Here is a 138152-nt window from a genome sequence, read left to right as displayed (position 1 = left end):
TCTATCTTTTCAGTTGCTAGCATCAGTTAAAGTCTTTCATCTCACGTTTAGGTCCAAACTTTGATTTTTCTTGCATTTTAGTTGTGTAACCTACGTATTAGCTGTCCCACCAAAATGCTGCAAAATGTTAAACTTCAAACACACACACACACACACACAGAGAGAGAGAGAAAAATATCAATGAAGATAAAAAATATCTCATTTTCACTATTTTTTTTTTCTGGAGAGGGAGTGGGGACATTGCTGTACAGTTCTATGTAAAATGTTAGCTCAAAAGTGTATGTTTTGCCCTCTGTGTTTGAAAACCTGTAACAGCGATAGGTATTTCATTTAAATACATTTAGACAATCTCTTTTCCGCCATGCCTATAGTTCTTAATTTCTTTCTGCTTCTGATATTGTTTCTGGTGGTGGGTTTGCCAGGTCATGCTGTGACAATGGACATACTCTCCTTGATAATAATATTTTTTTCACTTAAAATGGTTTGTAAAACTCTCCTGTGAAATAACCACTTTGATTTAAAGAAATCTGTTCCCGTTGCAGCAGCGGCTCTGAACGCTCCAGAGACAAGAAACACTTCTTGCTACATACAAACTGGAAAACACTTTGACAACGACGTTACAATTGGCATTTGGCAGATTTGCACTTTTTAACCCCTATCAAGCATTTGGAGGATATAGTGGTTTGTGCAACTGAAGCGACAAAATATTAAGACTATTTTGTGTCTGACCACCACAGAGGCGGGTCGAGTTATTTTCCGTATAGGTTTGGTACGTGTTCAGGGCAAAGCCACACATATCTGGGTAGCAGCTAAGCAGAGATGGGGGCTGAGTTTGTTGCAATGGAACAAAAATTTCAACTTCCGCAGCACGTGTATATATATATAAATATATATATAAACAACCAGCCACTCAACATTGTTTGTGTGCCTTTTGGTAGCATCTATAGAACACAACTGAAATCAGGCCTCCATTGCACTGCATACTGTAGTAGGAAGAGGGCCTGAAACATAAACCTTTGAATCAGAGGCCTGGTTTGAGGCCTGGGCTAAAGTAGTGGTCCAAGCTTTGCTAATATAAAGCAAAGTCAGGGCTGATAGTGCAAAAACACACATTCCTAAGGAGTGCTAGGCACAACGCACTCACGAAAGCACATTCCAGAAGGGTGGTACCAGAACACCTTGATACCAAAATGGAGTCTCAAAGAAAGTGTCTTTGGCCAGCTGAAGGGATAGTGAAAAGTCCGGCCACTAACTGAGCTGTATCCCTTGTCACAGGCATACATGCACTGAGTGTACTTGTAGCAATCATAAGGTACCTATACAGTGCTTCAGCAACAATAAACCAGGCTGGGTGCCTTCATACCTTAACGGATCTTGTGGTCATTGGGAGGTTTGCTCAAGGTCTGCTCTGCCAGCTGTCTGCATGGAGCTGGGATGGCAAACAGAGAGAACACACACACACAGCCAAATATCTGATGACACATACTGTACAAATACATCGTAAGAGACAGCCCGTGCCCCAAAAAGCTTCCAATCTGAATGGGAAAGAGAAATGAAGGACTGAGGCCCAGAGATTTAAGTGACTTGCCCAAAGTCACTTAGTGAGTCTGTGTCACAGAGCTGGGATTTGAACCCCCAAGTTGTTCCTTATCCACAAGAACATCCTTGCTCACTAAGGTTTTCAGAGCTTATGTAAGGTAGCCTACATACGCTCCAACTCTATACCTGTGAGTCTGGTCCCTGTGCGTTGCGAAATCTATGGAACTTGTGCACAGACCACGGACTCTCAAGTTACCCCTAGCAAAATCCAGCATAGCAGCCTCTGGGACAGAGACAGGAAGGAAGAAAGCAGCCGTGATATGCCATCTACCCAACGCCGTCTCTTTTCAAAGGAAGCATCTGTACAAGAGCTTGACAATCCCAAAGCTGTGGGAAAGGGAGAGGGGGCAGGTCTGGATTGGGCTGCTCCTATCAGGTCTGGGAAATACCCATTGTAATTTTATTTCCGCGCCCTTTCTCAATTTTTATGCAGCGAAAAATGTTCCCCCCCCCCCCCACAGCTCACAGAGCTGCAGTTTACAGGAAAGCATGGGGGCGTCTGGAAGCCAATCAATTCAATGCCTCCCAGCTCTGCAAGTGCAAATGCCTTGATTGAAACGACACGATCGTTTCAGTCCTTAGCCTTAAACGGCAAAGGGAATCCACAGAGCGGTGATAGGAAAGAAATTCAACAGCTTCTGATAGATAAGACTTCCTGGCTTTGGATGTGGTGTTCATTTTGTTTTATGCACAATAGGTGGTTCTCCTGATTCACAGCCCTGCTAACTGGTGTGCTCTCTTCTCGGGCTGTACATGCCATGGCTGGGGACGTCGTCTATGCTGACTTAGACATCCCAGGAGCCCGCTTACCTCGTTCATCTCAACCCCACAGTGAGTGTGTTCTTACTTCCTATTTTTGTGCTAAGACTGGGATTTTCAGGTACATCTCCCGGTGTCTACCTGGAGAGGAGTGTACAGAGATGGGGTCCAAAACAGAGACACTAGTTTGTGTAATATAGAGTCATAGAAATGTAGGAGTAGACGGGACCTTGCTGGGTCATGTGGTCTATCCCCCCGTGCTGGACAGGACCAAATCTGGGCCTTGGGTCTAGCCGAGTAAATGACTATTTATTAGTTGATATGTATAGTACAGTATATTTTAAACTTTGTACTGTGTCAATGTAAATGTCTCCCAGGCCGCTTCAGAACCGACTGTACTCCTAGCACAGAAAGACAGGCAGAGTATAGTTTTCTCAGAGTATCCTTAATGCTTATTTTAGTTTATTATTTACAGACTTGGGGTGGAAACAAGTTAATGCTGTAGGTGACAATGTTTCCTGCCGAGTGTCTCTAGAATAATGGGGTAGGTAAAGGCTGGCACGGATTCACAGGGTCTCGTCTGTACCCCTTCAGCGTCCCAAGCCCCCAGGGTTCACGCAGTGCCACAGTGGTCCATGGACCCCAAGACTGGGTCTTTGGGCACACATGATCCCTGCCACAAATCCAGCCAAGCCAGAACCCTGTGGGTGGCTTGTTCTGTATCCCTCCAAGGGCACAATGCGCTCAGGGAGTATTTGCAGTGATGCAGGCAGCCTTTTCCGAACACGGTAACCATTTATTAGTCACCTGGCTACAGACTCTGAACATCCTTGGGTTGGCAAAGAAGCAAAAGTTACATCATCGTCCATCCTGGCCAAGCCAGTGCTATGAACCAGCCAAGCTGCAATGGATTTCATCTCTGGCTCTCTCTCTGTCCCTTTGTCCTCCCCAGGGGAGAGCTTCTTAGTCCCTGCATAGGGAAGTCCCTATTCCAGCCACCGAGCACCATTTTCCCTTTTGTTCTCCAGCTCTGTTCACATGTCTCACCCGATGAAGTTTCCTGCTCTTAGGCATTGATGGTTCAGTCCTTGGGACTTCTCTCTGAACCTTCTGTTGATCTGGGTCGGTTTCAGCCAGTGCATTAAGGACCCAATTCATGCCAGCCAGGCAGCGAGGTGACACACACACCCATGTCTCCTTCACTTTTCCAGGAGCAATGTTAATTCCCCTCCTGCCGACACGTTGGTGGCAATGCAAAGTTCAGAGGAAAACTGAGTCATGCATAGGAATCATGAAAATATTACAAATTTTTCCCACTTTGTCACAGAAGGGATGAAAAAAAGCTTCCACGGTTGAGTTTGGGGAAGAATGAGCGAGAATGAGCATTGAGATTCGGGATGCTCAGAGAGTGAATTTAAATGTATTATTTCAGAAGCAGGGCAAAGACCCTGCTCTCATTTAAACCAGTGTAAACCCAGACTAACTAGTTCTGGAGTCACTGTGGATTGACACCACGGTCACTGAGATCAGGATCCAACCCCGACTCCATTGACTGCAGTGAGGTCACTCAGGATTTACACCAGGGTCCGTGAGATCAGAATTTAGCCCTGAATCCTTCAGATAAGAAGCTTACATTTGCAACAGAAAGAAAAGGAGGACTTGTGGCACCTTAGAGACTATCAAATTTATTTGAGTATAAGCTTTCGTGAGCTACAGCTCACTTCATCGGATGCCATATCAGCATGGAGTAGAGCAGCAGAATTACTTCTTGTGTCTTGCTTACAACACTCCTGTTAATACATCCCAGCACGATGTTAGGGGTGGGGTTTTTGTTGTTGTTTGTTTGTTTTTTGCAACAGTGTTAAACTGCTTACTGATGCTAGGTCTGAAATAAATAAAAATCCTTAGATGTTACCTGGGGCTTTTCACCCCTAGATTTCAAAGTGCTTTACAATGGTCAGTATCATTATCCCTGTTTTACACATGAGGAAACTGAGGCACAGAGCAAGAAAATGACTTGCCTGGCATCCCCCAGGTGGTCAGTGCAGTAGCTGGGAAAGAACCGTGGTTTCCTGCATCCCACTCCACCGGTCCATCCACTAGGCCGATAAAACAAAATGAAAGTGACCTTGGTTTAAAGCCGCCCCCTCCATGTTCTCTCTCAGCAGTTGATTTCCTCTCCCGGGGCCAGGGCATTACATTTATTCACTCTGACATTTTCGCCAGCTGCTGGCAGCCCCCAGGGCTCTGATCTCGTTTAATCAATTATGTCCCCATCCAATTTTGGTGTTGTCTGCTGATTTGATGTACACCAACAACCACATACCACACAACAGAACCACTAACCCAGGAACTTATCCTTGCAACAAAGCCCGTTGCCAATTGTGCCCACATATCTATTCAGGGGACACCATCACAGGGCCTAATAACATCAGCCACACTATCAGAGGCTCATTCACCTGCACATCCACCAATGTGATATATGCCATCATGTGCCAGCAATGCCCCTCTGCCATGTACATTGGTCAAACTGGACAGTCTCTACGTAAAAGAATAAATGGACACAAATCAGATGTCAAGAATTATAACATTCATAAACCAGTCGGAGAACACTTCAATCTCTCTGGTCACGCAATCACAGACATGAAGGTCGCTATCTTAAAACAAAAAAACTTCAAATCCAGACTCCAGCGAGAAACTGCTGAATTGGAATTCATTTGCAAATTGGATACTATTAATTTAGGCTTAAATAGAGACTGGGAGTGGCTAAGTCATTATGCAAGGTAGCCTGTTTCCTCTTGTTTTTTCCTACCCCCCCCCCCCCCCCAGGTATTCTGGTTTAACTTGGATTTAAACTTGGAGAGTGGTCAGTTTAGATGAGCTATTACCAGCAGGAGAGTGAGTTTGTGTGTGATTGGGGGTGGGGCGGAAGTGAGAAAACCTGGATCTATGCAGGAAATAGCCCGACTTGATTATGTAAAGAGTTGTCACTTTGGATGGGCTAGCACCAGCAGGAGAGTGAATTTGTGTGGGGGGGTGGAGGGTGAGAAAACCTGGATTTGTGCTGGAAATGGCCCACCTGCTGATCACTTTAGATAAGCTATTACCAGCAGGACAGTGGGGTGGGAGGAGGTATTGTTTCATATTCTCTGTGTGTATATAAAGTCTGCTGCAGTTTCCACGGTACACATCTGATGAAGTGAGCTGTGGCTCACGAAAGCTCATGCTCAAATAAATTGGTTAGTCTCTAAGGTGCCACAAGTACTCCTTTTCTTTTTGCGAATACAGACTAACACGGCTGTTCCTCTGAAACCTGATGTTAATCAGCTGTGATAAGGGCACAGGTAGAGCTGTTTAGTTTTGGTGTTCGTTGCCATAATCTTGTTTTCTGGACTGTTAAATGTAAGATGCCTGGCTGGGGTGTGAAGGGATTTTAGAAGGAGGATCTTGAAAAGCAAGAGACACCCTCTGTTGTTTCTCTCACAACGACTCTATTTTTGCTCTTTGTGGTTTTCTTTGATCTCGGATAAAAACCTTACCCCTTTGGCTGAGAGGTAGCCATATTCTCAGCCTGCCAGGCCAGCTTTCCTCTGCCTGAGCCCAAAGAAACAGCTGCCATGCCTCTGTCCCTCTCCAGGGATTCACACAGATCAACACCTTGATTCAGCTGCGTCTCACTAGAGTGGCCAACCCTCCAGGATTGTCCTGCAGTCTCCAGAAATCACAGATTAAATCTTAGGTCATGTGATGAAACCTCCAGGAATAAGTCCAACCAAAACTGGCAACTCTAGGAGTGCCAGAAAGGGGGGCGGGGGGGCTAGACGGCCATAAGGGTGAGCGACAGGGCAGGGAGCAGAGAGGAGTGAGCGGAGGACGGGGTCTTGGGAGGAAGAGGCAGCGCAGGAGCAGGGCCTCGGGGGAAGACCCAACACGCTGCTGGCTGGTCGTAGGCTCACACCAAGGTTCAGGGACAGACACATTCTCCCACAATATGCTGCAGAACAATTGCTATTGTTTTACTACTTCATGATAACATTAGGGGCTGCATAATTCTGCCTAGGCAGTTTCAGGGATGCTCTTAAAATGGACATTCGCTGATGGACAGCTGTATGGTAGCCCCCAGAATCATGATTTATTTATCGTTCGATGAGCCAAGGTAGGGTGGTCTGGTGGCTAAGATGCTGGACTGTGATTCTAAAGATCTGAACTTGCTCTGCCATAGACTTCCTGTGTGATCATGGGCAAGCCGCTCCAATCTCTGTGGACCTGAGTTCCCAGCTGTAAAATCAAGGTGTCAGTACTTCTCTACTACATAGGAGTACTGCGAGCAGTTGCGGGGAGCGTATTTGCTGGTGCGGTATAGATTGGCACGCTATCCTCTTGCATGGGTTTCTGGACAAGCTTTTAAAGAGAATAACAAGGAGTCTGGTGGCCCCTTAAAGACTAACAGATTTATTTGGGCATAAGCTTTCGTGGGTAGAAACCCACTTCTTCAGATGCAGTCTCCATACATCTGAAGAAGTGGGTTTTTTACCCACCAAAGCTTATGCCCAATTAAATCTGTTAGTCTTTAAGGTGCCACCGGACTCCTTGTTGTTTTTGTAGATACAGACTAACACAGCTACCCCTCTGACACTTGTCTAAAAGAGAATGTAAATCATCAAGTAATTCCAATATTTCCTTTTTTATTATAATTTCCCCAAATACTGAATTGGCCAGATTTCCATCAGTGTCCACACTGGCATCAACTTGTCTTGAAGATCGGAGCTGCTGGGTATGTTGTCCTGCTGATGACAGTCATAGTGCTGAGTGTTTGGGGTAAGTCGCTCCACGCCCGTTATCCACTTGCAAGCATACCACAGGCAGTCAGATCACAGTAATACCTACCGTTAAGGCATTTCTATTACAAGGGACATTTTTTGGGTCTTATAATTTCCCACAGTTTTCACAGTTTGAACTGAAGTTTCGTGATTGGGAGCAATATTTTTTAAAAAGTTTGAGCAAAAGTAGCTCAGATGTTCTTGGATATGACAAAAGTGGGGAGGGGAAAATAAGCTTGTGACTTTTTTTTTTCTTTTTGAACATTTGTGTGACAGGGTGTTTGCCATAGAAATGAGCTGGGGAACCAGAGAACCAGCTCCCCTAGGAATTGGGCAGCCCAGAACTGAGGCATTCTATTTTATTGCAATTTATGTTTTATTTGTAAAATTAGTTAAAAGAGCTACTCTTCTAAGCAGCAGTTGTTTTTAATGTCCTAGAAAAAAGATTTCCAGCTAACACAAGGCATTGAAACAAACTTGCTATTGTAGCTAGTACTCAGGGCTTTTCTGATTTTCTTGCTCAATGTATCAAATGGTTTCATAACATCAAACAGAAGACACATCCAACAAGGAAATAAGATAAGCGCTCAAGCTGTTTGAGGCAGCTGGTAGCTGCTGCTTTTAATAATTTTAAAAAGCAAATGAAATGAAAAGAAATTGAAAAATAGAACCAAATATAAAAACTCAATAAACAATTTAATGATAAACTTAATAAAAATAAAAATTTGATTTCAAAATTTTGAAATATTTCAGCATTTCATTTTGAAATTTTCCAATGCAATTGTTTTGATTTGATTTTTTTTTTAAATTTCCACTCCACAGAAAATTGTGAAATTTCTACTTTTTGTTCCAAACAATTTTGGAATGAAAATGTCATCATAATGCAGTGACACAGAAATTTGAATGTTGACCCACTCTACTCATCAGTTTGGGGGAGACATTTAAAACTTCTAAGCCTTGAACATCTGGTTCACCAACGTTCCTTTCTGGGGTTCCTTAAAATTTTGATTTGGGGAAGTTCGAAGGATTTGTTGTTGCTGTTTTTTTAATAGTTCAGTTATCATGCACAGTGATTTTCGTTATACTAGGAGGATGATTTTTAATAGCAGATCTGCTCCCTTAGCACTTTGCTTGCAGATAGAATTTAAACGGAATTTCTCCGATGCCGACATGGAGGGTTTCCCCAGTTTAACTAAAGGTGTGAATTTAAACGAATTTAGTTAAACCGACACAACCCCAGTTGTTGACCCTCTTATTTTGGCTTAACGTGATTGGGTGCAGATTTAAGCAAAACTGAAATAAGGGCATTGCTAAGAGTGTTAGTGATGATCATGTAGTATTCAGGCTGGTCTATTTGCCTGAGGTAGGAGTCGAGGCAGTCTTTAGGTGCATGCTTGTTTATTACACTCCCACTCTATCCAGAAACACTTTAGCTTTATCGCTTCTCTCTCTTTTCACCCCATCTGCGTGTGGGCAGATGTAACACACAGTGTCTTTGTTCACACATATTAGTAAGAATATAAAAATATCAAAAGGCAAATGGGCAAACAACTCAAGACCCCACATTCTATCTCAGGCAAATATACAGGCCTGAATACTACATTATCATCACTAAAAGAAAAGGAGGACTTGTGGCCCCTTAGAGACTAACCAATTTCTTTGAGCATAAGCTTTCGTGAGCTACAGCTCACTTCATCGGATGCATCAAATAAATTGGTTAGTCTCTAAGGGGCCACAAGTCCTCCTTTTCTTTTTGCGAATACAGACTAACACGGCTGTTACTCTGAAACCTAACATTATCATCACTAACACTCCTAACAGGCATCCCCACTAATTACACCAGTGCAAGTTTGTGTGTGGACAAGGCGTGTATAATCCCGTAAGCGTTGGATAGGCTCTATACATGCATGTGCAAGAAGGCTAAGGAGCATTTCATTTCTGATGTGAAGATGCACTTGGGATAAGGTAGAAGTTCGAAGGAGCCCACCTCAATCTCCGTGATCAGTGAACGCAGGCAATGAATTACATAGGGCTGTTTAGAAGCTCAGCTCCTTTTAATGCTCAAAATTGTGCACACAATGAGGCAGGGCTCCGCCACGGTGCCCGTTTTGTGCAAGGTGGAAGAAAACAGTAAGTATCCCATAATGGCTTTGTTACATTTCAGGGGGGAGTTGCTGGTTTTTTTTTTTAAAACTCAGGCAATGCCATCGAAAGATTACGAGGACCTTATTGAGGTGGCAAAGTCAAGCACTCAGGAACTAGGAAATGCCAGCAACACCGGTGCAAACCCTGAATTCAGCCCCCCCGATGTGTTGGCATTGTGATAATTTTTTCCCATGGAGCCCCCGTGCCTCAGTCAGTGCACAGGGTGGGCAGGGCTCACAGCACCTGTTGTAAAGGTGTCGGTCCAGAAATCAGAAGAGGTTATGCAAATGATGCAATGCCCTGATTTGCATAAATCTTCATTCTCCCCCAATGATTTCCACCCCTCTGACGCACCCCTTTCTAATTGGCCCCTCCTTGCTTAAATTCCCCCCTCTGTCTCTGGTCGTGGGTGGGGGGGACTAAGGAGAGAGCCCTGGGAAACCCCTAGGAGTCCCTATGTTTTCAGATCCTAGAGCAGTTTTCCAATGTCCTAACCATAAAGACTTTGCCTAGAGCAGGCAAACTTTTTGGACCAAGGGCCACATCGGGGGTGTGAAACTGTACGGAGGGCCAGGTAGGGAAGGCTGTGCCTCCCCAAACAGCCTGGCCCCACCCCCTATCTGCCCCCTCCCACTTGCCACCACCCCCCAGGACCCCATCCCCATCCAATCCCCCCTGCTCCCTGTCCCCTGACCTCCCTGATCCCTATCCCCACCCCTGCCCCCTGACAGGCCTCCGCAGGACTCCCACACCTATTCAACACCCCCCCCCCATTCTGCGTCCCCTGACCGCCCCCTCCCGGGACCCTCCACCGCTAACTGCCCCCCCAGGACCCCACGCCCTATCCAACCCCCCTGCTCCCTGTCTCCTGACTGCCCTGACCTCTATCCACACCCCCGCCCCCTGACAGCCCCCCCCCCGGGACTCCCACGCCTATCCAACCCCCCCGTTCCCTGTCCCCTGATTGCCTCCTGGGACTCCCTATCCCTTATCCAACCCCCCCCTCCCCTGCTCCCTGCCCCCTTACCATGCCACTCACCACAGCAGGAGCTTGAGTGCTGGTGGCTCAACGAGGTGAGGCTGCAGGGGAGGGGGAACAACGGGGGCGGGGCCCGGGGCTAGCCTCCTTGGCCGGGAGCTCAAGGGCCGGGCAGGATGGTCCCACGGGCCAGATGTGGCCCCGGGCCATAGTTTGCCCACCTCTGGCCTAGAGCGCTTCCCACATAAATATCCATTCACCCAGCTCCCCGGCTCAGTGACAGTGGGAGGTAGAAGCAGGTGCTGAAGAGGTGAGGGCTGAAATCCGGAGTGATCCAGCCAACCCAGGAAACTGAACAGCTCCGGTGCTGAGTGCAAGAGGCCACCTGTGCAAGACGTGGCCCCCCCTTGCTTCTTACACACTGCCCACCATCCACCCCCTTCAGGGAATCAAAGGCCACCCCGCATCCCTGTCACAGGCACCGTCCAATCTGTGCACTGAATAAGGCCAGGGTTCTGTGTGGACAGCCTGTGTATCATAGACTCATAGACTATCAGGGTTGGAAGGGACCTCAGGAGGTCATCTAGTCCAACCCCTTGCTCAAAGCAGGACCAATCACCAATTTTTGCCCCAGATCCCAAATGGCCCCCTCAAGGATTGAACTCACAGCCCTGAGTTTAGCAGGCCAATGCTCAAACCACTGAGCTATGCCTCCCCCCCCTCATACTAACACAGATGCACCAGGGAGGCAGAGGTGAAGTTGCACAAGCAAGCTTCGCCGAGACATTTGCCTAACTTTGGAGCGCTGCCCTCTGCAACCTCCGTGGTCTTTGAACATAGAAAAAGGTAGGGAATTGTAGGGATTTTCTTGCTCGTTTTCACGCCTGTTACACTTGCCAAGGAACAACTTGCTCATTCTCAAAGGCAGGACAAAATGAAACAGACGGCATCCCAGTGCATGAATTCACCCGAGCTGCTCATGAAGGCCTTGCCTTTGTTACACAGACAGGAAAAGTGAGAAGGAGCTGAACGGTTGTAGCAAAGGAGATGCCCAGTCTATCCATTTCTTTCAGTCCCCTCCCGTCTCTTTCCCTGGTACAGTCACTAGACGCTGCTGAAGGAGGTGTAATTTACAGACCCGCATTCGTAATGTTTTAAAGTACAGTCAACAATGTTCATTCACATGGATGTTGTGCTGAAGTTTTTCAGGGCTCCTCGGGGCGTGGACTGGCCCCCGAAGGCGATGTGGTCTCCGAGAGACCCAGAAACGAAAGTAAATGTGTCGCCGGCCTGGAGAAATTGTCTCACCTGAAACAGCACCTGTGTGACCCACCCCAAAGCAGCTCAACAGGTAACCTCACAGGTGTTGACTTTCATTTTTCTGGGTAGCTGCATCTTCAGCGGTTTGTTATTTAACCTGTTTTCCCCCAGGCTGTTTGTGGGACCTGCTTTTAGCCATTCGCTCCCCGCCCCAAAGACCCTGTACTGATATGAGACCTTGGCGGGGAATGGAAAGTTCTGTTCCGTGGGAGATTCCGACCTTTGGGAATTTTTTTTTCATCCAACTCAGAACCAAGAGCGGAAGTCTTGACGTTTCGTGGGAAACAAAAATGCCAAACAATTTTGATCCAGGACCGTTGCAATATTTCAGTTTGATAATGTCAAACCCCCCACCCCCGAGGCCCCACCCTCGCTCTCTCTCTTCCTGTCCCCACTCCACCCTCTCCCCGATGCCCCCGCCCACTCACCATTCTCCACCCTCCTCCAAGTCCCTCCCTGACCTGCCAAATAGCTGGTCAGCAGCTACAAACAACTCCTGCTCACACTGGAATGCATTACCTAGGGAGGTGGTGGAATCTCCTTCCTTAGAAGTTTTTAAGGTCAGGCTTGACAAAGCCCTGGCTGGGATGATTTAATTGGGGATCGGTCCTGCTTTGAGCAGGGGGTTGGACTAGATGACCTCCTGAGGTCCCTTCCAACCCTGATATTCTATGATTCTATGATTCATTAATGATGCTCTTTCCCCCTCCAGAAGGCTCCAGCTGCGTACTTTGCCCCCAAGACTGGCTGCCGTACAAGGGAAAATGTTACTGGGTGTCTAAAGAAACTAGAATGTGGAACAGCAGCCGTGATGACTGCTTAACGAAGAGCTCTCGTTTACTGGTGACCCAGGACCAGGAGGAGATGGTAAAGTTAATTTTCTTGCAGGATATTGGAGCACTGCGCCATAATAAACCAAATGTGGGAAAATGTAGTTCCAACCCCACCGGTAAGCTAGCAGATATTTTGTTTGAAGGTCAGCGGCTGGGAGTGCCAAGATCCCAAGTGCGGTATGCACGGTTGCCCGTTTGGGTAATATTTAGAAACCTGACACTCCCGCAGGAGTGCTGGAACCTCCCTGCCCCACCTCTTCCCCCCGAGGCCCTGCCCCTGCCCCACGTCTTCCTCTGAGGCCCCACCCCCATCCACTCCTCTACCTCCATATCCCCCGTTGCTCGCTGCTTTTCCCCTCCCACCCCCCGTGCCCAGGTCAGGAGGGACTTGTCTGCGGAGCTGGGGGTGGGAGCTGCAGCCGCCTAACGATGGTAGGAGACAGACCAGGCTGAATAGGGGCTGGCGCGGGTGATGATCCCCGCCTCCCCTGCTCACAGTAACTGGACTTTGGTTGTCCAGTCGGTAGATCTGACTGGACACTGTCAGGTCTCCTTTTCGACCAGACTTTCCCATCAAAAACCAGGCACCTGGCCACCCTAACAGCATGTTGTGTTGTGTTGGATTTTTATTGCTCTTGGATTAACACTGAAGCAGACTTCAGAGAATTAAAGCACCATTTATTCACCCAGATGCCTGTCTCGTCCACTTTACAGGATTACATACAGATGATCACAACCGAGAAAAATTCTCTTTGGATTGGATTAAACTTTAAATCTCCCGAGAGGATGTGGATGTGGGTAGATGGCTCCCCCTTCAATAGAGACCTGTGAGTTTCCTAATGTTTTTCCTATTTGTGTTTGCAAACAATCTTACTGCCTTGTTTGCGGATTCAGAAGCCAAAAATGTGACACTTCACCTCCTTTGAAATTATTACCGTATGGGAAAGCCCAAGCCTTCAAAACCCTAAGTCAGGTCCCCAAAATGGTGAGATTTGCTTAAAAATCATGAGTAGTGGGGGTTTTTTTTAATGCATTTAGGGTTCTTTGTCTTTGTCTTCTGGTTTTCGGGGTCATGTTTTCAATCAAAAGGACGGGTAGAAACTTTGTTTTTTAAAAGGCAAGCTGAGATTCTCCCATAATCACCTGACTCCAAGAGCTGGAACTTAAAGAAAAGCACAAAATAGCATGAGGCTGGCCGTAAAACTGCAAGTGTTCATAGTGCTGCAGAAGGGAAGGTCACAACATGTGTCAATGGAAAGGCTTGGGGGTTTGTGTGTATTTCAGGTGTCGCAATAACCAGAGAGCCAGGTTCAACATAACCTGATGTTCAGGTGAGAGCAAGGCATCTCTTCTAAAACAGTTTGGTTTGAGCCACACTGGCAGATTCTAGGAATTTCTATTAAAGCCCTGGTCATCCGGACCTGAAAGATGTCCCTTCCCAGATGAGCAAGGACGTGCGTCTGTGTGCAGCTAACGAGGCCTAGCGGGCACTTGAAAGTTGTAACAGTATCACTGCATCAGTTAGGGGAGGTGAATTTTTACTGGTATAATTATACCATTATAAGGAGGGAGTTCTCCCGTCAGCATAGTTAATCCACGTCCCCGAGAGGTGGCGGGCAGGTGGACAGAAGAATTGTTTTCTGAACCTTGCGCTGGCTGCACCAGGAGTTAGGTCAGGATAGCTACGTCTCTCGGGGGTGTGGATTGTTCACACCCCTGTTAGACCTAGCTGTACCAATATAAGTCCCTAGTGTAGGCCAGCATCTAGGCTCCTAACTCCCATGGATTTCAGAATTTAGATAGAAGGGATTTCCATTGAAATCGGTGGTAGTTCGGAGCCTAACTACCTTTGAGGATCTAGGTCTGAGTGACTTGACAAAGGCCATGCAGGGAAATCTGTGGCAGAGGCTAGAACCAAGTGCTGATCTCCTGGGGCTCAGCCCAGTGCATTAACAATAAGGCCAGCCTTCCCTTTGAAATGGGGGGGGGGAAGAAAGTGACAGCATCCTGCCCCACGGCACCGCTACAGACCCAACTCCCTGCAAAGTCTAAATACATCGGCAATGACTGGCTCTTTGATTCCACAGCACAGGGAAACCCAGTGGAAGGGACTGCGGGGTGTTAAAAAGAAACCAGATTGCGTTGGAAACCTGCAGTGCTGAATTAAAATGGATCTGCCAGAAAGATGCGCTCCTGATCTAAGCAAGGCCGTTGCAGAACTGACAGAGGAGAGGCCTTCTGTCTGGGTCTGCCCCAAGAAGATTATTGTAAGGGCTTTGTAACTTCCGTTGTTCCACTGTTTGATGCATCTGGGGCAGGATCCCAGCTGATGTAAATCAGCGCGGCCTCATTGGCAGAGCTGTGGGCCAGTTTACACAAGACGGGGATGCTGCTGACACTGAGGTGGCCCCCGATGGTTGAGTCACTGTTCCAGCTGCATGTTCTCCTGCCCTGCGCTTTCCCCACCCTGCTTCTCTCTCTCGCTGAGATTCGTGGTGGGGACTGGACCCTGCTGTCAACCTGGGTTGTTTAAACCCGGTGCTCACGAAACGCCTCTGAGCAGAATTAGGTGGTATGGTGCTTTCTGTCGTAGGAAAAGGCCCTGGACCATAAGCCCGTGTACCAGAGGTCTGGTATGAGGCCTGAGGCCTGGACTAAAGTGGTCAAAACTTTGCTGACATGAAGCAAAACCAGGTTGTAAGCAAGAGGCAGGCCCTGCTCACGCAGACACATTCCAGGGTGGTACCCGAACACCTCGATATCAGCACATTGCCCACAGATCTCAGGAACACACTGACCCATCTTAAGGACAAAGTCAGATAACAACATGATGAACACAGATGTTTTGTTCAAACCAACCCGTACAAGGTAACGGGTGGCCCCTGGATATATCAGTGGCTGGCACCCTGATCCATCAGAAGTGATACGTAACTTGTTTGTATCTGTGTATAAAGATGTATCTCAGAGACTGTCTTTGTCCGGTCTAGGGGATAGCGGAAAGTCCTGCCAGCAGCTGAGCTAGTCCATCACAATGGGCATACGTGTGTTAGCGTACCTGTAATCGTCAAGCCAGGGCATTAGGACTGTGCTTTATTGACAATAAACCTGACCAAGCGCCTTGGCATCTTAATGGATCGTGTGGTCATTGAGCGGTTCGCTCGAGGTTGGCCGTGCGAGCTGTCTGCGCAGAGCTGGGATGGCACACAGGGAGAAAACACACACTAACCCAACCATACCTACGATGGTATTCGATGTCACTTGTGGATCCCCTCAACCTCCCTGTCGTTTTTGGGACTCAGTCTCTTCAGGTGCATTTAACTCCAGACACTGATCCTGCGTCCCTTAAAAAAAACAGATTGTCTGAAAAGTCTCCCGTCACCACCCTGGGGCACGGGTCACTTGCTGGAGGATTCTCTGCACCTTAAAGTCTTTAAACTATGATTTGAGGACTTCAATAGCTCAGATATAGGTGAGAGGTTTATTGCAGGAGTGGGTGGGTGAGATCCTGTGGCCTGCGTTGTGCAGGAGGTCAGACTAGATGATCATAATGGTCCCTTCTGACCTTAATATCTATGAGTCGAAGCTGTGAGCTCTGAAGCAGGAGGGTTCGGATCCTGTGTAACTTTTTTCTAAGCAGCGAAAGTTCCTTGTTGCAGCATCGCCTGCCCGATCTAGTTTTGGGCTAGCTGCTGCCTCAGTTTCCCCTCTCTCCAGTGGGAATCTCCGAACCTTCCAGCCTCGCTTGGTTGTTGCAGGGACCTGGCCCTCCAGCTAAGTTGTAAAAGAAAATTCCACCCTTTCCAATGTCTCTGAGGACATAAACAAACACAAATGAATCTGCTATCCCAGCCTAAAGTTCTCCTCTGTCTTCTTTCCTCTAATTCGTCTGACCATTAACTGAGCAAAGCTCTTTCCTAGACTCTCTCATAGCTCCTGCTGAGGTTCTTAGAGTCTCTACCAAGCATCTATCCCCAGAGCTTCCTACCTGGCATTTCCTATCTTCTGCTCCGCAAGCTTCTCTCCTTTCGCCACCCCTCGAGGCCTGAATTAGCCCCATGACCTGCCTGTCATGTGACTTAGCTTGCCTCCCCAGGTGGAGAAATAAGCAAAGTGTAACAGGTGCGGCTGGGACCCATCTTCCCTTAAAGGGCCAGCCACCCTGTGATAGTCCCATTCTCCAGCTAAATGTCCAGTCCTCCTTTGAATCTTGCTGAGCTCACGGCCTCAATAACATCTTGTGGCCATGAGTTCCACCGGAGAATTAAGCAGTGTGTCGATAAAAAAAATTCTTTTAATCTATTTCAAATATGCTGCCTTTCCATTTCATTGGCTGCCCTCTTGATTTGATTGATTTTTTACGTGGAGTAGATGCCTACTGATCAGCTATGCGTTACAAATGAGCATAAGACAGTTTGCATATTTTTTTAGACGGCTTTATTAGGTAACAGCATGTTTCTGTTTTGCCGTCTCTTCCAGGCAGTTCTCTTTTCATTTCCCACATCCAACGGTCTGGCGCAGATCCAATTCTTCTCTGTCTCACAGCTTGACGTGCTGACACCTATGTCATTCAGATATGCACAGTCGCCTCCTCCCCTTACTTCGAACCTGCAACCAGAAGCCACGGAGCTAGAATCAGTCCGTAGCCAAGGCTAGTGTGTCCCACCCACAGAGAGGCATAAACTTGCGCAGATTTTGTTAAACTGGGGGCAGCCCCCTGTGTGGATGGATGCCGTGATTCCGGTTTAAGAGCGTTTTATTTTGTTTTAGCTCGTACCAGTTCCCAGCTGACTGACGCTAAACCAGAATGAGCCACTTAAACTGAAAGAAGAATGTCCAGACAGCCTTTAGCACTGGTTTAACTAAACCGGTATAAAATCACACCTCAAGTCTAACGGGGGCTACTCTGCATGTAGACCAGCCCAGAGACAGACAGTGGAATTCTCCGCACCAAAGCAGAGCCCGAGAGGAAGTGTCTAACCTGTTCTTAAAAACCTCCCACAACAGGGATCTCACAACCTCCCAGGTAACCTTCTAACTACGCTGATAGTTAGAAGGTTAGGCCATGTCTACACTTGCATTTTATAGCACCCTAACTTGCTGGCTCAAGGGCGTGAAAAATCACACACACACACCCTGAGCAGAGCACGTTTGAGTGCTGTAGCTGTGCTCCCAGCACTCAGAGCTATTCCCCGCGTGGAGGTGGATTACACAGAGCGCGGGGAGAGCTCTCTTCCAGCCCTCGCGCGTGACCACACTCACACATCAAACTTTGTAGTGTGTACACTTAGCCTTAGACAAATGCCTGTCACGGCTGGTCTAGGTTTACTTGGTCCTGCCTCAGTGCAGGGAGCTGGACTAGACGACCTCCCTCAAGGCCCCTTCCAACCCTACATTTCTATGATTTTGATGAGTCTATGAATGGAGTTTGTAATACGATGCTCAACTGTATCACAACTGTTAAGCCACTAGATGGCGCCATGGGTCACATACCCTATTGACGCTAAGCCCAGTCATACCTGGCTCAGTATTAAAGGATCATACAGACTGACACGGCTGCTACTCTGAAACATATCTGGTGTGGGTCTCTACAAAGGACACTCTGTAGCCAGTCCATAACCCGGTACCAGAGCCTGGCCTGCTAGGGGCAGCCCTGCCATCTACCCTGTACATGAAGCACATGACAGAGTATGTTGGAGAGAGAGAACAGAGGGTGGATAACCGGATGCTGATCTTTAACAACTGCCGGTCAGGGATGTGAAACATGAAAACAGCCTGGCAGTAATGTGAAACAAAGCCCTGATGTGGGGAGGCGGGTTGGAACTGGGCTAAGGTGGTTGCCACCCAGAGCGTAACTTATTATTAGGTTTATTAAGGTATAGCCTGAGGAGCAGAGGAGTGTAGGATCCGATTGCGCTAGGTGCTGTACAAACACAGAGTCACTGACTGTCGCACAGCGCTGACAATCGGCGTAGACCTGACAGACACAGGGCAGGGGTAGGAGTGGCACACACAGGTAGCGTGAACGATGGGATGGCAGCAAAGGGCATGGGAGTGGCACCATTTTTATTTATTTATTTTATTCGGTGGGTTAGTGAGGAGGGGCTCAGCTAAGAGGAAAGGGGGGGAGGGGGAAAGGACAGAGCAGAAGAGGGGCAGGGGTGGCGTGAAGCACCTGTGAATACATCTACACTGCAAAGGAAGATGTCACTAACACCAGTGGGCATACCCACACTAACCTTAATCTCGCTAGCATGGGTAATAATCGCAGTGCCCAGGTGGCAGCATGGACGTCAGTGCGAGCTAGCCACAGGAGCGCATAGCCTGTACGCCTGGCATGCATGCACTCAGGGTGCTCGGCTGTGCTGCCAGGCCTACCCCACACTACAATGACACCTCCATCTGGGGTGCAGAAAGACCCTGCAACAGAGTGGGGTAGAGACAAGGGTTGGAGCAAACAATCAGAGATGAAATCCTGGAGGCACTGGGCCAGAGAGGCAGGTAAGGCTGCCAGCATGGTTTTGCTTTTCCATTCTAACCTAAAGACCTAAAATACTGTATTCCTGTTAACTAAAACACCTTGGCTTTCTCTACAAACAGCTGCTGGCTGCATCGTTCCCTCAAGGGGTGAAGTCTCTAAGCAGAGGCTTGTGCTGATGCCAGTTTCAGGAGAGTGGGGCCACAGGGTTCCCCCCCACAACAAACTAAACCCACAAGAGGTGGAAATACTAGTTTTTCACCTATTTTTGACCCATGTACATTTGTCGAGGTTGATCTCTGTTGTTGATCTCTCTGCACTCTCCACTTCCAACACCAATGACTTAGCACTGAGAAAATTTAGAGCCAGAAACAGACTCACCAGTTGTCAAATTCGGTGCCGTTGGGCCACTTCCACAACTGGTTGGGCTCCCTTCTGAGGCCGATCCAATGGTAAACACTCCCTTTGTAACGCAGAAGGAATGTCTTCAAAACAAACAAAGGGAAAGCCTCTGTCTTTTTGTTTATTTATAAGCATTTCCATGGTGCTCATCCCCTGAGCGCTAGCCGCAGTGAGCACCCCTGGGACTCTCTCGTCTCCATTCAGTTCTAGCATCTGCTGTACACAATACTTCGTAACACACAGCCTTTAATGCTTGCCCAGAATTGAAGCTTTTTTAAAAAAAATAAACCCACCGAGCTTCCCAAGCCCACTCCTCTGCTCCGGCTCATAGGAGTACGGAGAGATGCTGCTTTATGTTCTGGGCTGTTGTGCCATTCAGGTTTGTGCTGCGTGGCTGGACACCCCAGCTAAATGAAAACCTGACAGACTCCAGAGACAGTTACTGGTCTCGGGGCTTTAGCTGAAGTTCTGCTTTACAGGTGTTTGGGGAATTCTTGGACACTGTGGGTGTCGGAGCATGTCTTGTGATAGGTATCGCAACCCTCTGCAGTATCTTTGGGGATCACTGTATTGCATTATGAATGGTTTACGATTGATGCCCCGCCCATCACGTCTACCAGCATAGACCGAATCTATAATGCGGGGTGGGGGGGGAAACAGCAGGGGGAGTGGGGGGCATTTTAAAAAAGAACAACTTTTTAGGCCACCTTCCTCTATCGTCAGAAAGCAAAATAGGGCGCAAGGCCCCCGGCTGGAGACCTCAGGGCTCTGCCACACCCATCCCAGGAAAGGAGCAGCGGAGAGGCCCTACAAGCCGGCTAGAGTGGCTGCAGGGGAAGCAGCCAATCAAGGCCCAGGAGGACCTTATAAAAGGAGCTGCAGAGCAGAACAGCAGTTAGTTGCTGCTGGAAGCTGGAAAAGAAGTGACTGTGTACCTGGCTGGCAGCTAGAACGGAGCCAAAGGCAGTTTGCTCGCAGAGCCTGGGGGAACAATGAAGGAGCTCCCGGCTGGCTGCGGACACTGAGTAGGGACTGAGCCGGTGGAGGGCTGTAAGATAGTGTCTCCAGGGAGGAAATCCTGGGGATACAGCCCCATAGCAGGGCTGGACTGGTTTAAAGGACGCAGACACACCCAACCAGAGGGTGTGCTCGCAAGAGGTGGGTGCCAACTCTTTTACAGGAATATTGGAGGGAAAGCGTGTTGCTCTCTGTAGGGGCTGGGGGTGCTGGAAGACAAGGTTTTATTGTAAAGGGGACGAGCTCACTCTACAATGCCCAAGAGCCGGGCAAAATCAGGCCCTCTCTTCAGCCAGCCACTCCTCCCGTTCGCCCATCCATATGGGACCACTGACTGCGCTGAGCTGAGCGGGGAATGAACTCCCTTTCATCTCCAGGAGATGAGCAGGACTGGAGCTGTGTTTCCCCACTGAATTCATGCTCGGAGAAAGAGCTGGGGCAGGCGGACCATGAGCCACTTCAATCACGCACAGGCTGCAAAGCCCCAGCTCCAGCCAGGGACCTGGAAAGATCATTCGCTCTGCCCTCCCGGCACGGGACGCACAGGGGCCCCTCACACTGCAGGGCCTGGGCACTGTCCCACTGGCTCACATGACAGATTCTGTCTAGGCTGGAAGACATTATGGGCCGGGTGTCAAACATAAGCCATTCATCATTGGCGCTGCCATGCCAAGGCCCGTCTAGTGCGCTCACAAAACACCTGGGTCTCTCACCATCTCCAGGCCGCTGTCAATCCCAGCCAGAGAGGCACCGTGTGAAGAGCAGTAGCTCTGGCTGGCGGTCCAATTCCTTTCGTCCTCGGAGAAGAAGTAGCACCGTCTTCGGTAGCCAACCCAGCCATCCGGACATGATGGGACGTCCGCAGAATCCAAACATGACTTCCTGGTTCTGACTGAAACAGAGAACGTAACACAGGGGCTGTCCCCTCCTCATCTCTGTATCCAAGGGGAACAAGTAGGATAATCCCCTTAGGCCTCAGAGAATCCCCTAAGCAGCTCTGGCAATTGCTTGGACGCAGTGGTGGGCGGTGACGTTTTCAGTATGGCAATTCCACACCCGCATGCAGGACAAGACCTCCCCTTCCAAGCGTTTCACAAATGGGAAGGGGGCGCCGAAGACGCTCCTCGCTCGGGGGCGCCATTAGGTCTAGGGCCAGCATTAAAAAACAAGTAGGAGGCAACTTCAGGAGCCAAGAACCGGGAAGCCGTTTGGCTAAGCTTTTCCCGTTTGGCTGCAGCGCGATGCTGGCTCCCCCAAACCTCGCGAGGACGTCCGCTCCAGGGCCTGGAGACGTGCGCTCGAGCCAGCTCCAGATCTGAACAGAAAAGGCAGAGAGCGAACCCATAAGAGCTGCACACTCACCTACCAGGGCGGCTGTGGTTGCGATTAAACCTGAGATGAGGACGGTGACGGCTGCCACGATCGTAAGTGCTGTAGGTTTCCCGAGCCTGTAACCTGAAAGAGACCAACGTATGAACACCCCTGGGGTTGCTGCAGCGGGGAGGAATCGGAGTTATTTATTTACCATGGCCCAGTGCAGAGACAGGGGACGGTTTGCACACCCCCCTAGTCAAGCAAATGGACAGTCACGAGCTTCTTGGTAGATGAGAGTTTGTCGCTGTCTCTGATCTATCCTGCACTGAATATGGGATTACGAATTTCCTCCCAAGCTTTTCGACAGCGTTTATCACCGCAGTAACTCGGCGAGAGATTTAAACGGGTAACGATTAGAGACCGGCATGGAACAAGCCAACCTGCGCCCTGCCCAGCTAAGCTTTTGCCGTCATGTCCCAGCGAAACAAACGGGGATATTCCGCCCTGAACCAGAGGGGGAGAGACAGGGACACAGTCCCAAATGGGTGCCGCTGGCAAGCCCACAAAATGCCCCTGCACCCTGTTACACAGCCATAAGCGCCCGGCTGCAGGGCAAGTTGTAGCAGTCCCTGCAAAGCAAGCAGCGGGGCTCATAGGAAGCCGGTGGGGTGATCAGATCCCTGCTGCGTTCGCAGGCAGGCGTTGGGGCTGCTGCACCCAAAACTGAACATCTGGCTTCATCTGCAGAAGCTGCAGTGTTTCTCCCAGGCAGAGGGGCTCCACCTACCTGGTTCCTTTCCTTGCTCTCGGTCTCCATTGCTATTAAGGGGAACATCCAGCTGCTGTTCCTTACAGATACCCAGGCCATTGTACATGCTTTGTCTTTCTGTGTCATTCTCTGTTAAAAAAAAAAAAATCACAGTTCTGCTTGAAGTTACAGTGATGTAATTGAATGATTAGAGGGGGGGAAATTCTCTGTGGTGTGTTTCCTTTGTGTGTTGGACAGCAGCTTGTGTTGTTATTATTTGTTATCTGCATTATGTTAGGGCCCAGGTCCCCCTGTGCTCCACGCGCCACACACAACTAACAAAAAACTGTTCTCTGCCCCAAAGAGTTTGCAATCTAAAGGCGGGTTGACACTTAAAATGCTGAGTCGGCACAGTTGCACCACGGCTGGTAATAGCTCACCTTTCCCGATCGCTCTGGTTACGGTCTCTACGGTGACACCCATTGTTTCATGCTCTCTGTGTATACAAAATCTCCCCACTGTATTTTCCACTGCATGCAGCCGATGAAGTGAGCTGTAGCTCACGAAAGCTTATGCTCCAATAAATTGGTTAGTCTCTAAGGTGCCACAAGTCCTCCTGTTCTTTTCACTTTAATGAAGACACTCTCAGCGAAAGGGCGAGAGCTCTCCAGTCAGCCGACAGGATACTTACTCCACCTCCCTGAGAGGCGGTAGCTATGGCGACAGGAGCAGTTCTCCCGTTGACAAAGCGCTGTCTACACTGGGGGTAGGTCGGTATTACTATGTCTCTCAGGCGGGTGTATTTTTCACACCCCTGAGCGACGTAATTATACCAATAGACAGCTGTAGTGTAGAACTGACCTAAAGACCCCAATCCTGCAAACATTGACATGCCTATTTAACGTCACACACTGAGTGGGCTCCCGGAAGCCAAGGGGGCTACTCACAGCACGAAGCATGTGCATTCGTTTTGGCAGGATCAGAGCCTACCGATCAGACAAGAGGCAGCGGGTGAATCCAGCAACGAGATGGGAGGAGCCCTGAAATGGTTCTGATGACGGTAACTAGTACATCATGGGTTCCATCGGTTCCTCTGTATAGTCAGTCAGGTTCCTGTTTTGTTTCATGTGTGAGTTTCACTCAGCAAAAAGGGAGTGAAAAACCAGCTCATGACTAAAGGACATTTGGTTGTAAAAAAACCTGGCAGGGAGACTCCGGCTTAAGTGCGGAAAACCACAGCTGGTTTTATCTTATTTATTAAAACTGATTTGGTTTCAGGTTGACTGTATCTAGGGGAACCTTATGTTTTTCTCCCTTCTAAATTTGTTTCATACCAGACAATACATTGCTACCAGGGGCCAAGATCTGAATTGCAGGGGGTATTGTCAGTTACAGGGAAGTGAAGGGATCACCCTAAAGCAGTGTTTCTCAACCTGGGGGTTACGAACCCCGGGTGTGGGGGGTCACGGGCAGAGCCATCCCTTGGGTAGGGCGACTCGGGGCAACCACTCCGGACCCCACGCTTTGGGGGCTCCGTGGGCTGGTGCAATTGGCCAGCGCGGTCGGTCCTGGAAGATGAATCTGTCACTTCCGCAGGGCCCACCATCTTGCTGGCAGTTAGTGGAGACAGCACCTGGCTTGGCCGCCTGTGTTTTGGTGCAGCGAGTCCCCCGCCCTGGCCGGAGCCCTGAGCCATGGGGCGCTATGGCCAACAGTAGCCCCACGGTAGGCGCCAGCAACTGCCAGCAGCAGCTGGTGGCCCAGCACCAGGCCGGATCCGTCCCACCGGCCCAGCCACCAATGCACAGCGGGGCCCCTAAGCCGGTGGGGGCAGATTTGTCCCAGGCCCTGCACCCCCCTAGGGACGGCCCTGGTTGCAGGATGGGTTTAGGAGGTCACAAGAGCAGTGTCAGTGTTAGGGAGAGGCACGCTGGGCAATTGCCCATGCCCCCCTCTACAAGGGGGGCCCCACGAAACTAAGTTACATGCTTCCACCCTGGGCGGTGGGGCTCAGGGCTGAAGCTGAAGGCCGAGCCCCGCTGCCCAGGCCGGAAGCATGTAACTTAACTTCATGGAGCCCTGGGCAATTGCCCTGCTTGCCACCCCCTAATGCCAGCCCTGAGTCTTTAATCTTTTAATTTACTTAATGATATTTAAGGGGGAGGGGTCACAGTTTTTCCAAGTCTTAATTTAAGGGAGAAGGTCACAATTTTATTGTAAGTCCAAAGGGAGTCGCCAACATACAAAGGCTGAGAAACACTCCCCCAAAGCAAAGGTCAGTTCAATAGCAGGATGTGTTTCAAAATACTTTCAGTTTTACTACTGACTTGAATCACAAGCACTGCAAGGGGTCCCTGCCCCCCGCCTGTCTTCTCTTTGGTCTGAAACTCGTTGCAGTCCCCAAAAGAGGCTCAGTTTAGAGACCAGACCTGGCTCATTCCTATTCTTGGTGTCAATACTGCCTAGTACACCGGGGTGCGGTTCGATCCTCCCGTCCCACAACCCCAGTCTCTCCCTGCCCCTCCCCTCCCCCCACCCCTGTCTCTCCCCTCTCTCTGCCCCTCTCCACCCCTCAGCTAAATCACCCCTAGGCTTTGCAATATGATTCAAATCCCGTTCTCCCCACTCCCTAAATAATGAACAAGTATGAAAACCGGGCTCCCGCTCCCCACTTCGCTCTGGTCCCGGAGAAGTGAACTTACCGAGTTCCAGGACTGAAAGAGAAAGAACAAATATAGTCACTGAACTATATACTGCAAACTCCACCCCTATGCTGTGCACTGTAAAGGAGGACGGCCTACAAAGTGGCAGCTTAGCTACTTGGTGTTGCAGGCTGCAACTGGGAGATAGCCCTCTATGAGGACAAAGGCCCTGCCCTACCTCACAGGGTAAATACAATAAAGATTGCGAAATCGAGGGACGTGATCGTTCCCCCTCTATTCGACATTGGTGAGGCCTCATCTGGAGGACTGTGTCCAGTTTCGGGCCCCACACTACAAGAAGGATGTGGAAAAATTGGAGAGAGTCCAGCGGAGGGCAACAAAAATGATTAGGGGACTGGAACACATGACTTCTGAGGAGAGGCTGAGGGAACTGGGGATGTTTAGTCTTCAGAAGAGAAGAATGAGGGGGGATTTGATAGCTGCTTTCAACTACCTGAAAGGGGGTTCCAAAGAGGATGGATCTAGACTGTTCTCAGTGGTAGCAGGTGACAGAACAAGGAGTAATGGTCTCAAGTTGCAGTGGGGGAGATTAAGGTTGGATATTAGGAAAAACTTTTTCACTAGGAGGATGGTGAAACACTGGAATGCGTTACCTAGGGAGGTGGTAGAATCTCCTTCCCTAGAAGTTTTTAAGGTCAGGCTTGACAAAGCCCTGGCTGGGGTGATTTAGTTGGGGAACAGTCCTGCTTTGAGCAGGGGGTTGGACTAGATGACCTCCTGAGGTCCCTTCCAACCCTGATATTCTATGATTCTATGAGATACCGACAGTGGCAAGAAAAGTACCATAGAAGGAGAATTGTGTGGGTGATCGGGGGCTGTCTAAGAAAGAATGTTGTGACACAGTCTCATCCCTACTGTTCCCAACAAGTAGGGAACAGCCCAGTTCAGTGAGGAAACCTAATGCGGGGGAAAAGGCAATTTTCATTCCTCTGTTCCAAAAACACCAGCACAAATCCTGCGTCAGGGCAAAATCAGAGGCACACCGCATGCTTATCATTGTATACAGAGCACCGAGGCCCCGGCTAAGATCAGGGCACCACTGTGCAAGGTGCTGAAGTCGTGCAAAGCGAGAGGCACTCCCTTCTCCAAAGAGCTTACAATCCAAACACAGCATCGTCTCTTGGCAATAACTGCAAGTAGCAGATCCCCTCGTAGATTCCAAAGCCAGAAGGGACCGTTGTGGTCATCTAGTCTGACCTCTTGGATAATGCAGGCCAAAGACCTGCTCCGAAAATAATCCCTAGAGCCAAGCTTTTAGAACAGCATCCAATCTGGATTTAAAAATTGTCAGTGATGGAGAATCCCTCAGGACCCTTGGTAAATTGTTCCAGTGGTTAATTACGCTCACTGTTAAAAAATGTCCTGTTATTTCCAGTCTGAATTTGTCCAGTCTCAACTTCCAGCCATTGGATCATTTCAGACCTTTCTCTTTTCGATTGAAGAGCTCATTATTAAATATTTGTTCCCCATGTAGGTACTGATAGACTGTAATCAAGTCACCCCTTAACCTTCCCTTTGTTAAGCTAAATAGATTGGGCTCTTCCATAAGGCAGGTTTTCGAATCCTTCAGTGATTCTCATGGTTCTCTGAACCTTCTCCAATTTATCAACCACCTCCTTCAATTGTGGGCACCAGAACTGGACACAGGATTCCTTCAGTGGTCACACCAGTGCCGAACACAGAGGTAAAATAATCTTCTGCTCCTCCTCGAGATTCCCCTGTTTATATCTCCCAGGATCGCCTTAGCTTCTTCAGCCACAGTATCGGACTGGGAGCGCATGTTGGCTGATTATCCACCATGACCCCCAAATCTTTGTCAGAGTCCCTGCTTCCCAGGGTGGAGTCCCCCATCTTGTACGTATGGCCTGCATGCTTTGTTCCTAGGCGTATGACTTTACCTTTGGCCGTATTAAAATGTACATTGTTTCCTTCATCCAATTTACCAAGTGATCCAGACCGCTCTCTATCAGTGACTAGTCCTCTTCATTGTTTACCACTCCCCCAGTGTTTGTGTCACCTGCAAACTTTGTGAGTGAAGATGTTACGTTTTCTTCCAGGTCACTGATAAAATTGTTAAATAGTGTAGGGCCAAGAACTGATCCTGCAGGACCCCACAGGAAACAGATACGATTGGTGATAATTCCCCATTTACAATTACATTCTGAGACCTGGTGGAGGGGGTAACATATTTTATTGGACCAACTTCTGTTGGGAAGAGAGGCAAGCTTTCAAGGCACACCAAGCTCTTCTTCAGGGCTGGGAAAGGTACTCAGAATTGAAAACTTTGAGACTGAAAGGGAATTTGCTAGGTCATCTAGTCCAGTCCCCTGCCCTGAGCCAGGACTAAGTATTATCTAGCCCATCCCTGGCAGATGTTTGTCTAACCTGCTCTTGAAAACCTCCAATGATGGAGACTCCACAACCTCTCTAGGCAATTTGTTGCAGTGCTTTGTTCAGTTAGACAATCTCCACGCACAAATGCTTAAGGAGATTCCACTCTCAGGTCAGTGCAAACCTGGAGTAAATTAGGGGGGGTCACTCTGGATTAACTCCGGGACCACTGAGAGCCGAATCCAGCCCTGACTGCAGTGGGGTCACTTTACATTTACACCAGGGTCACTGAGATCAGCATCCAGCCCTAACTTCATCAGCTTCACAGAGCTGGCTGCCCAGATCCTCTTGCTGACCACAGGGAAGGTGCCCACTGCTGCACCCTGGATGCCTCTGCATGGCAGTCAGTCTGTGCAGACTATGAAAGCCTTCAGAATCAGTGATCCCCAACCTCCCCTTTTGCAGCCCTACCTCTGGCTATTACCACTGGCTGCAGCAGAGAATTTGGACCTAAAAATTTTAGGGACAACATAGGCGAGGTTTCCTGGGTATCTGGCTGGTGAATCTTGCCCATATGCTCAGGGTTTAGCTGATTGCCATATTTGGGGTCGGGAAGGAATTTTCCTCCAGGGCAGATTAGAAGAGGCCCTGGAGGTTTTTCGCCTTCCTCTGTGAGCATGAGACACGGGTCACTTGCTGGAGGATTCTCTGCTCCTTGAAGTCTTTAAACCATGATTTGAGGACTTCAATAGCTCAGACATAGGTGAGAGGTTTTTCGCAGGAGTGGGTGGGTGAGATTCTGTGGCCTGCGTTGTGCAGGAGGTCAGACTAGACGATCATAATGGTCCCTTCTGACCTTAGTATCTATGAATCTATATCTTTTATTGGCCCAACCTCTGTTGGTAGAAGAGACAAACTTTCGAGCTGCACAAAGCTCTTCTCCAGGTGAAGGAGTTGGTCCAGTAGAAGATACAACCTCACCCACCTTGTCTCTCTCACCTCCTGGGGCCAACACAGCTGCAACAATGCTGCAAACAACTTGATATTTTTGTCCATCAACCCAGACAGGCGTCTCAGAGGGCTCCAGTGAAAGGAGAGAACTTACCCTGCAAAGCAACAGTGATTTGTTTCAGATGCCGTGCTTTTGAGTGCTACAGAAAATCCCAACACGGACAGATTAAACCCTACAGCTCTCTCAGAATAAGAAAGAGACAGGAGGCAAGCAATCAACCCCGCTCCTGCCCGAACGTTACAAGGGTGGTCAATGGGTAGAAACGTTCCGGGGATTAAGAACAGTCTGGCTTTGGAAATAAACTATTGGGGGAGAGTCAAGAGGAAAGCTAAAGAGGATCAGTGTGGAAAAGCACAAAAGAGGAAAGAACCAGGACAGACTAAACCCTACACACAGGGGTAAAGCCTTTACAGGATGCTGAGAACAAGGAGATGTAAAATCAGTGCCCTTCCCCTTTCTCTGCAGTTATGCCAGTGAGCCGGTCTCCAAAGGACACTGATGGAAAGATGAACGGAATACAACTACTAACCCTTCGGGGTGCCCCTCTCTTCCTGAAATCCCGTTGTTCACTCACTGCAATCACTCCCTGTCGGGAAATGCCAGGCGAGCTAGCATTTAAAGGTTGGGGTAAAAGGGGAGGTCGTGCAGAAACCCAGGCAGTGGGAGAAGTGGGATCTCCTCAAGCAAAAACCTGAAATGCAACATGAAATTTATAGCGGCAGTCAGAGCAGCATATGGTGATAAGCATCTGGTTTATGACACAGGGTGGATGAGGAACAAGGAAGAGATGGAATTCTGTCCAGCTGGCTGTTACTGATTGGCAGGATAAAGTACAGCGTGTCTGAGTTTCCACCGCCACCCGCCCTAGTCTTTCGTCCTGTTTTCTGGTGGGGAAATGAACCGGAGGGTTGGGGGGAGAGGAAAGGAGGAAACCCCCAAAATCAAAACCCGAGATTTTTTTTTCCAGTTTTCAAAAACCAGAACAAAGTGAAAAACGTTATTGCAGGCTAAAACACAATGTCAAAAATCAAAGAACGCTGGCAGGATCGAAACCGCTCACAGGAAATTGGGTTTGGTTGAAGAGGCATATTTTGTCCAAGAAAAAGCTCTGCTCCCAAAGCACTTTATAAAGGTGGGTCAGTATCAGTCTTTAACAGAGGGGGAAACTGAGGCACAAGAGAGGGGAAGTGACTTGCCCAACATGCCACAGGGAGTCAGAACCCCATTCTAGCAACTAGACCCCACTCCCCTTCCAGAGCTGGAGCTAGAACCCAGGAGTCCTGGCTCCCAGCCCCCCTGCTGTAACTACTAGACAACTGACAAAAACTAACAGGAGGGATTGCTAGTGATAGAGATGCTGTGAGGAGCAGAGTGTGGGAAGGATTTGAGTGTGTAAAACACTACACAGGATAATTATTGTGCACTCAGATGAATCCATCCCATAATAAGAGTGGATCCCTCCTCCACTCTCCCACACACTCCCCCCAGTAAAGCGGAGAGAGGTGCTGAGGCAAACATCCAGGAGGAGAGAGTCCCACACCGAGGAGCATTGCCATGACACCACCAGCTTCACCAGCTAACCTGACGCTTGCTGGTGGGACCCATAAAAGATGGGTGAGTTAGAGCCAGATGATGCCCAAGGAACAGGTCTTGGTGACAGTGGGACCAGCTAAGCCAAAGCTCAAGGCAGCTCAGGTCCAGCTCTTCTGCATAACCAGTGTCTGTGCTCTGGGACCCTGATCCAAACCCCAAGGAAGTCAATCACTGATGTCAGTGGGCTGCCTTGAACCAAGACCTGCCTGATTCATGGATGTTAAGGTCAGGAGGGACCATCAGATCATGTAGCCTGACCTCCTGGATATCACAGGCTAGAGAACCCCACCTCATTATCTGCTCAGTGAGCCTAGTAACTTGTATTGGATTAACGCATCTTCCTGAAAGGCATCCAGGCTTGGGTTGAAGACATCAAGCGATGGAGAATCCACCGCTTTCCTTGGCCACTTGTTCCAGTGGTTAATCACCCTCACTGTAAAACATTTGCGCCTGGTTTTGCCTTTGAATTTGTCTGACTTCAACCACTGGCTCTTCTTCTGCCTATCTCCACTATATTAAAGACCCTCTAGTACTTTCTCCATGTGAAGGTACTTACACACAGGAATAACATCATCTCTTGATCTTCTGTTTGATAAACTAAACAGACAGAGCTCTACGTTTCCTCCATCTTCTCTCGGCTGCAGGGAGCCCTGCAGTTTCTAGACACCCTCATAACCCCACTGTGAGGGAGGGAAGTGTTATCCCCTTGTTAGAGGTGGGGAAACTGAGGCCCAGAGAGATGAAAGGTCACATAAAGACTCCATGGTAGTGGTAGGACTAGAACTAGTAACATGTGAACAGAGCAAACAGAAACATTCTGAAAATATTTCTTAGTGGCAAGAGGATATTTATTGGATATTTATTGGATAAGAGGATATTTATTGTGTAATAGTCTCCCCAGGAAAGGAGCAGAACTAGGACTGGGTGAAGTGCAGGAGAACAGACTGTAGGCACCAATCCATTCTCCGGAGGGGTACACAGCATATGATCTAAGCAGCTACACCTTATTGAATTTGATGCAGGAATCAGTGGGTGAGTTTCTCTGGCCTTATGCAGGAGGTCAGGTGAGATGATCTGGCCTTGAAATCTAGGAGTCTTCTCTGGTTTCTGCGATTCTCCTAAGCTTTGCATGTTCCTTTCTTTTCATGTAATCAGCTGCTTTCCCCCAGATCCATTTTTTGCCTGTGTAGCACTTTACAAATCACATGGTTGCATGAGCCTGGTTAAGCACAGTCCTCTGCTGTCCTCACTGCAAATCCATAACTCAGAAGAAATTAGACTCAGTATCCATCTATATAGCCAGAGAGGGAGACATAGCACAAATTCAGGCTCTCCAAGCGATGCAGGGAGTAGCTATGTACACAATCACTCCGGATTTCCCTTTCCTGTACCAAAAATAACTGTGCAGATCCCATTTCCTTCCTGCCACTGATGGAACAAATTTGCAGGGAAAAAGACAAAAAAGGACAAGGCACGGACTGTCCTTTATGGGTGTTAGTGGCCTTTGAAAATTCAAGCTCTTAAAAAGAAAGCTCCATGAACTAATAACTATGGAATTGTGTGTGTAAAGCTCCTACCACAACGAGGCTCCAAACCGTATTTGGAATTTCTAGAGGTTACAATAACACAAATAATAAACAGGTTTCAGAGTAGCAGCCGTGTTAGTCTGTATTCGCAAAAAGAAAAGGAGGACTTGTGGCACCTTAGAGACTAACCAATTTATATGAGCATAAGCTTTTGTGAGCTGCAGGTCAACAATAAAGAACAGCTATTGGGAGACGTCCATGGAGGGGAGAAAAGCTTTGAGCCTGAATAGTGCCACCTGGTGATGGAAGTAGGAAGGCTTGACTCTACAGCTCTCTTGCCGGAGCTTGGGGACACACTGCAGTTAATCTGGTTCCTTCCAGGCCTTTTCACGGGGCTAATTAGGGTTTGGGAGGGGTTGGTTGGAGGGTAATTTGCAGGGCAAGGAGGTCTCTGGTTTTTATCATTACTATGTGGTACACTTTATAACGGATGTACAGTGCCCAGACCTATACGGTGAGTGCTTTTACCAATAGAAACATAGCAGTTGCCAGGCGGCATCATACCCCTGGTCCCTTTAGCCCAGTCACCTGTCTCTGACAGTGGCCAGCACCAGCTGCTTCAGAGGACCAGGCAAGAAATCCTGCAGTTATACAATAATCTGCCCCCAGAGAAAGTTACTGCCCGGCCCCCATTAGTGCCCTGAAGCACAGAGCTTCACAGCCTTTCTCTAACTTTTTCTTTTTTTAGTAATTAAAAAACTTCCTTTATATCTAACTTTGGATCCTCACATCACCCATATAAAAGTCCAAGCCCACTGTGAATCTTGCCAAGTTCTTGGCGTCGGTGACATCTTGTGGCAATGAGTTCCACCGCCTAATTATGGATTGTGCAGAAGAGGATTTCCATTTACAGCCTCATTCACTTTTCAGCTGCTCCTTTCTTCCAGGATTATTTTTATAATCCTGATCCAGGCTTTGTTCCTTCCTTGCACGGTCGTTTCTGGGCAGAAACACAGTCCTGCCACAAGTGACTTCAGTTCTGGGCAGAAACAGTCTCACCACAAGCAACTTCAGCCCGCAGTGAGCCATTTAACATAACAAAAGTGGCTCCTAATGAAACCTATTTAGTTCTATTCTTTAAACAGCTAAGCGGGATGGGATGGGGAAACAGGTTAAACCAGCCTAGGAAAGACCTTCCAGGGTATACAGCCTCCTGGCTAATATTCCTGACCCCACCCCTTTTTCTTTCACAGACATTCAAACCCTTGTTTTAACAAGGCTCAAATAAATTTGTTAGTCTCTAAGGTGCCACAAGTCCTCCTTTTCTCTTAACACTGAAAGTGACTCCTTCCTTTGGGACAGGTTAAGCACAGTCCTTCTTTCCTGTATTCCCACAATAATTACAAACACTGGTAACCATAATTTCACTACTCCCATATTCAGTACTAACATAAAAGCCTGCGGAAATATTGGGCTTGTTGGTGTGCTAAAGAGACGTTGATGGCTGCATTATAAAACAAACAAACAACATTAGAAATGAACTCAAAACCATTGGTTTTCAACCTTTTTTCATTTGCAGACCCCTACAAAATTTCCAGTGGAGGTGTGGACCCCTTTGGAAATCTTAGACATAGTCTGAGGACCCCCAGGGGTCCACGGACCACAGGCTAAAAACCACTGTTCTATGGTAACGACAAACTTTTGTAGACCCCATAGACGTAGTTAGACGTAGTTGTTTCTCCAAATGCAGCAGGGGCGAGCGTGGATGGGGGGCTACGGGGACAGTACCGGGGGGGGGGGAATACTGGAGTATCTCACAAGTAGGCCCGTATCACTGTGAAATTAAGGAGGGGTGCACCCCGAGTGCCACACTAGGCCACAAGGGGGCGTGCAAGGACCGTCCACACCTTTACTAACAAAAGCTCCCAATGCATCTTCCCTGTTCCATCCATTATTATATAGACCAGTGGGTCTCAATCAGGGCTACGTGTACCCCTGGGGGTACTCAGAGGCCTTCCAGGGGTTACATCAACTCATCTAGATATTTGCCTAGTTTTACAACAGGCTACATAAAAAGCTAGTGTAAATGATCTTTGGGAGCAAGACCCTCAGCATTAAGTCCAGTAGGTCACCCCCAGTTGTGGGGGTCTGATTCCCCTAGTGGCCATTCCATAGAATTGACTGAATTATACTACACCACTCTTAAACCTCTTCCTCCCTCTCCTGTTGCATAAAACGAGTAACTAGCAGCCTCGCGGCCAGGGTAACTCACTGCCACAGGCTGTTGCTGAGGCCCAGAGCTCAGCAGGATTCACAGAAGGATGGGACCTTGACATGGATAACGAGACCCTCCAGAAAGAAAAGGAGTACTTGTGGCACCTTAGAGACTAACCAATTTATTTGAGCATGAGCTTTAGCTCAAATAAATTGGTTAGTCTCTAAGGTGCCACAAGTACTCCTTTTCTTTTTGCGAATACAGACTAACACGGCTGTTACTCTGAGACCCTCCAGAGTTATCCTGGAGAGGGTTCAGTGTCTGGGGGGGTACGAACCCTCCTGCTTCAGGCCATGAGCCAGCCACTGACCGAGAGAAGTGTTCTCCTGACCCCTCCGGGCAGGTTATTCTCTCTGAACCAGGGTACGAATAGAAGGAATATGAACCTTCCTGCTCCGGCGCCTAGCCAGCCTCTGACTGCATTTTGGAGGAAACGTTCTCTGGAGCAGGCTCTCTCACCACTGCCCATGAGATAGGGTTGCCAGGCATCTGGTTTGTGACCAGAACGCCTGGTCCAAAAGGGTCCCTGGTGGCTGCAGTCAGCACCCTGACCGGGGCGTTAAAAGTCCAGTCCGTGGGGCTAAGGCAGGCTCCCTGCCTCCCATGGCTCCCTGCAGCTCCCGGAACGACTGGCATGTCCCTGCGGCCCCTAGGTGCAGGGGCAGCCAGGGAAGCGCCACGCGCTGCTCCCGCCCCAAGCACCAGTGGGAACAGCAGCCAATGGGAGCTGCAGGGGCGCGTCTGTGGGCGCAGGCCATGCATGGCACAGAGCTGCCTGGCCGTGTCTCCGCCTAGCGACTGGACATGGCGGCCGCTTCCGGGAGCGTCGCGGAGCCAGGGCAGGTAGGGAGGCTGCGCAACCAACTGGGAGCCACCTGAGGTAAGCGCCGCCCGGCCAAAGCTCGAACCCTGTCCCGCACCCGAACTCCCTCCCAGAGCCCGCACCCCCTCCTGCAACCCAACCCTCTGCCCCAGCCCAGGGCCCCCTCCAGCTCCCTGAACCCCTCATTTCTGGCCCCACCCCGGAACCTGCACCCCCCCACCCGCACCCCAAATTCCAGCCCCGTGAAAGGGAGGGAGGGAGAGGAAGCGACAGAGGGCGGGGGGAACGAGTGGGGCCTCAGGGCGGGGGACGGGGCAAGGGTGTTCAGTTTTGTGCAGTTAGAAAGTTGGCAACGCTACCACGAGAGGGCGTCCTGCCATTTCCTATGAAGCCCCTGGCGCTGGCCACACTACGAGAGCGGACCATCTAGGCCACTAGCCTGATCTGGTTTGGCGCTTTCTGCTCCTGCTTGTTCCCCACAGAGACAAGATGATCTCTCACCCTGGGTCTTTTCTTACTTTTACCAGGCGCCCCCCCCGGTGGTGATACTTAAGCAGTCTCCTCCATGCCCCCTGGTGCCCAGGCTGGTTCTGGATCCAAGGGAAAGATGACTATTTTGCTAAGGCCGAAGGGAACTGGACCTACAGCCAGACACATCACCTCCATATTGGTGCACAGAACAAAATTGATGTGGCGGGGGTGGGGGGCAAGGGGTTCAGAGTGTGGGAGGGGGCTGAGGGCTGGGGCAGAGGGTTGGGGTGCGGGCTCTGGGGCGGGGCCAGGGATGCGGGGTTCGGGGTGCAGGAGGGTGCGCCGTGGCTATGGCGGGGAGAGGGGACTCCCCCCCCGATGTCTCTCCCCGGCAGCCGCACCTGGGCTGTGGGGGCGGGGCCCCCAGGACGGGCGCCCCTCCCTTGGCCGTGGCAGGTCTGTGGCTGCGTTGGGGTCGGGGGAGGGGCGCCGCAGCAGGTCCCGGCCAGGCGGGCTCCCTGCACGGCCGCGCAGCTTACAAAGAATTTAGGAGGTCACTCAGCAGCCCCCTTCTCCCACCTCCGCCCCAGGGCACAGGCGTGCCAGGGAGGCTGCGCCCGACCCTGAGACAGTGCAAGGGCTGGGCCTGCCCCAGAAACACCCTGGGGTCCTGCCCCTCTGCGCCGGGTATGGGGCAAGCAGGCTCAGCCCAGCAGGATCCAAGCACGGAGGGGCTTAGTGTGTGTGTGGGGCGGGGGGGCGGGATCCAGAGGGTTCTGGGTGCGGGCAGCTCAGTGGAGGGTCTGGATGTAGGAGGGAGTTGGATGCAGAGGGGCTTATTGGAGGGTTCTGGGTGCAGGGCAATGGGACTCTGCAGGGGGTCCAGGTGAAGGTGGTCGGGGCCCATTAGGATGGTCCAGGTGCCATGGGGGTAGGGTTCATTGGGGTGGGGATCCAGGCATGGGGCTTGTTGGGGTGCAGGGCTGGGCGTCTGGATGTGCGGGGGGGTCAGGGAGGGATCTGGGTGTGGGAGTCTGAGGCTCAGCTGGGGGATCTGAGGATGGAGGGGTCTGGATGCACAGGGATTGGGCGGAAGGGGGAGCAGCTCCCTGTATAGTGATCCCTCCCCCTGTGGCCGAGGAGCGATGGGGGTTGGGGAGGATGCAGAGCTTCCTGCAGCCAGGGGACATTTCTGGGGGTGGGTCTGATCTGGCCCGGCTCCTCTGGGGAAGAGGTTGCTCTGTGCAAAGTAGAGGAAGTTCAGTCTTCCCCAGCTGGGACTAGCACCTGAACCTGGTGCAGGGCAGGAGGCACCGGCTGGGGCATCCCCAGCCCTGCCCCCCACGCCCGTGATGATTTACCTCTCTGCTGGCTGCTCTGGGCACCTGAAACAACATACCTGCGCTGCTGGGGAGAGGTGCTTGACCACTTTTGCAGCTTCCCTTTGCTTCCCTGTCCTTTCTCTGCGGGAAAGCAAAAATTCTGCAGGGGACATGAATGCGGCAGGGCAGTTGGGGCTGAATTCCTCCAGGCATATTAGTGCCAGAAACAATCAAAGTCTTGATAGCAGTTGCCTGTGCTTAAATCAGCTCCACACGTGCTTATCTCCTTCACACATGGGTGCAACCGTAACACAGTGATTAAGTGTATTTGGACTCAGTCTGTAGCTTCAGGCTCAGGCCTGTGGTAGGAGCTTTGCTTCTCCGTGAAAGTGACTGTGAAACCACATAGGAAGTAAAGACGCATGGCCCGACAGGCAGGATGAGAGCCCACATCTGCTAAGTCCCAGCCCAGTGCCGTAACCCCAAGGCCAGTGTCTCTGTCTCTCTGTCTCTCTCTCCGGGTTGAGTTTATCTTTCTAAATCCATCAGTGTCTCCGCCCATTGGGTAACTGACTCTACAAAGTTCAAGGCAAGGAGCGGATCACGCTGCTCATCCGCACTTGACAGTGCTGCACGGCCCTGCCCCTGCCCACGTCTTCATCCCTAGCTCTGCCCCCATTCCAGTTCTTGGGCTGCACTCCCAGGATCGCAGGGATTACCAGACCGGGGGTCCCTCTACCCACTCTCCTGTCTGTGACTCTGGCCAGCACCAGAGGAAGGAGCAAGACACCTCACAGTCTAGGATAACCTGTCCCCAGGGGAAGGTCCCTCCTGACCTCACTCCACCACCTCCTCCCTCCTTTGTCCTTCAGCTTCTCCCCCTTGGGCCTACAGGGTTTTGTTCATGCAGCCCCCAGTGTCTGGATTGGCCTCTCTCTCCCAAGGCTTAAGGAACCTCTCAATCCACCTCCAGATCCCTCTTCAAACCCCACTTCGCTGGGCCAGCTCCCATCACCGCCCTTTGCTCTGCTGCTACCAGCTCCTCCCTCTGGGCCCAACCTCAGTCTTGGATTTAATGACCTGCCCTTTCATGCTACACAACACTAGTTTGGCATCTTCCTGTCGTTACCCTTTGCCCCTCCCCACCCCCATTCCCTGCAGCCCTGCCCATCTCAGTAGTGCGTGAGGCTGGTCTTGGGGACACAGGCAGAGCCCGGGAAGTGGGAGGTGAAAGCAGCACCTAGCACGGACAGGAAGCACTGATCTGAGCTAGTCCGCAGCATCGGAGGATGGTGATGGTGTGAACAACCCGCCCGGGTGCTATGCAATTTCTTGACTAAAGGCAATTTCCTGTGAGAGCCCCTGGGTCAGGCTCATGCTCATGTGTTTGCTGAAGTGGCTACAAAAATTTCCAGCGAGCTCTCTGGCTGTCTGCAATTCTTCCTACTGCCAGCACTAATTCCGAAAACCTCTCTAGTGACCTGCCGGTAGCAGCACGAGTCGATCAAACAACACACAATGTGATATGCAGCTTTTCTGGCAAACAAATGCAGGTCACTGATATATAAACACTGAGGGAAAATCCCCACCCCACAACACAACCTTAACTCTGCCCTCTTTGAGCCCTGCCCCAGCCTGCCTCTAACACACATACCAGCACGCTGTTCTCGCATATGCTACAGGACACGCTGAGCACAAAGCCCGTGAGCACGGTAGGACAGAGTACTTTGGGGGTCGTGGAAGATGATCAGCTGAACATGAGCTCCCACTGCAACACTGTGGCCAAAAGGGCTAATGCGATCCTGGGATGTATAAACGGGAATGTCGAGTAGGAGCTGGGAGGTTATTTTACCTCTGGATTTGGCACTGGTGTGCCTGCTGCCGGGATCCTGTGTCCAGTTCTGGTGCCCACAGTCCAGGACGATTAAAGGATTGGAAAACGCGGGCTGGCACATGTGACAAGCACCAGCAGGAATTGAACCAGGCAGCTTGAGAGCGAGAAGTGTGAGCCTCTACAGTGTGAAGAAGAGAGCCAGGGGCTGTATGTGGGGCTGTAACAGACCCACATCTTCTGCAGATCAAGCACAGCTGAGGATATGAAACAGTGATTTATACAGGTCCATACATCCCCTCCCACTTCTGCCCCTCAATGCTCTGGGGGGGTTTCTGAGTTTCCCAGAATGCACTGCTTCTGGGGGCTGAGCTGAGAAGGGTGGGATCAGTAATCAGAAGGCAGTGATTTAGGAGGCTGCTAGTGCAGACGCAGGGAGAACTTGCATCGGTTTGAAACCTGGTTCAGCACGGCTAGCCGAGGGGCCCTGACCCACTTTTATTCAAAGCCGTTCTGTCCAACCAGTTCAGGTCTCCTGTACAGTCCAGGGGAGGGTGAAGGAGAGAGATGTAGCTAAGACCACACATGCACTTGATACCTGCGTTTCCTGTGTGGTTTCCCTTGAAGAACGCCAGTTCATGGGGGGCCTCCTGTCCCCGCTCTGAGCACCTGCTGGGAAATCAAACCAGGGACGCGCTTGGCCAATGGAGGATGAAGAGGGCTACATGGTATTAAACCTCCGGCCGAAGCAGAAACAACCAGGCCGCCCCCCGGGAGCTGGGCCCCAAGGTAAGTGACTTAGCATCCTCCCAGAGCGTCTGCTTTCGCAACGCAGCAATTGCAGAGTGTGGCTGGGGCTTCAAAGAGACCCAAGGGAACTGAAATTTACTAGGAGAGTTGGGCGCCCAAGTCCACTGGACAGCTTTGACAGTCCCAGCCTGGGTCTTTGCATGCTGCATTTCAGAAGAGATGAGTGAAAGTGTCTCAGGGTGAGTGGATGACTCCCTGGGAGTAAGAGTGGCAGAATCTGGCCCTTAATACTGTATTTCCAATGTCACAGCTAAGGACTTGATCCCGCAAATACTTACTACTTGGTGTAGGGTTCACTATGCTGCATAGCACCGTTCAGGGCCTACACCTCAAACGATAACTAACATTTCTCACGAGCTGATGTTAAAATCAGTGGAGCTCCAGCCGTGACTCCATACAGCCATTAAGCAGAAGGCAGTTTTCAGCACAAGCCTGATTCTGAGTGAACTTCACCTCCCTTTGTAACTTTCTTAGCGGTTGGGAAATCTCTGTTTAGCCCGAATCGTAGGTATGCTGTGTTGGTACCAGGATATGAGATAGACAAGGTAGGTGGGTAATATCTTTTATTGGACCAACTTCGGTTGGTGGAAGAGACAAACTTTCCAGCCACACGGAGCTTTCCTTCAGGTCTGTGTAGTTCGAAAACTTGTCTCTTCCACCAAATAAAGATGAACCAATAAGAACATAAGAACGGCCACATTGGGTCAGACCAAAGGTCCATCTAGCCCAGTGTCCTGTCTTCCGACAGTGGCTAAAGCCAGGTGCCCCAGAGGGAATGAACAGAACAGGGAATCATCAAGTGAGAGGTAATTACCCAACCTTAATGGGTAGGTCTTGGCTTAGGAAGATCCAGCTGAACTGGGCAGAAGTGCACTGAATGACTAAAGAAGAAACCGGTCTGCCCGCTATACTAAGGAACCATGCTGCTGTTTTTGGAGAGGATCTGGGAAGTATGAAGGGAATCACTGTGACATTGAAATATGTGTGTCGTTCTGAGGCTAGGGGAGAATTTTCACTGAAAAGTTTGGAGTAAATTGACAAGCTGTATATTCAATTCAAAGACAGGCAAAAGGGGATTGTTTTTTCTCCATGCAGACCTCTATATAGTTTGTTCTGTAAAATCCATACTAGTTTTATTCTTTAGAGAGAAAACTGCTCTTGTGGCTGACATTTGCCTTCTGCTGGGTTCAATTCCCAGCTGTACCACTGGGTCCCTGGGCAACTTGGGGCAAATCACTGTATCTCTGCACCTCAGTTTCCTCTGCTGTAGCATGGGGATGAAAACGAAGGCCCTTATTTTTAAAAGCTATTTCCTGGGAATTTATCAGTGTTTATTCTAAAAAAATTTTAATGTGTTCAAATCAGTAAAAACTGAAAACAAAAGGCAGTGGGTGGGTCAGAGGGGTCTTGGTCTCTTGGGGGCCCAGGGAAAGGGGGGTACTCATGATAACAGAGACTTGGTGGGATAACTCACATGGCTGGAGTACTGTCATGGATGGTTATAAACTGTTCAGGAAGGACAGACAGGGCAGAAAAGGTGGGGGAGTAGCACTGTATGTAAGGGAGCAGTATGACTGCTCAGAGCTCAAGTATGAAACTGCAGAAAAACCTGAGTGTCTCTGGATTAAGTTTAGAAGTGTGAGCAACAAGAGTGATGTAGTGGTGGGAGTCTGCTATAGACCACCGGACTAGGTGGATGAGGTGGATGAGGCTTTCTTCCGGCAACTCACGGAAGTTACTAGATTGCACACCCTGGTTCTCACGGGCGACTTTAATCATCCTGATATCTGCTGGGAGAGCACTGCAGCAGTGCACAGACAATTCAGGAAGTTTTTGGAAACTGTAGGGGACAATTTCCTGGTGCAAGTGCTGGAGGAGCCAACTAGGGGGAGAGCTTTTCTTGACCTGCTGCTCACAAACCGGGAAGAATTAGGGGAAGCAAAAGTGGACGGGAATCTGGGAGGCAGTGACCATGAGTTGGTCGAGTTCAGGATCCTGACACAGGGAAGAAAGGTAAGCAGCAGAATACGGACCCTGGACTTCAGGAAAGCAGACTTCGACTCCCTCAGGGAACTGATGGGTAGGATCCCCTGGGGGAATAACATGAGTGGGAAAGGAGTCCAGGAGAGCTGGCTGTATTTCAAAGAATCCCTATTGAGGTTACAGGGACAAACCATCCCGATGTGTCGAAAGAATAGTAAATATGGCAGGCGACCAGCTTGGCTTAACAGTGAAATCCTTGCGGATCTTAAACATAAAAAAGAAGCTTACAAGAAGTGGAAGATTGGACAAATGACTAGGGAAGAGTATAAAAATGTTGCTCGGGCATGTAGGAATGAAATCAGGAGGGCCAAATCGCACCTGGAGCTGCAGCTAGCAAGAGATGTTAAGAGTAACAAGAAGGATTTCTTGTTGGCAACAAGAAGAAAGCCAAGGAAAGTGTGGGCCCCTTACTGAATGAGGGAGGCAACCTAGTGACAGAGGATGTGGAAAAAGCTAATGTACTCAATGCTTTTTTTGCCTCTGTTTTCACGATCAAGGTCAGCTCCCAGACTGCTACGCTGGGCAACACAGCATAGGGAGGAGGTAACCAGCCCTCTGCGGAGAAAGAAATGGTTAGGAACTATTTAGAAAAGCTGGACGTGCACAAGTCCATGGGGCCGGTTGCGTTGCATCCAAGAGTGCTAAAGGAGTTGGCGGCTGTGATTGCAGAGCCATTGGCCATTATCTTTGAAAACTCATGGCGATCGGGGGAAGTCCCGGACGACTGGAAAAAGGCTAATGTAGTGCCCATCTTTAAAAAAGGGAAGAAGGAGGATCCTGGGAACTACAGACCAGTCAGCCTCACCTCAGTCCCCGGAAAAATCATGGAGCAGGTCCTCAAAGAATCAATCCTGAAGCACTTACATGAGAGGAAAGTGATCAGGAACAGTCAGCATGGATTCACCAAGGGAAGGTCATGCCTGACTAATCTAATCGCCTTCTATGATGAGATTACTGGTTCTGTGGATGAAGGGAAAGCAGTGGATGTATTGTTTCTTGACTTTAGCAAAGCTTTTGACACAGTCTCCCACAGTATTCTTGTCAGCAAGTTAAAGAAGTATGGGCTGGATGAATGCACTATAAGGTGGGTAGAAAGTTGGCTAGATTGTCGGGCTCAACGGGTAGTGATCAATGGCTCCATGTCTAGATGGCAGCCGGTGTCAAGTGGAGTGCCCCAGGGGTCGGTCCTGGGGCCGGTTTTGTTCAATATCTTCATAAATGATCTGGAGGATGGTGTGGATTGCACTCTCAACAAATTTGCGGATGATACTAAACTAGGAAGAGTGGTAGATACGGTGGCAGGTAGGGATAGGATACAGAGGGACCTAGACAAATTGGAGGATTGGGCCAAAAGAAATCTGATGAGATTCAACAAGGATAAGTGCAGGGTCCTGCACTTAGGACAGAAGAACCCAATGCACCGCTACAGACTAGGGACCGAATGGCTAGGCAGCAGTTCTGCGGAAAAGGGCATAGGGGTGACAGTGGACGAGAAGCTGGATATGAGTCAACAGTGTGCCCTTGTTGCCAAGAAGGCCAGTGGCATTTTGGGATGTATAAGTAGGGGCATAGCAAGCAGATCAAGGGACGTGATCGTTCCCCTCTATTCGACATTGGTGAGGCCTCATCTGGAGTACTGTGTCCAGTTTTGGGCCCCACACTACAAGAAGGATGTGGATAAATTGGAGAGAGTCCAGCGAAGGGCAACAAAAATGATTAGGGGTCTGGAACACATGACTTCTGAGGAGAGGCTGAGGGAACTGGGATTGTTTAGCCTGCAGAAGAGAAGAATGAGGGGGGATTTGATAGCTGCTTTCAACTACCTGAGAGGTGGTTCCAAAGAGGATGGTTCTAGACTATTCTCAGTGGTAGAAGAGGACAGAACAAGGAGTAATGGTCTCAAGTTGCAGTGTGGGAGGTTTAGGTTGGATATTAGGAAAAACTTTTTCACTAGGAGGGTGGTGAAGCACTGGAATGCGTTACCTAGGGAGGTGGTGGAATCTCCTTCCTTAGATGTTTTTAAGGTCAGGCTTGAAAAAGCCCTGGCTGGGATGATTTAATTGGGGATTGGTCCTGCTTTGAGTAGGGGGTTGGACTAGATGACCTCCTGAGGTCCCTTCCAACCCTGATATTCTATGATTCTATTCTATGATTCTATGATGTAGCAGTCAGGTAGTCTCAGCTATCGAGATCCTACTCATCTTGTTCCCCCACTTCTCAGGGGAAGTGGACAGGGCTAATGTGAAGGGCTGGGGTCAGGAGGGGCACACAAAGTACTGGATCTCCTGCCACACAGCCTCCTCCTCATCCCGGCCCTTCAGCACAGCCCCAGCTGCTTCCTGGGGCCATGCTGAAGGGGTGAGGTCAGGAGAGGGCTCTGTGCGGAGTCAGAAGAGGTTCTGTGTGACTGGTCTTGGCTGCCAGGACCAGGCTCCCTGCCCATCTCACTCTCCAAGGCAGAGAGACCCGTCTGCTTCCCCTGTCAGACAGAACCTGTGCAGGAGAAGTAGGAGGGACTACGCTGTTGATTTATTTGGAGATGGGTCCTGCTTTTGAGCAGGGGGTTGGACTAGATGACCTCCTGAGGTCCCTTCCAACCCTGATATTCTATGATTCTATGATTCTATGAAGGGCCAGGGTCCGGTGGAGTGCTCAGTACTTAATGTGTGCAGTCTTTCCCCCCCACCCCACCCCCCTCCACTGCCCTTCATTTTAAGTTTCAGTTCTACTTCTTCTGCAAAAAATTCTTGGGTCCCAAAAAAGCCAAAGTCTGGTGGAAAATCGGTACAACCTAAATCCTGGCTTTTTCAAAACTTGGGAAACTTTCAGAGAAAAATGAGTAAATACTGAAAATGAAGAGGATCCTTGCATGAGGATCATAATCCTTTCTTTGCCTAGGCTATTCAGATCACATGCTCTCGTATTGTGTTTGTGTGGTGTGTAGTGCAATGATGATGGATGAACCATAAGAATGGGCTCCTTATATTGGCTGGATCTTACTGTAACATTAGTAATAATTAACTAATAACTTGGGTGTCAATAAAAATTCAAACCAACACGTCCAACTTTTATAAATTATGGGCTCCAATTTTAAGATGTAGTTCAAAAGGAATACATTTGGGGCAGGTCTCTGGCCTGGGTGAAACAGGAGGTCAGATCACAGTGGTGTCCCTCCTGGCCTTGAAGTCTACTTATCCAGAAGTTACTCAAAGTCAGATTATTTAATGCTGGGAACACTGTGACTTCTGCCAGGGCAATTATAAGCGTTGCTGGAAGGCCCAAGACTAAACAAGCTTCATTTAAAGTAGAGCTGGTTGAAAAAGCTACAAATTTTTTACAAAATTCTTTGAAGTTTTTGTTTGCTGGTTTGGAAGGTGCCTTATTTTTCTAATTTTTACAAATTTTCATCAAAATATTGAATTGAAATTTTTAAACTTTTTTTGTAGTATTTCACCCTCTTTTGCTTTTTCTTTGCTTTTCCCATTTTGCAACTGAAAAGGGAATCCCACCCTTTTTCAATGGGAAAATGGGGGAAAAAAAGGATGGAGGGAAGGAAGTGGGGGGGAGGGTAAAGGGAAGGAAAAAACAAACATTTTCCCTTTCATCAAAAAAACATTTTCGAAGCAACAAATTTTGCCAACATTTTCATTTAAAATTTGTAAAAAAAAAAGATGTTTTGAACAAAAATTCCTACCATCTCTAGTTCAAAGTGAAAAATAAATCTCTGGTCCTGTTCCTATGGAAGACAGCCTTGAAAATGTGGAGTTGCCAATTCTACATAAGCCACAGTGGCTTTCTATACAAGTTGTTCACAGCATACACGAAAAGAACTTAGATAAAAACATAACTACTCTTGCTGGAAGGTTGCAATGTAATGCGACTTTATTTTGTAGAATTCAGAATAAGAATGCACAAGAACCAAAAACAGAGAGAGACAAAGCAGGCTGCTCCCTAAAACACAGCAGCGCAGCTCACTCCACCTTACTCAAGGCTGGCTCTCTGCAGACTGACTGTAATGGCACATTTCCCAACTGCGCCCAGAGGCCTGCAAGCAGGACCAGGAAAACCCTTGAGGATTTAAAGGGATGGCTTGTCATTTTAACACAGCTTTCCACATACCACAGCTGGGATGACTGAAGCACAGATTCACTGTGTAGCCACATGGGCAAATACCCATCACCACCCCCTTTGTGTAACACTGTCAGTGAGTCAGAGTGCCTGTTAATTAGTTACCTGGATGACAGTAGGTCGTATGATTGTTTGCAGTGGTGGATAGCCGTGTTGGTCCCAGGATATTGGAACAACAAGGTGGGTGAGGTGATACCTCTTATTGGACCAACTTCTCTTGGTGGAAGGGACAAGCTCTGAAGAAGAGCTTGGTGTATCTCAAAAGCTTGTCTCTCACCAACAGAAGTTGGTCCATTAAACGATGTTACCTCACCTTCCGTGTCTCTCTCATCGGTATCATTATTGTGTGCTTCAGCTTCCCTGTACATTACTCTGGTTATCCCTATACAGCTGAAACGGCTGCTCCTGACAGTACCTGGGTACTGCATGGGCTCCACGGCAGAGTCTCATGTCTCACTGCTATCCCTTCCCCTGCATGTTGACTGTGCTTCAAATACTGATGGTTGCAGATTCCCATCAGCGTCCCCACTGGATTCAAATTGCTCTAGGGGTCGGATGGGCTGGGACTATTGTCCTGCTGGCAGCTGATAGCACTGGGGCTGCGGGGTGAGTAGTTCCAGGACATGTATCCCTTTGCACAGGTATGTAACAATGCACCATGAATTCCCCTTCCTCCACATCGCCATCAGGATTCCACTTCTGCTTCCAGTGTGTCTGTGACTAAAACTCCAGGCACATCCTCATCATCAGGTGTACATCAGAGCTGGATACATGAGATTCCTGGGACCTGCCTAGACCATGTCGCTGTTAAACGTGTAGGGAAAAGGGGACTGCACCTTACAATGTGTGATGAAAAAGAGTCTCATTTGTTCTGTGTCTCACTCCAGCTCTCTAACCCTACCCTAGATTCAACAGATACAGTATTTAGTGGGTTTAATACTAGGGTTTGTAACACCTGGCCAGGTTTTCCCAGGATCGTCCCTTTAAATCTGTCCAGGTGCTCAGTACACACTGCCAGCTGTCTAGTTATACAGGCTCAGGATCATCCCGGATGTCCCAGGTTTTTGTTCCTCAAAGGTGACAACCCCATTAAACACTCCGTTTTCTCCAGTCCCTCTTGTCATTGACGCTGGTGCTGTTTTGAAGTTTTCCAGTTACAAGTCCCTTGTGAAGAACGGACCAGAGCAGCAATGAATACCCTGCATAGCGAAGGGGCCAGTCACAGACCCACCAATGGAACAAAGTGCGACACTGGCCTGGAGGATTTCCTGTCTCGCTTGAAACAATTTCTGTGTGAACCTCCCTATAGCAGCTCAGGAGGTAACCTCAGCTCATTCTGCACTGCAGTGATATCTAGTGGTGAATTTGTAATTCAGGGTGCACAGAACTGGTAACTTCAATATGTGCAGTAAATATCCTATTGCTTATGAATCTTGCATTCCATGGGTTAAGACAGGGATCTCAAACTCAAATCACCAGGAGGGCCACATGAGGACTAGTACATTGGCCCGAGGGCCACACCACTGACACCTTTTCATACAAAGATACAAAAGCCCCCCACCCTCAGCCCCGCCTCCACGCCACCCCTTCCATGAGGCCGCGCCTCTGCCCGTCCTCTTCCCACCCCTTCCCCGCCCCCATTCCAACTCCTTCCCCAAAGTCCCCACCCCAACTCCATCCCCTCCCTACCCCTATTCCAACCCTTTCCCCAAATCCCTGCCCCGGCCCCGCCTCTTCTCCACCTCCTCCCCTGAGCATGCCGCATCCCCGCTCCTCCCCACTCCCTCCTGGAAAGTCCTAAGCGCTGCCAAACAGCTGTTTGGTGGCAGGAAGCACTGGCGGAGGAGCAGGGATGTGGCGCGATCAGGGGGGTGAAGGCAGCAGGCGGGGGTGAGGGGAGCTATGGTGGACCACAGGAAATAACTCCTCAGGCCACACATCTGAGACCCCTGAGTTAAGAGATCCCCTAATCTCTTTCCTATATCCCATCTTATACACACCAGTGCCCTGCAGGGGAAAAAGATTGCCCGATGGCTTAGCTATCTCTCTACCATAAAACATCTGGCAACAATATGCAGCCATCTCTGGGGAGAAACCTTCTGGCTCTTTAGCAGCACACAGCAACACTGTACACAATAGCTAAGGGGCAGAAATGTCCAACTGAAGTTTCAGGGGGGAATTAAGGGAAGGGGAAAATGTAGCTACCCAAACTGGTACAGCAACATCAAAAGAGGCAACAAGATTTAATAAGCTTGTTTTGATTCCACCCTCTGAAAGACAGGAAGAGCTGATGAGATCAAAACACAGAGGTGCTAATTTTCAGTGCCCCAAGCCCTATTGCTGTGTTTGGAATGGCAGCAGCTGAGAGCCCAGAAACAAGATATTTTTCTAACAAGTGAGTTTGAGAAGAGTTGAACTCCATGAAACTAGTTTTTCTTTATTTCCCAAAGAACGGCCTTCCCGTAACTCATCCGAAAGATGTGAGATGAGAGGGTCTGTAAAGAGCCCGCAATGAGAAATGTGGCTTTGCTGTGCCAGAAAAGAATTGTTTAAGAAATAAGTGTAAGTCATGCGCAGGCAAAAAATGTGATCTTTATTAATGTTTAGCATTTAGATCCCCTTCCATCGGAGCATCACAAAGGGCTTTACGGTCTCAATAGATTCAGCTTCCCAACCCCTGGAGGTCATTATCCCATTTTCACTGCAGGGGAAACTGAGGCACACACGATGAAGCGACTTGTCCAAGGTTAAGCAATGGGTCAGTGTCAAAGCTGGGATTAGAATCAACATTGCCCGATTCCCAAGACCTCTGCTTGGACAGAGGTCCAAACTAGGCCAGTGCTGCCTTTTCTCCTGATTTTATGGGTGCAGTTATCCAGGAACATGCATGAATAAATGTATATGTATCTCCACACAACCCTCAATTCTCAGGGTGTTTCTTGCACACCAGCAGATCATCACTTTCCAGCAGGCTTCCCCACCACCAACCTTTAAGATGCATCAGAAGAAGGCCAATGGGAATGGCAAGCTTTTTGCTGGACAGCTTTAGTTTCCTATTTTGCATGATCTTTGGGTGGACGGGGGAGATTGCGTTCACCGACAGTCCATAACTTTGATTTAAATACATCCACGATCTAATGATTTCCACCTTCAGATAAAAGCACCAGATCCCCACACAGTTCCACGCATGATCTGGCATTATCCAGTACCAGGGGGCTGGCTGACACCTTTACCAATTCACCTCCACCCTGGGCTGCAGCGCTCCCTGCTATGTGAATACTGGGCCTGACCTTAAACAAAACTAGAGGAAAAACGGCCTCGATGGAACGTTGAAAATGAAGATTCTGTACAGACATCTCTGTCTTCATTCCCCACTCCAGATGGCTCCAGGTGCAGACTCTGCCCCACGGAATGGCTCATGCATGGGGGAAAATGTTACTGGGCATCTAAAGAGAGTCGAGTTTGGCACAAGGGCCATGATGATTGCTCAGTGAAGAGTTCTCACCTCCTGGTGATTCAGGATAAAAAGGAGATGGTAAAGTAAAAGGAAGGTTTACATAAACTTCAGCTGGGGTAATGGGTCGCCAGTTGTAATATCATTGCCCCTATTTCTAACACCACTGCTGCTCCTCTGCCAAGCAGAAGCAGCATGCCAGGGCCTTGTTGGGTGATTTCCGGTGCAGGAGAAGTCAACGACATGGAGTCTGGGACTACTTGCTATATTTATATAAACATCAGTCCTGGAACAGAGATGGTCAAACACCACACCGGGCAATCCTTTCTCCCAGGCATCTAAGCCCAACACCAATGGCCAGTTCCCAGTGAGTGCCTCTGCCTCCAGCATTGACCTGTCTTTGGAAGGAAGTAGCTTTGGCTCAGGTTCAAGGGGAAGAAGTGCTGACTGTTTCTCCTGATAGCCACTGAAGATCAAGAGCCCAAAGGGAGTATGCAGGGAATTCTAGCAAGTTATGGCATGTTCACCCATTCCCTTCTACTTTACACTTCACAGGATTTCATATCCAGTGTTATACAGGACACAAATCCAGTTTGGCTGGGACTCACTGTGACATCCCCAGAGTAGAAGTGGACCTGGGTGTACAACTCCCTTCTAGATCAAACACTGTGAGAGTTTGCTGGGCTTTACTATTTTCTATCAGCTTAGAAAAAATAGTTTAATTTTCTGATTTGACAGGGACAAAAAGTGATACACTACCTCCTCTGTCACTAATAGGAATTGAAGGTCATGACACAGGTCAGTAGGACGGTAATTTTCTCTGAGGTATTACTGTGTATTTTGCCCTATTTGAGTTGGTGCAAATCTGCCGGAACTCCACTGGCGTCAATGGAGCCAGATCCCCAGCTGGTGTGAGTTGCCGATAGCTCCACTGAGTGAGGGACTGGTGACCCACTGTGCCAGGCATTGTACACACACCTATAACAAAGAGGGACCCTCCCCCACAGAGCTCTCACCATATAGGTGTAAGCAGTGTCAGGATGAGCTCCACCCTGACATCTGGTGGTGGGGTGTGGCAAGTTGTGGAAAAGAACTTCAGGGGCCGATCTCATTTGCATAGGCACACCCACCCCGCCTAGAATGAGGCCATAGTTGCCCAAATGGTCACTTTGGCTGCTGTGGGATCCCCAGTGTCTCTGTTATTGGGGCAGAAAGAATAAATTGTTATTACCCTGATTATGGGAACTGTGCTTGGAACTGTACTTGGCCTTTTGTTATGATGGAGGGACTCACCATCAACTAAGTGGCACTCGCTAGGCAAGGGTCATGGGTTCCAAAACTCTGTGAATTGAAAGAGGCTGGGGACAAGTATTAACACTTGGTTGTATGGGCCCCTTGGTGAGGGCCTTACATACTAATTGCACTTCCTCTTCTCTCCACTATAGAATATCAGAGCTAATTTTGATTTCATTAGAAGTCTAGTTACAGGTGCTGAGCTCACTTTGGGCTAATAGTGCACCAGCACTGAGGCTTCCCTACTACAAGCTGAATTCACCAAAGAGCTGAAATCGCTGAGCGTTGTGTTAAGTAGTGAGGGAGCCTGAAGATATATTGCGGAGCAGTTTGCGGGACGGCTGGAGTGCCTTGTGGACAGGCTGGTGGAGCAGTTCGTAGGACGGCGGGAGCTGCTGGTGGGATGCGGAGCAGTTTGTGGACAGGCTGGTGGAGCAGGTCGTGGGACTGCGGGAGCTACTTGTGGGCCGCGGAGCTGAGTGAAGGAGTTTGTGGGGCGGCTGGCGGAGCGAAGGCCTATGGAGCTGTGGGGCGGTCAGCTTCAGATCATGTAAGGTGCCTCTTACCCCCATCCCATCTCCACCCAGGTTGGGAGGTAAAGCTCCGCAGATAAACTTTCGAACCAGTCTCTGCAAAGCTCCCTTATACGTCCATGTATTTACTACGCGTTTGCCTGTTACACATCTGCAAGTGGGCAAGAACCGCCCACGCCTTTCCCCACCCCATGAGGGCAAACAAACCCTAGACTCCTCTCAGCTGCATACTCCAAAACTCCCCCGCATCATTCAATGGCCTGCTTCCACATGGTACACAAATGTGTTCCTATTTCAGGATTTTAAGAGAACACACCCATTAATGTAACTAGATCATGCATTCAGAACATGAAGGGGCCTGCATCTGAGTGGTACATTCTTCTCCCAGCCCACAGCGTCTGTGTCAAAGTACTAGCTGATCAAAGCTTGAAATGTTCAGGATTTGATTCTCCCCCCTTTCCTCCCCGCCCCCATGCTCAACCTCTGCCACCCCACCCTTTCCACTGTGCCTGAGCAATCAGGGTGTCAGTCGCTGACCCCAATGTAACTTAAAGCTGAAGGGGGGAAAAGGGGGATGGAAAAAATCTAAAGTGTCTTTAAACTTCAGTTCCAGTTATCTTAGCTATCAAATCTGAGCTTGATGCTGGAATCTCTGGGTGCTATTACGTGGCCTTGATTATCATAATGGGTCATTCTGAACATCGAAATGCAGACTAGATGATCCTAATGGTCCTTTTGAGACTTATGCTCTATTAATCTAAGCTAGGACTACAAACATTAAAATACCTTAATTGTCTGGTTCTTGCACGGTGTCATTACAGGGCAGTGTTAAGGTTGTTTAATTTGCCAACTCTGTATTTCCATGCCTCAACAGGTCTTTTAAATATAACCTTAATTGTGGATTTCCTGGGTTTATAACACTGATTTTGGGGATAATTGCAAATCCCTCGAACATATTTCACTCTAAATTATTGATGTGTGCACTCAACCTTCACTCCAGCTTAATCTGGTCATTTGTGTCTGGGAATTATTACACATTTGTTGCTATTATTACTCCTGGGGAATTCTGTGCCAAAAAACTAAAAATTCTGTACACAATATTTTAAAATTCTGCACATTTTATTTGTCAAAATAACACAATATAATCACGGCTGTTTCAATTGTTTTGGTCATTTATTTCGAAATGCCTGTCAGCAAGTATGTCTGTAACAATACAGACAACAAAAAAGATTCAGGAAATGTTTTTTGACAAATTAATTCCTTACTAAGCATATTTATACAGAGTTTTGAGTAATAATTTAAACTACAATACATAAATGTATTTCCCGCACCCCTTGGAAGTAGTGCAAAGGCTTGGGAGACTCAGGGATAATGGAGGTGCTGAGGAAGAGGGAAGTAATTTGTAATGAACCTGGAGGCTTGTGGGGTGTGGGTGGGAGAAGTATGAAACAATTTTTTGGGAGGGGGAAGGACTGTTAGAGAGTTGGGGAGCCTCCCCTGTGCAGACCCTGGGTGACCCCTAGCCTCTCCCATTCAGTCAGGCACATCCGCCCCTGTCTGAGTGTGTCCCTGCCAGCCCATTCAGCCACACCTCCTCACCCCTGTGGCCCTGCACCCCTACTCTCAGACAAAAGGCACTTCCAGCAAGACTAGAGGGGTTGATTTAAGAGGAAAGATTAAATGAGAACTGGCCTAAAATCATCACTGGTGTAGCATCAGTATTGTGCCTGAGGCCTGACTCAGGACCAGGGCCCCATTGTGCTGGGCACTGCACCTGCAGCAAGGCAAGGAACCTGCCCCAAGTAGCTAACCATCTAATTGTAGAACAAAAGTGCAACAAGTGTGTTTAATAATAGGAGGAAGAACTGAGAGGAGGAGAAGAGTAAAAGTGGGAGGAAGTTAAACTAATTTGTTATATTGATGCAGTCACTGGGTTCCTGGATTTGAGGTAACTGATGGTCTACTTAATACTGTATTTATAAAAGATTGCCAGAGACCCCGAGAGAGTTGGACGGGTTCTCATGTGTTGCAGCACCGTAAAAATCCAAATAAGGGAAAAGAAAAAATAAGATCGGGGTTACACAAGCTCATGAATGCCCAGTTTGATTGGTCAGGAGATGTATATGAAGATGTACCTAATCCACTGCCTATTTCCATTTCAAAAAAATTATTGCTGCTATGAATTCCTGCACCAGTTTTCTTTCCCTTCTTTAGCTCTGCCTTCACATTACAAACCAGTGAGGAGGTAAACCCAGGGTCGACAGAAAACATAGCCACCTATAAGCGTACTCCTAAGGGGCAGAGGTTTGATCTAGAGCAGGACATGTGGAAAACACTAGAGATTGTGTATGCATGGGGTATAACTAGGAGAACTGAGTAAAAGGGGGCTAGTTAATTTCAGGAAAGTTTCCTTAGAAAGCGACAACTCTGTTCCACTTTGGATCAAGCTATAAAGAACATGGAAGCCCCACTGTTTGAGGTATTGACAATCAGAAACAGGACAGACCCCAGAGGAAGAGACTGTAGGGAATAAATACTCATCCTGGTCTGTCTACAGGTGCTAGGACTTCAAGCTTTTCCAGATCACATTTTGATTATTCTCAAACTTTCATATCCTAGGCTGTGCAGTTCCCTTTCCCACTGTATATGCGTCATGTTTGCTGCAAATCCAGTTTTTGAGTGAGGAGCACCTTGAAGAGCCAACAAATCCATCACTTAGATATGCACAATGTCCTCCTCCTTTAATTTCAAACCTGTAACACAAAAGCCAGAAGCTAGAGTCAAGCAGGGTCTGGGCATTGTCTGCCCCTCCCAGAGGGAGGGAGGTGCTCCACGTTAATGCAACACCTCAATTAGCCATCAAGCCCCCATTGTACAGGGAGCAAAGAGGGCCACTGAAATTCCTCCCTGGAGGAAAGGGAGCAAATGGGGAAGATGGAATTAAACAGAGCCAGTTTGGGGTTAGCAGGGCAGAGAAAGGGGTAGAGGGGCAGCCCCAGCTTTTATTCCAGGTAGATTTTTTTAAATCCCAATTCCTGGTCATTTCTGCCCCCAGTTGGGACCGGTGATCAGCTCTTGCAGCCAGATTTCCAGCCAGAGTGCCCCAAAAGGAAGGATTCCAGGGACCATTCCCACATGGCATTGAACATGGAGCCCACGCGCACACACACGGACTTCCCCAGCAGGGATGCTTCTTAGACCTGCGACTCTCAACCTTTCCAGACTTCTATACCCCTTTCAGAAGTCTGATTTGTCTGGCATACCCCAAGCTTCACCTCACTTCAAAGCTACTTGGCTTACAAAATCAGACATAAAAATACAAACAAAGAGAAGTGTCATAGCCATTATCACTGAAAAATTGCTACTTTCTAATTTTTACCATGTAAAATAATATTGATTGGCATATAAATATTGTACTTACCTTTCAGTGCATAGTCTATAGAGCAGTATAAACAAGTCGCTGTCTGTAGGAAATTTTAGTTTGTACTGACTTCGCTAGTGCTTTTTCTGTAGCCTGATGTACAACTAGGCAAATATCTAGATGAGCTGATGTACCCCAGGGGAACGTGTACCCCTGGTTGAGAACCACTGTCTTCGAGCACTGAGAATCTGTTTCAACCCCTGAGGTATGCCAGGGCAGATGGATTTGTTCCTGAGCTAAGTTCGGCTCCTTTTATGACAGCCTCCACCATGCCCAACAGATTTCAAAGCCACAACCCCAGGAGTAAGAGTCCCATGCTCCACCCAACCCCTTCACATACTATCCCAAGAGTCGGATGAGTCTGGAGACAGACCCCCGACAGAGCTCAGGGACCGCTCATAGAGCCTCCAGTTTCACAACTGGTTCCATGGAGGGATGGTTAGGATGCTCGTTATCCCTAAGACCGTCTTCAGGGTGTTAGTATTACTCGGGCGGTTTCAGAACCCAAAGCAATGGTAACTGAACGGTTTCCCGCCAGGTGGTGTCAGGAATAAGCCAATGGGAACACAGCAATTTGGTCTGATGAAAGATTAATACCAGTAAGCGCGCTCTTAACCACTATTTATTACCTATTAAGCACACACACACACACAGACAATTTAGGACACCCCAGATATAGTTACCCACAATCTGAGATGGTTTCAAGTAATCACCAGCCGGCCTTCCAAGGACCCTCTTTCCATCCCGCTGACAGGGATTAAGAGGTCAGATCCTTTCCCGGAAAATAAATACCTCAGAGCAGTCCAAGGAAGAGTCTTTTAATGCATCAGCACAATAACCTCCACTGAGCTGGGTCACCAATTTTCCCCAATTTCAACAAACTACTTATTATTGCAAAACATTTTTAGTATTTTTAGCCTTGACAACAATATATTAGGGGCCCCTAAAACCATGGTCGCGATATACTTACTCTTTTCCATAAGTTTTTATTCTATTCTTCCATTTTAATTAACAAACTGCAAATATGCAGCTGTCGGACCTTGTCTCACAAAGGCCTAAGGTGATTCCTCGCTATGTGATGTTTGGTTATCAGCTGGCGGCGGCTGCACATACAAAATGTCTGACTGCAGCCCTGCCAAGTTCTGGGATGCATGCAGAAGGATACATGCAGGAATGTCAAATTCCGGGGCAACATTAGTATAGAGAGGGACTCACTGGTTGTTGAATTCGGTGCCATTGGCCCATTTCCAGGGCTGGTCCTGGTCCTGCTCCCTCCAGAGGCCGAGCCAATGGACAAGTTTGCCTTTACAGCGCAGCAGGAACCGCTTTATTAGAAATACAAGAGCAAAGGGACAGCATGAATGAGACCCTGAGATCATGGTACTGAACCTCACCCACCCCAGAGGGCTCTATACTACAGGGAACATAAGGCCTTGCGGTATGATTTTTTCAAAGGGGAATGCCCACTCACATTCGAGGAGGCTGAGGCATTCAAAGGATGAGCATTCACCCTTTCCATTCACACTATACCTCTGGCTCTTGTCTCTCGATCACTTCCATCCCACAACAATTTCCTGTAGGGGAGGGAAAGCTGCATGGCTCAACATGGATATAAGCTCTAGTCCCGCTCTGCAAGGCCACTCGTATCTTGTATCCTCTCTCCCCATCACTGGAGTGGGGCTAGGAGGACAGAGCTGGGCCGGGAACAGAGCCGGGACCCTTTGCAGAGCCCAGAGGAGGTATACGTGGGCATAAAGCAGATATCCTACTCAGCTGGACATTCCTCCCACCCCGAGCATGGCAGCATAGCAATGCCAGGTTCACAATCCCCTCCTGACCTGCAGCCAGCCCCACTGGCCAGGCTTTGGCTGACCCAGCCCAACCCAAAGGAAGTACTTCTCCTGCCTGGAGCTATGAAGAAAGCACAATCACATACTGACCACAGCTGGATTTCAGCTGCTGGACTTTCATTCCCTTTGGCCTCCCAGCAGGAAAGGAACCAGAGCTCCTTCTGGAACTAGAGAGGTCGGGCCCTACCCCAGTGCAGCCATGTCTGTCCCGCCAAGCCCAGTCTAGGTCATTATCAAGCATCCATGCTGGTGCCTCTCTCTCACCATTTCCTGCTCGCTGTCAATCACAGCCAGGGAAGCACCGAGCGCAGAGCAGATGTTCTGGCTGTAGGTCCAGTTCTCTTGGGCCTTGGAGAAATAGTAGCATTTCCCTTGGTATCCAACCCAGCCATCCGGACAACAGGGGCCAGGAGGGGGATCTGGAGAGAAGACCACAGCAGAGCCAGGATGGACCGAATATCGGCTTGCTATTCCTGAAAATGAGAAAGTAACGTACTAAGAGCTTGTCCCTTCCTGCATCCGGGGGAACAAGCCCCTCATATCTAGGATTCAGAGGTTCCTGAACCCTCTGCCAGATGCTCAGAACTTGAGCCCCAGTGGTGAATTCAGTGAGGCTATAACCGACCCAGTGCCCTGAACAGAGAGCTAGGCCCTCAGACTGAAAGCAGGAGGATGCCAAAACCCAATTAAAGATGGGAGTTCAGAATAATCAACTGTAATGGCTATCCTGGGGCGGGGCGGGCTGGTTCTCTTCCAGAAAGGAGACAGCCCACTTCTGCCCATAAACCCCCAAAAAAATTTCCCCTCCCAAGCTGAGTTCTGATCCCAAAAGGGGAAGAGTGACAGAAACTCCAGGAAGTCCATGAGGGACTTCACTGTTGCTGATGATTTTACATGAGAGGCGCCCAGATACTGCAGTGATGGGCAGCAGGAGAGTATGCTTTGAAACTTGACTCTTAGTTTAGGTTCTCAGCCACAGCCCTTTCCTAAAAAGGCTTTTGCACCAAATAATAAAGTTGGCACTGCTTCTCCTGACAGCAAGCTCAGCTTGGGACTGACTGAGGAGCTCACGGCATCATCTCCCTCTCCCAGGGAAAGGGTGAAGCTGGTAGAAAGGCAAGGCCAGCAGTCTCATAATATCCTTTAGATGGGTGGCAGAGCTGCCGCACAGCTGGGCGTGGGGTCTGAATTCAGTCCATTAAGCCCAATATAGCTCCAGAGAGAGCCGGGGTTTCACAACAGGGAGTTGAAAGTTTTCTGTTTAAAGCGGAGGTGGAGAAAATGAGACACTATGATGGCTAAAGGGAGGAAACAGGACACAGAAACCTGGCCAGGGAGGGCTGGGACTCACCTGAGAGAGCTCCTACCAGAGCACTTATGATCAAGACCCAGACTAGGACTTTATTTGCTAGGCATTTGCAGAATGCGGAGTTAGCTCGATCGCCTGAAAAAGAAAAGCCATTAATGGTCCTAGGGTACTGCTTGCGGGGGGGGGGGGGGGGCAAGAGGGGGGGAGGTGTCAGCATTAGTTACAATCAAGCCTGGTCTATACTGAGGAAATTTACAAGATCAGAAGGGATCACCAAGATCATCGAGCTGGACCTCCTGCACAGGTTCTATCTAGCTTTGCTACTGGCTCCATCTGATCTGCTTGCAGAAAGGGTACATTACAATGGGGACAGTCGCTCCAGCTGAGATTTCTCCACCCTACAGATCCCCACTGGCCCTTCCATCACCATTTCAACTAAAAACCAACATTTGAACCTGTGGGAGTTTTTGTGTTTTCCCAGCATAGCTACAAAGTTGGTGCCCTGGCAGGAGGAAGGATTTAGCAGTACGCTCCCCGCTCTGTAGCGGGATACGTAAAGCTATTTTATTACTTAAATTATGCTCATGTGCAGAGTCAACAGCCAGGTTCAAGATCTGCTGTGATAAGTGCTTTACAAACACATGGGAAGATACGGTTCCTTGCCCAGAGAGTTTACAATCTGAGAAGACAGATGATAGGAAGGGATACCAAAATATATATCACCCCTCTTCCATCCCCATCCTGCATCCCTCTTTCCCCTCAGCCCAGTGCCCTCCCTGGGCACCCCCAGTCATGCTGTCATGGGGCCTGGTGAGCTCAGGGGCACAGAGACAAGGACCCCCATGTTCTGGTGGCAGGAGCTTAAACTCCCCCCACCCCCGCTCTGCCCCCTGCCGAGCGCTGGCTGGGCCCACGCTGCCGAGTGCCCCTGTCCCCGCACACTGGGGTCTCACACTGGCCATACACAGCAGAAGGGGGGAGAATGAACCAGTCAGAGATGGGCCAATGCGGTCACGGGGGCTCTGACATACCCAGTCCAGGAGGGCCCTGCACAGCCCCACGGCCACCGCTGTGCATGCCAGACAGCAGCTGTGAGCCAGGGATCGGTGCCCTGAGAGCCCCTGGGGGTGATCCAGTCCCTGCTGTCCACAGACGGGGGGTTGCTGGGCACTGGCTGCTGCCACTGAGATCATCGCCCTATGTGGGGCAGCCTCAGTGTCTCTCTCCAGCCTGTTCCCAGGCAGCGACGCCCCATTACCTGGCTCCCCGCCAGCCTCCAGGTGTCCCTTGCCCTCAGCAGGCCACTCCTGCAGCGGCTCTTTGCTTTCCATATTCCCGGCTGCTGGCTCCATCGTCTCTCTCAGCGACACTCGGGCTGCACACGCTGCTGGAGGCGCTGGGCTGGGGTCGGCTCCTCTCGGTCTGACTGGGTCCGATTCTGCCGAGCCGAGCCGAGCCGGGGCGGGGGTCCTGGCCCTGGTCGCCCCCCTGCTCCGGACTCTCCAGCCGGTCTGGAAGCCGAGACGGACCCAGCAGGACAGCTCAGGGGCGGGGGGGGGGGGGGGGGCGATTTGTGGTTTCTCGTTCCCTGCCCAGCAGCCCAACCCCCTGCCAGAGGCGGTGCCATGATGATTGAACCCCCTTAACCCCCACCGGCCCCTCCACCCCCCCAGGGCTTCAGAGGCCTGATCAGCCACGGGCCCCGCCCACCCGCGACAGCCTCCCGCGGGGGGCGAGGGGGGGCGGAACCTTCCAGGAAGAGGCGCGAGCAGAGACCCGTGAGGGGGGGTCACCGGCCCGGCCAGCGCCGGAGGGAACCGCGGTGCCCCGCCCCGGGGGGTTTCCCAACAGGACACAGAGGGGGCGGGGCAGGCGGCTCATTTGCATAGAGCGCTCCCGCCCCGGGGCCCTAAGTGCGCATGTGCAGCATCTCTCTGGTTTGCCACTAGGCGGCCTCGCGGGTCACGATCGAAACCGACAGGTTGGCTCCGCCCCCCCCTCGTCCCTTCGTTCTTCTCCGGGCGGCCGCGCCCCGGCCGCGCCTCTCACCCGAAAGTCCCGCGGGCTCCGGGCGGGCGGCACGTGCGGGGCCGGGCCTGGATCGCGGGGATCGGACGCGGGGAGCCACGAGCCTCGCTCCGCTTGTTCTCCGGGCTCTGATCTGCCCAGCGACTCCGGGCTGTGCCGGGCTCGCTCCGCCCCCTGCAGCCACAGCCACTCAGCGCCGCCCAACGCTGCGCCCCGCCCCCTGTCACCGCTCCGCCACTCAGCGCCGCCCAACGCTCTGCCCCGCCCCCTGCAGCCACAGCCACTCAGCGCCGCCCAACGCTCTGCCCCGCCCCCTGTCACCGCTCCGCCACTCAGCACCGTCCAACGCTCTGCCCCGCCCCCTGCAGCCACAGCCACTCAGCGCCGCCCAACGCTCTGCCCCGCCCCCTGCAGCCACAGCCACTCAGCGCCGCCCAACGCTCTGCCCCGCCCCCTGTCACCGCTCCGCCACTCAGCACCGCCCAACGCTCTGCCCCGCCCCCTGCAGCCACAGCCACTCAGCGCCGCCCAACGCTCTGCCCCGCCCCCTGCAGCCACAGCCACTCAGCGCCGCCCAACGCTCTGCCCCGCCCCCTGTCACCGCTCCGCCACTCAGCACCGCCCAACGCTCTGCCCCGCCCCCTGCAGCCACAGCCACTCAGCGCCGCCCAACGCTCTGCCCCGCCCCCTGCAGCCACAGCCACTCAGCGCCGCCCAACGCTCTGCCCCGCCCCCTGTCACCGCTCCGCCACTCAGCACCGCCCAACGCTCTGCCCCGCCCCCTGCAGCCACAGCCACTCAGCGCCGCCCAACGCTCTGCCCCGCCCCCTGCAGCCACAGCCACTCAGCGCCGCCCAACGCTCTGCCCCGCCCCCTGTCACCGCTCCGCCACTCAGCACCGCCCAACGCTCTGCCCCGCCCCCTGCAGCCACAGCCACTCAGCGCCGCCCAACGCTGTGCCCCGCCCCCTGGCACCGCTCCGCCACTCAGCACCGCCCAACGCTCTGCCCCGCCCCCTGTCACCGCTCCGCCACTCAGCGCCGCGCAACGCTGTGCCCCGCCCCCTGTCACCGCTCCGCCACTCAGCACCGCCCAACGCTCTGCCCCGCCCCCTGGCACCGCTCCGCCACTCAGCGCCGCGCAACGCTGCGCCCCGCCCCCTGGCACCGCTCCGCCACTCAGCGCCGCCCAACGCTCTGCCCCGCCCCCTGGCACCGCTCCGCCACTCAGCGCCGCGCAACGCTGTGCCCCGCCCCCTGGCACCGCTCCGCCACTCAGCACCGCCCAACGCTCTGCCCCGCCCCCTGTCACCGCTCCGCCACTCAGCGCCGCGCAACGCTGTGCCCCGCCCCCTGTCACCGCTCCGCCACTCAGCGCCGCCCAACGCTCTGCCCCGCCCCCTGGCACCGCTCCGCCACTCAGCGCCGCCCAACGCTGCGCCCCGCCCCCTGGCACCGCTCCGCCACTCAGCGCCGCCCAACGCTCTGCCCCGCCCCCTGCAGCCACAGCCACTCAGCGCCGCCCAACGCTCTGCCCCGCCCCCTGTCACCGCTCCGCCACTCAGCACCGCCCAACGCTCTGCCCCGCCCCCTGCAGCCACAGCCACTCAGCGCCGCCCAACGCTCTGCCCCGCCCCCTGTCACCGCTCCGCCACTCAGCGCCGCCCAACGCTCTGCCCCGCCCCCTGTCACCGCTCCGCCACTCAGCACCGCCCAACGCTCTGCCCCGCCCCCTGCAGCCACAGCCACTCAGCGCCGCCCAACGCTGCGCCCCGCCCCCTGTCACCGCTCCGCCACTCAGCGCCGCCCAACGCTCTGCCCCGCCCCCTGCAGCCACAGCCACTCAGCGCCGCCCAACGCTGCGCCCCGCCCCCTGGCACCGCTCCGCCACTCAGCACCGCCCAACGCTCTGCCCCGCCCCCTGCAGCCACAGCCACTCAGCGCCGCCCAACGCTCTGCCCCGCCCCCTGTCACCGCTCCGCCACTCAGCGCCGCCCAACGCTGCGCCCCGCCCCCTGGCACCGCTCCGCCACTCAGCACCGCCCAACGCTCTGCCCCGCCCCCTGCAGCCACAGCCACTCAGCGCCGCCCAACGCTCTGCCCCGCCCCCTGTCACCGCTCCGCCACTCAGCACCGCCCAACGCTCTGCCCCGCCCCCTGCAGCCACAGCCACTCAGCGCCGCCCAACGCTCTGCCCCGCCCCCTGGCACCGCTCCGCCACTCAGCACCGCCCAACGCTCTGCCCCGCCCCCTGCAGCCACAGCCACTCAGCGCCGCCCAACGCTGCGCCCCGCCCCCTGGCACCGCTCCGCCACTCAGCGCCGCCCAACGCTGCGCCCCGCCCCCTGCAGCCACAGCCACTCAGCGCCGCCCAACGCTCTGCCCCGCCCCCTGGCACCGCTCCGCCACTCAGCGCCGCCCAACGCTCTGCCCCGCCCCCTGGCACCGCTCCGCCACTCAGCGCCGCCCAACGCTGCGCCCCGCCCCCTGTCACCGCTCCGCCACTCAGCACCGCCCAACGCTCTGCCCCGCCCCCTGCAGCCACAGCCACTCAGCGCCGCCCAACGCTCTGCCCCGCCCCCTGGCACCGCTCCGCCACTCAGCGCCGCCCAACGCTCTGCCCCGCCCCCTGGCACCGCTCCGCCACTCAGCGCCGCCCAACGCTGCGCCCCGCCCCCTGGCACCGCTCCGCCACTCAGCGCCGCCCAACGCTCTGCCCCGCCCCCTGTCACCGCTCCGCCACTCAGCGCCGCCCAACGCTCTGCCCCGCCCCCTGTCACCGCTCCGCCACTCAGCGCCGCCCAACGCTCTGCCCCGCCCCCTGTCACCGCTCCGCCACTCAGCGCCGCCCAACGCTCTGCCCCGCCCCCTGGCACCGCTCCGCCACTCAGCGCCGCGCAACGCTGCGCCCCGCCCCCTGGACCCGCTCCGCCACTCAGCATCGCCCAACGCTGCGCCCCGCCCCCTGGCACCGCTCCGCCACTCAGCGCCGCCCAACGCTGCGCCCCGCCCCCTGGCACCGCTCCACCACTCAGCGCCGCCCAACGCTCTGCCCCGCCCCCTGTCACCGCTCCGCCACTCAGCGCCGCCCAACGCTCTGCCCCGCCCCCTGGCACCGCTCCGCCACTCAGCGCCGCCCAACGCTGCGCCCCGCCCCCTGGCACCGCTCCACCACTCAGCGCCGCCCAACGCTCTGCCCCGCCCCCTGTCACCGCTCCGCCACTCAGCATCGCCCAACGCTGCGCCCCGCCCCCTGGCACCGCTCCGCCACTCAGCGCCGCGCTCCCGGTAACGCGGCTCCGCCCCTCTGTCACGAGCAGCCCGCGTGGCCAGCGCAGCCCGGGGCCGTTCTCAGCTGGTGCTTCGGGAGGCGCAGCGCCGCAGCCTCCGCAGGGCCCTGGGGCCGGGGCCGGGGCGCGGGAGGCCGGAGGAGCCCGGGACTCCGCAGCCGGCCGGTGAGTCTCCCCGGCCGCGGGGCTCCGGGCTGCAGCGGTAGAAGGAGCCGCCGCCGGCCGGTCTCAAAGCCCGTGCTGGGGGAGCCCGCCCGGGAGCAGCCCCCACACCCGCCCGAGGGAGGGCGCCCGTCCGTCTGTCCGGTGCGGGGCTGCAGCACCGAGCAGACCTCGGGCAATTGCGCTTGACTGATGGAAAGTCAGCGAGCGAAAGCTCCAGCCGAGACCCCTCCCCGTGGCGGATTAGCCATGGGGCCAACGGGGCCCGGGGCTCTGGCCCATTTGGGGGGCCTGGAAAAACGGTCACCCGCGTGCCCTGACCCTGCTCTCCGGCAGGCTGTGTCTAATGCCAGTGAATCCCCTCTGCCAGAGCCCGTTCCTAGTGATGTGCGTGCCCGCCCTTCAAACGCGGGAGGTTGGACTGGAGCTGGACACCTCATACAAATGTTAAGTACCGTTAAAACAAACAGCTGAGAGAAAGTGGCTGAGCAAGGAGGGCAAAAGAAGTGTAAAACGCTAATGTCCTAGGCAAGGAACAAAGAGGAGGAAACTGGGTTTGTCTCTCTCAGCTGATACCTTTCCTGCAAATCCAAACCCCAGAAAAGAATTGTCCCTCCCTACTTATGCCTTAGAAGCAAAGGGCCAAATCTCTGGCTGATGTAACTCGGCGGCAGTCCAGTGGAGCTATATTGATTTACACCAGCTGAGGATCTGGCCAGCTGTGTTCATTCCAGTGCACGCTGGTATTGAACTTCCTTCATCCATCTCGGGGTAATTATCTTGGTTCTTGTGGGCAAAACTGGAGGTGGTCTGGGTTTTACAGAACTGTGTGGTGTCTGCAGGTCGGCTGATGGGCTGGGGTACGCCAGGACTGGAGGAGAAGTGAGTGCAGCAGTATCAAATTGTATTGGCAGAGCTCTGAGGCTCAATACTGGGATGGCAGGAGTCTTACAGGTCAGGACAAAGTTGCTTTAGCAGAGCTGTGTACAAGAAGTTTGGGCTGTGGCTGGCTCCAGCTGATGCTCCTAGTTTCACTATGATCCCCCTCAATCCAAAAATCCAGCATAAATTTAAGTAATCATCATGTGAATCCCCAACTGGAGCAAGCTTGGAAAAACCACTCCGATGCAACGTCTTGATTTGTTGGGGAGGAACCGTGGGTGCAACAGGGCCAGGGCCATGAGGAAGGGATGGAATGGGATGGGGCCACAAGCCAAAGGGGGAGAACAGAGGTAGGACCACAGGCAGAAGGGGCAGGGAGGGGCCCCCCACTTGCTCTGGCCCAGGAGACCTTAATCCACCTCTGCCCCTTCCCTGCATACTGGTCCCTTCCCATATGCTTCCAGCCAATGTTGCCTGAGAGGTAACAGCTTTTACTGGACCAAACGATACCGACAAAAAACACCGTCACCCGTGGGCAAGCGCTTGTCACACAGCGCTCACTCCAGGTCTGATCTTTCCACCCCGTCCTCAAAGGAAACCTGCCTGACACCTTCCAAAGCCGAGCCTGGCGCTTACATTCATAACTCTGCTGCACACTAAAAACCATGGACTGAACGGGAACTTTTATCCCAGGACTCTTGCTTTCCCTGGGCTTGCGAAGGCCCTTTCACACCTCCACCTTCTCCCCAGTCTCAGACAAGGGATCCCACCGCTCGCTCCTGCATGGCAGCAGCACAGAAGCTCTGGATTCAATCCCTCTCGTTCCCCTTTGCTCTGGCATCGGGAACCGGGAAGGAGGAACTCACCTGGGCTTGAATTCAGTGCCAGTGGCCCATTTCCAGGGCTGGCCTAGGTCCTTCGGAGGCCGATCCAGTGATCAGGGAAACCCTCGTAGCACAGCATGAAAACCTTGGGGAAATAAGGAAAGCAGAGGGAGAGCAGGTATCCAACCCTGCTCACTGGTCCCTGTCGCACTGGTCCCTGTGGAGTCTGTGCTCTCTCCCACCGCAGCAGGGCAGGGAGCCTCAAAGGGAAGGCTTAGCATGAAAGGAGGCCTCACCCTTAGTGGGATACCCCCTTCCCCACTTCTCATGGTCATACAAGGATAAGAGCAGACTCAACTGGCCTGGCCCTACCGAGGGGGATTCACCCATCTAGGACTCTAAGGGCAGGCAGGTGAGTCTCACTCACTCTGACCTCCCAGCCACATGGACTCAGCCCAGCCTGATTCCAGCCCTGCCAGTCGTTGCCAGGCCCAGGCTGTTGTGATGACAGAAGCATCTGTGTGTTTCTCTCACTGCGCCCTGCTCACCGTCGATCCCAGCCAAGGAGGCACTGAGGGATGAGCAGTGGCTCTGGTTGCAGCTCCAGTTTGCTTGGACTGCTGGGAAATAGTAACAGTCCACAGTATGCATCCGATGAAGTGAACAGTAGCTCAAGAAAGCTTATGCTCAAATAAATTGGTTAGTCTCTAAGGTGCCACAAGTCCTCCTGTTCTTTTTGCGAATACAGACTAACACAGCTGTTACTCTGAAACCTAACATTTATCTTGGAACCCGACCCAGCTGACTGGGCCCCAGGTCCTTGCAGAGGGTGCAGTATCAGCAGTGGTGTGCGGAGCAGCCAAAGGGGGTTTAGACGCTGCCACGGAGTCACCGGGCAATGCTCTGGATCCACTCCATATGAATCCAGTCAGGACTCTGGGGGAGACTCCTCTCCATGAGCAAGAAGCTTACACTGCTTCGACCTTCCTGGGTCTGACCTCGGAGCATTCAGCATCCCCTTCTCACACCGTGCGCTTCCCGCAGCGAGTCCGCCCAGGTGTGGCTCCTGGGGAAGCCAGAGGGCCCTGCACCCCAACTCCGCAGTCAGACGTGACTCTCAGCCAGCCAGTAAAACAGAAGGTTTATTAGACGACAGGAACATGATCTAAAACAGAGCTTGGAGGTACAGAGAACAGGACTGCTCAGTCAGGTCCATCTTGGGGGTGGGGGGCATGGAGGCTAGAGCCCCATCTGGTCCTTCCTCTATTTCTCCAGCCAGCTCCAAACTGAAACTCTCCCGCCCCTCCTCTCTCGCCTTTGTCTCTTTCCGGGGCCAGGAGGACACCTGATCTCTTTGTTCTCCAACACCTTCAGTTGCACCTTTGCAGGGGAGGGGCCCAGGCCATCCGTTGCCAGGAGACAGGGTGTTGGCCATTCTCTGTCCAGACAGCCTCACACTGGCCCTGTAGGGCTCTGCAACAATCACACCCCCTTATCCCCCACACCTAGATACTTAAGCACTGCATAGGGGAAACTGAGGCACTCACACAGTATTCAGAGAGAACATTAAGAACAGTCCCACTTCATCACAGATGCTACCACTGAAAATGAGAAAGTTAAGAGAGCCTTGAGTTATGTATATCAAGAGAAAGTTTTCCACCTTGCCCAATTTGTTTGGGCTGCAGTAATTCAACAGCAGCCAATTTTTAAATCTTCCCAGGTGGTGTGATCGCACATCACTGCATGGTAATAGTGAGGCACCACAGTCTAGTGGAAAGGGCACTAGACTGGGGTCAGGGTTCAATTCTACATGTGCCACTGATCTGCTGGGCGACCCTGGGAAGTCCCTTCCCTGTGCTCGTTTACCCTCCCATCCTCTATTTAGGCCTCATCTAGACCCAAGGTTCCCCATTAGTCTTGACTCTGTCCTGATAGCACCTTTAAAGAAATATTCAACACTTTCTACACTACATGCTATGAGGATTTTAAGCACAACAGCTGTTTCCCCCCCAAGTTTAGGCAAGGCCTTAGATGCTAAGTTCTTGGGGACAGGGACTGTCTCTCCCTGTGTGTCTGTGCAATGCCAGGCACAATAGGGCCCTGATCTCAGTGAGGGTCTCTAGGTGCTACCGTAAAATGCTTTTTTATACAAGTGACTTTTCATTTTTAGGAAGTGAGGAAGCCGAGACTAAAGGCAGAGCGTGCCCAGCACAACACATTTCCCTGCAGAGCCACTTGCGTCCCTATAAAAGCTGGCACACACCCTTTGTGTATCTGGGCATTTAAAGTCATCAGTGATAACACACAGCCCGCTGTGGCTATTTTCTCTACTGCCTTAGAGGAACTCTCAGGAGCAGTTGCAACCAGCAATAGTAAAATTATGTATTAGCTACAGAACATTTGAAATCTGATGTGTAGGCCCCAGAACGAAGTCTGCCAGCCCAGCCGGGCCCTTGTCCAAGCTACTGGAAAGAAAGGGGCACTCTGATGGCATCAAAAGAACCTTTCATTTCTGGGAGCCTCTGACTGCGTTTGCTTCCCCAATTCCTCTCCTATGCCCCATATACTGTCACCTGCTCTGGAAGGAGCCCTGCACCAGTAGGTGTATGGATCCAACACACCACAGATCACTGCAACAGTCACATTCCAGCAACCCCAAGATCTAATTTCTGGTCCTCCCAGACAGCTATTAAATGCTCCTAACAAATGCCCAGTAGCCAACCGCCCCCTCCCAAAATACTGCACGTCGATCGGTTCATATTCAACAGCATAAGCCGCAAACCCTCTGATCAGCCCCTACGGGTCTGTGCAACAGGGGCCAACCAACATCACTGTGGGGAGCCTGCACCTCACAGTCTGCCGCAGGGTTACCGCTCTCCGCTTTGGCGCTGCATTAACCCAGCTGTCCAGGCTGGATGGTAAAGCAGGAGCCGCGGGGGTCCCTGCTCTGGCTTTCGCAGGTGTGAGCTCTGCCTGGGACTGACGCGGGAGCGGGATGGGGAGGGAAGAGGGGCGAGAATGCAGATTCAGAAAGGCCAGCAGCCTCACAGGCTCCGCAGCCAGGGTCACCCAGCTGCCTAAGAGCGGAGGGCGGGGACCGAATTCCGCCCAGGAACCCAGGTTTGTGACTGAGGAGCCCCACGCTCCTGTAAGGAGCGGAGGATGCCTGGGGCAGCCGGGGGCGGTGCCCTGTTTAAAGCCCTTTGGAGCTTGGCTTGCAGAGCCGGGGGAGCGGGAAACGGGCGGCGGGGCGGCCCGGAGCCCCGCCGCGGGGAAGGGGCCCCCCCGGGAACTCACCGGCCGCCCGCGCCCCGAGCTGCGCGGGCCACGCGGGCTGCTCCTGAGAGAGGGGGCGGAGCCGCGTTAGCAGGGGCGGGGCGCTGAGTGGCGGGGCGGAGCCAGGGAGCGGAGTAGAGCGGCTGTTCCCGCAGGGGGCGGAGCGAGCCCGGAGGACACGTGGAGGGAGGCCACGTGGCTCCTCGCGTTCGATCCCCGCGATCCGGGCCCGGCCCCGCACGTGGCGCCCGCCCGGAGCTTGCGGGATTTTCGGGTAAGAGGCGCGGCCGCCCGGGGAAGCGGCAGGGCAGGGCAGGGCAGGGCAGGGGGGGTCCCCCCAATATTACGGGGCTCGTGCCCTGCGCGCCCCTGGGGGCAAACCACAGACACGCTGCCCCTGGCTCCTGTGTTCTGTGGGGAGACGCCCCGGGCCGGGGCCTGGCGGGTCCCTCCGGCCCTGGCTGGCCCGCAGCGGGTCTCTGCTGGCCGGGGGGTGAAAGTAACTGAAAGGATTTGCCGGAGTCCCGAGGGGGGAGCGTGGCCCCAGCCGGGAGAAGTGACTTCAAGGGCCCGGGGATCCCGGCCGGTGCAGAGCTCCGGGCGTTTTAAATCCTGCTGCAGCCCCGGGGGCTCCTGCCCCTGTGGGGACCCTGGGGCCTTTTAAAGCCCGGCCAAGCCCCTGCTGCCAGAGCTCCGGCGGTGATTTGAAGGGCCCGGGGCTCCCCGCAGTGGCAGGAGCTCCGGGCCCTTTAAATCACCGCTGGGGAAGCCGGTCTGGTCCGGCAGGGTGTACTGGCTCTTGCCAATGCGCTGGTCCGGACCGGCTTACTTTCACCTCTGCTGCTTCCCGGGGGGCTCTGCCCCTCTTCCCCCCCCCCCCCCCGTGGGTGCCTGTCACGGGTGGGCGGGGCCCGTGGCAGATCAGGTCTCTGAAGCCCTGGGGGGTGGAGGGGCCGATGGGGGTTAAGGGGGTTCAATCATCATGGCACCGCCTCTGGTAGGGGGTTGGGCTGCTGGGCAGGGAAGGAGAAACCACACATTGTCCCCCCTCCCTCCCCACTGACCTGTCCTGCTGGGTCCGTCTCGGCTTCCAGACCGGCTGGAGAGTCCGGAGCAGGGGGGCGACCAGGGCCAGGACCCCCGCCCCAGCTCGGCTTGGCCGAGTGGGACCCAGTCAGACTGAGAGGAGCCGACCCCAGCCCAGCGCCTGCAGCAGTGCCTGTAGCCTGGGTGTCGCTGAGAGAGACGATGGGGCCAGGAGCTGGACCTGCTGGGGGCGAAGAGCCGCGGCAGGAGTGGCCTGTTGAGGGCACTGGACACCTGAAGGTTGGAGGGGAGCCAGGTAATGGGGCTTCGCTGCCTGGGAACAGGCTGGAGAGAGACCCTGAGGCTGCCCCACATGGGGCCAGGCTCTCAGTGGCAGCAGCCAGTGCCCAGCAACCCCCCATCTGTGGGCAGCAGGGACTGGATCACCCCCAGGAGCTCTCAGGGCACCGATCCCTGGCTCACACCTGCTGTCTGGCAGACACAGCGGGGGCTGTGCAGGGGCCTTCTAGGCTGGGTGTGTCCGACCCCCTATGACCGCACTGCGCCATCTCTGCCTGGTTCGTTCTCCCCCCTTCTGCTGTGTACGGCCAGTGTGAGACCCCAGTGTGCGGGGACAGGGGCACTCCGCAGTGTGGGCCCAGCCAGAACTCGGCAGGGGGTGGAGCGGGGGTGGGGATGGGGGGGGCAGTTTGAGCTCCTGCCCCCAGAGTATGCGGGTCCCTGTCTCTGTACCCCAGAGCGTCTGAGGGAAAGAGCAATCGGCAGAAAGGTGCATGTTCTAGGGCAGCTGCAGCCGGGGTGCTGTCAGTGAGATGCGTCCTCACAGCCCTGCTTGAGGGGTCTTTCTGTTTCAGACCCTCATTGTAACGGCAAGAAATGTAACTACTACAAGAAATATAGAATTGTCCTCGCAGTTGTGTCCTTATGTCTCATCGCTGTTACTGTCCTGGCAGGTGAGTTCTCAGGCCTCCCTTCCCCCTCTCTGCACATCCCATTCCCCCTGGAGCCACCACAGTCACGGTCTCTCCTCCTGGCCTGTCTGGCTTCTGCCCCTGGGACAGAGGATTCCTGGGGAATGTTCCTCTCCGACCCTCCTCCTGCTCCCTCCCAGAGCCCGACCCTCTCCTGCTCCCTTCCAGACCCCTGCACCTGGGCACTCTCTGTGTCGGGACTGAAATTAGCTCCCCCCAGCCCATCTCTGAGCACTTTGGGTCCGCGTGACTATTGCTGGGCCCCAGGCACAGTCACCGATACCCGTGTAGAGTGCGGGTGATTGACCGGAGAAGGTGCAGGGCAGCAATAAGCTGGGCCCTGTGCCTGCAGCTTGTGCCCCTGAGGTACCAGCCTGGCCTTCCTGCATCCCCGGGTCGGGGCCGGGGTGGCAGAACCTGCAGCATCACTGAAATGAGCCTTAGAATGCAGTGCGGACACCGCCATCAAGGGAGCTGGTTTGTCTGGCTGGGTTTTGGTTTTGGCTTGGTTACAGTTTACAGTGTGGTCTACTGGGGATTGTGTGTGTTGGGGCTGTGGCGGCCAGAGGCCTCCTAGATGTGTATGCACTTGCAAGGCTCTAGTCTCCTGTCCTTTCATCCTTGGACATCCTTGTGATGACTCTTTTCCTGTGCGTTAACACGGGGCAGGGCTGACCTAGGAGAGAAGGGCTTAAAAGCCAGACGCTAAGGCTATGTCTACACAGTGCTAAAAGTCCAGCAGTATGGCAGTGGCTGGCCCGTCTCTGTTGACTCAGGTTCGTGGCTGCAGGGCTAAAATTTGCTGCGGTCTATGTTTACTTGGTCATGTCTCGGGTGACCTACTGAGGTCCCTTCCAGTCCTACATTTCTATGGTTCTGTGACTTGTGCAGAGTTGACCGGTGACCTCTGCAGTAAAGAGTCCCTTAGTGCCATTCGTTCCCCCAGTCTGCACAGACAGCACCTGCTGGTTCCGAGGGCGGCTGTTCCTGGTGAATGTGAACCCTGCTGTACCATAGTCTGGGGAAGCAGGTGCTGTACGATTGTCAGGGGTGGATTTATCTGTTGCCCTGGGATCTGATCACTGGACCTCAGGAGAGTTTAGCAGCTAGGAGCGTGGGTTGAGTCCAAGCTAGTCTGCATCCTTTGTGCCAATGTAATGACATCAGTGCAGCTGAAGAGGTGCAGACAGAGAGGGGCTTGCGTTGATGCAATTCACTGCAGCGCCCAAAATGAGCCACCCATCGTTCCACGGAGACTCATTCATCACCAGCATTACATCCATGGAAATTGTTCTGCCATAGACAGCCCCTGGATCCCATTGACTCACACAGGGTAAGGTGAGGGGAGATCTGTGAGCTCTGGGGTTCTTCACCTCCGGGTGCAGGGAGGTTCCCAGAACAAAGAGGTTCCTTGATGTACCTCTTCTATTGTAGGAGACTTTGGAAGGGACCTAGGAGGTCTGGCAGCCTCTCTCACAGGGTCTCTAGAGTCTTAATATTCAGTGCTCTGTACAGGGTATGAAACTTGTAATTATTAAACTCTCGGCTGCAGTCGCTCCTGAAATGAGTTGCACAAATATAAGCTGAGCATGTGTCAAAAACTATTTTAGGGGCTTTCCTAAAGTATGCATCCAATGAAGTGAGCTGTAGCTCACGAAAGCTCATGCTCAAATAAATTGGTTAGTCTCTAAGGTGCCACAAGTACTCCTTTTCTTTTAGGGGCTTGTGTACAGGAATATTTAGTTCATGGCAAGCTGGGGTGTGGGTCCTCAAGGAATCAATTTTGAAGCACTTAGAGGAGAAAAAAGTGATCAGGAACAGTCAGCATGGATTCACCAAGAGCAAGTCATGCCTGACTAACCTAATTGCCTTCTATGATGAGATCACTGGCTCTGTGGATGGGGGGGAAGCAGTGGACGTGTTATTCCTTGACTTTAGTAAAGCTTTTGATACGGTCTCCCACAGTAGTCTTGCCAGCAAGTAAAAGAAGTATGGGCTGGATGAATGGACTATAAGGTGGATAGAAAGCTGGCTAGATCATCGGGCTTAGTGGGTAGTGATCAATGGCTCCATGTCTAGTTGGCTACTGGTATCAAGCGGAGTGTCCGAATGGTTGGTCCTGGGGCCAGTTTTGTTCAATATCTTCATTAATGATCTGGAGGATGGCGAGGTTTGCACCCTCAGCAAGTTTTCAGATGACACTAAACTGGGAGGAGTGGTAGGTACGCTGCAGGGTAGGGATAGGATACAGAGGGACCTAGACAAATTAGAGGATTGGGCCAAAAGAAATCTGATGAGGTACAACAAGGACAAGTGCAGAGTCCTGCACTTAGGACGGAAGAATCCCATGCACCGCTACAGACTAGGGACCGAATGGCTAGGCAGCAGTTCTGCAGAAAAGGACCCAGGGGTTACAGTGGACAAGAAGCTGGATATGAGTCAACAGTGTGTCCTTGTTGCCAAGAAGGCTAACAGCATTTTGGGCTGTATAAGTAGGAGCCTTGCCAGCAGATTGAGGGATGTGATTGTTCCCCTCTATTCGGCATTGGTGAGGCCTCATCTGGAGTACTGTGTCCAGTTTTGGGCCCCACACGACAAGAAGGATGTGGAAAAATTGGAAAGAGTCCAGCGGAGGGCAACAAAAATGATTAGGGGGCTGGAGTACATGACTTATGAGGAGAGGCTGTGGGAACTGAGATTATTTAGTCTGCAGAAGAGAAGAATGAGGGGGGATTTGATAGCTGCTTTCAACTACCTGAAAGGGGGTTCCAAAGAGGATGGATCTAGACTGTTTTCAGTGGTACCAGATGACAGAACAAAGAGTAATGGTCTCAAGTTGCGGTGGGGGAGGTTTAGGTTGGATATTAGGAAAGACTTTCACTAGGAGGGTGGTGAAGCACTGGAATGGGTTACCTAGGGAGGTGGTGGAATATCCATCCTTAGAAGTTTTTAAGTCCTGGCTTGACAAAGCCCTGGCTGGGATGATTTAATTGGGGATTGGTCCTGCTTTGAGCAGGGGTTGGGCTAGATGACTTCAGGAGATCCCTTCCAACCCTGATATTCTATGAATCTACCTCACACTAGTCTGCTCTGAATTCTCAGTGTGCACCTTGCTGATGCACGTTTAAATTTGTTAATGTGATTTGATCTGTTCCTCTTTGAAAGGGGAGTAGATCAAAATGTATTAACAAACTGTTAATGCATGTCAGTAGGGTGCCCATAGACAGTCAGACCGCAGCAGACTGGTGTGGGGTAGATTCACACCTCAGCTAGACGCAAACATTTAAATCGTGGTGACAAGTCCTAATCACTGACTTTCCTACTCAGTTCCACAGTATGCGCGTGCATGGTAGTATGCACTACACCGGGGTAGTCAATTATTTTTAGTCAAGGTCCACATTTCTTGGTCAAGGAGTAGCCAAGGTCCAGACTGCAGAGAAAATAAAAAAATATAACAAAAGTAAAGTAAATAAAAAGATCTCTGGCAATAAAAAGCACCTGCAGTCCAGATTTGACCCATGGTCCACCTATTGACTACCCCTGCACTACACAGTTAAATCTCCAGGGCCATCTCCATCTCAGCATGCCTCGTGTGTGAGCTGAGCATGCTCTTTCTTTGATAACAACGGCCTGGTTTCCTAACTCACTGTCTGTTCCTCACTGAGCGCCAGCCACATGGGTGCAGCTACTGAGTTACTCTGGTGCAGAAAAGGGGATATGCTCAACAATCACTGGAGGGGTTTGACTCAAAAACTTCCCACCCCAGAAAAGAACATCTCAGGAAACAATCCCTTCCAGGCGGAGAGCAAGCAGGAGGGATTATTGTGGGGGAAACCACTAACCGATGCGGGATTTAACAGTTCTTACCCATCGTGGCCCTAATAAACCCACCTCTGGCTATCCATCCGCTACGCTGGATGTGAGTTATGGTGATCCTACTGCTGCTGTCTGATGGCACTGAAATATATATGTATATATATTATTATAACTGCCTTCACTTCCCCTCTAAACCACTTCAGTTAGTTACTAGGTCAGTAACCCGGTCAAAAAAGGAAATGAGGATGGTTTGGCATGATTTGTTCTTGGCAAATCCATGTAGGGTTTTCCTCATTACTCTGTTATCCTCTAGGTGTTTACACATTGTTTAATAATTTGATCCAATTGAAATATTCCTAGTCTATTGACAGTGGTTGGGGAGGCAGACCCAGTCAGAGTGGCTGCCAGCCCTTAAAGTCTGCTTCTAATTTTATATGAGCGCCCTTCTCTTTTTAGTAGCATTATCAGGCCTAGCAGGGCTGACGTCGTCCTCTCTACTGGGTCCAGCACTTTCAAATTTCAGTGTTTTATCTCCTGAAATGAGTATTCACACTTTGGTCTCAACATGCCTCTCCAGGAGAGCAAAGCAAAGAGCAGGAAGAGGGAATCAGCCAGCCCAGTGTAGCAGTCTATGTCCTAGCTGATCATAACAAAATCGAGCTTTTCTGTATTCTCCCGCTGGTCCTTTTGACAGCTCTGCAGCTCGCTGAATTTGGGCCTAGCTCTGAATTCTGCATTTTGTGCTGATGCATGGAAATCCTGTCTGTCTGCATCCTCACTGAATTCAGCCCCACACTCCACACCAACAAACTGAGGTGTGGTGGCCCCTCATAACTGATTCAGATTCTAACGACTTCCTGGCTCCCTCCCATCCTCTGAGCAGCTTCCAGAGTCTTCAGGAGTCTGAAATGTGGATCTAATGAGATTATTCCTGTTTGCTCTTCTCAGAGAGCAGGTATATGTGTCACCAGTCTCTTAACCCTGTGTTCTTTCGTTTTCAGTGCTCCTATTCACAAGATCTTTGGATGGTCGAGTCACCTCTACTGTCCCATCTCAGGGCCCCCCTTTTGTCCCATCTCAGGGCCCCCCTTTTGTCCCATCTCAGGGCCCCCCTTTTGGCCTCTGCTGCCTGGAGGAATGGGTCGGATACCAAGGAAAATGCTACTATTTCTCAAAGGAAGAAAAGAACTGGGATTCTAGCCAGCACTTCTGCTCTTCGTTCAGTGCTTCCCTGGCTGTGATTGACACCCAGGAGGAAAAGGTGAGACTCCTGCAGATTCTTTCTAACTGCAATGGACTGGGCTTGGCATGGCAGACAGAGTTGAAATGTGGGCAGAGCCCCACCCCTGGAGTGTGAGTAGGATCTTTGATGTTTCTCAGGATTGGCGGTGAGAATGAGTGAGATTCTGGAAGCTAAGTCCCTGCCCTGGCTATCAATGTGCCTCTGTGATCAGTACGGACCTTTTGAACCCTCAGCTTCTGACTGGAGATGGCAGCTTTATGGCTTCCCAGCCTCCCCTGCCCAGTTTTGCGTTTTCTTGGCAACCAGCCAGGGTGTAGGGAGCCGGGGTGGCTCCCCTCTGAACCAGAGGGTAAAGAGCCACCCTCTCAGCCTTAGTGGGCGGGGCCAGACCAAGCTTCCGCCAATCCCCGGAAGGGGCGGGGTGGGACAGGAAGTACAAAAGGCGGGGCTCTTTGCCCAGCGAGGAGAGCACCAGGGAGGGAGACAGACACAGGCAGCTGGCTGCTCCCTCGTGATCCTGCTGCCGACCGGGAACCTGACCGGGAGGAAGGCCTGTGGCGACCAGGACTGCCAGCCGCTGAGTACCCGGAGGACCTGGAGGGGCCCGGCTGTAGCCCGGGCCGGCGTGAGTCCGACACAGAGCGGGAGCTGGAGCTGCCAGCAGCGGAATACCCGGAGGGACCGGAGAGACCCGCTTGAGAGACCGGGTAGGAAGTAGCCCAGGGGCAGAACTGCACCGTGGGGTGGGTGTGTTTGGTCAGCGGGGCGCGGATGGCCCCGCGGACCCAGCGGCGGGACCTTCGCCTCCCGCCACTGTCAGGGCCCTGGGCTGGAACGCCGTGGAGTTGGGTGGGCCCGGGTTCCCCTACCCCGGCCAGCCGGCCTCGGGTAGCAGAACTGTGCGCTACAGACTCGGGCCGGCGCTCCCCCTGCCTGAGGGGCGCCCCGCTAATTCCCCAGTGCCCGAAAGGTGTGACGAAGGCCTCCAGTGGGACAATAGCTCTCCATCCCCCACCCCCAGGGGCTCGGAGGACCGACTGAAACGTGTCACACAGAGTAATTGGAGTTAGTGGCTTCTGTTAGCCTCTTTACTGCATCCATATTATTAATGGGTTTGCCATGTCGTCGTGCGCTACTCCGAACGCGTACCTGCTATCTGTGTACACTGAGTCTTTTGCCCTCCCCCACTCTTAGGGCTTCAGTGAGGGCTGTTAACTCTGCTTCTCAGGCTGATTTTGAACCATTCAACTGACCTGACGCTATTACTGTTCCATCACTGACTGCCACTGCCCATCCTGTACATGGCACTCCATTTTCAGACTTCCTTGATCCATCTACATACAAAACCATGTCTGGATTCTCCAATGGCTCTTCCTTAACTATTCCCAACACTTCCTCCCCCTTATCTAGGAGACACTCGTGTACCTCTCCATCTGTGTTCAGGTATTCAACCACATTTATTCCTTTGTCCCTCACTATGGAAAAACTGGGGTTTTTGCAGACACGGTGTTGATGCCCGCAGGAGTCAGGGGGAATCTGTTATGGATTTTAACCGCCCGGTATTAAGGAGTTCAATGAGTGTGTGTGTGGGGTGTGCAATACCAGCGTGCCCGTAAGGGTGTATGGTTTGCAGGCTTTTACAGCCCAGGTTCCACAATCTGAGGCGGCCACACACGCTGGTAGCCCTTGTGATACAGGGGGTCTTAGGGTGGACATGTATGCCCCCCGGGCGCTGTCGGTCGCCGTAGAGCTGGGTCAGCACTGCGGCATATTGGGTCTTACTATGATTGCAGTAAAGGTGGAACGGTTTTCCCATGTCGGGTAAGCCCAGGCTGGGGGCGGAGGCTAGAGCTTGCTTTACCTTTATGAATGCCTCCTCTTGTGCCAGGCCCCATGTTACTGGCTCATTGGCGGGTTTTCCCGCCTCCAGTAAGTACTTGGATCGGTTCCACCATTTCTGAGTACTCCAGTATATATGCCCTGCAGTAGTTAAGGAGTCCCACACTTTCCGGACTTCTTTAACTGTCCGTGGCCTTTTTAACTCTCGAATGGCCCGTCTTCTGTCTGCTGTGAGGGTTTTTACTCCCTGCGCTATCTCGTGCCCTAAATACAGGACCTTTGACTGCTGTTACTGACCTTTCTTCGCGCTTAACTTAAATCCAGCCTTGCGAAGATGCATAAACAGTCTGTTTAGGGTTTTTAAGTGATCCCTCTCATTTGAACTGGCGATTAGCAAGTCATCGACATACAGCAATATCCGCGTATCTCCCTCCAAGGGCACCCATGCTGTTGTTTCTGCCATTGCCATATGGAAGATGGAAGGAGAGTTCTGGAACCCCTGGGAAACACGGGTCCAAGAATACTGCTGGTCTCCCAGTGTAAATGCAAATTTCTCCTGGCTCGCTCTCTCTTGCGAGGGCAATGCTCCAAAATCCATTTGCCACATCTAGGACTGAAAACACTGAGTGACCCGGTTTTGGCAAATTGAGACTAGTGGCAGGGCTTGCCACAACAGGATGGGCTTTTGTGGTCACCCGGTTAAGGTGGGTGTAGTCTATAGTTAACCTCCTTGTCCCATCCGGCTTCCGGACGAGCCGTATTGGGGAGTTAGTTGTAGAGGTGGTTTTCCTCACCACCTCTCTAAATTCTAAATCTGTGACTATGTTTTTAACTGCCTCTAAGGCTTCTGGTTTAATCGGGTACTGCCTGTGAGCTTTGTGTGTTGGCCCTCCTATGACTATAGGCTCCATGTTTACCGTTCCGCAGTCCTGTTTATCTGTTGCCCAAACTTCAGGGTGAAGGTAGCACAGTGTCTCCACTAGACTCTGGCATTATTGCCTTGCTACTGGCAATCATGGCTATATTTTGGGATGGCCTTTCCTGCTTGGACCTTCTGGTCCATTCAATGCTGCTGGGGTTGATTACTCCTCCGAGCTCTCTAAGGAGATCTATGCCGCAAATTGTGTCTCCTTCCTCGGGGCAAACCCAGTTTTGGCTTACTGTGATCATATCCTCAAATTCTATTTCTACTGGCTGACTTAGGGTTGCTTTTAATCTTCCCCCTCCCATCCCTTCAATCCATACGGTTCGCTGGGTAAGGGGAGGTCTTGGCTGGTTATCAATACCAAGGCTCCCGTGTCTATTAACATTTTGCACGACTGGCCCCCTACTCGTGCGTTATGAGACATCCATGGGTCGCCTACAGTGCCAGCCACGGAGGCCGCTATTACCTACTTGTTAGCCAGGAGTTTGAGCAACTCCTGGATTTGTTTAGCCTGTTCCTGTTCTTGGGTTCCAGTTTTATACGTTTTATTTTGCTTGCTTGGCCACTAGCCTTCCTTACCCCCACCCGAGGGTAGAAGCAATTCTCTTTTGTGTGACCAATTTTTTTAGAGTTACTGCACATTTTGGTTTTCTTCTTGTCTTTACAATCACATGCCAGATGTCCTGGCTTGTTACAGGTGTAACTGGTAGCAGATCTGAGTGTATGAACCGCTGCAACCTCCTCAGAGGGGATGGTTGCCACTATCTTCTTTTTCTTTCTATTTTCTAAATCGGTGGCCCATTTCATCATGGCTGAGTATGAATCTCCAACCCAGCTGCCTAACGCCAGGACCGCTTGGTGGTCCGCAGACAATCCTTCTTTTAAAATTTTGGAGGAACACGTCATGGTCTCGGGTTGTTATATTATCCAGGCCTGAATAAGAGCAGAACGCATCCCACTTCTTTTCGGCATAGGACATGGCAAACTCCCCTTTCTGCTGAATCACTGATTGCAAGGCTTCCCATTTGGTGGTTTGAGCTCCTAGAGCTGTAGAAAGTGCAGCTTTAAATTTGGTTTGGCTTCCGGATTCTGGGTTCGGGGCTGGTTCTTCTGTGAGAGCGGCTCCCACCTGGTTGGAGTCATGATCCTCAGCCCAGTGCCTGGTTTTCCATTTGTTGTCTAAGTTGTCCCACACATCCCTGGGACATTTGCATTTCAGTCAGGCCATGCGGTTTGTCCCAGAACTCGGCATTCTTATTATCACGCTTGAGATCGGACAGCAGCACCTGGCTTTCCTGTGTGGTAAAGGGACGGTAGATCTCGGTGGTTTCCGTCCTGAATCCCCGTCCTGGCTCACCATTCGCATTAACATTTCTGAGCCTTCTTGACTGCGTTTTAATTGGGGCCATGCGTTTGTACATGATCCCCTGGGGCAACTAACGCCTGTGGCTCCTCCCATTATCCCTGGTGGTGCCCAGATTTGGCCCTTGAGGTGCTGGCCCGTATGGAGGGGGTTCAGGTCTATCGCCTTTGCTCCTCACTGCCAGATCTTTCCACGGATAATTAATTGGTGGTACAGTTGGCTGTCAAGTGCCAGTTGTGAGCTCCCCCTCTTCTAATCTAGGGGTGTGCCCCTGGCATGGTAATTTTGATTCTGTTGCTTTGGGATCTTTCCCGTCTGCCTGACAGCTACACATTTTGAAGGGAGTATTGTCATTCTGGTACAGGCTTTTATTTCTTAGTGCCTTATTATCAGCTTTTAGAGTTTTATTTTCCTTTTCTTTATATTGAGGATATTCAATATTACTATCACTGCTTTGTCTGTTTTGTCACCTTTTTGGTCATTCCACCATTCAACCAACTCTTCCACTGGTCCGGCTGCAACATAATTTGCTTTTTTTAACTGCCGCCTGCCGGGTCTTTATGTGTTTATACTCTAAATATTCCCGAGGGCTGACTTTCGTCTCCCCCTTAGATGCCATGGCTTTTTGATTACCCCGACTGCTGACCTTATTGGGGAAGTACGTTCCCCACCGCCCCGCTTATCACCATGGTCTCAATTTACACAAAATTGCCGGCCTTGCTGGGGACTTGTACTATTCAAGGGAATATACATCACGTGCCTGATGGGGGGCACTCTGTCAGGACTTGCAGTGTTACGTACAGTGAGGAAGTGGGATCACCAGTTCGTACTGCCTACCACTCGCATACCCAGGCAATTCTGGGCTTAACTCACAGCCAGTCGCTTGCTGGTTGTTTGTCCAATCCTCCGTAATACACCCCTTAGTTAAACAGTATATAACCCTCTTGTACTCGTCTCCCTTCCCAATTGGTACCCCTTTTTAACCCCTACACTTGGATTACACGTGTCTAGGTTCCTTTTCACTTAAATTTTAAAAAGTGGGAGCAAGCTTTGTCTGAAGGGGATGAGAGACGTTCATCCCTAGCCTAATGAGGTGGTAAATTAAACATACTCACCTCTCTTTTGGATGTCCGTCTCTGGCGCCCAGTCAGTTCACAAACTTGTATCCCATCCTCGTCGCCATCTGAAGGAACAGAGATGGACACCGTGTGGAGTCAAGCAGCAGGGATTATTATGCACAGCACTGGCAGAGTGTTACTTTGCTTATCAGGCCCAGTGAGACACTGCCAAACAATTGATTACAATAGATTATATAGGGTGCCAATGGGTAGAGAGAAGCAACGGGGTGGGAATTCCCGAGCCCCTGGCTAGGTTCTAGCAGCAAGACAAAATTAGCCCAATAAGCCAATAGTCTAAAAGATTACATAATGGCTCCGCCCGTAGCTCAGGTTAACATGTCGCTAATACACAGTTGTTCTCCGTCAAACGTTTCCTATTGCAATGTGTAGGTTAAATGCTGATTTTTGGTTCCATAGAAATGAGATGGCTCTTCCGCTTGGCCAACAGGTACATTCCTGGGAGTTTAAAGCAAAAAGAATAGTGAGCAGTACACAGCAATAGCAATTGTTTTAGGGTTACCACTACGTTTCTGCAAACTAGAATTAGCATCTGTGAAAGGGAGGATGTCATAGCTCATGCTGACATGTTAGGCCTGTCCCTGAACTCTGGTTGGCCTTTGGGGAGTGTGTCAAGTCAAGCACGTTATCTTCTTCCTTTAGGCTCCTCTCAGTGCTTTGTGCCTGTAACTCTGACTCCTGGTAAGTCTCCCAATCTGGAATTATGCTGACTCCACTTAACTAGTTGAAACAAAACAAGGTTGTCTCCTGTTTACGCCAGCTTTCTTTTAACCATGTACTGTTCATTGTTAGCTGGGCCTCATGCCTCAGACCAAGCTGTGGAATTTGGGCCTATGTGAAAAGTTCTTAACAGAGACTGTGGTCAAGGTCTTACGTACATATTAATGGATTTTTGGCCCTTCAGTAACTATACTGGTATAGCTCAAGCTGTGCAACTCTGATGTGGGGACAAGCCCTTAGCTATACAATTGAGATTCCCTGCTGTACAAAGCCCTGTGGGGCAGGATCCCAGGAACACGGCAGAGTCTGATACACACTGTACTGTTGTTAAGGATTTCATGGTGCGCTATGCAGGCCCCGTTGAGCACTGGATTGGGCTCAGAAAAGAATCAAGCCAGCCCTGGAAGTGGGTGAACGGAACCATATTCAACCAGCAGCTGTGAGTCCATTTCTGTCTTTTTGCTTTCCCAGGGGTAAATCACAAGCGACTGAAATGTTAGCTTGCACGGATCCACAGCTTACCACATTAGAGCTTTTAATCTTAAAACCGGTGTTAAAATAGTGCCTAACTCTTCTGTGCTGCACAATACGGTGCAAGAAGGAGTGTGTGTCTCTGGCCTTGATCTGGGCTCCCAATGCGCTTTCTCCAGCGTGCTGTCTCGGTAGGAGTTAAAACCCCTGGGGGGTAGCGTCCCAGTGGATGCACCTCTGCAGTGAAACAGGCTGTAACGCCAGAGGCTCTTTGTGATCCCTTGCTGATCAGCGCAGCTGCTACATTTGTCTTGCGCATGGGCTGTGCACTGCCTACCCCCACAGGCACCGGCTTTCCAAAGTGCCGGGGGGTGCTTGACCCCCGGCTCTGCTCCAGGCCCCGCCCCCACTCCACTCCTTCCTCCAAGGCCCCACCCCCACCCCGCCTTTTCCCACCCCCACTCCACACCCGCCTCGCCCAGTTCCGCCCCCTCCCCCGAGCACGCCGCATCCTTGCTCCTTCCCCCTCCCCCCAGAGCCTCCTGCATGCCGCGAAACAGCTGATCACGGGAGGCGCGGGGAGGGAGGGGAGAGGCACTGATACGTGGGGCCCACCAGCTGATGGGAGGCGCTGGGTGGGGGTGGGGGGCGCTGATAGGGGGGCTGTTGGTGGGTGTTCAGGACCCACCATTTTTTCCCTGTGGGTGTTCCAGCCCCAGAGCACTCACAGAGTCAGCGCCTATGCCTAAGTCTAACTCAGGCCCAGATCCTTAAAGGATCTGGCTCCTGGGTTACTTTTAATTTGAAGGTGCTAAATAGACACCTCACTGTTCTGGTACACTTCAGTTTCCATGGTCTGCCGACTCAGGCAGATATTGCTACATTGGCTACACTCTGTTTGTATTTTTAAAGTTTGCATCAGTCATAAAGGGTTAGAATTTTTTTTTTTTTAAGATAGCTGACTATGGCCGTGCCATGGAAAAATTCTGGTTTGCTGAGCAGCCGAGAGCTACCCCACTCGGATCCCTTTTTCGGCTTGCTGTGCCTAATGATTGCCTGAAATGTTTCCTCCTGTTCTGATCTTTGGCTGCCAGGCAGGAGTTTGGGGTGAATCCTGTTGCTGGTGCAGAAAGGGGAAACCCTGAAAACCTGTGAGTGCTGCAGCTCTGTGTCACCATCCAAATGTGTGGAATGCCACCTCGATGGTGACTATTGCGGGTGGAGGGGGAAACGTTCAGCTCCTGACTAGCTCCATGGCTTACATTACAGGTTTGAAGTAAGAGCAGAAGGGGACTGCGCGTATCTGAGCGATGTCTTCGTGAGCTCTTCAAGGTGCTATTCTCTGAGGAACTGGATCTGTAGCAAAGTTGATGCATATGCAAAGGAAAAGGAACATGCAATGGAGGGGGACTAGTAGAGATGTAAAAGTTTAACCAGTTAACCCATAAGCTTGATGCTTATCAGCAGGGCACTACCAATTTCATGGGGCATGAAAAATGCATCAGGGACCAAAATAAGCCCTTCCCTGTGAAATGCGATGTCTCCTTGTTCCACCCTTCCAGAAACAGCAGCAAGACACCTTCATCACTCTCCTCCTGCACACGTCATTGCTTCCTTCCCTCCTCCCCTGTCCTCCCCCAGCACTGAATGCTTGTTTGTCTGAGCGATTGGCTGAACAAGAAGTAGGACTGGGCGGACTTGTAGGCTCTAAAGTTTTACACTGTTTTATTGTTAAGTGCAGTTACTCTTTTTTACATAATTCTGCATTTGTAAGTTCAACTTTCATGATAAAGAGATTGCACTACAGTACTTCAGTGAAGTGAATTGAAGTTTTTTTTACAATGGAAATGTTTGTAATAAAAAGTATAAAGTGAGCACTGTACACTTTGTATTCTGTGTTGTAATTGAAATCAATATATTTGAAAATGTAGAAAACATCCAAAAATATTTAAATGGTATTCTAGTATTTAACAGTGCGATTAATTGCACAATTAATCGTGATTATTTTTTTTTAATCACTTGACAGCCCTAATTAATACAAAACATACAGGCATGACATCCCCCCATGGTTACAAACTGGTCTAAGCTGAGTCCCCTTAAACTCTCCAGCCTGGGCTCTCTCACAGTGCCATGCAAGTGACAAGCAGCAAACCCCTCCGTGTACTGTGATCACTCAGCCATCAACAGGTGGAGACACAGCCAAATGAGTTTACAAGTATCTCTGTCAAACCACACTGTGACGTTCCCCTGGTGTTATCTGGACCGGTGATCTCCTAGGTCACTCCAATCCTGGAGTCTGGGAGCCAGCCTTACCCTGCTCTGCTGTGAGAACCCCAACTCCTGGGCTGTTCACGCATAGCCTCTGGCATGTAAGCTGCTCCTTGGATTGTGTCTTTAAGTACTCCTGCAGTTTCTCTCCACAGCTTTGAAAAACTGGATGCTTGAGATTGTCCAGTCCAGTGCGTTCTGTCCTTTGTTCTGAAGTGTTGCCAGCAGATCAGAGGCAGTGTTTGTACACTTCTGTTGGTGATGTCGAAAGTGATTCAAACTTAAGTCTTTGTTTGTATGAGACTGTATGTACACAAACTGTGTGTATGCAAAGTTGGGGCGGGTGGGACAGGGCTTAAAAAAGGGACTGTCCCTGCCAAAATGGGATGTATGGTCACTCTGCCCACCCCGTGTCCACAGAGGTGCTGCCTGGAGCCCCAGGAGGCTGCGCGGGACAGGGCACCAATCCTGTGCTGTCATTCCAGGAAACACCAAGGCTACACCTCCAGGAGCAACAGCTGGGCGCAGCAGGGAGGGGGTGCTGCTTTGCTCCCCTTCCCATCTCTGCCCAGGGGGCTGTCATGGCTGCTTTTGAAACCCACTGTATTCATGGGTCCCTTGAGATGGACTTTCAATGCCATTCTGCCGGGGGAGGAACTGACAGAAGCTATTCTGGCTGTTCTCCCGAAAGGTGGAAAAGACCTTACTCCTGTGCCGTTCCTGTCACCCTGTAATTCTGCTGACTCACAACAAAGTCTTTAGCAAAAATGGGAACTAGCTGAGTCCAGCCTGTGATGGCGTCTTCTCTAAATCCAGCTACAACTGGATTCCTTAAGGATAGACAAACGTCAGACAATATTCGGCGAGTACGTGGAATCATCCATAACGCCAGAGCAAAAAAAGATCCATTTCTCTGGTTGTTGCTAGACGCCGAGGAAGCCTTTGATAGAATAGAGCAGTGGCTGTCAAACCGTGAGTCAGGATGCCAAAGTGGGTCACACCCCATTTGAATGGGGTTGCCAGGGCCAGCATTAGACTTGCTGGGACCCAGGGGTCAAGCTGAAGCCTGAGCTCACCCCCACCCGGAGCAGCGGGGGTTGGGCTGCAGCCCCCTCTCCCTCCACTTGGGTGGTGGGGCTTGGACCGCGGCCCCTTCTCCCCGCAGCCGAGGCAGTGGGGCTCAGGCTCTGCCCCAGCAAGCTCACGTAATAACTTCGTTGTCAGAAGGGGGGTTGTGTGCCATGAAGTTTGAGAACCCCTGGAATAGAGTGAAACTTTGGCTCTGGCTACACGACCAGGCTTTCAGCAACTCGGCTGTGCCATGACAGCTGTGCTGCTAAAAGCCGCGCGGTGTAGCTGCTGTTTGTCGGCAGGAGAGCTCTCAAAAACGTCCACCCCCCACAAGTGGCTTTGGCGGCAGGAGAGCCCTCCTCCCGGCAAAGTGCTGTTCACACTGGTGATTTTCATCGGTAAAACTTTTGTCATGGGAGGGGGGATTAACACCCCGGAACGACAAAAGTTTTGCAGCCAAAGTGCCAGTGTAGACAAAGCCTTTGTGTTTCAGGTCCTGCCTCGTATGTGAACTTTGTACACACGCACCCCTGTCCCCCCCCGGTTCCTTAAATGGATAACTGCTCTTTACACCAGCCCAAAAACAGCTGTGTGAGTTAATGAAGTTAAATCTCCCCTTTTTGAATTACGAAGAGGGATTGCGCATTGGCTATGGAGCCTTTTGCACAGAGGATAAGGACCAATGGACCCCTCATAGGAATAAAACTTGCAGGAAAACATCAGAAAAATAGCATGATATCCAAGTGATTTAATAGTGTGTTTATCTAAACCAAATGTTTCCCTAAAATTGGTTTCTAAAGAAATTCAGGACTTTGCAAAAGTGTCTGGATTTAAAGTAAATTATGTTTTTCTGAAATATCTAGAAATTTGCTGGACTATGCAAAGTCTCTCTTCCAGAAAACATATGGATACAAATGGGCAACACATTCTACAAAATACCTGGGAATTCATCTCTCAGACAAGCTAGAAGAGCGCTATGATTCAATGTCAAACCACTGCAATGTCAAAAAAGACCTGAGTGCTGGGGCATATATGCAATTTCTTGGTTGGGAAGAATAGCCAGCGTCAAACCAAATCTTCGGCCAAGGATATATTTTTGTGCGTGTCGTAGATAAAACCCCCCAGCAGGAATACTGAGGACATTGTTAGAATTTATATGGAATAAGAAAAGACCGAGAGTGAGAGAAAATACTGTGTACAGACCTATTAACTGGGATGGACTAGCTTTTCTAAATAGTCCAGCCAGCCAGCCAGCTCAAAGCAGTATTGGATTGCGGGTGCTCTAACACAGCTAAACTCTGGGTCTTTGTTGCACAAGAAAATTACAGCAGTGTAAGCATTACGAGGCTACCATGGGTTACTAAAAAAATCACGCCCACCAGTAGGGCCGTCCCTTGCTATTTTGGGCCCCAGGCTTCCGCAGGGGGCTGGCCACTTCTGGCGGGAAGTGGAGTGACCCAGCCCCAGCCTCTTCTGCTCCCCTGGCTTCCAGGCTTGGGGACTAGGGGGGAGCCACCCGCCCCAGCACTCGCTCATGGCGCGACTGGGAGCCAGGGGAGCGGAGCAGGCTGGGGCCAGGTCGCTCTACTTAGGGTTGAGGGCAGGCCCGACCGCTTCTGGTGTCCTCAGGGGAGTGGGGGTGGAGCAGGGGTGGGAAGAGGCGGGGTGGGGGGCAGAGCAGGGGTGGGGACTTTGGGGAAGGGGTGGAGTGGGGACGGGGCTGGGGCAGAGCAGGGGCGGACAGAAGCGGGACTGGGGCGGGGGCCATAGGGAAAAGGCGGAGCAGGGGCCTGGAGCCGCACACAGCTGCGTACTTTGCATATGGGTAAGGATGGCCCTGCTCACCAGAAATTTATACACATCCTTTAGCAAAGGCTACCCTACGGCTTTGGGTTAGAAGAGCTAAAGTACAGTTCATTTCCCTCACCAATGACATCCATTGCAAATAATCCAGATCTTAAACCAAATTACGAACCAGAGAGCTTGAAAGATCGGAATACCCAGAGTTGGCTGGCTATTTAGTAAAGAAACTTTTCTAACTTATTTAGAGATCAAAACTAACTTTAACTGGCTCACTCTCACCTGCTACCGGTACTTTCAAGTCAGGCACTATGTTTCTTTAACTTTCTAGAAAACTTATTTTCTACTGAAAGCTAACTTGAATAGAAGTGATGGTGTCTGGTCAATTAGGAAGCAAACAGCATTATAACTAATTGATAGCAAGCTCTGCAGACAGCTTTCCTAAAAAAAATGTCTATGTAGGACATGCTGGGAAAAGGGTGTGGATAGAAAAGTTACCCCAGAGAAAAGGGGTTTGAGCAGCAACCTCAACCTGCGGCACAATAAAAGAAAATTCTGCTAAACTACTGTTTCAATGGTACCTCACACCAGTCAGATTGAAAACCAGAGAGAGACTGAATGGGGATAAATGTTGCAGAAACTGGGGTGGAAAAGGAGATTATTATGCATATATGGTGGACGTGTCCAGTCACGGGAGAGTCTTGGGATGCAATCGGTAACCAAATATCACAAATTGTTGGATCTTTATTACCAAATGATCCTTTGGTAACCCTCCCGGGGCTTCCTAGTGGAAATGGTCACACCAAAGGAAATGAATTAATCTTTCATCCGCTAGTTGCTGTTGGCTAGTGGTAGCCTCTCACTGGGAAAAAAAATAGCCCAACTATTGAGAAATGGTTCAAAAATATGGGAGGTTGGTTACGGAAAAATTCACACACCACTTAGGTACTTAGCAAAATAGACCAAGAACAGATAGATATGTGGTTACCTTTTATTCAGTACTCAGAAAAAGTACATTCACCCACAAAAAAGCCAGCACATCTGCCCAACTTCTTTTTGAATACTAACATTTGGCAGACACGACAGGTTTGTTAAATATGTCTTACATATACAGAGCTTTCATAGATATTAAGGTCAGAAGGGACCATTATGATCATCTAGTCTGACCTCCTGCACAACGCAGGCCACCGAATCTCACCCACCCACTCCTGCGATAAACCTCTCACCTATGTCTGAGCTACTGAAGTCCTCAAATCGTGGTTTAAAGACTTCAAGGTGCAGAGAATCCTCCAGCAAGTGACCCGTGCCCCATGCTGCAGAGGAAGGCAAAAAACCCCCAGGGCCTCTTCCAATCTGCCCTGGAGGAAAATTCCTTCCCAACCGCAAATATGGTGATCAGCTAAACCCTGAGCATGTGGGCAAGATTCACCAGCCAGATACCCAGGAAAGAATTCTCTGTAGTAACTCAATTTAATAAAATCACTAGAAATACAATAGGTGTAAAGATATATGGTATCACCCTGTTAAATAGAAAGATCTGATGACTATATTCCTCTGTAAAGTCTCTGTAAACATAAGATAACTTTGTAATGATTGCTTTGTTTCTGATAGTTACATGGCAAGGATTTGTAAGCTTGTTAAAGCTTCCTAAATAAATAGTTTTAAAAAAATTAAACACACCCACCTTTTGGGCCTTCATCGTGGAGAAGCAAATTAAAGAAAAAGGTGGGGATGGATTCCCACCCCACCCCTTCCAGAGCATCTTAAAGGCTAAGTTGCAAACTTTGCCCATAATATCCAGAGGAACACTGTGGTCTAAGAGATTTTCGAAGCACACTGACTTTCAATCAGAATTGGGTGCCTACCTGCCTTTGAAAATCTCACTCTGTATGGATTCCATCGTACCTCAAAGCCTTGGGACCAAATTTTCAGAGAATATTCCCTCTAAACTTGCCCACCCAATTTCTTTTCGGTAGCACAGAATCTCAGATTTGGGTAAATAAATGGCATTTGTTCACCAAACTGGTCAGCGGGACACACAACTACGAGACCTGAGGAACGAAATTGGAGATTTTGGGCACACAGATTTAGAGGCTAGTTCTAAATATTTGGCCCATGTGCAAGAGTTCTCAAACACTTACGTTTGTCAAACGAACCAAAACAGCACTTGGGTGTCCCAACCTGCCTCTGCTATCGGTTTTGAAAAAGTTGTTCACGCCTGAAAATATGATTAAGATCAAGATGAGCAGAAAATTGCTGGCTTCTCAGGGTTTCGTAACAGCTTCTCTTAAAACCAAAAAATAGAGAATAGACCCTGTTTTGAAAATTGATTTCTAAAGTTACAGACCCGGAGAATTAAAATGATTAAACACAGAACCATTTAAAATAATCACGTTACAAATTATCAAGGAGGATGCTTTCGACTTCAGTTCCATCAATACATATACTTAAAGACCCTGTTTATATCTGAAAGGCTTCTTTCTGGCAAACCCATTTGAATTCACCACCACAGATTTCAGAACGAATCTGTTCCTTCATCACCCCACAACTGTTCTGTTCAGCAAGGCCGGTTATTGGGAATCTGTGGAATGAAGAAAATATATTATCAGAGGTTTAAATTTATTCAACAAGTTCTATTGTAGTCATTCGTCCTCATTTGTGTGTAGTGGGCATGCACATGTAGAAGAGGAACCCATTCGGAGGAATGTGACAGGGTGGTCTGGTGCTTTGTGGAGTTGTCATAACAACAATTAGGCAGAAAAGAGGGGGTAATTGCCCTAAATCCATGTCACAAGGACACCCCAAGCAGTGAATCTGGCTTCAGTTTAAAAAAAACAAACAAACAAACACTCTTAGTTGCTTTCCCTCTCTCAGTGGTGGAATAAAAGTTTCATTTGGTCTTCTCTGAGCTGGGAGATGATTGGTACCAAGACATTACAAACCCTCCAGCCTCAAAGTCCCAATTCAGGTTCCCCAGCTGGGTTTTTCCAGCAGACCTCCAAGCTTTTAGCCTCAGCATATGTAGTTTACCTGCCCCGATTATCAGGAGCAGGAGGCCAGGAGCTTCCAACATTTGAATTCTCCCATGGGATAGTCTCCTCCCCCTTGTGCCCCCCCAAACATACATCTGGTGTATCCTGCTCAGGGCATCCCTGCGACAAGGAGAAAGTACTGCCTACTGAATGCCCAGGTTACCAGGGTAGTGCTTAGATTCTACAATGTGTGTGCTATAGAAAAAACATAACCTACACAGAAAGCCAAGTTACATGTGAAAGCCAAGCCCTTAAAGGAAATTAATTTCCCAGGGACATACATTATGGCTTTCAATTCCTAGTAGGCTACTAGGGGATGCCATATCACCTGTTGTACATTTTAAATCAGAATATGGATTGAGGTGCCGAATTTTAAGCACCCAAGTTGGAAAGCAATGGACTAAGATTTTCTGCCAGAGTTATAAAATAAACACACGAAAGGTCAAAGAGCACTCACAGTGTTTGATTGACCAGGGAGCCATCCACCCACATCCAGTTCCTCTCAGGGGAGGTAAAATTAAGTCCAATCCAAACATGATTTACACCACTTGTAACATTCCGTATGAAATCCTGTGAAGTGTAAAGCAGAGGGGACTGGGTAAAATCACTGACACAGGCTAGAGTTCTTGGGGTCCACCAGCACAGACACACCTTGCTTCTTGCTTCAGGGGCTCTGCCCGCGATGCCTCCGGGGGAAATCTGCAGCCCCGTTCTGAGGGCCTGAGCCAGACAGCGAATGCAGCGTCTGCCCCTGGGAAAATGGAATCTCAGTGTAGGACTGAGAGGTTCACACTATAGTTATAAGAAAAATCCATTTGCTATTGAATTATGAACATGAACATGTTCTTTTCTACTTAAAATGTATAAGAAATAAGCAAAAGAAAATTAAGATGGGGAGACACCGTAGGAGTTGCGTTGTTTAGCATTTTCCCCCTCTCTGCTCCCAGATGTAAAGAATGTTTTGTTTTAGCTTTAATGAATCCAAATTTCACACAGCTGAGCCTCCTTCCAGCACTTTCTTTCTGTACTTATGGCTGACACAAGTCCTGGTATTATACTATAGACCCATTTCTCCAGCGGAAGGTTCAGCATCATATTTTCTTTACCATCTCGTCCTGGTCCTGGATCACGAGCATTTGAGACGTCTTCACTGTGCAGTCTTCAAAGCTCTTCTTCCAGTTTTTAAATTCTTTAGAGACCCAATAGCACTTCCTTCTATGCAACAGCCAATCCATGGGGCAGAGTTTGCACTCGGCGCCCTCTAGAGGGGGAAAGGGAAAGAGGGTGTCAGGAATGGTTTTGAAGGTTTTAAGTAAAATCATGCATGGAGCTTTCAGATTCAGTGTCCCAACCAGGGTGTCTCTCTCTTTGGATTGTGTGTGTTGAAGCAAGGCTCAGTTCTTAGCAAGACACACTTTAGGGCAGGATTAAGGGTCTTTGGCAGAGCTAGGATGGGTCAGGAGTGAGGACTAGAACTGCAGGAGTGAGCTGTGTTGTTCAGGTGTTTTTAGTATGTTCATCACTGCAGTACATGAATAGCAGCCGGAGGAGTGGACCAGCAGGGAATAACACAGGCCAGGTGTCACTGGCCTCCTTGCCAGCTACCCACCAGATTGTTGTGAGGGGAATCCAAGCGTCTGGGTCCCTAGATCCACAGGTGTTTAAGACTCTGGGACCTGAACCAAGTCCAGCCACTACCCTAATCTTGGGGGTCCCAAGACATGTTCTCAGGGCACAGATCTATCTGGCACCCACTTCAGTTACAGTTGAACTCCCTCTGGAAGTTCACAGTAGTGTTGTGAAACATTTAATACACAGACACTTTGCTCAGAGTCTAACATAATTAATTGCTCTTCTACTTAATCATCTAAAGCACAAGAGAGTACAGCTCATACAGAACACAGCTCACGCACTTTTCCTCTTTAATGGATTTTGCCTCACGACACCCCCGGGAGGCAGGGCAGTGCCATTATCCCCATTTTACAGATGGGGAACTGAGGCACAGAGAGGTTAAGCGATTTCTCCAAAGTCGCATGGGAAGAGTGTGGCACAGCAGGGAAATGACCCCAATCTCCCAAATCCTGAGCTTATGCCCTAAATCCTGGACCATCCCTCCTCCTAACAATAGCACAAACCTCTACAACTTGAGCTAGAGACGATGGTTCTCTAGGTGGGAGCTGTAACAGACTCACATTCCCTGTGAGCCAGCCAAAGAGGGGGGATGTGTAACACACACTTGTGCGTGTATATTGTGCTATTTTAACTCAGTAATTTCTTTCATTAACAGAAGAAAGCCTAATTCCTCACTGAGAACTGTACACGGGAAAGTTCTGAAGCCTATGTTCTCATCTCACTTCCTGCTGGTGAGTTTAGGGGTAGCATCCTTTGGAAAGTAAGACATTTCCAGATTGTGCAGTTCAGCTCTTATTAACTCAGTTGCTACTTTTCTAACTTGTTTCTGGACCCTCAGTTGCTATTACTCCAAAGAGAAGAGAGTAGATTGATACATTAAAAGCTAGCACTTGGATTTGGATTTAATCAGATCTTACAAGTTTAACAGGATCATAAGTGAGTATGTGGATGGGGAGACCTCCAGGGAAGACCATGAGTGCTAGATATTAAATGGCATGGGTAATTAAGAGGAAAAAGCAGCACCTGGTAAGTTAGAACTAAACCTAATGCCCAAACCTACCACTAGCTGGTGCTGTGTTCCTGGTAATGCCTTCATAGAATCATAGAATATCAGGGATGGAAGGGACCTCAGGAGGTCATCTAGTCCAACCCCCTGCTCAAAGCAGGACCAATCCCCAATTTTTGCCCCAGATCCCTAAATGGCCTTCTTAAGGATTGAACTCACAACCCTGGATTTAGCAGGCCAATGCTCAAACCACTGAGCTATCTGTTCCTTCATGTGAGAAATAAAACTTAAGTCTGCTTGTGATCACAAAAATCCTATGACCTCTTTTGAATAACCGGAGGTCTAAACAGCTTGTGTAACAAATTTTGCCCCTCTAAAATCTCCCTGAATTTCTCTAATGGTACCCAGGACACTCCTGTTCTGTGGAGAACTCCCTGAACACGTGATTCTGGCTCTTCCTCCACTTCCAGCTGCTAAATTTCATTAACACATTTAAAATACCTGAAATACTTTTCTAATACTCAGCGACTGTAGTTGCCCAGGGATGTTACGATATGGGAATGTCCTTCCCTTCTTAGCTATTGTGCACGGTTGCTGTGCGCTGCTAAACAAACACTAAGCTTCACCCCAAAGGCAGTTGCATTTGTGTAGTGGGTGAAGGGATTCCTGTATCTGCTACATAATTTGTCAAGTACTTTGGGATCCCAGGATCTGTGAGAAATATTTATTGCACTGCAAGTTGATTGCCCTGTACTTACTGGCCACTAGATGTCACTGCTTCTGCTTCTGCTCAGCACCAAGTGGAAATGATAAGAGAACTAAAGACAGGGAGGAGGATCATGAAGGTGTGACACATCTCTGCTATACAGAAAACGAGAGCATTTTGACTGCCTAATTTGATTTTAAGTTGCAGCGAATTCTTCCGGTGGGTATGAAATGGGGGAAAGGAGCTCAATGAGAATGAGGTTACCTGTTGAGTTGCTGTGTGATGAAACACAAAGCATTTGTTTCAGTTGAGATGGGAAATCCTCCAGGCGGGATCCTTTGGTTACTATTTCAGGATTAGGGGGAAAAAAGAAAAGAAAAGAAAAAAGGTAGAGGGTATAAAATCCATTAAATACTGTACTATCTGTCTAATCTATGAGAGGAACAGAGAGGAAATCTTATTCATTCCACTTTGTAATGTATATTCATTCCACTTTTCCCTGCACATTTAATGATGAAGCTGTTTTAGTCCAATCACACAATTTTTATATCCCAAGCTCTTAACTACATCTAGTTAATGTAAAGTTTTGACTTGCATGGTCCAATGTGTCAAGTATTTCATTCACAAATAGACAGGAATCAGAAATGAGATCTCCGTGGGATTGTGAAGTAACAGGCGAATTCAAGGTGCACATTGAGACTGTGAGCTTCTTGGCTAAGGGACAGTCTAGCCAGTGTAGTCACCTTGATCACCTTGATCCTGCAGCCGTCATATAGATTGCGCCAACCACAACACGTCTTCCATTCTTCTCATACCCTGGCCTTCCTTCTCCGTGTGCGGCCTTTTCACTATAAAATCTTCCCCTCTCTTTGGAGATCGGCTGACTGGTCATTTCAGTTCCCATGGGTACTACTCAGCGACAGCTGCAGTCTATCGATTGTCAGGGAGCCTAGCTTGATGCCCGGCCCATCGCATTTTACTATACCTGCTTTCAACAATGGCATCCTGCACTTCGCTCTGCTGTCTGATCACTTCATGGGGGACTCAGTTGCGGATTGAAATTCCCAGAATTCTTCTTCCCATCGCCCTCTCCATGACAGACAGTTGCTGGTCCTCTGTCTTCATTGGCGCCCGTGTTTCGCTGCCATACAACGTTGCTGGCAATGCTGTTGAGTTTCAGAGGGTGGCGCGTGTTGCCTTGTTGATTTTTCCTTGGAGGACAGCCTTGATAGAATTGAATGCGCACCAACCTGATTTCTTTCTTTGTGAGAGTTCACCCTCCTGATCGTAGCACATGTTAATTTCTTGGCTCAAATAGACCTATTGCTCAACTTCTTCTATTGGTTCTCCCTTGATTGTTATTTAGGCTTTTGGCAAGGTATCAGACCGCATAAATTTCGTTTTAGAGCAGTTAATTTTCAGTCTGACTTGACTGCTTTTTGTGCTGAGTTCTTGCAACATTTTCTGTAGTTTGATAGTATTTTCGGCAATCAATACAATATCGTCCGTGAATCTGAGTTGATTTTACTGTAGTAATAATAACAAAAATATAAGGCCTGCAACTACTCACCCCAGATGCCCAGCACAATCACAGCTCCCGCCAGGATGACATTCCCAGCCCATCCAACTCCCAGAGCGATCCGATGCCAATGTGGGCACTGAGGGAGACCTGCAAGAGTCAATATTTGGTGAAAATCCTTCAGTATCCAGTGTGAGGAATAAGAAACATAGCAACTTGTTCTCCTTTGAGCCTGTGCAGCAGTATTTTGAGAGTTTACTAGAAGGTTGCTTTTGAAAAAAAAAAAATTCTTCTTTGGCTCACAATTCCTCCAAAATGGCTGGGCCAAGAAACTCCAGATTTGTTGTGGTTTTGTCTATACCAAAACCAGAATAGATGCCTCTGCTGACAGGTTCTTGTAACTTGGGTATTGGGCTCTGAGGCAGAAGACAACTTGCCTCAGATGTTCGGCTGTGTGTGTCCCCTCTCTGTGTTCTCCCTATGTGCTGCCCCAGCTCTGTGCAGACACCTGGCACAGCAGACCTCGAGTGAACCGCCCAATGACCACAAGATCTGTTAAGGCATGAAGGTACCAGGCTGGGTTTATTGTCGACAAAGCACGGTAATAGCACCTGGCAGATTCTACGAGGATACTAAGACATGTATGCCCGTGACAATGACGCAGCTCAGTCAGTGGCGGGACTTTCTGTTCCCCCCTAGGCTGGCCAAAGACACTCCCTCTGAGATACATCTTTGTACCCTGATACAAACAAGGTACACACTGCCCCTTTGACACAGCTAGTTACTGCCCCTAACGTGGCTAGTTATCACCCATCACCTTGTACGTGTTGGTTCAATCAAAACATCTCTATTACGTACTGTCATCCTGACCTTACCTTTTAGGAGGGGTCAGCGTGTTCCTGTTCTCCTTGGGCTATGTTTTTGTACCATCCTTGATACCGGGATGTCCTGGTACCATTTGATATCAGGATGTGTTTACATGAGTACTCTGTGCCTAGCACTTCTTAGGAACGTGTATTTCCGCAGTATTAGCCCTGTTCTTGCCAGATTCTGTGAGCAGGTCCTGCATCATACCAGGCCTCTGATACAAGGGCTTAAATCTCAGGCTCTCTTCCTACTACAATGTGGATTTCAAAGACAGCACTTTTCTCTCAAAAACAAAGTTATTTACTTCGTTGAGAAAAAAACACAGCAACAGGATGATTTACAAACAAAACCACATATCTTATCTAAGCTTCTTCTTTACTCTAAACCAACAGAAGTTGCAGGAAAATACCCAAACCAACTCACATTCTCTTAAAAAGCAAAGATCCTTCCGTGGCTGATTCTGGTCACAATTGATGGCATGCCTCAATGGCCTCCTTAACTGGGCACAGACCCTCTCTTAGAGTTGCACCAGCTGAATACTGGCCCTTTGAGTAACTTCAGAAAATGGTAGCCCAGTGTTCATAAAGACAGCTGGCACAGCAGACCTCGAGTGAACCGTCCAATGACCACAAGATCTGTTAAGGCATGAAGGTACCAGGCTGGATTTATTGTCGACAAAGCACGGCAATAGCACCTGGCAGACTCTACCACTGCCCACTGCATTCGCATTTTTGTTGAGCTCAAGAGCATGATCCCATGAACACAGAGGCACATGCTTTACTTTACACACTACTCACATGTGTTAAGTTAATCACATGAGTGTTGGCAGGATCGTGGCCTTAATACTATTTATTTGAAAGAATAAATTTGTTCATAAGTTATGAGTGGGAAAAAAATTGGTGAAAACAATTTCCCAAAAGTGAAAACTGTCCCCTCTCTCCTTTCTTATCACTAAAAAAATAAAATGATTGTTGAATTTACTTCAAACTTTCCAAAGAACATTCTCATCTAGCCTCAGACTAACACACACATTTCAGGCTAAAAGGATCATTTGGGGGTGGAGGGGGGTTTAGAAATGGAGAAGCAGTGGAATTCTAGATCAGGCTTCTACTGTAAACTGTCTTTCAGTTTGACTTATTATTTGATGTTACTCCCATGTTTCCACAGAAAGTTAGTTTTCATTTTCAAGTTTAGGGACTAAAACCAATGGGACTATTCATAGTAGCAAGCTCTCTGCTCAGTGTTATTTGCCGACTAGTTGTGACATTGGAAATAGTAAGTTCCAAATTATTTTCACAGTCAATTCTCAACATAGCGTAATTTTAGCTAAGAAACAACTGAACAATTTGGGGGGCAAATTCAGCTCTCGGTTACACTGATGTAAGCTGGGAGTAACTCCAGTGACTTCTAATGTTACTCATGAACAGAATCTGGCTCTTAAAATATTTTTCAAGAGAAGAATATCCAGTCCTATGTGAAAGTAATGTCTGAAGAGCGCGGATATAGCTTTATAAAAGCTTACACCTTGACAGCTAGATAAGAAGGGCCTTATGCTAAAACAAAAAATGTCATGAAAATATCAACTATTAATACAAGTCTAAAGGGGTACTTTCGTAAGAATCATTTTCAGGCCCTGTATAATAATTTAATTATATTCATAGGTGTGTATGTAAAAAGAAAATAGCTTTATAAATACAGTTCATCTGTAAGTTCAAAATAATTACTTTAAAATATAAATAAAGAGGAGAACATGATAAAGCCAGATTGATACAAAAAAATCATCACTATGAAATACCATTATGGATAGTACAGCAGTGTTATATATATAGTGTGTAAGTAGCTTGATAACATGTTTGGGATATTTACTTAGCAAATTAAATATCAATACAGTGAAAATATGAAGGCTCAGATCAACAGCTTAATATAGTTAATCATTTAGATCAATTTCCCTGCTGTACTTACAGAAAACACACTCTAAAGTTATTAAACTAACTAACTTACCTTTATCTTTATCATAGTTCTCCAAAATATCAAAGTTTTAAAGTTTTTAATTTTCAAACGTTTTCAAAAATGTATACTATGATTTACATTTTACAGCTTTAAATTACACCACACAAGTCTCCTCTCATCCTTACTACTACTCTGTTGATCTCCCCTAACTCACAACTCATTACACTGCAGCTGACTTGCATTACAGTAGCTCCTCCATGACCACGCTCAGAAATGGAAACATCATCCCTGCCCTTGGAAACCATCTGTGACTTTCTGTCCATTTCAGAACGCAGTACAAAGATTCCCTGGTTGCCTTCATCATCCGCAGTGGCCAGGTTCTCATTCACTTCTTCCTGTTCTTCAGCCCCATTTCCTGAGATAACAGACCTCTGCCTCTTTAGTTGCCTCTCCATAATATCTAGTAGAACCCTTCTCTACATGCCCCGCAGCTTCTGGTCTTGCCTCCAGGTCCTTCTGCATCAAAGTGGCTCCATAGGTATTTTCAGATCCCATCTCTTCTCCCCAATCTATGTTAAACTTCTGCAATAAAACAATGAAATCCTCCTGCTCCTTGAGTCTCTCAGATTCCATGTGTTCAGTCATTCTTCCCCAGACTCATCCAATGCATGGCTCTTTATGTACTACAGTGGGCAAGTCAGTGCTTTAGCTTAAATGCTTTACTTGTATCCCTCCAATGTGTATGAAAGGTGTGCAACATAAGACTGTATTGTCCTGCACTTCAATTTGTATGTATAGAGACTGTCACTGGCTATGAAGTTTTCTGTGACATGTATTGACAAAACTGAAATAAAATATCCTGTATTGCATTAGAGAGATTCACTTACCAGTTCTGACAGTGATAAAGGACTTCACATTAGCCAAGTCCTGCCACTCATATGGTACATAAAACACAGACCTGCTCTTTATTTCTACTGAATCTCTCTCTCTCTAAATTATTTCTGCTGCACTTGGAGGAAAAAAATCACTTGAAAAATAGGAGCCCCCTCAAAGATAGAAGGTATCTGATATAAAATCAATAAATTAAATCCACTTACTGAGGTGCTGAGATGGATGTGGTGGTCTTGAAGAGGCTCCAGCAATGTTTAAATCAGCATAAACTATATCTCCAGCCATGACAAGAGCAGAGGAAGGTGTGAACGTACAGAGGAGAAACTGTGTCTAAGAGCAACCTCATCGGTACGTCTTAGCAGGATGACAGACACATCCAAAATCAGGAAGTGTTGTCTATCAGACATTTGACTTCCTTTCCCTGGTAACATACCAGAGAAATCCTTGCAATATAGGTAATTAGTGAGTAGGTCTCAGATTGCGAGTCAAAAATAAAGTTTAATTACACGGGCAATTCCTGAACTTTCCATAAGGGGAAGCCATCTTTAACATATAACCTTCCCTCCTAGCTCTCCCAGCTCGTGTTCACTCTTTGTGAAACAACTGGGTATTTGTGATTCTATGGCCGAGTGCCCCATTCGAGGGAAAGATTGCTTCTTCCATGTGAGAGCTCAAACCTGCAAGATGCGCTGAGCAAGCTTAATTCTCCCTGAAATCAATGGGAGGGGAGGGCAAACCACACTTCACAGGATTGGGCCCTGTGTCTAAAAAGGGACTCATGGTTCTATACTTGTGCCCACTTTAAGATGGTTGAGTTCCCATAGTCACACAAGTTGAAGTTGTGGTGCATGGACGTTGTGCTGTCCCTCTGCACAGAGGTGGATTTCACCCACAATGACCTAGCCAGTGGGAAGAACACCTGGAAGGAATCAATCAGTGCATGCCAGGAGGTAGGGGGGTCTAGTGGATTGCCAGCTCCTCTGGCATGGCTGTACCACCCCCAGCCCTGCCCCCAAAAATCCATATTTAAACTTTTACACCATTTTTAATATTTAAAAACAAAATTTAGAGATCTTCGCTTCTGACTCCATGCTTTCCCCAATACATCCTTGGCCGCTGCCCCTCGGTCCGTTATTAAACATGTGACTTTTAAAATGTTTCATCCTGGAAGTGGGGTGGAGGGCGAGCATCGACAGGAGGCATAAAGGTGAAGTGAGCATGGGGCTGGTAGAAATAAATTAAGTATTTAAACTAATTTAATTTACAAATACATGTGTATTTTTGAAAATAAGGGATAGATTTTTCTGGAGGAATTGTTGCATGTTATTGACTAACAGGAAATAAATTTATCCCGCGTATTTCCAGGGACAACGAGGCTGGGACTCAAGTCGTCTATGTCCCCAACCTTAGACTGATGTGCATACAAGTAGACTGTACCCATATGTGCTCTCCCCTCCCCATGCTTCTCAAGCAGATGAAAGAGCAGAGAAAAAGGATTTTGTTTGTTCCTTTAGGTGTATTTTCTACAATGGTATTTGTAAGTTTGCTGTACTACCTGACTGAGAGATATTGACCACAGACACTTCAGCGACAAAGTGACCAAATCCTGTCTAACCAGTGACTGGCTACGTGTTGTTGTTTTTTCCCCTGTGTGGTATGAAAATATCATTGATCTGATGGCAACAAAGTGACAGAAAATGTGTTCTTTCCGATGCTTCTTGTGAAGACACCTTACTCTTTCTTTTTCCACAAAGAAAACAATTTTGAAACATGACAAAAGTCCTTTTATAACTAAAGCAACTGAAATATCTGACAGTAGGTGCAAAAATAGAAAGCCTTCATGAGACTGAAGAATATTTTTTCTAATTCTGAGTAAGCGTGATTCTTGCATAAAAAATGGAGAACAGGCTAGTTATTTTGCTAGCTACCATTTAATACAGCTTCGCTAACATGGTATGCCAGGCCTGATGACAAAGGCTACTGCTATTTTAGTCCTGGAACTTTTTATATTGTTTTGTAGAAAGCGTGTAACAATTTGGAATCAATAGAAATGCTTCTGTAGGAAGAGTGAGCTTGAGACTCCCAACTATTGATAGGAGATGGGCTCCAAACCCTTTGATCCTAACAGTACTTGCAGGGGAAAGGATAACCTTCTTTGGATTTATGTTCTCCTCCCCATACCTTTTCATGGTGGAGCTAGGGCTTAAAGTCTGCAGCTCAGCCTGCTCTATGGAAGCACCAGGTAAGCTACTTGTAAATACCACAGCAGTGCATTCATAGTGCACTTCAGGCAAGTGCTTCTGTGACTTACTAGAAAGATACCTCAAGGTCCAAGCAAGGCACACTGGTGCAGGGGATTTTCTTTTTAAAGAAAACAATCAGAAAGTTTAGGCCTCAATTCTACAAAGCACTTAAGTGTGTACTTGGCTTGATTCATATGCTTAAATCTTGTAGACTTAAGTACACACTTAGTTTTAAACATGTGTAAGGGGACTGTTGGCCCCTTACTAAAACTCAGTCGCTTTTTTTTTTTTTGGTTGGGTAGCTCCCAGTACCAGAAGTAAGGGGAAGGGTCAATGGGAAATCAGGGCCCTGAGACTGACAGTCCCCAGGGGCAATGGGGAGAGGCCAATGCTCCAGGTCAGCCTGATTGACAGGGTGGGCAGGCTAATCAGGGAGTCAGGAGGCCAGGGGGGTCCCGTCCTCCGTGTGAGCTGGAATTGCCTGGGTCAGACAGAGAGGGGCCGAGCTAAGGAGAAAGCAGGGGGCCCAAGCTGAGCTGCGGAGCAGGTCCGTGCCAGCCAGAGGGACCAGAAAAGCAGCCCAGGAAGCAGGTCAGTGCTGGGAGCAGAGTCACAGAAGCAGCCCAGGGAGCAGACCTGCGCTGGGAGCAGAGCTGCAGCAACCAGAGCCAGAGGGGCCAGAGAATCAGCCCAGGGAGCGGGAGGCAGAGCAGCAGCAGGAGCTGTGCTGAGGCAGAGTGGAGCTGGGGCTGGAGCAGTCTGGAGCCAGGTGCGGTGAGCAGATGGGGAGAGCGAGGGGGACCCTGGGCAGTGAGCCCAGTGCAGGGAGACACCCTCAGTGTTAGACCCGCAATAGAGGTTTTAAAAATGTTCCGTATTTTTCTTGGAACGTAAAATTGTTTTTGCACAAAAAGTTCTAATAGTCCTTGAGCTTAAGTCCTTGCTTCGGTTGCTAACTTGCAACGTGTGCATTTATGTTAAGCATGCATCATTTATACGAGGCCTTAATAACCTCTAACATATTACATAAATATATAAATTACAATGTATATTGATATATATATATCCCAACACCAGCCAAGACACCTTGCAGGCCAGACTTGGAGGGGGATCATAGCCCTGACGGGGGGGCCGATGCTGGGAAGAAGGGTCCTGCCACCTAAAGTCTGAGGGCATGTGGCCACCACCAGAGCAAGTGTCTGACCTGCAGCCTCCCTGCAGCACAGCCAGGGCCTGAGAAGGAGGTCTGGGACTTGTGAGGAACAGACCGAACTTCCCTTACATTCCAGAGACGATGGTTGTGACGTCCCCATGCCACGGAGCGGGATGACGGGTTTTCCTTTCCCATTTTTTTCTTATTTTTAGAAATTGGTTGCTGTTTAATGTATTGTATTTGCTTTGAACTGTATGTAATGATCAGTGGGTCAAGGAAGCATCCGGTGCAGAGAGAGCCCCCCGGAGTGAGGACACCCTAGCCCCTGCCCTCCTGATTAAGAACCACTGATCTAAGAGGAAAGGGGTTTTATTCCCATTACTTCTTAATTCTGAAAGCCAACGGGGGTCTCAGACCGATCTTAGATCTGCATCATCTAAACTGTTATCTCAAGAACTTCAAGTTCCATGTGGTCTCCTTGGCTTCCATCATTCCCGCACTGGATCCAGGGGTTTGGTATGCCGCCCTCAATCTAAAGGATGCAAACTTCCACATATCGATTTTCAAAGTCCACAGAAGGTTCCTCAGATTTGTTGTGAATCAAACTCATTACCAGTTTGCGGTTCTCCCATTTGGCCTGTCAGCCGCCCCACAGGTCTTCACCAAATGTATGTCAGTAGTGGCATCCTTCCTCAGGAGAAATGGAGTTCACATATTCCGATACCTCGATGACTGGCTAATCGGAGGCCAGTCCGAAGCTCAGGTGGAATGCAACATCCATCTTATCCTATCAACCTTCTGGGTGTTAGGCCTACTAATAAACGATCAGAAATCCACCCTTATCCTTGTACAAAAAATAGAGTTCATCGGGGCAGTTTTCGACTCCATTTAGGTGAAGGCTGTAATTCTGGAGGATCGTTTTCACTCAATCTTGACCCTGATAAGTTCCCTATGGGCACATCCAGTCCCAACAGTCTGGAAATGTCTGAGCCTTCTGGGCCACATGGCCCCATGCACCTACATGGTACAACATGCAAGGCTACATCTCAGACCTCTCCAGGCATGGCTGGCCATGATATATTCACCTTTGTGACATCATCTGGCCTTGGTACTCATCATCCCAACTCAAGTCCTCAATTCACTGACATGGTTGAACCAACGCATGGTCTGTGCAGGAAAGTATCCTTTTCGTGGCCACAACCATTGATGTCTCTGGTCTCTGATGCACGGCAGTGGGTTGGGGATTGGGAGACCCTTGCAGCACCATGGAGAAATACCCCTTTCTGTTAATGAACTCAGAAGCCTGAGGGAGAGGGGAAGCAATAGGCTTGTGGGTCCCAAAGAATCATAGGACTGGAAGGGACCTTGAGAGGTCATCTAGTCCAGTTCTCTGCACTCATGGCAGGACTAAATATTATCTAGACCATCCCTGACTGGTGTTTATCTAACCTGCTCTTAAAAATCTCCAATGATGGAGATTCCACAACCTCTCTAGGCAATTTATTCCAGTGCTTAGCCACCCTGACAGTTAGGAATTTTTTCCTAATGTCCAACCTAAACTTCTCTTGCAGCAATTTAAGCCCATTGCTTCTTGTCCTATCCTCAGAGGTTAAGAAGAACAATTTTTCTCCCTCCTCCTTGTAACAACCTTTTATGTACTTTAAAACTGTTATCATGTACCCTCTCAGTCTTCTCTTCTCCAGACTAAACAAAGGTCATGTTTTCTAGACCTTTAATCACTTCCCTTGCTCTTCTCTGGACTTTTTCCAATTTGTCCACATCTTTCCTGAAATGTGGCGCCCAGAACTGGACACAATACTCCAGCTGAGGCCTAATCCGCGTGGCGTAGAGTGGAAGACTTATGTCTCGTGTCTTACTTACAACACTCCTGCTAATACATCCCAGAATGCTGTTCGGTTTTTTTGCAACAGTGTTACACTGTTGACTAATATTTAGCTTGTGGTGCACTGTGACCCACAGATTCCATTCTGCAGTACTCCTTCCTAGGCAGTCATTTCCCATTTTGTATGTGTGCAACTGATTGTTCCTTCCTAAATGGAGTACTTTGCATTTGTCCATATTGAATTTCATCCTATTTACTTCAGACCATTTCTCCAGTTTGGCCAGATCACTTTGAATTTTAATCCTATCCTCCAAAGCACTTGCAACCCCTCCCAGCTTGGTATCATCCACAAACTTTATGCAATTATCTAAATCATTGATGAAGATATTGAACAGAACCAGACCCAGAACTGATCCCTGCAGGACCCCACTCGTTGTGCCCTTCCAGCATGACTGTGAACCACTGATAACTACTCTCTGGGAACGGTTTTCCAACCAATTAGGCACCCACCTTATAGTAGCTCCATCTAGGTTGTATTTCCCTGGTTTGTTTTTGAGAAGGTCCATGCGAGACAGTATCAAAAGCCTTACTAAAGTCAAGATATACCACATCTACTGCTTCCCCCCTATCGACACGGCTTGTTACCCTGTCAAAGAAAGCTGTCAGGTTGGTTTGACATGATTTGTTCTTGACAAATCTATGCTGTTACTTATCACTTTATTATCTTCTAGATTTTTTCAAATTCATTGCTTAATTATTTGCTCCATTATCTTTCCAAGTACAGAAGTTAAGCTGACTGGTCTGTAATTCCCCGGGTTGTCCTTATTTCCCTTTTTATAGATTGCCCTTTTATATATTTGCCCTTTTCCAGTCTCCTGGAATCTCTCCCGTCTTCCCTGACTTTTCAACGATAATTGCTAAGGGCTCCGATATCTCCTCAGTCAACTCCTTGAGTATTCTAGGATGCATTTCATCAGACCCTGGTGATTTGAAGACATCTAACTTGTCTAAGTAATTGTTAACTTTTTCTTTCCCTATTTTAGCCTCTGATCCTACCTCATTTTCACTGGCATTCACTATGTTAGGCGTCCAATCACCACCAGCCTTCTTGGTGAAAACTGAAACAAAGAAGTCATTGAGCATCTCTGCCATTTCCACATTTTCTGTTATTGTTTTCCCCCCCTCATTTAGTAATGGGCCTACCCTGTCCTTGGTCTTTCTCTTGCTTCTAATATATTTGTAGAATGGTTTCTTGTTACCCTTTATGTTTCTAGCTAGTTTGATCTTGTTTTGTGCCTTGGCCTTTCTAATTTTGTCTCTACATATTTGTGTTATTTGTTTATATTCATCCTTAGTTGTACAATGACCCTCGTACAATCTGGGAACCCCATCTGTGCAAATCCATCAACAATTGTCTCCTGTGCATTTCCAAGCTTTATGACCCAGGACAGCAGCACCTGGCCAAAATCAGCACACACCTCCATGACAACAGCCTGGACAGGCAGTCTTCCAACGCAACTGATTAGCAACTGAACAGCAGTCACTGGGGGTGGTGAGCTTCCAGATGGTGATGTTGTCATGGAGCCACAGTCTTGGTGCTCTGGAACCGCTCTGAATCAATCCCTGGGAGGACCCTCTGCAGTGTGACAACCCTCCCAGGGCACACTCTCAATAGGGTAAGCCTCCATGGCTTCAACGCTGCCTGGAATCAACCTTGGAGTCTTCGGCGCCTCTGCTTCACACTGTGAGCTCCCTGCAGTGAGTCCATCTGAATAGGATGCATGGGGAAGCCTTGCACTCACACCCAAAAGGGGAGCAATGCACCCCACACCTTCCTTAGCAGCAGTGACTCTCAGCCAGCGTTGTAAAACAAACAGGTTTATTAGTTGTCTGGAACACAGCATAGAAAATCCTTTGTTAGCACAGAAAGCAGGAAGTTACAGCAAAGTTCATCTTGGTCAGGCCCAGAGACCTGGCTCTCAACCCCCGAGTCCCAAAATCCCCAGCGAACCCTCCTTCCAGTCGCCTCACTTTTAGCCACAACTCCCTGCTCCTCCCCAGCCGGTCAAACAGGCTGGCTTCCTGCAGAAAGTCAGCCACCCAGGGCCGTTAGTTGCTAGGCATCAGATATCCAGGCCATCAGAGCAACCAATGTCTGCTGAGACTCTGCCCAAAGGAAACACCCTTCCTAGCACGTGGTTGAACATGCAGCACATGGGGGAACTGGGGCACACTCAATATTCTTCCAAAATTTTATGAAAAATTCCCACTTCAGCACAGCTGGCCACATGCCTCGTCATGTGGAGGGCGTCACTGGGATGAGCTCTGCACAGATCCGTGGGAAATTAGACGTCCTCATCCTGAAAGTCAGCCACCACCGGTGGTCATCCCAACATCGGCATCACTCTTCTGTCCCACCATTCACTGCTAGTTGCCTGAGCTTAGCAGTGGCGCTCCACTGAATAAAGCCATTCCAGGAAAAATCTATGCAGAAGTAACTGCTTGATTTCATCTTCCTCCTTTAGCCATATTGGATTCACTGGCCCACTCAAAGCCTTCCGGCTCTCAATTGAACATACACGTGGATCAGCCTGTTCATATTGAGTGTCAGGACCACAGCATTCTGCACTGCATCCTCCATGCTACCTGACAGCATTCTGAACGTGAACCCCATATTTATTATTAAAATATTGTGTTTCCTAAGCCAGTCGCATGAATTTCTGTAATTATTAAACAACATCAAGACGTCTGGGAACAAGTCTTCTGTGTGCATGTCCGCAGCAGTTTGCAAGACAAAAAGTGGCCTGTTTGCTTAGCAAAGGCAGGCAGGAAATAAGGATGCCGCATTGGTGGTTGACAAGTGATAGCAGGGCTATGCAGACCACGGAAGTTTTTGCTAAGTGTTAATAACAATGACCCTATTTTAATGCACAGAGAATGCAAAGATACTTTTCCCTGGATCTGGTTTTCTCTACTAGACTTTGCATTCTGAAAAGGCAACTAGGCTTGAGGTATCACAGCTTGATGGCTGAAGCTGTCCATTTCCTTTCTTAAAAAAAGAAATAAGTAGCAGAAAACTTTGCAAGATTATGTTTAACACAGTGTGGTTTGGAACATATACTGTAATGGAAAGTTTGTTTATGAGACGGTCATGCGAGACAGTATTAAAAGCATTACTAAAATCAAGATATACCACATCTACTGCTTCCCTCCATCCATGAGGCTAGTTACCCTGTCAAAGAAAGCTATCGGGTTGGTTTGACACTATTTGTTCTTGACAAATCTATGCTGACTGTTACTTATCACCTTATTATCTTCTAGATGTTTGCAAATCGATGGCTTAATTATTTGCTCCATTATCTTTCTGAGTTCAGAAGTTAAGATGACTGGTCTGTAATTCCCGGGTTGTCCTTATTTCCCTTTTTGTAGATTGGCACCATATTTGCCCTTTCCAGTCTCCTGGAATAATATAGGACCTACATTATTTTGTTCTGACTGGTGGATACAAAAAAGAAAAGTCACCTATGTTTAGGACTGTAGTTACTGTGGTGCCCTTGTTAAACAGATTATGTGTTTCAGTCTAGAGACAGTGGTATTTCAGTTGTAGATGAATTGATATATTCCAGGGTCCAATTCTGCTTATTCAAGCAAAAGAATAAAAGAACAGAGCCTCAATTTCAAAATATTTTCTAAATCTACCATTCCAATTCATGTACAAAAAACACATTTGATGTGCAAAGATCATTGGCAAGTGTAGTAAGCACAGAGTACTCATGCAAACACATCCCGATATCAAGTGGTACCAGAACATCCTGGTATCAAGGATGGTACAAAAACATTCCCCAAGGAGAACAGGAACACACTGACCCCTCCTAAAAAGTAAGGTCAGGATGACAGTATGTAACAGAGTTGTTTTGATCGAACCAGCATGTACAAGGTGATGGGTGATAACTAGCCCAGGTCAGGGGGAAGTAACTAACTGTGTCAAAGGGGCAGTATGTACCTTGTTTATATCAGGGTATAAAGATGTGTCTCAGAGGGAGTGTCTTTGGCCAGCCTAGGGGGGAATGGAAAGTCCTACCACTGACTGAGCTGCGTCATTTTCACTGGCATAGACATCTTAGTATCCTCGTAGAGTCTGCCAGGTTCCATTACCGTGCTTCATCAACAATAAAGCTGGCTGGGTGCCTTTGTACCTTAATGGATCTTGTGGTCATTGGGTGGTTTGCTCGAGGTCTGTCGTTCCAGCACAGAGGAAGAACACACAGACGCGGCCAAACATGTATCAACATCTAACCACAGCAAGTAGTTATCAGTTTAATGGGTATGCAAAAAAGAGGAGGTTCCTTATCTGTAACTGGAGGTGCGTGGTCACTATTTTTATTCCAAACACGGGTGCGCATGTGCACCATGAGCTGGAAACAGAAGATTTCTGTAGCAGTGTCCATGCATTGTATGTCGCTTCCTGCTCCAGGTGAGGTTATATAAGGCCATGCGATGCGATGCCCCTTCAGTCACCCTCTTACCACTGAGTAGCATGGTCTGCAGCAGAGGAGACAGTGTGTGGGTATTGGAATACAAATAGGGATCACACGTCTCGAAGAAACTCCAGTTACAGGTAAGTAACCTCCTCTTCTTCTTTGAGTAGTAGTCTCCATATGTATCCCTCACGTGGGTGAGTAGCAAGTAGTGATCAGCGTGGAGTGGGTGCAAGGATGCAGGAGGTATCGCAGTTTGCAGGAAGGCACAGCTCATGGCCGTGTCTTCTGCCACTCACTGGGCGTAATGGGCGGTGAAGATATGCATGGAACACCAGGTTGCTGCTCAGCAGATGTGCCCGCTTTGAGTGTGCCATAATCCAGCCTGGCAGGGTGTTAGACAGTACATAGCACTCTCAGATGCATGTAGAGACTGACTTTGAGATGCTTGGGGAGGAGAGGGCGTGGCCCTGAGACCTGTCTGCAATAGCCATGAAGACTTAAATCTTACCCAAAAATCACACTGTTGCCAATCCTGTAGTATCTAAAATCTAAAGGTTTATTGAAAGAAAGAAAGAAAGAAAGAAAGAAAGAAAGAAAGAAAGAAAGAAAGAAAGAAAGAAAGAAAGAAAGAAAGAGGGGAGGGATAGCTCAGTGGTTTGAACATTGGCTTGCTAAACCCAGGGTTGTGAGTTCAATCCTTGACGGGGCCATTTAGGGATCTGGGGCAAAAATAAGGGATGGTACTTGGTCCTGCTGTGAAGGCAGGGGACTGGACTCGACCTTTCAAGGTCCCTTCCAGTTCTGTGAGATAGATAGGTGAGTGTTAAAATTGGCTAAAGGAATCAATTACATACAGTAATTGCAAAGTTCTTGGTTCAGGCTTGTAGCAGTGATGGAGTAAACTGCTGGCTTAAGTCAAGTCTCTGGCTGCTTCCAAATCATTGGAAGGTCCTCAGTCCATTGGTTAGAATGTTCCCATTAGTATAAGTCCGGAGGTTTGAGCAGGAAAGAGGCAAAATGGAGGGGTTTCCAGGGCCTTTTATATCTTCTGCCATGTGGAAGGAAATCCATTGTTCTTACTGTGGAAAAGTACAGTAACAAGATGGAGTTTGGAGTCACATGGGCAAGTCACATGCCCATGCCTTTCACCTAGTCATGGCAGGAAGCCATTACCTATACCCCAGACAGTACATTTGCAGGACAGCAGTAGAGGGGGAACTTGTGGTTGTCGCGAGTGGTGACAAGGACCCAGCGCGGGGTGCCCCAGGCACAGCAGATGGAATGGAGTGTGGGGCCGCGGGGCTCCCACTCATGATTGAGATACCAGGTCTGGCTGACTGCCTCTGCCAGAGAGTTCTGCGTACCTGGGAGGTATGCCACGTGGAGTGTGACGTGATGGCAGATACACCAGTTCCAGAGGTGGATGAACGCTGCACAGAGCAAAAGGGATTTGGTGCGTCCTTGTCTGTTTATGTAGGCCACTGCAGTGATTGTTGGATAGGAGTTGAATATGGCAGGTGCAGAGAAGTGTCAGGAGCGCGTGGCAGGCCAAGTGGACTGCCCATAGCTTCAGGACACTGATGTGCATGCGGGCCTTGCATGGAGTCCAAATCCACTGGGAGGCATGCACATCTGGCTGGGCACCCCAACTGGTGAGGGAGGCATCTGTTATGAAGGTGGTGGTTGGAACAGGGATGGCGACGGGGGTGCTGATCAGCACCTTGGAAGGGTCAGTCCACCAGGTGAGGGAGACCAGAACCGAATGTGGGACAAGCAATGTGGCATCCAGGTGGGCACTGTAAGGCTTGTAGACTGACAGGAGCCACAACTGGAGGCAGGGCATGTGTAGGCAGGCACGCGGTGTCACATAGGTGCAGGCCACTGTTGAAACAGAGCTTTAATGGCCCGCAGCTGGGCAGATGTTCACCCATCCCAGTGAGAATTCTGAAACCAATATGCTCAATGACCAGTCATTTATTTGCGAGAGAATCACCCAAGCAGTTAAAGTTACATGCTATACATCCTTTCCTACAAGCCTTAGCTCCCCAAGCATCAACCCTCAGTAACTATGTTAGCTTTACACAGTATCCTGATTAGCAAACAAGCGGGCATATCTGCCAGCTCTAGAAGGAGACTACTTCTCTTTCTTCTTTCCCCTCTCAGGCACTTGGTCTGTCTCTTGAAGCAGGGCCTTGGTTACCCTGACGACCTCTGGTTCTAAAGTCCCTCGGGGCGAGGTCTCGGTGACCCCGACGACTTCTGGCTCACAGTCTCGAACCTCTTCTGATGTTCATTGGGGAACTAATCTGACTCATTTACTTTGCTTAGCATTTATATCCCTTTTTGTTCTCAAAGGAGTCACCTGTTCCAGAAATATGCCTCGTAGGTGTTTGTTACTGGTTTTCTTCATAATTGTGGAAGGGATTGCAAAGCGGACACACAGACCAAAGCTCATCCATAGTTTAGCCTCTCATAAATCATTCACTTAAGCTCTTAGTGTGTGAGGTTATCCAAAAAGGGTCATTTTTCCCCATGTCAGCCTGGACCAAGCCCACTGATCGCATGGGCTGACGTGTTTTTTACTTTGTGAGCGGGTTCTCTGCTGATATATTTCAAAGTTTGGGGTTAAAACGCACACACCCATACTCGTCCCAGTCCAGACAATCCACCTCATCAGCACGCGCCTGGATTCTGTGACGGCTCAGGCCTGTCTCCCAGGGGACCGTTATGCCGCAACCCACACAGCTCGGTGCACCGGTGCCTCCTCGATCGCATGGCGGCTGTTGAGACAGTGCCAAATTATTATGAACTGCTGTGGTTGATATGGATAAACGTGGCAAGCATAAGTTTGGTATGGCTTGGTATGTCTGAACTTGCTGGAGGATTCTGGGAGCAGGATTCTCTGAGCACAGTAGTCCGAGTGTGCCTGAAAATGGGAGAGAAGGATAGCTCCACCTCAGAGAAGGTGTCAGAGTCCAAGGAAGCCTCTGGTAGCGGGGGAGCTGTCAGTACGAGCAGTCCGTGGGCGATGGCCAGGTATGGTCTCTGCCCCAGGATCAGCGGTGCGTCCACTGGAGTAGCAGTTTCCATTACCGTAAGTGGCAGAGAAAGCGGATAAGATAGGTCCAGATTTGTCACTGGAAGGAGGGGTTCAACACACCCAGGAGTCTGGGGGATGTCCCTAGCAGCGCTAGAGCAGGGAGGCTCTGGAGAGCTGTCCCGGCATATGGCTGGTGCACTGGGCAGTAATACTGGTGCATCCTTCTTCCTCTTAGCTTTACTCTAGGAATGGGGAAGCTTAGGAGATGGCACGGCAGGGTCTGCACGCAATGTTTTCTGGGACTCGGCACAAGCCGCAGGAGAGAAGCTGGCAGGGTCTAGTGATGGGCTCAAAGGTGTGGGGGAAGGCGGAGGAGTTGGGTGTCACTTGTGTTCAGAGCCTGAACTTCCTGTGGTTTCTCATAGAATCATAGAATCATAGAATATAAGGGTTGGAAGGGACCCCAGAAGGTCATCTAGTCCAACCCCCTGCTCAAAGCAGGACCAATTCCCAGTTAAATCATCCCAGCCAGGGCTTTGTCAAGCCTGACCTTAAAAACCTCTAAGGAAGGAGATTCTACCACCTCCCTAGGTAACGCATTCCAGTGTTTCACCACCCTCATAGTGAAAAAGTTTTTCCTAATATCCAATCTAAACCTCCCCCACTGCAGCTTGAGACCATTACTCCTCGTTCTGTCATCTGATACCATTGAGAACAGTCTAGAGCCATCCTCTTTGGAACCCCCTTTCAGGTAGTTGAAAACAGCTATCAAATCCCCCCTCATTCTTCTCTTCTGCAGGCTAAACAATCCCAGCTCCCTCAGCCTCTCCTCATAACTCATGTGTTCCAGACCCCTAATCATTTTTGTTGCCCTTCGCTGGACTCTCTCCAATTTATCCACATCCTTCTTGAAGTGTGGGGCCCAAAACTGGACACAGTACTCCAGATGAGGCCTCACCAATGTCGAATAGAGGGGAACGATCACGTCCCTCGATCTGCTCGCTATGCCCCTACTTATACATCCCAAAATGCCATTGGCCTTCTTGGCAACAAGGGCACACTGCTGACTCATATCCAGCTTCTCGTCCACTGTCACCCCTAGGTCCTTTTCCGCAGAACTGCTGCCTAGCCATTCGGTCCCTAGTCTGTAGCTGTGCATTGGGTTCTTCCGTCCTAAGTGCAGGACCCTGCACTTATCCTTATTGAACCTCATCAGATTTCTTTTGGCCCAATCCTCCAATTTGTCTAGGTCCTTCTGTATCCTATCCCTCCCCTCCAGCGTATCTACCACTCCTCCCAGTTTAGTATCATCCGCAAATTTGCTGAGAGTGCAATCCACACCATCCTCCAGATCATTTATGAAGATATTGAACAAAACCGGCCCCAGGACCGACCCTTGGGGCACTCCACTTGATACCGGCTGCCAACTAGACATGGAGCCATTGATCACTACCCGTTGAGCCCGACAATCTAGCCAGCTTTCTACCCACCTTGTAGTGCATTCATCCAGCCCATACTTCCTTAACTTGCTGACAAGAATACTGTGGGAGACCGTGTCAAAAGCTTTGCTAAAGTCAAGAAACAATACATCCACTGCTTTCCCTTCATCCACAGAACCAGTAATCTCATCATAGAAGGCGATTAGATTAGTCAGGCATGACCTTCCCTTGGTGAATCCATGCTGGCTGTTCCTGATCACTTTCCTCTCATGCAAGTGCTTCAGGATTGATTCTTTGAGGACCTGCTCCATGATTTTTCCAGGGACTGAAGTGAGGCTGACTGGCCTGTAGTTCCCAGGATCCTCCTTCTTCCCTTTTTTAAAGATTGGCACTACATTAGCCTTTTTCCAGTCATCCGGGACTTCCCCGGTTCGCCACGAGTTTTCAAAGATAATGGCCAATGGCTCTGCAATCACAGCCGCCAGTTCCTTCAGCACTCTCGGATGCAACTCGTCCGGCCCCATGGACTTGTGCACATCCAGCTTTTCTAAAAAGTCCCTAACCACCTCTATCTCCACAGAGGGCTGGCCATCTCTTCCCCATTTTGTGATGCCCAGCGTAGCAGTCTGGGAGCTGACCTTATTAGTGAAGACAGAGGCAAAAAAAGCATTGAGTACATTAGCTTTTTCCACATCCTCTGTCACTAGTTTGCCTCCCTCATTCAGTAAGGGGCCCACACATTCCTTGGCTTTCTTCTTGTTGCCAACATACCTGAAGAAACCCTTCTTGTTACTCTTGACATCTCTGGCTAGCTGCAGCTCCAGGTGCGATTTGGCCCTCCTGATAACATTCCTACATGCCCTAGCAATATTTTTATACTCTTCCCTGGTCATATGTCCAACCTTCCACTTCTTGTAAGCTTCTTTTTTATGTTTAAGATCCGCTAAGATTTCACCATTAAGCCAAGCTGGTCGCCTGCCATATTTACTATTCTTTCAACTCATCGGGATGGTTTGTCCCTGTAACGTCAACAGGGATTCCTTGAAATACAGCCAGCTCTCCTGGACTCCTTTCCCCTTCAAGTTAGTCCCCCAGGGGATCCTGGCCATCCGTTCCCTGAGGGAGTCGAAGTCTGCTTTCCTGAAGTCCAGGGTCCGTATCGTGCTGCTTACCTTTCTTCCCTGTGTCAGGATCCTGAACTCAACCAACTCATGGTCACTGCCTCCCAGATTCCCATCCACTTTTGCTTCCCCCACTAATTCTACCCGGTTTGTGAGCAGCAGGTCAAGAAAAGCGCCCCCCCTAGTTGGCTCCTCGAGCACTTGCGCCAGGAAATTGTCCCCTACGCTTTCCAAAAACTTCCTGGATTGTCTATGCACCGCTGTATTGCTCTCCCAGCAGATATCAGGAGATATCATGAGGAGGGTGAGTGCTGCTCCTGGAGATGCGAGCCCTGAGCTGCAGAGCCGGATGGTCAGCTGGTAGCTGGTTCATTTCCCACCCCTGAGTATCGGCTGAAAAGAATTCAAACCCAGGACGAGCCTGGCCAATGGAGGACGAAGAGGGTTACATGGTATTCAACCGTCGTCCGAAGTTGACAACATCAGACCGGCCGTGTCAATCTGGGACCCAAGGTAAGTGATTTACTGTCTCCCTGCGGTGTCCGTTACTGACTGTGCCTTTACATGTTACCTGGCAGGGAGCCAGCGCTCCACACAGCCAAACTGCTGTGAAATCTATTTGTTGGTTCTCTCCCCATGTCTTTTTGTCAGTCCCAAGTGAGAGCTTCTCTCTCCCCCAAGGCCAGCTCTTACCTTAGCCACCAGACACCTCTTGGTCCATTGTCCTCCCCAGAGCCATGCTGAGTTTAGATGCTCTGCCTGCCCAACATTAGGTGTTCAGTCCTTGGGGCTCCCATTGTTTTTCTGGATCCTCCATTGATATGTCGGTTTCAGCCAGTCCTTTAATGACCCATGTCACCCCAACTCCACGTCTCCTGCTCTGTTCCAAGAGCAGATTTCACCCTTCCGCAACCACTAGGCAGCAGTGCCAAGTACTGAGGGAAACTGAGGTACAAAAGTATTACACAAAATTCCTGCTTGGTCACAACATCCACCAACTGGAGAGCAACCGTCTCTAAGGCGAAACTCTAAGTGGCTGTGAAGCAGTGCACAGCAACACTGCCCAATAGCTAAGGACAGAAAGTGAAGGAGAATCCCAACTGAGCATGACCTGCATTAGCCACTACAATTCAGGACTGGAGTGCTCACATCCTCACCCATACCCCTCACTCCTGGCTGCAGAGCCTCCTGCTGATTGAATATTGGACCTGTCCCCCAAAATAAGGATATTAGTTCTAGCTGCACGAAGGCTCTGTGATTGACTTGGATGAAGGTCAGCATTCGTCAGAACCCTCTGTTCCATTAAGTGTTTCCATTTTCCCCTCCAGAAAGATCAGGGTGTAAGCTCTGCCCCACAAACTGGCTCCTGCACACGAACAAGTGCTACTGGGAGTCTAAAGAAAAAGCTCCCTGGGACAAAAGCCGCGACGTGACTGGCCCAAGGTCACACAGGAGTCTGTGCTGGAAAAGGGAATAAAATCCAGCTGTCCTGCGTCTCTGGCTAGCACCTAAACTACTGTAACCTCCTTTCTCCCTGTCAGTTTATTGTTCCATGTCAATTACAGGCTTTCATACAAATTACTTCCAAAGATATAAACCGGATCTGGCTTGGACTCACCATTACATTCCCTGCAAGGAAAAGGAATTGGGTGGACGGCTCCCTGTTAAATCAAACACTGTGAGTGTTATCCTTGGAGTCCATGTAAGATGTGCAGCAGGGGCCACAGGGCTGTTGGCTTTCCAGCATTGCTGTGAGCAGAGGCTCTGTCTGGGCGTAAGGGATGTTCAATACTGTGCACAGTCGTCTGCACAGAGAGGTGATCAGTCCTAAACCTCAATAGATGATTTACATCAACCGTGAGGGTAATCCTGAGGGTTGGATTTTGTAATGTGAACAAGTAGTGTCCACTTCTGGAAAACACCAGCCAGCTACAGGATCGTGTGCTAGGAAGTCTTATCAACCAGGGCACTGTAGGAACAATTCAGGTGTTAGGAAGAAATTCAAGAGAGGTGTCAGAATGAGGAAAAGGTGCTATAAATCTTGTTCAAAAACTCTAAACAGAGATTTTGTTTCCCAGGTTCAAGGTAGTGGATCCTGCTGAAGGGAACAGCTGCGGGGTGATAAAAGCAGATCAGATTCATTTTGCAACCTGCAGTGCTGTATCTAAATGGATTTGTGAAAAAGACGCTCTCCTGTCATAGACATTGACATTAGTGCTCTGCACTTGTGTGTGTGAAGGACAAATCCTCTTTAGCGTCAGTCTGTCACGTGAATGATGAATAATATAGGTGAGCTTCAAAGGGAAAAAATTGGATTATGCCCTTTCCCCCTCCCTCCTTTTATAAAGTGGATAGAAATGGCCCTGAAGCCTTGTCTTGCATTTGAAATTCAGGTCCTGTCTAGGTTGGAAGATTATAGTGAAAGGAGAACTAGTGAAAAGACATCACAAGTAGAGGTGGGGGAAATTTTCCAATATATCATTTATTTGCTTTAAAAAAAATAATGCACTTTTGGGCCAAACAAGCCTATTCACCAACTTGTGTTGAATTCATGGAATAGCTTCAGCCTAAATCACTAAATAAATACAATTCAGGCTAGGCTCACAAGAGGGCTGGAGGAGGAGAAAGCAGCTGACCCCACCCAATAGCCAAGTGGCTACCCCACCAGGTTTGAATCCCTGTTCTGGAACAGTGCTAATAGATGAATCATATACATCTAGACATGGCTGTGCTATTTTAAGACAGTTTTCTGTCAGCAACAGAATCCATTCCCTGGAAAGAGCTCAACATACCTGATAAGCAGATCTGAGTATGACAAATATATTGCAGAGCCAGCTTACGCAGTTGAGTTCAGACACCTTCAAGATTCTAAAATGCTGCAGAGAAGGCACCTAACTCAAGCAGCAACAATCTGCCCTCTGGAATTTGGAATAATTAGCATTTGTTTAACTAGCAGCCTGGATGTTCCAGCACTGCACATTGTTGCACTGCAATTTCTTTATAAAAGACACGTAAGAAAATATTTTACATGAAAAAGTGCCTTAAAGAAATCTGCCCCTGAAGTGCAGCCTGCAGATGTGAAAATCAGCAGTCAGTGAACAGGGGCACCACAACTGGTTAGGCAGGGAGGGGAAAGAGGAGCCTCTGGGGGCGGGGGGAGAAAAAAAAGTGTGTCAAGTCATCTCTAGGGCCACATTTTCACCAAAGGAGGCTCCCAGGCAAAAATTCAGAGGCTGGGTTTGCATGACGACACCCACACTCCGTATCTCACAGGGCAGCACAGCTGCATTGCTGGCTGTAGCTAGCGGACGTGGACAGAGCTTGGAAGTGCCAACACCACATGGAACCTAACACCCAAGGCCAAAGCCAACCTATGGCACCCAAGGGGTTGCAGAGATGGCTGTCTGCAGAGAGGAATGTGTTGCAAGGAGCCATGTCCCAGTCTGAAGGGTGCAAACCCCAGAAGAGCAACAAATCATTAAAGGCACCAGGGAGCAACTGGAGCTAATGGGATGAATTGAGCAAGAGGGGAAATTTCAGGCTGGTGCTGAGGAGATGATCCTGAGCAGTGAGGCAGTCTGAGAATCTGGGATATTGCAACCCCCTGCAGTCTCTTTGGGGACCAGTGTGTTAAATGTATGAATGGCTTCTGTAAGCTTGTGTTCTACTCCATGGGGAGGATGACCACAGCTCCTCAGGATCTACAAACAGTGGAGGTTGATTAAGGTGAGTCACTAAACAACTCCAGAGAGGTACCACCCTGTGACAGCATGTCCCCTGTATTCACACCCTACACTCTATTTTAATAATCTATACCAATATAGCTTGTAAGGCGTTGTTTGAAAACTAATAACTTGTTGGTCAGTAATATCACCGTGAAATGTGTGTTGCAACATTATATATATAACACTTTTGCCCATCAGAGTTGGCAGCCACAAGGTCTGGGTGCCCAAAGAGACACAGTCACCCCACAACAGGGTCTCGTAGCTGGTGTCCTGGGGCACCCCAACGGCCAGCCAGCCCAACCCCTCCTGGGTCTGCACAGGGATCTGGGCCATAGGCAGGGCGAGGGGCTTCGTCCCTGGGACCCTCACCCAGCTCACACAGGCCCTCAGCCTCTGAGGCTGCACCACCCAGGGTCTGACACCAGTTCTCTCTGTCCCAGGGTCTGGCCACCCCAGGAATCTCTCCCCATTGACCATCCCCTTCCGCTCCCACTGGGGGTCCGAGGGGCCCGACCCCAGGGAACTCCACACAGACATATAGGTTGGGGTCAGGAGTGGGAGCCTGTCCACCTCCCCACCCATCTGGCTGATGGAGTCTGTGGCCTTGGGACCCAGCAAGGGAGCTAGACACCGGGGTTTTCCGCAGGGTCCCCCTGGTTCAGATCTCCAGCCTGCTCAAAGGCAGTGAGGTGGGCATCCACACCCCCCCCCCTTAACTAGGGGCAGCAATTTAGTCTCGAGGTTCCCTGCGGAACTGGCCCCCCGGGATCTATCCCCACTCACACCGGGGAGGTCCCCTCGGCCTCTCCGCTCCCCCACCGCCAGTTCATGCTGCTGCTGCTTGGGCAGTGTCTTTTTCCCCTCAGGTTCTTAAGTCCAGCAACCCAAAAGTCCCTTTAATGTGCCTGTCTCTTCTCTGCACTGCACTCACAGTTGCTGTCCTTGGCCAGTACAGCTCCAGACTTCAGAGGTTCATCCACAGAGTTCACCTCCCACCCTGTGTGGAAGGCAGGGGCGGGGGTAAGGAGGCACTTTACACACGCCACTGCTCGGGCACTTGCTTATCACCCCAACGGCCGATTGCCGCAGGGCTCTGCTCTGGCCCTCTCTACCAGCTGCCCTGCTGGCCGCTTGCTGCACCTCTCTGCCCTTTTGGCCATGCCTCTCCACCAGCTGCCCTGCTGGCCACACTTCTCCACCAGATGGCCACTCACCAGGATGTCTTCAGGGCCCCGCATGTAACACAGCTCTCAGTAATTTCAGCTGTTAGTGGGGGAGCCTCAGTCTGGTACACACTGGGCAGTCTCTTGCAGTAGAGACACTGTCCCAAAGTCTAATACTTAGACCTAGGTATCGGCAATTTCAGCTCTACAGCATGTAACAAGACTCTCAATTGAATCTAAATTAGCTGTTTTATTATAAAATGGAGAGAGGAAGGGTCAAATAGTATCTAGGACCCTTAAACAGGCCACACACCACCAGGTACAATTATCTATCTATCTATCTATCTATCTATCTATCTATCAGTCTCCTTCTCCCTGCCCCCTACACTCACCAGGTTTTGGAATCCATGTCCCCTGCCTAGCGAGTGCTGTTTAGTTGAGGGTGAGTCCCTCAATTGGGAAATGCCAAGTACTGTTTTGCTACCTTTGATTCACATAGCAAGGATAATAACCCTTTATTACTCCTGCCCCAATAACAAGGAGACTGAGGATCCCACACCAGCCAAAAGTGACCATTTGGGCAAGCAATCCCATCATGCTGAGCACCTAGGCAGGGTGGGTGTCCCCATGCAAATGAGATCAGCTCCTGAAGTCCTTTTCCACAGCTCATCACTAGATGTCAGGGAAGAGCTCATTCAGATTCTGCTTACATCAGTAAAGTTATGATTTCCCCCTAAATGGTGGTGTTGGCACTCATTCGAACGCACATAGCCCCAATTAGGCAGCACTGGTCAAGCAGGTCTGAAACAAACGAATGTGTGTTTCCCTCAGTTTACATACAAGTTGTAAACAGTCCTCAGACAACAAGAGGGGGAAGACAGGAGACAAGGAAAAATCTGCATTTCAGGAAACAGAGGTGAGAAGAAACAACACAGAACTTTTCACCACCAGATATTATGTCACCTTCTTTACTGGTTGAATAAACTGCTTTGACGGGTGACCTTCAGGAAAAATGTATCTCAAAGGGGGACTGAACTATAAAAGTGAGGGGCAAAACACCCCATGTTCCCTCTCCCTACCCAGCTCTCTCTTTTCACCTAAGATGACAAAAGAAAAAGCTGTTGGACTTTGGGAGCAGATCCAGGCTTGAGAGTTTGGTCAGCAATGTTACTGAGAACCTGTGGTAAGGGATGTCACCTTGTACCAAGTCTAGGTTGTTTAGTGTAGAAAGCGTTTATCTTTATTGTTCTTGCAACCATTCCTGACTTTATGCCTCATTACTTGTACTCACTTAAAATCTCTCTTTGTAGTTAAATAAACTTGTTTTAGTCTTTAATTTCACTAATCCAGTGTTGTGACTTGTTTGGGTAACTCCATTTAAGGTAGCAGACTGTGTATGTTGCTCCCCTTAGAGGGGTAATGGACCGAGTAGATCTGGCCTGTCCAGAAGAGGGCTGGACATTATAGTGGACCCAAGAAGGTTGGGTCCGGGTTGTCTAGTACACTAGAGTAGAGGGCCTATTACGTTACTTATAGGCTATAATTAGTGGCCGTTCTTTAGAAGGTTGCCTCCCTCTTGACTGTTTCCATATACAACGTAACACAAGTATACTTAACAATACACCAGCTCCTATGATAATCCACAGCAACACAGAGTCCTGACCACTGTAGTATAGTCCAACATCCTGGCCACCACCAAAAACACTGCTTCTCCTCCTTTGACAGGGTTAAAACCCTGTTAACGCCATCCTGAAGTATATATTTTAAATGTGTTTAGTTGTTGGCAGTTGCAGTGAGCTGCCTCTGCAGGTTTCGCATGCTTTTGTCCATATCAGGAGTCCACTGGATAGTCACAGAAAAATAGGGTATTGTCCAAACCAGCTGGGCCACTTGGTATGGAATTGGGTAGCATGCACTAGTTCGATTGTGCAAAGCAATGAGTTCCACAGATTCATTTGTGCACCATAATCCCGATGACCGCGTGCAGATGTATGTAACTGTGTCAGATGCTGGTGTAATTGTGTCCCCAAGTGTTGTGTACATTCCCAGCAAACACCCCCTACCCCATATATATCACCCCTAATGGCCCCCATTTGCAACAGGCCATTAATTCTGTCCCTCCATGGCCATTGAAGAGGGAAACATTTAAATATTTTCTCTGGACAAACAATTACTTAACCGAATTATTGTCCATTTTACACCATTCCATCCTTCTGCTCTATCTCTCGGTGGTTCCCAGCGAGCTCCTCCCTTTCTCATTATTCCCATGGGGACCACCTTAGTAGCATTCCCTTCCCACGGTATCATGGTAACTATTACACATGTGCTAGCCCCAGAGTTGAGCATTTTGTATTCCCATACACACCTCTCCCTCCCAAGTTAGCCTTTTGAAGCCATCCTCCATCCATCCTCAACCCTTCTCTGTATGTTCTACAGTTGGGGTGTACCTGGTCTCCAGGGTGTGCCGCCCATGTTATGGACTGGAAAGACATGTTGAACAGCGCTAGTTTCCACCCGCTCCCACAGCACCTTCGCCTGTCAGGAAGTATTTCCAGCTCCAGGCTGCGGCCAGCTCAGATCAGGATTCTTCCAGCGTGGCATCCACATTACCTGTAGGGTTACGTTCTGCAAAGCGGTTACATTGTCATACCCAGCGTCCCAGGGGAGACTGTATGGCCAGTGTGATGTGTACATAACAACTGCACGTCCAGGGATTTTCCTCCATGCAGGTACCATTATGAGTACACATGGGAACATCACACCCTAATTGTGATTAGTGGGGGGCGGAGTGGGGGCGGGGCCTGGGGCAGAGCAGGGGTGGAGCATGGGCGGAGCCACAGGTGGGCTGGGGAGCTGGCCTCCCCAAGCGGCAGCTGCACCCCCCGCCCGTGACAGCGGGTAAGAGCGGGTCGGCTCCCGCACACCCAGCCCGCGCTGCAGTCTCCTTAGGCAGGGGCCATATAAACAGAGCCGAATGTGCCGGCACCGCGTATTCTGCGTGAGGGGGAGGGTCCGGGGGTCTGTGACCCTCTGTGAGCCAGGCCAGGTGGCTCGGTATCCTTTTCAGCCTCTTTCCCCACCGCCCCACCTCGGGCTGCGAGCCTGGGCTGCCGTCAGGCACAGGGGCACCAGTTTAATAATACTGTGTAGGGCCCCATAAATCCTAAGGACGGCCCTGGTTGGTGGTATCATTCCTGGGGGGGATGGAAGGGACAGGGAGACCCAGGGCGGCTAGTGTGTATGTGTAGGGGTGGGAGGCGACAGTCACTGGTATCACAGGGGGTGCCTCTGGGAGAGCCAGGGCAGTTAGTGTTTATGGGGTGGGGGGAGACAGTTGGTGGTATATCACTGCTGGGGGGGGTGGAAGGTTCTGGAAGAGCCAGGGCAGTTACTGTGTGTGTAGGGGTGGGGGCAGACAATCACTGGTATCACGGTAGTGGTGGGGGGGTCTCTGGGAGAGCCAGGGCAGTTAGTGTAGGGAGGGGATGGTGGGGGGACAGGCAGACTGTGATCACCATGTGAAGGAGGGCCTGGAAACAACAGAGTCAATAGTGAATGGGGAGTAAATTGGAGGGTGTGGGCATGTTTAGGGATGGCAGGTTCAGAGCTGGGGTGGGGGGTGCCACTCGTGAGGGCAGCGGATCCGTCACCGCAAGGGGAGTTCTGGCCATTCGTGAAGGGCAGACAGCCCAGCAGAGTTTGTCCAAGACCTCACAGGGGCCTGGAGGAGCAAAGGAGGATGCTTCTGGTAGAGCCAGGCGAGGGGGAAACCACCTGGCAGTTAGTCGGGGTGCCACGGGGCTGGAGAGAAGAGGGAAGTTGTCACAGAACAGACAGACAGACTGACAATGTGACAGTGTTGAACTACCCGTGGCTGGGTTCCCTGTCCCCATCCCACCCGCCTGTGACCACAAAAATCCTGGCTGCCTCCTTCGTACCTGCAACCCCATTCAAGCTGCTGTGGTGACCTTCCCCTCCCCTGCTTCTGTCCCGGACTCCTTTGCTGCCAGCCCTGCAGTATGGGCACCGTGAAGCCAAGAGGTGCAGCTTTCCGAACGGTGAGTGGGGAGGGAGATGGGAATTGGTCCTCGGCTGTGGCTGTGGGGTCAGACAAGATCAGGGTTGGCGCTTGGGATGGTGAGCCGGGTGTGTGGTGTAGGGTTCCTGAGAGAGCAGCGGCAGGGGGCCATATGCTGCCACATACGTCTCTACTGGGGGTCAGTCAGTGATGACAGAGTGTGAGGGAAGGTCTGGAAGGGTGCAGCAGCTGCTCAGCGAGTGCCCATCCACAATACAACGTCAGCCACGCTTGTTCTAACCTTTAATTCCAGTAACCAATGACGTTGCTGTGTCAGTTTGTGTATGATCGCTAGTTGCAGTTTTAAAAGCACCATTTTCTTTTGTTTGCCATGTCCTCCTGGTTGTCGGAATTGGGAATTCTTTGAACAATCACCATTGCTCTTCCTCCGGGGGTTACTTGTTAGACAGCCAATAGCGTTTGTTCTTTTGTGGCAGCCAGTTCCAGGGGCAGAATTTGCACCCAGGTCCCGTTGGCAGCTGGATTGGGGGTGGGGGATGGGGGTGGGGGCGAATTAAATAAGAAACACTTTCCACACAGTAATTTGAGGGACCATCATGCTAAATAATTTCCACTGAATGCAGGAGTTACTATCTCAAGTTCTCTAGTCTGGGTTATGCAGGAGGTCATATTAGATAAAAGAAAAGGAGTACTTGTGGCACCTTAGAGACTAACCAATTTATTTGAGCATGAGCTTTCGTGAGCTACAGCTCACTTCATCGGATGCATACCGTGGAAACTGCAGCAGACTTTATATATACACAGAGAATATGAAACAATACCTCTTCCCACCCCACTGTCCTGCTGGTAATAGCTTATCTAAAGTGATCATCAGGTTGGGCCATTTCCAGCACAAATCCAGGTTTTCTCACCCTCCACCCCCCCACACAAATTCACTCTCCTGCTGGTGCTAACCCATCCAAAGTGACAACTCTTTACATAATCAAGTCGGGCTATTTCCTGCACAAATCCAGGTTTTCTCACATCCCCCCCACCCCCATACACACACAAACTCACTCTCCTGCTGGTAATAGCTCATCTAAACTGACCACTCTCCAAGTTTAAATCCAAGTTAAACCAGAACATCTGGGGGGGGGGGGGGGTAGGAAAAAACAAGAGGAAACAGGCTACCTTGCATAATGACTTAGCCACTCCCAGTCTCTATTTAAGCCTAAATTAATAGTATCCAATTTGCAAATGAATTCCAATTCAGCAGTTTCTCGCTGGAGTCTGGATTTGAAGTTTTTTTGTTTTAAGATAGCGACCTTCATGTCTGTGATTGCGTGACCAGAGAGATTGAAGTGTTCTCCGACTGGTTTATGAATGTTATAATTCTTGACATCTGATTTGTGTCCATTTATTCTTTTACGTAGAGACTGTCCAGTTTGACCAATGTACATGGCAGAGGGGCATTGCTGGCACATGATGGCATATATCACATTGGTGGATGTGCAGGTGAACGAGCCTCTGATAGTGTGGCTGATGTTATTAGGCCCTGTGATGGTGTCCCCTGAATAGATATGTGGGCACAATTGGCAACGGGCTTTGTTGCAAGGATAAGTTCCTGGGTTAGTGGTTCTGTTGTGTGGTATGTGGTTGTTGGTGAGTATTTGCTTCAGGTTGCGGGGCTGTCTGTAGGCAAGGACTGGCCTGTCTCCCAAGACTTGTGAGAGTGTAGGGTCATCCTTTAGGATAGGTTGTAGATCCTTAATAATGCGTTGGAGGGGTTTTAGTTGGGGGCTGAAGGTGACGGCTAGCGGCGTTCTGTTATTTTCTTTGTTAGGCCTGTCCTGTAGTAGGTAACTTCTGGGAACTCTTCTGGCTCTATCAATCTGTTTCTTTACTTCTGCAGGTGGGTATTGTAGTTGTAAGAAAGCTTGACAGAGATCTTGTAGGTGTTTGTCTCTGTCTGAGGGGTTGGAGCAAATGCGGTTGTATCGCAGAGCTTGGCTGTAGACGATGGATCGTGTGGTGTGGTCAGGGTGAAAGCTGGAGGCATGCAGGTAGGAATAGCGGTCAGTAGGTTTCCGGTATAGGGTGGTGTTTATGTGGCCATTGTTTGTTAGCACTGTAGTGTCCAGGAAGTGGATCTCTTGTGTGGACTGGACCAGGCTGAGGTTGGTGGTGGGATGGAAATTGTTGAAATCATGGTGGAATTCCTCAAGGGCTTCTTTTCCATGGGTCCAGATGATGAAGATGTCATCAATATAGCGCAAGTAGAGTAGGGGCTTTAGGGGACGAGAGCTGAGGAAGCGTTGTTCTAAATCAGCCATAAAAATGTTGGCATACTGTGGGGCCATGCGGTTACCCATAGCAGTACCCATATTAGATAAAGTGGCCGCTTCTGTTACTCTAATTTTATTTCTATATCTTTTGGTGTAGATAGGCTGCATCCTGGGAATAGGAAAGGCGGGTGGGTGGAAGCAACCAAACATAAACATGTTCAGTCTGTTATGGATTTTAGGGACAAATTTAAGAGCAGAATGGGTTAATAATCAAAAGGGGCCAAGGGAAAGCTGAAGGGCTTTTACAAATGTACATATAAGCACTAGAGAGCATTGGATGCAAATCTAATTTATCTGGGAAGATCTACAGAGAAACCTAAAAAGAAAAGGAGTACTTGTGGCACCTTAGAGACTAACAAATTTATTTGAGCATAAGCTTTCATGAGCTACAGCTCACTTCATCAGATGCATTCAGTGGAAAATACAGTGTGGAGATTTATATACACAGAGAACATTAAACAATGGGTGTTACCATACACACTGTAACCAGAGTGGTCACTTAAGGTGAGCTATTACCAGCAGGACAGCGGGGGGCGGGGTGGGGAACCTTTTGTTGTGATAATCAAGGTGGGCCATTTCTAGCAGTTGACAAGAACAGTGGGAGGTGGGGGTGGGATAAACATGGGGATATAGTTTTACTTTGTGTAATGACCCATCCACTCCCAGTCTCTATTCAAGCCTAAGTTAATTGTATCCAGTTTGCAAATTAATTCCAATTCAGCAGTCTCTTGTTGGAGTCTGTTTTTGAAGTTTTTTGTTGAAGTATTGCCACTTTCAGGTCTGTAATCGAGTGACCAGAGAGACTGAAGTGTTCTCCAACTGGTTTTTGAATGTTATAATTCTTGACTAACACGGCTGCTACTCTGAAACCAGAGAAACCTAAGATAGGGCCTGACCCAACTCCTGTAGAAATCAACTCTCATTGACTTCAAATCTAGCCTTACTGGACTGGGTCAATATTTTAACTTTTTTGCAAATATTATTGAATAAATGAAAACTTTAAACTTTTTCAAAAACTTTCAGGACTTTTTGCAAATTCAAAGCTCATTTTCTCTTCAGTTTTTCCCACTATCATTTTTTGATCTTTTTCCAGTTGAAAAGTTGGGACAAGTTTATTTCTTTAAATGAGAAAACACTGTCATGTTCTTTTCTCCCCTTTTCCAATGAAAGCGAGAACTTGCAAAACTGCAATGATTTTTTTTTTATCAAAAACCATAAAAACTGACAATTTTCCACAGGAAACTTTTGTTTTTGTTTTTTGCTTTTGTGTTTTAAAAATTTTTTTCAACCAGTTCTTGAAAGTAGGTCCATTAATACATGAGGAATATGGACAGGGGAGAAATGACACATTTCCAGATGACAGCAAATTGGGAGGAGTTGTGTACACCGAAGAAGAAGAATACACAGGGATTAGAGCATTTAGAAATATGGATAGAAAACAGGATTCAGTCTGGGAGACAGGAAGGCAATACATGAGGGGAAAACTAGCAAACAAACAACTTACAATATATACTGCTTGACCACTAGATGGTGCTGCTGCTATAGACAATCAGAGTTGAGACTCTCTCTAGGCCAAGCTTTTCAAAAATAGGAGCCGAAAGTTGGGTGTCTATATAGATTGAGAAGCTAAGTAAGTGGCTTGGCTTGCAAGAGTACTGAGCACCCAGTAGCTCCCACTAATGTCAGTGGCAGCGGTGGATGATCACCACCTCTGGAAAACACACCAAGATGCCTCAAGCTGGGAAACCAGAAATTGAGGCACCTGAACAGAGTGGACGCTTTAAAAATCGTGGTAATGGAACTTAGATCTCCTAGCTCCAGTCGAGTGCTTTAACTGGAAGCCTGTCCTTTCTTTCTTCCCTCTGCCTCAAATCAGCAAGTGTTGGAGCACCTTGGGTTTAGTGGGACTGAGGACCTAACAATAGTGTACTCCTCAGTGCTTTAAGAAGTAATGGTAATAGGCTTGCTCACCAGTCATAGCAAGTGTGTGGAGAACTCTTGCAGGATCTGAGATTACTTGTTATGCTACTGTATGGTGCCTTATGCAGAATTTGTTTCAAGTGAAACCGGAAATTCTCAAGGTGAATGGTGCCCTCTGCTCTGGCAGAATCTTAGTCAGAGCCATTTAGAGGTACTCTGGCCTGACCTTTCTGACCGGGACTGTGGAAAACTTAATAAAAGCATCTTTGTGGAGTGCATGGTAATGTCTGGGTGCAATAAAGCAGCAAATAATGTGCATCATAAACAGCACAACTGAGAGTAGCAGGTGGGAGAATCTGATTCTGTAGAATTTTAAGGGAAATTTCTATGGCTTTTCAGCATGTTGTGGAAGTGACACTCTTAAAGGTGACTTGTAACAATTAAGTAAATGCGGAGGGGAGTGTATTGAATGTGAGCCCTTTCTTGCTGTTTTCAGGTACATGAAGGTCTGAAGGGGTCTTTTATGTTAAATTATGGATGCGGGCATGTTCACAGCATATACACAGAAAAAATAGATAAAAACAGAACCACTCTTGCTGGAAGGTTGCAATGTAACTGTTCTATTTCTTAGAATTGAGAATAGTAACTCAAGAACCGAAAACAGAGAGAGAGCAAACAGGCTGCTCCCTGCGGTGGCGAGACACAACTCACCCACCTTGCTTTACTCTGGCTCATTCACATGCTTTGCCACAGAGCCCCTTGTCTGCAAACAAGACCAGGAACCTCCTACTCTTAAAGAAAGCACTTGCAATTCTAATGCAGTCCTCAATACATGGGGGCGGGGTGGAAGGGATTTGCCTTTATATATTAGAAATGTGGATCTTGCCTGTCCTGTTTGTCGGGAGACTCGGTGGCTAACCAGAGAACTAGTGCGTTTATTGTATCAATATCAGATTCTGAATGTGGGGTTTGTTAGTTGTGCTCCTTCTCCTGTCTGGCTCATCAGGTGCCGGGCTACAACACTGGATGGAGCTACGTACCCAGATTTTGGGAGTAAATTACTTGGCACAGTAGCCCCTTTAAAGTTAAAGGGCTTGTTGATCAGAGGTTTTGAGCAGAACTGTTAGCAATATCCTGTTTGAGGGGCCTCTCCTCTTGTGGTGTTGATAAGTATGAAGCGTCAGTATGACTGGTATGAAAATACAATCCAGGCTGTGTTACTGAGTCTGCCACTTACCCAAAATACCCAGCTAACACAGCTAACATCAGAGAGATGCTTCCAGCACCCAAAATTCCCCTAGTCACTTTATACCAACACAGACTGACTGTCTCTAAAGATCCATTTTGGGGTGAAACGTTGTCATTGTCTCTTTGGAATAAAAATAGTCGCTGGGTATTTTAATGTTATATTGTGACATGTTGGTATTTTCCTAGATCAACATGGAGAGTTTCACCTTCCCAAAGCCACTCGCTTTGATTTTTTCTAAACGAAATTGCATCGGAATTGGCGCGTTCCTGCAGAACATTTTGATTTTGTCCGACCAGCATTTTCCCATGAAAAACCCGCTCCATGGGGAAATTTTCCACCCGCTCTACTTAATAGGTCTTGTGCATGTGCAAAGTCCGTTGTGCTGCGAATGGGAACAGACTCCCATGGGCACAAAACAGCATAGATCAACAGCAGGGAATGAAAGAAACACATGGGGGAGAGGGGAAAACCTCAAGGGACGCTAGAAAAAAATCTTCATTTATTTCAGTGCATATAATAGCTCCCACATCATTACCAAAAGTTAACTTTTCATTACTGAGATGTGCTGTATGTGCCCCTTACAATATTAACAAAAGAAATGGTCAGACATAGGCTTGACAGAATTTGATTTTTATGTTTGACAATTTTGACAGATAATTCAATGTTTAATGTTACATGATGCATCGCAATAGAAAATTTAAACGTTGAAATCGAAACCATCGACTGAAAGCCAAACTCTGGGCGGGAGAGTCCGAATTCGGCCGTTTCGTTCCCGTCTGGAAGGAACGTCAACTTCAAAACCCTGACGCTTCCTGCGAAGAGAAATTCCGGCCCCTGCCCAGCTCCTGCAAACAGACAAACAGCAGCGGAGGGACGAGGCCTTTGGCAAGGTCAAGCTTGGTCTCAGGTGACTGGGCTCCCATTGGAGGGAGAGCAGCACTGGCCGGCTCACACTTCACCGCTGGCGGTAGAGGCAGGGCGAAAACGTAGCAGGAGCTCTTCCTGCCCCCCCTGCAGCTAGCCCTAGCTCGCCCCATGGCTGCAGCGCCGGAGTCTCTTGGTTCTGAACCAGCCCTGCTCCCAGCACCCAGTGTAGGGGGTTTAGGGGCACAACCAAAGCATAGACAGGGTGCACAAAGCCCATCCGTTCCAGCTGCAAGAGCAGAGCGTGTGTGTGTGAGAGCCAGCCCCCAGGTGTTTCTTGTACAGTCACAGGTAGGGCAGGAGCTAACTGTGGCCAAGGCTGGATCTTACATACCCCAGTCACAGTCTGATGCCATCACTGCAGTGACATCCCCCTGCTCTGAGTGTGCGTGAAGTGACAGCCCCTGCCAATGGCATGGAAGAGAACCAGGGCCAGACAGTCCCATTAGAGTGCTGAGCTGAAATACCCCCATTTCTCTGCACTCAGGAGAGCGGGATTTGGAGTTAAGACACTGGCCTGGCGCTTGAAAGCCATGAAGTGACCTCCTAGCGTGGTCATGGAAAGCAGTTTGCAGAAGTAGGTTGTTATCTGGAGACTGAGCTGGAGGTGTCGCCAAAAAAAACCCTGGTCATCCTAGATGCAGAACTGGTGGTTTCAGATGTTTGCTAACTGGTATGGCCTTGCACAAAGTAGGGGTGGCTGAAGATATTTCTACATATTGATGAATGGACTGAAACAGTGAACAGCTGCAAAACTAAAACACAACAAAGGAGATGCTGTTTTTCCATTTTTATTGACTTAAATTTTCACAGTTGTAGGAAATTATTGCAGAGGGTCAGACAACAATTATTTAATGATAGTAGATGTTGAGATTCAAAAAGTTAAAGCTTTATAACCGTTAAAACAAATTGTCGGTACCATATGTCACAGTATACAATGTAAATATCCTTAAATCAAACTCTGAAGCCCCAACTATTTTGTCTGTCTGTAAATTTTGATTATTATTGACTGGAAATATTTTTGGGTCAGTTTGTGTGTGTGTGGTGAAATCTGTTTACTGATATTTACTAATAAGAATCTAATCTTTCCAAACCTAGTCATAAGAATGGCCATAGAGCGTCAGACCAGTGGCTCATCTAGCCCAGCATTCTGCCTCTGACGGTGGCCAATGCCAGATGTTTCTGGCAGCTGGAGACTTATGGGCACCTGGACCATAGAGTTGTGTCACTGATCGTCTTGGCTAATAGCCATTGATGGACCTAGTCTCCGTGAATTTATCTACTTCTTTTTTGTACTTTTGGCCTTTACAACATCCCCTGGCAAAGAGTTCTGCAGGTTGTCTGGGTATTGCATGAAGAAGTACTTCCTTTTGGTTTAAACCTGCCTAATAATGTCATTGGGTGACATCTAGTTCTTGTGTTCCCTATTCACTTTCTCCACACCATTCATGATTTTACAGACCCCTATCATAACCCCTGTCCTTAGTCATCACTTTTCTAAGATGAAAAGCCCCAGTTTTCTTAATCTCACCTCATATGGAAGCTGTTCCATCCCCCTAATCATTTTTGTTGCCTTTTTTGAGATAGGGCGACCAGAACTGCATACCTGCCATGGATTTATATAGTGGTATTATGACATTTTGTATTTTATTACTTATCCCTTTCCTAATGGTTCCGAACATGGTTAGCTTTTTTGACTGTCGCTACACATTGAACAGATGTTTTCAGAGAACTACCCACGATGACTCCAGGATCTCTTTCCTGAATGGTAACAGCTAATTTAGATCCCATAATTTTATATGTATAGTTGGGATTATTTTTCCTATATGCATTACTTTTCACTTACAAACACTGAATTTCATCTTCCATTTTGTTGCCCCGTCACCCAGTTTAGTGAGATCCCTTTGTAACTCTTCACAGCCAGTGTTGGACTTAACTGTCTTGAGTAATTTTGTATCATCTGCAACTAGTCTCTTACAATGTGTATAGTACTGCATCTAACACACTGATGTAATGTACCGGAAGACCAGACAGTGGTCAGTTGGCAGGTTTTTGCCACCTCGTCCTCTCTGTTTTTTGGGCAGATTATCATTAAAGGAGTTAAGTATATGTGCTTCCAAAGCCCATAGTCTCCCAGGCCCAAATCCACAAAGGTATTAGGCCCCCAACTTCTATTGGTTTCAGTGGAAGTAATGAACCTAAATATCTTTGTGACCCTACTGACTACTTTGAGGTCTGTATGAGTCCCTAATCTTAAAAGATACTGAGCACCTATAGCTCCCACTGACTTCAGTGGGAGTTGAGGGTCCTTAAACTGTGTCTTACATGCTCAGCATCTCTCAGATGATTTGATCACGGCTATTTATTAAGCTAACAAAGATTGTTTCACTGCTTACTTCATCCCTTCATTACCCCCATTTATTTGTTTAATCTACATGTTGTCAGTCTGCAGATGATGAAATTTCCTACCTCACAGAGCTACTGTCTTATGTGTACGATGCCTAACATGACTGGGGCCTTTAGGGGCACCATTACAGAAATACTTAGGAATGGGTTAAGCAATAAAATTAGCATTGACATATTGCCACAATTATGCATGCAACTGTGGGAATTGTATGCACAAACTTATTTTGCAATTGCACACTTTTCTGTACAACTGTACTTGTAAGGTTTTGAAGTTTAGGTAAATAACATCTAAAATAAGTGTCCTGAATTGCCTCTTCGTTACAGCTGTATTGGTTTCCTCTTTAAATTCATTTCTGGTTTAATACAACTGACAAGCATTCAGGTATAAAGTCTTTGTACATTATTAGGAAGTTAAATACATTTGTCTCACAACTGTCAAATAATGGTTTTTCTAAACTTATTCAGTGGCTTCTAACGTGAAGATTCTTTACATCAAATTATATTTTTATAAAAATATAAAGTAATTTCATTGTTTTATCCTCATCAAGTTGTTGATTGCATCCTAAGCATCTGTAGTTTATTTTGAGAGGGAACTGTTTGAGCATTTGCCTAAGGATCATCTTATGGTTAAACATAGACTTAGTCAGGCAACATTAGTATGACTTTGAGCCCTGCCACAGACTTCCTGTCTGACTTTAAACAGATCCTGTCTCTCTGCCTCAGTTTCCCTATCTGTAAAATGGAGATATTTACCTACTCATAAAGCCATTGGGAGGATTTAACATATGTTTATAAAGCTCTCTGAGGGCTCCAGATAGGATGTTATTTATTAGTACTAAATACTACATTTAATTGTAATTAGTCAGTTCTCTGAAAAAATGTACTATAGAAATGCTGAGTACAATAGTTATTATACCTTGAGTCCCTCTTTGAGACAGGTGGCTGGGGTTTCTCACTTTAGACTCAAGATTTAATGCGTGCAACCCCGTTCATCTTGCATCTTTTTATATTCTGCTAAATTATTAGATGTTAAGGGGTAGCTAAGCCCATGCTAAGACTGTTCAACTTAGGATATAGGCCTGTGGTGGAAACAGTAACATCTTATCAAAGGTTTGAACTGAGAAACCACTTGAAAATGTAGACAAGTTATAGCTGCAGATAGAAGAGCAATATTTAGAAATTGTTAATCAGATTAGACAGAACTTCATGATGCATGAAGATTGTTTTCTGACCGCACAATATAAAGTTAAACCAAAGAATCATACAGATAATGTTTGTGTAATGAAGCCAGACACACAGCTCCATCATGTTATTCACTCTTAGATGTGGCTATCCTTCACTTCCTCCTTCTCCCTTACCTGTTCCCCTTTGAAAAAGAGGGTTAGATGCTTTTTTTAATAGCCCTAACACAAGTATGAGCCTTTGAAAATGGGTGGGATTAAGCTCTAGGTGTTTGCCTTCACTCTGCTCAAAATCACTATTGTTTATTACTCGGAGTGGACATAGGGGCAGAGTCACAAAGCTACTTAGACACCCAGACTGAAGAATTAGACACCTAACTCCCAGTTTTAGGCTCCACAGAGATCCACAACACTCCCACCAAGCACTGCAGACACCTAACTTTTCATGGGAAAAATTCCCTAGGTGCTTTTGCCTCTGAGCATAGGCAGTGCTGCCTCACTGGAGGTGTCAGGATGCCGAGCTCCCGCCTAAGTCCCCACACAATCCATGACCCAGGGTAGGTAGGTGTTTGCCCATCTAGCTCACATGCAGGGCCTGATCCGGTAAGTGTGCTCAGGGGCTGCCTCCCACATAGGCTCCCATTCAAGATGTGGGCAGCAGTGGAGGTGAAAGCGGCACCCACCTTATAACTTTTAGCCCGGTGGGTGGAGCACTCACCTGGAATGTGGGAGACCCAGGTTCAGTGTCCCTCTCTGCCTGAGGGGGAGAAGGGATATGAAGAGGGGTCTCTCGGGACTGTGCGCCAGCCACTGAGCTAGGGGACAGTCTGATGGGGAGAGGGTCCCGAAGTCTCTCCCGTTGAAGCTGTTCCACGGTGGATAAATAAATATCCATTTGAACAGGAGGACTAGACCATGAGTCTCCCACCTCTCGAGTGGGTGTCCTAACCCTTGGACTACACAGCCATTTATTCTCTTTCCCCCAGAGGCGCCGACTTTCCAATGTGCTGCGGGGTGCTCGACCCTCCGGCTCTGCCCCAGGCCCCACTCCCACCCCACCTCTTCCTGCCCCATTCCGCCCCCTCCCCAAAGTGCACCCACCCTCACTCCTTCCCCTCCCTCCCAGTGCTTCTTGCACACCGCAGAACAGCTGATCCAAGGTTGGTGGGAGGCGCTGATCTGCAGGGCCGCTGGCAGGTGGGGGGCGGCAGGGAGCTGGCTGCAGCATCCATCATTTTTTCCCCTGGAGCCCTGGAGCACCCACAGAGTCGGCGCCTATGCTCTCCCCCCTTCTCTTGCTCCAGAAGCATATGCTGTGTGAGCAAGGGTCTGAATGAGCTCTCCCTTTCCCTCTTTTGATGCACTGGGGGCAAAAGACCTCAGGAGCAGACCGTATTTGCATAGACACACCTAAATTGCCAAGGTGATCAGCAGACAGACCTGCTTTGCCAAAATGACCAATTTTTGCTGTTTTGGGTTAAAAATCACTTTACTCTTGAATGTGGCAGTAATAAAATGTTGTTCTCCTTACTGTGTGACTGAAGGGCAGCAGAATTGTGGAGGGTCACCCTAACTGTAACCTCAATAGCTAAGCAGGGGGTAATGATGTCACGTGTTAGTGAAAGGGGAGGGGACTGTTCAGTGATCACCAGAGGTGAAATTGCTGATTAATAGGTCTAAGGGGCTGAGCCTTAGCCCTGGTCTGGGGAGAACTACCTGGTGAAATTGCTAAGCAGTAGAGCCTCAGAGCACGACATTGCGGCTAGAGGCAGAGGCGACAGTAGAGACAGGGGTGAGCAGCAGTAGCAAAGAGGTGGCAGAGGCTACAGAGGTCAGCCACAGAGACATTGATCAGTCCCCCCTTTCAGGGGTGGGAATGAGCCACGTGGACACGCCCCTGAATTCTGGGACTTTGCTGACTTCGGACAACCAACTGTGAGTGGGGTGCAGCAGAGGGAAAGGGGAGTCGTGTTTTAAAGGGACATTCATCCATCAGACTTCCACACCACAAGCTGGGAAACTGGGGCAACTGACACGGTCCAAGATATTGTGGAACAGGTGTTTACTTACAGTTTGCATACTTTTGAATCATTGTTGCAGTGTTTTCCCAAAGAAATGCTGAGTGCCCTCTCCCTTTTATTGAAAGTTTTCGTTTGTTATACACAGACTCAGTGCTTGTGAGTGAGGTGCATGTTGCCTCTTAGAGGTGCCTGGGGTGGTGTTTAGTTTTCCCAGATTACTGGGTGGGGGCTTGAGCTGGTTCTCTTTTGCAGTGTTAAGAGGAATCCCTAGATATTGAAACTGGCCCTTGTTCCTGCCAACACCACCTGGCAGAAGGGTACAGATATACTTCTGCCAGGTGGTGTAGGCAGAAACAAGGGCCAGTTTCAATATCTAGGGATTCCTCTTAACACTGCAAAAGAGAACCAGCTCTAGCCCCCACCCAGTAATCTGGAAAAACTAAACACCACCCCAGGCACCTCTAAGAGGCAACATGCACCCCGTGTGTGCGTGTATATAATATATATCTAAAAAAGGGACTTAAACTTAAGTGCAAAGGGTGTCCCACCTTCAGGGTTATTGCAGAGTTTGCGTGTGTGTGTCTCTCTCTCTGCTCCAAAAGCGTATGATGTATATCACTGGGACGTAAACATATGTACAAAGTGTCCAAAGCGGCCTTGCTACTTGGCCGCTAAATATGTTGTTTCATGCATGGCAGACAAAATCTGTACATCCAAACAAACTCTTTTATACATGAATTGGATAGAACTACGTGATTGATATGAGCAAAGATCCTCTGCACATCACATGTGTTTTTCATGTACAAATACTTGCATGCAAATATATTGTAACCTTAAGGCCTTTTTTTTTTTTTTTTTTAAATGGCTGTCTTCTTCTGAGAGCTTTGCCTGAATACGGCTTGGGCTGTATAGTACATGTCATGCTCCGCTAAACAGCAGTTCCCCTGGAGTGAAATGTGCTGCTGAACAGTGGACAGCAATATGCGCGGTACTTTAGGACAAGAACTGAAGATGCTCACAGTAATAGCAGGTTTACTGAAGTAGTGCCTGGGGACCATCAAGAAAGGAAGGATGATCCAGCGGTTTAGGGTGCTTTTGTAGGGCTTGGGCAATCTGGGTTTAAGTCCCTGCTGTGCCACAGACTCCCTCTGTGACCTTGTGCAAGTCACGTAGCCGTTCTGCGCTTTGGTTCCCCAACTGTAAAATGGGGATAATAACCCTGCCCTGCCCCACAGGGGTGAGTGGGGATAAAGATTTTGACGGGCTCAGACCTATGATGATCACGGGTTCCATATAGGTATTTCTGACAGGTAGAATGGGCCCCCCGCTGTAGCAAGTGTTGTACAAAAGAGCTGATTGTCCCTGCCCCCAAAACCTTAACAGTCTAAATATACAGGACAGGGAACGGGCATAACAGACAAGCACAGTAAACGAATGTGATGGCCTGGAAATATCCTGCTACTGCCCCAGTAATTTGTATTCCTTGGATGGGGTTTAGTTAGGAGGGGATTAGCTGCTGAACAGACAAAGGAAGGGGGTGAAGGGGCATAGGAGAGGGAGGGAAGGGAAGAGAGGAACATGGAAGCAAGATGGGGTGAGGCTGAGGGGAAGGCATTGGAGCAAACCAGTCCCTGCTGTAGCACTTGTTGAGGCAGCTTCTGCATCTGCTCCTGCAGGCTACTGTCTCTTTGGCCTCTGGAACTAGTTCTTCCATGGACGTTTTCTTTCCCCAGCCCCACATCATGGCTCGGGGTGGGGGGTTGCTGCTGCATGGGTCCTGGTGCTCTTGTAGGTTGCGGTGGGAGAGATCGCTCCTGCACAGTTCTGGTTCTAGAGGTATTGGGCAGGGGGGAGAGGGGGCCCTTCCAGCTGGGCCCCACCTCTTCCCCTTCCCCAGCCCACTGTGGCAATACCTGCTGCTTTTGGATCTGCTCTTGCTGTCCTTCGTAAACGTGAATTGTGACACTAGACGTAGGGGGTTGGGGGGTCACTGCTTGTTTATTTTGGGTTTTAAAAAGGTAGAGATGTTTATTTCACAGAGATTAAGAATCTATGTGATGTTCTTTACTGGACTACAACAGTTTCCAGAGATGATAGATGTTCGTCTAAACTTTTTAATGTTGTCCCTCAAATTCTGTTTTTTATTTTGTATTTTCCGTGAGAGTGGGTGTCACAACCCACGCTGAGTTAAACATCGCCCTGCAAAGTTTTCTGCTATTTGCTTGCTGGTTTGTACAAGAAAGGAAACTGAGCCTTTCACCAGCACAATTAACACTTCAGACTTCTGATACCGCAAGCCCCTGAGCCCAGCTACCTTTTTACAGAGAGTTAGGCCCTGATTCTGCAAGCTCTTCTGCATGTTTACCTTAAAGCAGGGGTCAGCAACCTTTCAGAAGCGGTGTGCCGAGTCTTCATTTATTCACTCTAATTTAAGGTTTCACATGCCAGTAATACATTTTAACGTTTTAGAAGGTCTCTCTTTCTATAAGTCTTTAACATATAACTAAACTATTGTTGTATGTAAAATAAATAAGGTTTTTAAAATGTTTAAGAAGCTTCATTTAAAATTAAATTCAAATGCAGAGCCTCCCGGACCGGTGGCCAGGACCCGGGCAGTTTGAGTGCCACTGAAAATCAGCTTGCGTGCCGCCTTTGGCACATGTACCATAGCTTGCCTACCCCTGCCTTAAAGCATGTGCATACTGCTCTTGATGCCAGTGGGACTGCTCACATGCAGAAAGCGAAACATCTGCATAAATGTTTGCAAGGTGAGAACTTGTTCTGAAACCTACTGGAGAAAACAAAATCAGATGACAATTTTTTCGCACTTCTGGTCAACAGACGGGTGCCATAATGATTAACAGCTAGCAAAATCTCTTTTGTGCATCATCCTGTTAACCACAAATTCTTTCCCCTTATTGGCCACCTGCTTTTGCTAAACATCCGCATCATTTTTTCACTAATTGCTCTGCCCACAAAATACATGTTCCTAGACCTCTTTTTTTTTTTTTTTTGCTGAATAACTGCACAGTTTGGTTTCCAACTATATGCTACTTACTCTAATTAAGTGGCGTCATTTCAGAAAAAAAAATTTTGGGGGGTGTGGGGAGATTGTATCAGCAAATAGAACATTATATGTGATTATGTTCTATCCTGCAAGGTTGGAGGGGTGGGGAAGGAGCATATAGACTTATGAAAAGTTGGGTGGGGAGGAAACCAAGGCTAGTGTGTGTGTGTGTGGGGGGGGCAACAGCCCCCTTTGCCCAAGATCAGATAATGCCCCTGCTCTAATGTTCACTGTAAAGGATCTTAAAGTACCAAAATACTTTACATACAAATGCTCCCCATCATATTGCTTTGTGCTGTAGAAACCTGCACGTTTGCCCTTCCTGCCTCTTGCTCACTTAAACTGCAACGTTATGGTGGCTTTAATAGTATATGGCTTTTTGCGTCTAGACTGAGACTTCAAAGCAGCCTAAAGGAGTTAAGTACCCAATTCCTATTGAATTTCAGTGGGATTCGAGTGCTTAAATCTCAGGGTCAGATGAAATCTCCTAATTTTTTAAAAGGAAACCATATAAAATGAAACATGAACCTGTATTTCATTGTTGTATTTTGGAATAAAACTTCTTCTTCGAGTGCTTGCTCACGTTCACTCCAATCAGGTGTCTGCGTGCACACGGGCACGGTAGCCGGAAGATTTTCCCCCTAGCAGCATCCGTGGGGAAAAATCTTGCAGCTACTGTGCCCATGCATGGACACACCTGATTGGAGTGGACGTGAACAACACATCTCGAAGAACAACACTTAACGAGAAGGTGAGTAACCATTTTTTTTCAACAGATCATGCTTAAAAACATCCCAGGGTTGATAGATAGAGCAGTAGCAGGTTCTGTGGTCAGAGTTAGATGTGGAGGCTTGTACCACAGCAGCCTGTTCAGTAGTTGTTGCTGAACCCCCCCTCCCCCCATTTCATGAGAACAAATT

The 138152-nt window shown here is 49.3% G+C and overlaps 5 protein-coding genes and 1 pseudogene across 6 annotated transcripts; 3 read left to right on the top strand and 3 right to left on the bottom strand.

Moving 5' to 3' along the window:
• The first annotated feature begins 1903 nt into the window (after window positions 1–1903).
• Window positions 1904–15585, top strand: LOC125621677 (killer cell lectin-like receptor subfamily B member 1B allele A). 2 transcript variants are annotated; one of them, XM_075119560.1, is made up of 7 exons: window positions 1904–1975; window positions 2297–2430; window positions 7078–7176; window positions 11504–11653; window positions 12335–12489; window positions 13170–13282; window positions 14543–15585. In XM_075119560.1, the coding sequence occupies exons 2-7, from the start codon at window positions 2358–2360 to the stop codon at window positions 14655–14657; spliced, it is 705 nt and encodes a 234-aa protein (XP_074975661.1). In that variant the 5' UTR covers window positions 1904–1975; window positions 2297–2357; the 3' UTR covers window positions 14658–15585. The 2 variants fall into 2 exon arrangements, with proteins under 2 accessions (XP_074975661.1, XP_048674763.1); XM_048818806.2 differs by lacking the exon at window positions 1904–1975 and having other exon boundaries at window positions 2067–2430.
• A 1287-nt stretch (window positions 15586–16872) lies between these two features.
• LOC125621683 (C-type lectin domain family 2 member D) lies at window positions 16873–22598 on the bottom strand. The gene is made up of 5 exons (XM_048818812.2): window positions 22451–22598; window positions 21712–21804; window positions 21063–21241; window positions 19312–19415; window positions 16873–17060 (listed from the first exon to the last, which is right to left on the bottom strand). The coding sequence occupies exons 1-5, from the start codon at window positions 22536–22538 to the stop codon at window positions 16880–16882; spliced, it is 645 nt and encodes a 214-aa protein (XP_048674769.2). The 5' UTR covers window positions 22539–22598; the 3' UTR covers window positions 16873–16879.
• A 16424-nt stretch (window positions 22599–39022) lies between these two features.
• On the top strand, window positions 39023–116099 carry LOC125621418 (killer cell lectin-like receptor subfamily F member 1; annotated as a pseudogene).
• On the bottom strand, window positions 51680–59377 carry LOC125621680 (uncharacterized; the record flags this gene model as incomplete). The annotated part of the gene is given in 7 exon segments (XM_048818809.2): window positions 51680–53332; window positions 55216–55325; window positions 56115–56323; window positions 57202–57294; window positions 58418–58490; window positions 58492–58670; window positions 59209–59377. Coding segments are annotated over 7 exon segments (978 nt in total), but the record flags the coding sequence as incomplete, so codon positions are not given.
• LOC125621693 (C-type lectin domain family 2 member D11) lies at window positions 67792–83033 on the top strand. Its single transcript, XM_048818836.2, has 6 exons — window positions 67792–67894; window positions 68715–68962; window positions 69522–69620; window positions 74456–74715; window positions 81013–81119; window positions 82421–83033. The coding sequence occupies exons 2-6, from the start codon at window positions 68869–68871 to the stop codon at window positions 82563–82565; spliced, it is 705 nt and encodes a 234-aa protein (XP_048674793.2). The 5' UTR covers window positions 67792–67894; window positions 68715–68868; the 3' UTR covers window positions 82566–83033.
• On the bottom strand, window positions 87357–98178 carry LOC125621692 (killer cell lectin-like receptor subfamily B member 1B allele C). Its single transcript, XM_048818835.2, has 6 exons — window positions 98100–98178; window positions 94237–94335; window positions 92931–93011; window positions 90429–90583; window positions 89780–89892; window positions 87357–88871 (listed from the first exon to the last, which is right to left on the bottom strand). Exons 1-6 carry the CDS (start codon window positions 98176–98178, stop codon window positions 88751–88753), a joined length of 648 nt encoding a protein of 215 aa, XP_048674792.2. The 3' UTR covers window positions 87357–88750.
• Window positions 116100–138152: the final 22053 nt, after the last annotated feature.

This window comes from Caretta caretta, chromosome 14 (assembly GCF_965140235.1).
Source record: "Caretta caretta isolate rCarCar2 chromosome 14, rCarCar1.hap1, whole genome shotgun sequence".
NCBI classification, from domain to species: Eukaryota; Metazoa; Chordata; order Testudines; family Cheloniidae; genus Caretta; species Caretta caretta.
This window is presented reverse-complemented; position numbering and strand designations above follow the sequence as displayed.

Coding starts and splice junctions, on each gene's coding strand:
- LOC125621677 (XM_075119560.1), top strand. CDS start 2,358: ATGGCTGGGGACGTCGTCTATGCTGACTTAGACATCCCAGGAGCCCGC. Junction 7,177..11,503: donor CATAGTGCTGAGTGTTTGGG/GTAAGTCGCTCC, acceptor GTTGTGCTGAAG/TTTTTCAGGGCTCCTCGGGG. Junction 11,654..12,334: donor ACCCCAAAGCAGCTCAACAG/GTAACCTCACAG, acceptor TTCCCCCTCCAG/AAGGCTCCAGCTGCGTACTT.
- LOC125621693 (XM_048818836.2), top strand. CDS start 68,869: ATGGGGCCAGGAGCTGGACCTGCTGGGGGCGAAGAGCCGCGGCAGGAG. Junction 74,716..81,012: donor TTGACACCCAGGAGGAAAAG/GTGAGACTCCTG, acceptor ACTGTTGTTAAG/GATTTCATGGTGCGCTATGC. Junction 81,120..82,420: donor ACCATATTCAACCAGCAGCT/GTGAGTCCATTT, acceptor CTTACATTACAG/GTTTGAAGTAAGAGCAGAAG.
- LOC125621692 (XM_048818835.2), bottom strand. CDS start 98,178: ATGGCTGGAGATATAGTTTATGCTGATTTAAACATTGCTGGAGCCTCT. Junction 94,336..98,099: donor ACATCCATCTCAGCACCTCA/GTAAGTGGATTT, acceptor TGACTCTTGCAG/GTCTCCCTCAGTGCCCACAT. Junction 89,893..90,428: donor TCCAGGACCAGGACGAGATG/GTAAAGAAAATA, acceptor TACACTTCACAG/GATTTCATACGGAATGTTAC.
- LOC125621683 (XM_048818812.2), bottom strand. CDS start 22,538: ATGTACAATGGCCTGGGTATCTGTAAGGAACAGCAGCTGGATGTTCCC. Junction 19,416..21,062: donor TTGACAGCGGCCTGGAGATG/GTGAGAGACCCA, acceptor TTTGTTTTGAAG/ACATTCCTTCTGCGTTACAA. Junction 17,061..19,311: donor GGCACCGAATTTGACAACTG/GTGAGTCTGTTT, acceptor TTCTGGTTGCAG/GTTCGAAGTAAGGGGAGGAG.